The sequence below is a fragment of the Epinephelus lanceolatus genome, chromosome 16 (assembly GCF_041903045.1).
Source record: "Epinephelus lanceolatus isolate andai-2023 chromosome 16, ASM4190304v1, whole genome shotgun sequence".
Classification (NCBI taxonomy): Eukaryota; Metazoa; Chordata; class Actinopteri; order Perciformes; family Serranidae; genus Epinephelus; species Epinephelus lanceolatus.
The window spans coordinates 37,016,811-37,160,989 of NC_135749.1; the positions used below are offsets into that span (position 1 = coordinate 37,016,811).

The following is a 144,179-nucleotide window of genomic DNA, read 5'->3' on the forward strand; positions in this document are numbered from 1 at the left end:
TGTTTTAAGATATGGTCCCTGTTTTTTTTTTCTTTTCTGTGTGTGTAGTCCTTGCTCCACCTAGTGTCATGTCATTACTTGATTGCCTGAGTTAATGATATCAGCCTTGTGTCTTTCTGACTCTGATTTTTTTCTGTGCTGGAAAGATGTAGGCCTAATGTTGGGCCTCCACAACAACGTAAGCAAAAAACAGAAAGAATTATATATAATAAATTTGTTGATCATCTTAGGGAAATATCTATGGAGCTATATTGGGGCCAAATGTTTTGTACTTGAAAAAATAAAATTTGAAACTGAGAATTCAAGTTTTGATCTTGAATTCTGAAAAATACATCAATGTATTCAAAATAAAAATGAGTGTACACATTTTTTTCAGGTTAAATATAATTATGATTCTTCTTTATTTTCATTTTTCACTTTCATATATTTAGATATTTGAGATCCTATTTCTTTAAGTTGAACGATTTATCTTTTCAGATTCAGATCTTTTTTTTTCTTTTTTTTTTTAAACATCTTTTACATCTTATTTTTTTTACCAATATAGCTCCATATACTTACCACTCTAACACTGCTGTAAAAACTTTTATGTTTTGTCTTAATCACTTTATCATATTATTTGGCAATGGACATATTGGAAAGTGTAAATTATGGGGTTCCAGAATTTTTTAAGCTTGTATGATAAAATCTCCTGGATAAATCAATCAATCAATCAATCAATTCTATTTTTAAAGCCCAATATCACAAATCACAATTTGCCTCAGAGGGCTTTACAGCATACGACATCCCTCTGTCCTTAGGACCCTCACAGCAGATAAGGAAAAACTCCCCAAAAAAAACCCTTTAACAGGGAAAAAAACGGTAGAAACCTCAGGAAGAGCAACTGAGGAAGGATCCCTCTTCCAGGACAGACAGACGTGCAATAGATTTCGTACAGAACAGATCAACATAATAAATTAACAGTAATCCATATGACACAATGAGACAGAGAGAGAGAGCCAGAGAGAGAGACAGAGACAGAGACAGAGAGAGATGCAGGACAGATGGTAACAGTAATAGCTTACAAAAACTTTAATGAAAGTAATAATATTATAATTATAATTCTGGCTACTGTGGTACAATACGTTGAAAGTATATATTAATATCTGATAGTATACATATGTGACAATAATCATATGTGTATAATAACAGTAGAAGTATGACTAATGAAAACAGCAGCAGCAGGAGGCATCTGGCAGGACCACGGCAGCAGCACAACCACACACGTCACACTATCCAAGCACCGCTGCGAGACAATCGAGCATAAAGGCTCCGGAGAAGAAGCCGAGCTAGTGACATGCAGTACAGCTGAGTTAGTAAGATGCAGCAACAGGACATGAGAGAGAGAATGAATAAATGAATCCAAATACATGAAATATTTATCTAAATCCTGACGAACTACGCTGGCACAGGTTTCATTGAGGAGGCACTTTCACTTTCAGGAAATTGTGCCAAAAAATTGTGGGTATATTATACCCGTTGAGGATACACACATGCATCCTTTCAAATTCTCTGAGGGAAGGACCCTGTCCTCGATAGAATTTGAAGGATCCTCGACATTGGAATAGCCCTTAGGCAGGTTTTGATGACGTAGCATCCTTGAAATCCAGCCAGTAGGATCTTTCCTTGGCTTTGAGGGTGCGTTCTGAATTGCATAGCCTACTTTTTCTTTTTACTTCTAGTGGGTAGCCTACTGCAGCTGCCCTTAAAAAGTATGAACTGTTGCATGCTGTATGCACACAATCGGGACATACTAGGCTACTTCTCATAACATTATGGCCTGAACTTTAACCCTCTTGCTTTTATATCCGTTACCTTGGAGATACCACAGACGAAGATAAACTTAGAAAGCTCTGCTGTTGTTACTTTGAGATGTGTATATTTTAACTTTAGTTATAACTGCACAGATTGTAGATTCTAACACATTATTTATGTGACAGTGAAATTACATCAGCAGTTGTGATGTGTCAGTGTCATTTTCATAGTTATGTTCTACTGTTATTTGTAATATTTATATATATATGTTTATTTATTTTGTTTACTTAAACAATTAGGCCTAATATTCCTATTATTACTATTCGACTGATCATACATTACTTGAATGCACTGTCATCCATCATTGCGACTTTTGACAGCTGTCAGTCAGCTGTCAAACAGCCGTCATTTATTTGCGGCTCAGTCGATGTGACGTAACGGCCGCTGTGCAGACGATTGTGGGTGAGAATAGCCAGAAAAGCATGCTGGCTTGTACACTGCAAAATCGGACCAGATGTAGGAGAACATCCTGGTATTTTTGGCATACTGCATTTGACATACTATGTAATGGGACATACTAAATCTTTTTTCTGGCATACTATAGTATTGTAGTATGGGTATTGGAATGCACAGTGAAAAACACCCACAGTAAGTTACTGTGCTTGCAGATGACCACCAGGTGTCGCAGTTCTCCTATTTTTCAGCAGGAAAACAAACTTTTTTTAGTGGACAGCTGAGGAAGAGGAGGGATCACTGAAGTGTGTGTGAGTAAAGAAATGTACCTCCCTGACTTGTTGTCACACACTTGGATCTCATGTGTTTCACACTGAAACCAGCTTTAAGCTCAGTGTGTAGCCTACCCTCCTGTCGCTACCAGCCGCTGTAATGCGGCAGTAACTTTAGTTATGAGTGTGTACAGTCGTGTCGGAATGGATGCAGACAGTCACAGTAACAGTTAGGTAAGCAGAGTGTCGACAGGTGACCAACTAAAGAAAACGGTACAACACATACGGAATTTCTACCGCTTCCTCCGGTTTGACCTCACCCGTCTAGCCGCTTCTCCTCTGGGGTTTACCTGCTTCTCCTGCTCCTCACTGGACTCTTCTTCGGTGTTCACCTCGGCTGAAAAATGGAGGAAAAAACGGATATTCCCAATGAGCTGCTCGGTAAGATTAGACAGTGAACTGCGATGAGGCAGCTCAACTTGCTCAGTTTAAACAAATAACACTAAGTTAGCAAGTTAGTGAAACGTTTGTATTGCTGCATATTTCTTCAGCCCTCCTTGAAGCTAATAATATTTGTCCTCGAGCCTCTTTGAGTGACTTGGGCAAAATGCTTGACCCTATCTCCACCATAGAGTTTTAAAACTTAAAAGTTAGGAGCTGAGTGAAGTAAATGTGAAAGCTGACAGAATTAGGCTATAAAAAGTGCAGATACTCCCAAAAGTTCACTGCAAACAGTTGAGAAGTCACTTGATATTAATTGTAAAGGACTGTTATTAACATGTTTGTTTTTGACCCTCCCTGGAGCTACAGATGCTTTTTCTTGAGCCTCCCTGAGTGACTGGTGGGAAATGCCTGACCATCACTCCACCATAAATTAGTTGTTAAATTTTAAAAACGAATCTTTTGATGTAGGTAAGTTTTAAGTTAAAAGTTGAAGACAAAATCCTAGAAAAAGCTGAAAAGAGCATAAATCAAATGTGTAGAATTAAGTTATTTTGATGAAATATCAATATTTTGAGCTCAGATTTGGTTTTAATTTTTTTCTCACGGAAACATTTGTCTCACATGATGTGTCCATGGGCCACTGGAAATTTAAAAATTCAATGATAATTTCTATTTTTACAGTTTCTAGCAATCATAAATAGTGTAAATTGGGCAATTTTGAAATGGATTTTAAAAATATATGTTTTATTTCAAATTTTGCAGTGAAATAAGTACAAAGTACAACCATTTAGATTTTTATGCCCCTCTTCTAAGCCAAAATAAAAAACACAAGTCCCTCCCCAGTGCTTAAGAAATTATTTGACATGCTTCCTTCTTTTTGCACCCCTCCCTCTACCCTCAAAAGTAACAAACAGTCCCTTAGAAGAAAGCATTACATACTGATGTATGAATTTTAAAGAAATGTTTTGGTAATACAGACACCTTGGAGGTTTAGCTGCCTTAAAACCATTCTGTGTTACCAATAAACAAGATCATATCTCATGGGAATAATGTATGAATCCTTAGAAAAGGTAAAAACTGCTATAAAGTTCAACAAAACCAGCCATGTGCATACATTGCTGGATACCACAGACACACTGTCCTGACTATTAGCGGAGCATACCACGGATATTTCCTGTTTTTTACCTGTGAAAATCTAATCGTAAGTCATTTTGTTGCTGTTTTTCAGTAAAAAGTTATTTTCATGCCCTGAGGGCTTGGCTGGCTACCTGAGAGCTTCTCCTCTGCCACTTCCTTATCTGAAGTGGGGGAGAGAGCTTTGGGAGAGAGAGAAGGGGTGTGTCCTGTGAAATTCCTTTGAATTGTGAGATATTATCAACACATACTGCCTGGATGACTGAGTGTGAAAGAAAGAAAGAAAGAAAGAAAGAAAGCTATAAATTACTGCAGTCTTTGCTGGAGAAAGCCTAGAAATAGTTGACTTTTAGTTGAATCTGGCACTGATGCAGCTGGAAATCTGTGCTCTCTCAGTAAATTGAGTTTAGTTGGAGTTTGACCTGTCTTGACTTTTTCAGGGTGATATTTTTGGACTGAAGTGGTTGGCGTCTGGTATTTTGTCCAGTGTCTTTGATGTATCTCAATGAACCAAAATGCACTAATTACAACATTAGGTAATGGCAGTATAAGGTACCAAACCTGTGTAGTGCCCTAAAACTTTCTTAAAGCTAAACGAAAAATGCCAGGACTGCTTTGTCTGTACTCTTTATAGGACTGTCGGTCATTATAAATCAAGAAGCAAGCCCAGTACTGGGTGGTGAGGCTGACTCACAACCCCGTGCTCTCTGTTACGCTGTCTGCAGCTCGATCTCACACTGTATGTCACTGGACTGGCTGATGAATGGGGCTTTTTGTTGGCAGCTCCTGCTGTTGGCTGTAAACGGGCAGACTGACCTGACGCTGCTGAAAAAACTAAAAGAAGAGGTTATCAGATCTGCCATTACACACAGGCTCATATGGTGATTAAAAGTGAGGTTGGTCATAGAGGGAGAGGGTTGAATCTGACATTTGGCAGAGATAAAGGAGAACACCGCCTTCATTAAGAATTCCAGTGTGTTATATTTCCATGGCCTGGCAAAGTTTAATCAGTGTTTGTGAACATAAACTGCTCTCTCTCAAAGCCAGAAACCAGACAAGTCTCAAACTTGTAATGTCATAGATTATAAAGTCTGGAGCTGCTCCACAGACAATGAATGGGTGTCTGATTTTGTGAACCCACAAAATGTTTGTTTTCATTTTTATACCCAAATGAGTTTTATTTAGGTTACCCATAAAGAGTGCTGCAGAAATGATGCTTATTTTTAGGCCAGCCAAAATCTCAAGGCACACCTGTATTTTTATCTGTGCACAATAGCCTGTGTGTTATCACTCTTATCACAACATAAATGTTTGTTGACAGCAAAACAACACTGTACATGCAATAAGTATAGAGCAGGAATGTCAGATAGGTCAGACCATGTTTAACTGTATGTGTTTAAATGTTACAGTTACGGCTGAAAATAACAACAGAAACAATTAAGTGTACCAGTTTCACATATCTCTGTGGTTGGCCAGCTTCGGGGTACTTTACTGTGGTTCTGCCTTCTCCCTGAACCTGCTGGCTCCTCAAAGCTCCATTGTCTCCGCTGCCAACCGCCCCCAAGCGCCCCTAAGCGCCCCCAAGCTGGGAAGCTGGCCACAGAATTCAGCTAGCTACTTCCCGACCTTGGGGGCGATTCCCAGTGCTCTTGTCTCCTGTCTAAACCTGGCGTTCTCACCCAGGGGCGCTCTTAGGTACTGAAATTTGGCACCGATTGATTTGATGTGAATTGTTACTCTCGGTACAATGTCATGGTGATTGGATCTATACGCACAACGTTCCCCTGGCTCCTCTCAGTGTCATCTATAACATCTTTCACCATTCATCATCTATAGAGCAGCTCTCAACTTTTGATGTCATCAAAAATTTGTTGAGTTTTAGCTCTCTAGGTTTTGTACTTGAGAGAGAGCTGTTCATGTTTACTGATATTTTTGGACAGCCTTGGACCATAGGAATAACATCAAATTTAAAAATGGGCATAGTTCCCCTTTAAAAACAAGTTGCAAATGTCAGTCACAAGTTCCAAGAGACCAAGGTGAAATTTTTAAATACAGTTACAGCTAACGAGTTTTTTCATTATTGATATTTTAAAAATATAAAACAGAAGCAAAATTTTAGAGTTTGAGGTGAAATCTGCAGATATTATGTCTGGCCATTCAAAAACCTTAAGAGTTCATGTTTAGTATGAAACAAGACAAAGAAAATCAGCAAATCCTGACACTAGAGAAACAAGAATCAGAAAATATTTGACATATTTGCTTTAAATGCTTGAATATTTGCTGTTTTTTAACCAAAACATCACTGAATTCCCAGCGGCTTTATAGCCACAAAAACTGAGGTGTTATTTAGTGATGAGTTGCTTTGTTTCCACCGGGATGGTGCCACGAAAAGCTATTGTATTTTACTAAGACATCACTGCATTTCCAGCCAAAATAGTGCCACAGAAAGCGGCTGTTTGTTTTTTTTTTCTTAACAAAACATCACTGCATTTCCAGTGGCATATTAGCCACAAAAATGGATGGGGTTATTTAGTGACTAGTTGCTTTGTTTCCACCAAGGACAGTGCCATGAAAGTGGGTGGTTTTTACAGAGACATCGCTGTGTTTCCAGTGGATTCTTAGCCACAAAAACTGAGTTGCTTTTTAGTGTACCAATGCTTTGTTTCGGATAGTGCCATGAAAGTGATCTATTTTACTGAGACATCACTGCATTTCCAGCCAGAATAGTGCCACAAAAAGTGGGTCTTTTTCACCAAAACATCACTTCTTTTCATGCATATTTTTATCCACAAATCCTGAGGTGTTCTGTTGCTTTGTTTCCACCAGGGATACTGCCATAACAAGCAATCGAATTATATAGAGACATCACTGCATTTCCTGCAGGGATGGTGCCACAAGTGCGGTTGTTTTTTTACTGAGACATTGCTGTGTTTCCAGTGGCTTTTTAGCCACTAAAATGGAGTTGTTATTTAGTGATCAGTTGCTTTGTTTTTTAAAGAAAAACATTTGATTTCTACCAACACATGGCTGCGTTTCCAGTGGGAATTGTGCCAACAAAACCGGACAGTTCAAGCCAAAACATGATCTTTTTTTAACCATAACCAAGTGTTTTTGTGCCCAAACCTAACCACAACTTAACCACAGCACTGTTGAAACATAAAATGTCTATGAAGCAACATGATAACACAAATGTTCCATATCCGTATATCCGTGGTTTACAGAAACTTAAAGTGCCAACATTTATTCTCAAATCTCAAGCATTGTGACTTAAATCAGACTCAAGTCTAGCTCTCAAGTTCTCACCTTTGTTGACTATTAGTCCAAAACTCAAAGATTTGCAGCTTACAATAATATGAAACACAGAAAAGCAACAAATCCTTACAGTTCAGAATAGAAAATTAGCAAATGTCTTTGCTTGATCTTAAACATCATCAGTTTTTTAAGTGATTGTTTCAGCACTACTTTAAGTCATCATTACAAATGTTAATTTAGAGAGACAGCTGTCGTTCCCTCCATGTTTTGTATTTTTAATATTTCCCTCAGTTAATGGAAAAGATGGCTGCAAGATTGTAATAATGCTGAAATATTGGAGCAGTCAGCCAGACGTTTAGAGTAAAGATGTCACAGGTTATTACTGTAAAGTAATTAGTTGGCTTGGAACTCCTTGTTTTTATATGAGTTGAAGTTGGACGAAGGGAGAAGTCCATATGTTTCTGATCAGCCTGCACGCTGCTTCCTGCTCTAATGTTTTCATCCTCCTCATGACCTTGTGTGTGGGCACAGAGAGGAGGAGGACAGCATGATGTCATTAAAGGCGGGCCCAAACTCTTATATCCATTAATGCTTTCTCTCTCTTTGCCCTGCACACACACTCACACTCAATGGTTTTATATTTTCCCCCAGTGTTACATCCTTTTTTTTTCTTTTTTTTATCTAATGCCTTCTTGTTTTCTGTCTCCTCCTTCATCCTCACTCCTTCTCATGCTTTCTTTCTCTCTGTCTGTTGCAATGAAAAATACAGCGTCACCATACAATCACCAGACCTTTTGATCATATAAAGACACAGCCAAAAAATGAATGCAGGGAGATTCAAATCTGTCTGGGCATGAGGCACACAATATTTCTGCTTGAAATTGAAGGATACAATCCCCAAGGTTGTAAAATGCAAGATACACTATATATGGTAGGCGATACCTTTCTCACTGCATTAAGACTATAATATTTAATGATTTGTATTGGACTACTGAGAAACCACAGTCTGAGGGAGAACATGGACATCTGAAAATAATAATCTTCACTGATTGATTGCACTTAATTAAAGTGAATGCACAGGAGGAGGATGTAGTGCAGCTCACAGCTGACCTGTACTTGCCTGGCAAACAGCTCATAAAAAGCGGTGTCTCCTTTTAAAATGACATACTTCTAAAATGTTATGGTTTGTAAAACATAGTGTAAACGTAGAACCAAGGCTTTATGGGCTCCAAGTTGTTTTTCATCGTGGAAAAGAGCTTGCATGTAGTTTTCTCCACAGAAGTAACAACAGCCAAGGTGTAAAAGAAGTAAATCAAGGATGTGAGCCCCTTCATAATGCAAATTCTAATTTGACATTGCATTTTTGCATTTACTGCAATCTTTTAATAAACAGCTAGATGTAAATGTAAATATTGTTAAATGCATCTTTTAGTGTGGCCTTTCATTAAATGAATTACTGGGCTGCACACATAATCAAAATATTATCAAAATCACAACATGGCAAGGTAAAATGTGTCACAACATACTGTTATAAATGAAGCACTGTGGTGCTACAGAGTAGCCTGGTGAAAGCATTGTAGGGGAAATACCTTTCTGAGAATGTTTGCACTCATAATAAAGTTTGGGGCACCACCCTCCTAATGAGGGAAGTGACTACTCAAATTAATAGCTCCCTAAACCAATTATTAATTTGTGAGTACACTTATCAATAATGAATCAATCTCAGTATCTGGGTTATGAATTCTCCATACAGTGATCTTAGTTCCTACTCCAAAGAAATATACACAATGACTTGGTGATGAATGAAAATTTATTTAGGCTAAATGTGTAACAACTGAATAAATGAATGAGGATAATATGAAATAACACAAAATCAACAGTATGTATAAATGGATTAAACAAGAAGTAACACTCGTGTGAGTTATTTAATTTGGCGATAGTGAGAGAGTAGGCCTATGTGAAGAGAAATTGGGAACGCAGGGATCCTCATAATATTTATCTAAGGAATCCTAAATTAAGATTAAGATAATTAAATCTCCTATTCGACATCAGCTCTTACCACTGCCCAGCGGGTCACCTGTAAGGGGAATTCTTTGCCTCCCTTCTTAGCAGCAAATCATGCAGACGTTTCTCCTGGGGCCCCAAACTGTTGCAGCTCCCAGACTTTCCAGCAGAATGAAACCGGCTGGCGCACCGTGGTGGGGGGAGCGGTTGAGCCTTCGACGTCCTGTGGGTGCCCCCAGTGTTGGTTTCCTTACACTGCAAAAAGCTTTTGGGTTTGGCACAAGGGCCATTGTGACAAGTGGCTGGCAGCTGCTGGGTTTGAAGAATCTTTGGTTGAAGAGGCAGGCCGAAAAGGGCACTTGTCTACTTTGTTGTAATTACTTGCTTATAATAATGGTAAAAACCATATCATTGGGTATTCGATATTGTTATTAAAGTTATTATTAACGCGCATAAAAATGTTGAAAACACTGGAGATAGAAGAAAAGGCAAAACTTAAAAGTTTAAAATAACTTTGATTGTGAGAGTATAAAAGTGTAACTAAAACGTAAATACAAGAGAGGCTAAGATACGAAAAAGAAAGAAGAGAATTAAAAAAAACAAGAAGAGAGAACAATCAAAAAAAGAGAGCAAGAATACAAAAGAACAAGCGAGAGACGCTCTGTGCTCACTTGTTTTTATCTGGCCAAAGGGGGGCGGGTTTGTTAAGGCGGTCTTTAAGTGGTAAATAGGCCTATTACTTTATTTTAAAGGAAACGTAATGCTTCTATTATACGAGATCATATACTTTTACATGTTATGCGCGATAGACACATACTCTTCCTATTATGGTCAAAATCGGTTCTTAACATCCAATTGAAATGAATACAATTATTATACCACGTGTATCAGCAAAGTACATGTATAGCCTAAACTGCTTCAAATACACACACTCTAGACTAACCTATAGTTGCAACATATAATGAAAAACAAAATGAGGAAGCACATATTCATGAAAACAAGTTGATTAATAAACCCAACTATATTTTAACTCCAAATATATAATATGGGGGCTCCTTATAGGAACCCACTTTAACTCCGCCACAAGATGGCAGTATGGCTCCATGTTAAATGAGGGATTAAGATCTTATTTTCTTAATTGGGGGTTGAGTCCTAAACATTTGACCCCCGGTGGTCTCGTGGGTCTTGTTCATTGATAATACTGGTTCAAAGGAAGTCCAGAAAGGCTGTTCCTCTACACCATCCTAATTTCGCGAGCTCATATTCTATTTTGCTCCGCAGATCAGTCTGGTCATGCAATCATAAAGGAGCATTCTGGCATCGGTTAAAGCTTCCCGGGCCAATCACAGCCGTTTATTATTTTGGGGCGGGCACGTTATCAGAATAGGAGGGGCAAGGAGTGGAGTGAATGCATTTCGTAAACAACAAACTACTGATTTTGAAACTGCGATGGTAAATGTGTTGAACGAACTGGAATGTACATTTTCTTTAAAAGCAGAGCAAACGGCTGCACTGAAAGCTTTTATTGAAAAAAGGATGTGTTTGCCGTCCTTCCTACGGGTTTGGTAAAAGTTTAATTTACCAACTGGCTCCGTTGATCGGGAAAAAGATGGGACTCAGTGAAAACCCAGTGGCTATTGTTGTTTCTCCGCTAGTTGCTCTCATGGAGGAGCAGGTCAGGAAGGCGACCAAGCTGGGAATCACAGCCATGCAACTCAGAGTCCACAGTGAGGAGGAAATCCGCAAAGACGGCAACACTCTTTCCCAGACATCATCACAGCTCATCTCCGCTGCATGCTGCACTTGCTTGCTGGTCTGTTTACAGTGCTGTTGTGCTAGCCTACGTCACACATTTTATTTACTCTGATTGGTTTTCTGTCTTTCCAATTGCGCGAAGGGGCACTTTGACTGACAGCCATTGATACCGCCCCTCGGGAATAGAGGAAATGTACACTCTGTGTCCAGACCCATTGTTTGCGAATTGGGTCTGGCAACGCCAGGCTAGCTACAGAGAGGCCCTGGCCTAAAATCATATTTTAGACCAGTGGTTCTAGACTGGTGGGTCATGGTCCAAAAGTGGGTCGTGGGTCCATTCTGAATGGACTGAAAGTGACTCACAAACGCATCAAGTTTGTTTAAAAAAAACAAAAAAAAACAAAACATTTTTTGAAGTACACTGAATTTCCTACACAGAGCTTTTATTTTGAAGTGCCACTTCCTGCTGTCGAGAGAATAGCTAACAGACGGCTACTTGAGGGAGAGACAGTAAATTAGCTTGACAACATTGCCAAACGCAAGAACTAATGACCGAGGAGAACTCTGGATGCGGTGGCTGGACCAGTTGAGAACCACTGTTCTAGACTTAAGGGAAGGTGCTCATTTGGTACAGACCCCAGCAACAATCACATCATTATAATTTTGTAAATATTTTTCAGTAAAATTTAAATGCAAAAATTACCATTCCCACTAAAATTGCAACTCATATTGCAGTTGCAATGTCTCTATAATTTTTTTAATTTATCTTTTGCATATTGTGCAGCCCTAAAAATCAGTGTCACCAATTAAAAGTAAACACCAGTATTTCTCTGTTTTAATAATTATGTTTGTTATGGTCAGTATTCACAACCTTTGTTAAAGGAATACTCCACCCCTAAAGTGACTATTTGTATATTAATTACTCACCCCATTTTATGTTGAATTTGTGAAGATAACAAAGCACTTGATTTGCTTGTATGCCAGCACAGTAAATGAAGAATTCATTTTTTTTTGTGTGTTTTAAAACAACTCTGAGGAACAAGAAAGGGGTAGAAATAGGATGTTACAAGTTGTGAACTAATAATTTCCACTGATGAAACTGTGAATACTGCATAAGTTGGTTGTTTTTGTAGCCTCACATTGATGGACATAGTAAACATGACCCCATATTAAGGCACCAAAAAACATCACATCATTTCCACTTTAATGACCTCCATGGTTAGCATCAGAGGAGTGGCAACCAGTTCTATTTCTGTTACAGTAAACTGAGCGCCAAGGCTCTGTTTAACAGGACTGAAACGAGGCGATCAAATTTCCCATCTGAAGTTCCTGTGTAGTAATTGTGTAATATGTTGTAATGTGACTCATCAAGCTGTTGTGGTGTTAATTGTCAGGTGTAACCTTGTTCCCAACTCCCTGTGTGTTGCAGAGAGTGTGCGGGAGGCGGTGGGTCGGAGGGTGAAGCTGACCCTGAGGCACAGAGTCCAGCTGGAGGTCAGAGGTGACAAGGTGGAGAACAGAGTGTTGGTAAGTGACAGCTGTTCAGTTTGTCTCTACAGTGTGAATCTGAATACACGTCAAGTTAGATCTGTACTGTTTGGTTTTCACTCATTAAAGTGTAAATAATGGGGGTTGGCAGTGATGTGTGATTGGCACAGAGTGAATTTTAACTCCTATTGAAGGATTGTTGGTCAGTACCAAGGTACCATATAACTAACTAAATCTAGGTGTGAAAAACATGTTAGTTAACTGAAATAAAAATAAAAACTATACTTCCGAAAACAAACTGAAAACTAACTGAAACAATATTGTGTAGTTGCACAACTAAATAAAATTAAATAAAATATGCCAGGAAACGCTTCAACTCATTATAGTTCAGTAACATTGCATGATTTACAATGAGGGCATAATAAGATAAATGTGTTACTTACAGGTTGAGATTGATCCATGTCTCTTCCACCGTTTCAGTCTAGCGCATCTTGTTTGAACACTGCAAACAGTAGCTCAGTAGCTCTGCGATTGGTTTAAAAGTGTGGAGAAAATGTAAGGAGCCATTGGATTGACAGATTTATCAGCCAGTGGTGACGTTCGTTGACCTGCGACGTCAGGGGAGTCTCAAAATTCACCACACAGATTTCTCTCACAAATGTAGAGAGATTCACAAATGAGAAGCAGTTTGTAAATGCACATTCAGTGATTCGCATGATGTGTGAATTTATATTCCAAATGTGCCTCAAAATAATATTTGTGAAGCAGAGCGTGTGCATTTCCGAATTTATATTACAAGTTTGCATAGAAATTATATTTGTGAACCAGAGCGTGTGCATTTGCGAAACAGATTGTGTGCATTTCCGAATTTATATTACAAGTTTGCATAAACATTATATTTGTGAACCAGAGTGTGCATTTGCGAAACAGATTGTGTGCATTAGTGAGTCCGAAATACAACTGCGAACCAGAGCATGTGCATTCTTGAAAAACCCTGCGTGAGTTCATTCATTATGAGACTGATCTGACCCCATCAGACAACCGCAGGGTGATAATTGTAGTTAATGATTATAACAGTGAATAAAGACCTGCCCTGCTGTACAGGAACTAGTGAAGGGAAGCAGGTGAACTATTCCAGTATTCAAAGAGCTGTTTGTCAGTGCAGTGTGTACAGATAGTAGGTATGTGAATCTCCAGTTTCATCATGATACGATACGCTGCTGGGCCTTTTCTTCCATGTATCGATATGTGTTGTTTATTTTCCATCCTGTGTATTTTTTAGATTCTTAGGTCCTTTGTAATGTCTGTAATGTCTGTAATGTCTTGCATGTGTAGATGTTATGTTGAGCCCCATTAAAGAGGAATTTCTGGTACCATTTGGTTCAGACAATAAAGTAGCTCAGTCCATAGGGACTTGGGTTGGGAACTGGAGGGTCGCCGGTTCAAGTCCCCGTACGGACCAAATGCGGAGCATGGACTGGTGGCTGGATAGGTGCCAGTTCACCTCCTGGGCACTGCCGGGGTGCCCTTGAGCAAGGCACTGAACCCCCCCAACCGCTCGGGGCGCCTGACCAAGGGCAGCCCCCTCACTCTGACATCTCTTTACTTTGTGCATGTATAGGTTCTGTTTGTGCATGTGTGTGTGTCTTTCGGACCTGTTTGTTAATGACAACGGAGTGAAAAAATTGAATTTCCCCTCAGGGGGATTAATAAAGTATATAAAATTAAAAAAATAAATTAAACTATTCTATTCTATTCTATTCTATAACCATTCTTTGGACAACAATACAATATTTGCAGATATTACAAAGATTTTGATATGATGCAATTTAGGGGCCTGCGATAGATATGAGATGATATCATCTGCCCACTTAACACAGTCTGTTACAGAAGAAGCTGCCACAGCTTTCTTTTTTGCTTTTGCTTTTTGTTCCTTTCAGGCAGAAATCTTAATTTTAACCCAAACCATCATCTTTCCTGAAAGCAAACTTCTCCCAACAGCCATAACACATGGATTAACAACAACATCATTTAACATTAAGTTTCAAATTCAGCTCGGTATTAACTGTCTAGATTCATAGACAGAAAAATTGTTTTTTGCTAGTGATCCATTATTAGCTTTAGCATGTTTACATTGCATAAATTGCCCTAGCAGCTAGTGGACTTTTTTTCCTCTACTCATAGCTTAACAAATGACATTTAACTTTATTATTTCTCTTACTTACTGTTGGTTTAAGTCTCTGTATCTCCCGACAGAACAGCTCGGTTGAACTTCAGCCTGCACGCACATTTTTTCAGTTGGATATTGTTGAAACAGAGCAGCTAATGTTGCTGTAGTGAGAAGTTAGCAGAGTGAGATGGCTCTCCAGGCAGGTAATGTTACGTCATGTTTTATTATCTTGTGACAGCATTGTTTACATACAGCATATGCTCTGTCTGCTGATCTGTATTTTCTCCAAAATCCAAAATATTTTTAGACCGCTGATTTATTCCTGTTTAAATAACATTGTCCTCTTTCTCTCAGCTATTTGTCATCTGCCTGTCACTGTTTGACAGTGACCCAGACATTTTCACTTTGCATCGATGACATTGGCTCGTTGATTGTTAAATTGATAAATTGATCCAGATCGATGGATTGTTACACCCCTAGCAGAGGGACAATGTTTGGCTTCCCCCAGAGCTCCCCACCCGTCTGGCAGCGGCACGGGGGAAGCTAAACACAGTTCATCTGCACACACTGTGATGACACACAGCTGGTTGAACATCAGCGAAGTTTCCTTTTAAATTCACTGTCTACTGTCTTGATCACCAGGTAGTGTGGTGCTTCACGTTTGTGTTGATCTGTTAGGCTTTAGCCTCTATATTTACATTTTTAACCTATTTTTGCTGCTCAGTCAGTTTGACATCCTGGATATATCCTTCAAACATATATTGAAGAGCACTCTGTCTGCCTCTCTCTGGAATCACTATTTAATTTTTTTCAAAAATATGATAATATTTCTTCAGGGAGGGCAGTTAGTTACAGTGTGGGCTCCATGCTCGCCCCGACAGCTTGACATCACAAAGGGGCGGGGCTTAGCAAAGGTTAAATTTTCCTGGAAATAGGAGTGTAGTTTGGTGGCGTTAGAGGTAGGTGAAACTTTTTTTCCATGACATTTAACTTCAGACTTTGTTATTTGATAACCGCCAAAATATAAAACAATTTGTATATGGGCAAGTAAAAATTGACTTTAGGCAAGTAGATTTCTGATGAGCGAGTGGGTTAAAAAAACATTTACAGTGGTGGAAAAAAGTTTTCGGACACCCTTAAAATTTTACACAATCTCAAATATTATCATGAAATATTTGTGGAAAAATCTTTTTTGTGTTTCAAAAGGTGTGGCTGCATTAGACAGATACAAACAAATACAAATTATATTTTTTTGTTTATTGTTTACAAGAAAAACTAACAAAACTAAATTCTTGACAGGTTCAATATGTCATTTCTCAACATTGTCGGTATCAAAGTCAACAAATAACAGAGAATGTGTTCAAAACTGAACAAAAAATAAATAAACCATCACATCATCAAATTAATATTTAGTAGTCCTGCCATTGGCACGTAGTAGAGCTCTAATCCTGGCTGGCATGTTCCCCACAAGCCTTTCACACTGTTGAGGGGTAATCTTGTCCCATTCTTCTTGAATTACTGCTTTATATTCTTCTAAAGTCTTTGGTTTATACTTTGAAACAGACCTTTTGATAATCCACCACAGATTTTCAATGGGGCTCATGTCCAGGGATTGAGCTGGCCACTCTAAGACCTGGATACTGTGCTCCTGCAGCCAAGTTCTACTGGCCTTGGATGTGTGGCAAGGGGCATTATCTTGTTGAAACATCCAGTTCTTACCTCGACGGAACAGTGCACGCGCAGAAGGGAGCATGTGGGTTTCGAGAATGGTACAATACTTGGTAGAGTTCAATGTGCCATCACAGACAGTGAGATGACCAACACCAGCAGCACTCATGCATCCCCAAACCATGATACTGCCTCCACCATGCTTGACAGTAGGTACTGTACATGCTGGAGATAATGCTTCGCCTGGCCTTCTGCGTACCCTCACATTAGTAGGAGGAAGATAAAGCTGGAAACTGGACTCATTTGACCACAAAATCTTCTTCCAATTCCTGGCTGTCCAGTTCTTGTGTGCCTGGGCCCAACGACGCTGGGCTAACCTCTGTCTCTCATTGATCAGGGGCTTCTTGATAGCCTTGTAGGACCTTAAGCCATGATCTAAAAGTCGGCCACGTACAGTGCGGGTGGAACACTGGACACCAGTTTGGTTTGACCACTGCTCCTAAAGCTCCTGTGATGTCATTCGGCGGTTTTGCCTGCACATGCGGATCAGGATGCGGTCATTTCTTGCTGAAGAAACCCTTGGACGCCCAGATCTTGGTTTGTCTTCCAAGCTGTTGGTTCGTCTGTATTTCTGCAGAGTGTATCCAACTGCTGAAGGACTGCATCTGCACTTCCTGGCTATCTGGCGGCAGCTGTACCCTTCCTGGCTGAGAATCTTTATCTTCAGGCGTGTTTCCTGTGTTAGGTTCCTTGTTTTAGCCATTTTTGTGTCTGAAGAACTTTCAAATGTGCTGGCTTTATGTAGACACGAAGCTTGGCAACAAAAATTGTGTCTTTTAATAAAAAGAACAACCTTCATCACTGGTACCAAAATGACCCAATACTCAAAATTTCTTATGTATTTTTATGGAACCAATCAATTTTAAGATTTTAATGGCTTTTTTAGGATTTATTTAGTATTTTGGCTGTGACTGTACTAAAAGAAATTGCACTTGAAGACCTAAGAGTGATTCTTAATGCAATATTTCACAAATGCATGGGGTGTCCGAAAACTTTTTTCCACCACTGTAAGTTGAACCCTCTATACAGAAAATTTCTTTAGTTTTGGTCGTTGTCAAATCAAGCGGCGTGTCAAGGGACTATATTCAACTTATCTTGCATTGTAACATGCATTATGACAACTTAATAAGGTTTACGTATGTTTTTAAATGAAGTGGAGGAGGCTACAAGTGTTTTGTTTAGTTTGTCTCAGAGGCTCCACAGCTCCGCTCAGCTGTCTGCTGCTGCTGCTGCCACTGTTGCCAACTCCTCAGTAAGAAAAGTAGCTATTGGCTGTCCTAAAGTCCCTAGAAGTCACTAAATGACGCCATCGCCTAATATGCATAATTGTCCATATGCATGTAATTGTAATGGCTGCTGTGGGAGAGAGGAATAATGTCGTGGGAGAGACAACGCAGCATCCGCTGCCTGTTGAGAAGAATAAGAATGATACGTGCTCTCACAACAGAGTCTCCAGAAGTCTTCAATAACATCAGAAAAAGTCGCTAGATTTGTCACTAGTCGCTTTTTTGAAAAAGAGTCGCTAGAAGGGTCTGAAAAGTCGCTAAATATAGCAACAAATTCGCTAAGTTGGCAACACTGGCTGCTGCAAGAGAAGTGTCCTTCTGCTTCTTCTTGTGGAACCTTTTGTGTATTGGCGGTTAATACAGCATAATCGCCACCTAGTGGATTGTAAGCGCATTACACCTATAATGGGCTTTTATTGGGGAAAAATAGCTCAAATGCGACCCCCAGTGGTAAAATTAGGTATATAATTCGATATATCGGTTCGGTTAGATATTTGGCTTTAAATCAAACCGGTTGGAAAATTTTCAAACCAGCACAAGCCTATTCTGAACTTCTTGAATCTTGCCCCCGATAAGTAACCCATATTATATAATTTTAAAAAATTAAAAAAATAAAACTAATACTAAAAGTATTAACAACTGAACTACAACTAAACATTTTTAAATATTAAAAATTAAAATGAAATGAGCAAACCCACTTTGGAAACTAACTGAAACAAAACTAAATTGAAACTAAATTTTTAAAAAGGAAAACTAATCAAAAATGAAAACATACAAAGCCATAATAACTCTGTCCTGTTTAGAGAACTCCCTGAAACGGCAAAGGAAACTGAGGAAGGTAGGTATGCTGGTTAATTTATGACATGAGTGAATCATTTTATTGCTCCTTAAGGGTGGAAAAAATCCAAGAGCCTGCAATGGTGTGTGTGTGTTGCTACAGGTACAGGTGAGAAGATAAAATATGAACCAGGAAGTGAAGGTGAATCAGATGCCAAGGCACTGCAGAACAGAATCTACTTCTTTGAGGCACATTTTAATACCCTAGAAAGTTATTGCTAGAGCTGAGATTTGTTTGTCAGTCTCAATGTTAGGAATGGGGAAGAACATAATTTGCACATTCTGTACACACATAAAGGTAATCTACCTTGTATGTGTGCTTGTATGTATGTGACCTGGAGCAACAACAAACCCCTGTGACAACGCCTTTACTCTAACTGAAATAAATCAGGATCTTGCATTTTGACAAGCAGCTGTTGCTGGTCTGAAAATGGCTTTAAAGGAGACCTCTTATTATGTTTTCCTTATTTTCTGTCAAATATATGGTGTTAGAGTGTTGAATTTTCATGCTAAATGTTGCAAAAGTTTTAAATTATGCAGTAAACGTATGCAAAAGTAATCCCTGTGAGCAAAAACCTCAGGCTTCAGGCCTTCCTTAACTTCCTGAGACCTGAACATTTTACCTCCGCCAAGAAGGTTATGTTTTCGCCAGCGTTGGTCTGTTTGTCTGTCTGCAAAATAACTCAAAAAGTTATGAATGGATTTTGATGAAATTTTCAGGAAAGGTGGATAATGGGACAAGGAACAGATGATAAAATGTTGGTGGTGATCGGTTGAAGCAGAGTGGATAAAATAGTCTATCGTCTGACAGCAGCAGTTCCAATTTCTAATGAGACGGTGAAAATAGCGCCATCTGGTGGCCGGAAAGCGCATCTTGTTCTACTTGCTAAATATTGTTGTAATTCTAAAGTTGAAATTAATGTTCTGTGTTGGAAAAAAAGAAAGTGAAAAATACAAAAAAACATATTATATTCTGTATTGGTACAAAATAAAAACTAAATAAATACACCAGTGTAGTGTTGCACGGTATACCGGTACTAAAATAGTACTGCGGTACTAGAGTATTCTAAACGGTACTATACTGCATTTGGAAAATACCGGTACTTTGAAATTGATTCAGTTCATTAATTTAGTTAATTTATTTTACTCAATTATGCACACAAATGCCTTTCTTGATCCTATTGGAGCACAGATTGCACAAGCGGTGTGTATGACAACACCTGTATCAACATTCGCAGCTGGCGCAAGAGAAAGTCTGCCTCGCAAAGGGAGACCACACGAGACAACACCAACTTAGTGAAACATTTGAGCAACCAAACCATGATGTCCATACCGAGGTACTTACCGAGCCATGATTTTTTGGTACCGTTACACCCCTACTATTTATTGTTCTAAAGGTTTGTAGCCAAAAGGACTTTTCCTTAGGAAAAGTACCGAAGAGTATCGAAAAGTATCGAAATTCATATTGGTATTGGTACCGAAACAAAGATTTTGGTATCATGACAACCCTACACCAGTGTCTCCATGGTGAAGGCATATATAACCTAATAATGATAGTGATGCAAATAACCTAATTGTGATGCAGGCTGCAAAATCTGATGTAGAGGGGGAGGGAATATCACCTACTTGGCAGAGGTCTGCACTCTCTGAGTGCTTTTCTAGTGTTTTGTATGCATTTTTAATTTCCCTTAGCTATTTGGGATCAGTAGGACCTGATAATTATAAAAAACTAAATACTGTCAACGATGACAAAGTCCCAGTGTCCTCAAATGAGAACTTCCTAATTAAACAGCGTCTTATGTTGTTATTGTTGCTAAATTTGTCAAATTTGTCATCATATCAAACTGCAAACATTATTAATTATAAATAAAGTTTCAACCATAAAATGTGGGCAGGTTTATGACCTTGTCTATGTTTGTGTTGCTGCAGACTGACTTGGCAGAGATGGCTGCCATCTTGTTTTTACATTTGGATTATTAATTTTAAAATTAAATTCTAAAATTTGTTTTTCATTAGGGTTTCTTAAAAATTCATGGAAAAGTTTTGAGATTTTGTCCATTAAAATGTGTGAGAACCCTGATTACATTAAGGTTTCAGTGGTATACCAGTTTTAAGGTATACTGTGATGTTAAAATTGATAGCTATCATACTGTGTACGTTTGCTTATGTACGGTATGGGGAAAAAATTTCTTCAGGGAGATGTTTTGAAAGTAATTTACTATAAAGAACTTATTATGTTCTATCAGGCCAGCTGAATTCTTATATTTCAAAGAATCATTTTAGAGTGTTTGCGACTCTAAGGAAAACTGATTGATCGATTTACAGCCATTCCTTTTGTAATGATTGTGTATGGGAAAAAGGTTTTGGGGCAGCGTGGGCGTCATGTGACTTGTAATTCTGCAGAGGGAGACCAATATTGAGTGGACTCTTTCTGTTGTTCTGATGTGTTGCTGCCGGTGACTGCTGGAAAGCTAAGCACTGAGTTTTTGGTTGACCCATAGGAAAGCTGCACGTGGTTGTTAAATATTTTTAATGACTGCAGCTACAGTAGCTCAGTCTCAGAGGAGCTGTTGCTGGTGCTGTGAGTCATGATCTGATGGTCACTGTCTGTCTGTGAATGTATCACCGGTGCTTCCTTGTTTTCCTCTGCAGCTGTACAGATGTTTGCTGCCTTTCAGACACAAGAGCGTCGGTGAGGTCCATTACTGAATTTTGGTGATCAGGCCTGGCTCACAGTTGGTGTTCCTGTTTATCCCAAAGGTGCCGGAGGGGGTTGAGGTCAGAGCTCTGTGCAGTGGGGCTATTTTTCATTTTTCATTAATCTGTTATTTTTTTTCTCAATGAATCGACAGTTGTTTGGTCTCTAAAGTGTCTCAAATAATGAAAAATGACATTCTCAGATGTCATGTTTGGTCCACAACCCAAAGTATTCAGGAGGGATGCACTGTATGGATTTTTTTCAACCAATACGATAACCGAGTTCTGACTCTTCAAATGTTCAATAATTCTTTTTTTTACTAAAATACATAAAAAAATGTCACAAACATACTTTGGCTCTTACGGAGCATTTTGCCTGAGATTTTAAATTAAATGATGTTAGCATCACAATGCAAATTCACCTAACGATTATTAATGGGTTTAACAACATCACACATCAAACATTATCTGACTTTTATTAAAGGGAAATTTCGGTATATTTCAACCCGTCTCCTATCGTCCTAAATTTGTTTCAAGTGACTAATGACATAGAAATAATAGTTAGCATGTTAGCCGTTAGCCTAGATACAGCCGGGGTGCATTAGTAGCGTCAGACCTGTTAAAACGTAAGTGAACGGGCATACCTTAAAGTGCAAAGTTAGTCCACTAAACAAGCTTTTATTCCACAAAGACCACCTCATATCGTTAGGATAAATGTCAGAGAACATATAGAAAACGACATGTAAACGTGTTGTCTTATCTTACTGGTGTGGTGCCGTGTTTGTTTATCATCTAGCTCTGCTTTCCAAAGCGCGGCCTAACGATATGAGGCGGTCTTTGTGGAAAAAAAGCTTGTTTAATACTAACTTTGCACTTGAAGGTATGCCCGTTCACTTACGTTTTAACAGGTCTGATGCTACTAATGCACCCCGGCTGTATCTAGGCTAATGGCTAACATGCTAACTATTATTTCTATGTCACTAGTCACTTGAAATAAATTTAGGACGATAGGAGACGGGTTGAAATTTCCCTTTTAGGGGTTTAACAACATCAAACGGCTAACATTACCAAAAAGTTTATTTATGGGTTTAACGACATCACATGGCTAACATTACCCAATGGTTATTAACGGGTTTAACTGCATCACAAGGCTAACGTTACCCAACGGTTACTAATGGATTTAACAACATCACACGGCTAACGTTACCCAACGGTTATTAACGGGTTTAAAGACATCACATGGCTAACATTACCCAACGGTTATTAACGGGTTTAACGACATCACACGGCTAACATTACCCAACGGTTATTAACGGGTTTAGCGACATCATATTGCTAAAGTTACCCAGTGGTCCTTGCTGGGTTTAATGACATCACACGGCTTATGTTACCCAATGGTTATTAATGGGTTTAAAGACATCACACGGCTAACGTTACCCAACGGTTATTAATGGGTTTAAAGACATCACACGGCTAACATTAGCCAACTGTTATTAACGGGTTTAGCGACATCACATTGCTAACATTACCCAGTGGTCCTTACAGGTTTTAACATCAAACGGCGAACGTTACTAAAAGTTTATTAATGGGCTTAACGACATCACATGGCTGATGTTACCCAATGGTTGTTAACTAGTTTAATGACATCACACAGCTAACATTACCCAATGATTATTAACAGGTTTAACAACATCTCACAGCTAACGTTACCTAACACTTATTTACAGGTTTAACAACATCACACAGCGAACATTACCTAACAATTTTTAACAGGTTTAACAATATCACATGGCTAACGTTACCTTACGCTTATACACAGGTTAAAAAACATCACACAGTAAACGTTGCGTAACGATTATAAATGGGTTTATCAACATCACAGGTCAAACGTTACCTAATAGTTATTAACGGATTTAATGACAGAGGTGAGCCATTACACTGTTGTTGTGATTTGTTTGGAACATTTAACAGCTCGGTGTTTGATGTTGGCAGCTGCTACTGTGTTAGCTCAAGCTAACCGGGCAGACAATGGACTGACTGTGGGGACAGTCCTTCAGCGCTGCATCTGACCGGTGTAATACAGAAAGGGATCAGACCTGTGGCACAGTTGAGTTGTTGTCCTCTAAAACTGTGAAAAACGCCCACACTGGTAACAACATGTTTGGCTCTCTAGTTAGCATGCTGCATTTGCTCTTCTCCTTCTCTGTCTTTATTGGTGGTGTTGATGCTGCTACAGTCAAGTTAGTGAAAGCAGTTTGCCTTTGTATTATCACCTCTATTTCTTGGCTATAATTTTATTATATGAATGTTAAATAATAATATACATTTCTCATTACCGGCTGATAATCTGTCTGCCCAATATGCATCATGCATCCCTAATAATATTCAGTTTACTGTCATAGAGAAGTAAAGAAAGAGAAAATGATTACATTTTAGAAGCTGGAAACAGAGATATTATTTTAATGATTGACATCTAATCGTTAAATTGTTGCAGCTGTACTTTGTAGACCAGTCAACCAAACTGGGAAAACCATTTTTTTGTGGAGCTTTGTGCATGAGGACTCTGTCGTGTTAAAACAGGAAGAGGTCTTCCCCAAACTGTTGCCACTAAGTTGAGCACAAGATTTCTGTTGGTTTGAATGATACAGCACCAGCCCCAGATCTGAAATACAACATAGTTTGTGGACAGTGGCTCTGGCAATAAATCTGGAAGGCTTAGTTCTCTTGTCCAAAACTTCAGCTAATGCTGCAGCTTCATTTGTCCTCACTGATCTTTTGTATGTGAATCATGGACGACACAAAAAAAAAACACTTAGTATGTTACTAAAATGAAGGCTGTTCAAGTGATTATTCTGGATTGTTCCTGCAAAGAGTCATGTAAGAGTAAACAGTTGAACGTATACTTGTATGAGTATCTCTTCTATGAGTTGTTGAAAGACACTGGAGTTAATCCTGAGGCACAAAGGTAAGAAAGAGGTGGGTCTTTCTGTGGCAGGGTATCTGGTTTCATGTAGCTGCAGGTATGTGGACTCACCTCAGCTCTCTCTGTATGAGCGTGTGTGAAAAATAGAAAAGAAGTTAAAAAATAAAAAAAAAAGGCGGACAGATGTTCTGACTTGATCCTGAGACCTTCTGTTTACATCTTGTCAACTTTAACCCAGGAAGTGCAATGAAACACTTTTTTCTATTTCTTTTATTTTCCGTACACATTTCTTTTCCTTTGACCACATACCAAGACTCTGCAGAATGTGCCTTCAACTCCTGTTGGGACTTGACTGTAGCAACCCACTCGCAGCCACAGGGTGTTGGGACACACACACACACACACACACACACACACACACACACACACACACACACACACACACAGGGGCATGCACAAACACACCACATTCCACAGCTGTAGACCAGCACATTAGAAACCGATGCCATGATTTCTGAAAATGAGGCAAAACACACTAAATGTTTCATGGTGATGTGTCGGGCAGATTTGTTTTCATTTGTTTTAGGAAAATTAAGTGCAGATTGTTTCTTGAACCACAACACACTGAAAACACACAAGAAAAATACACTAGGGATTGTGTCAGAGCCAAAAATGAGCAATCTCAGCTGACACCTCTTTAATTTTAAGAACCTTGACAATATGAGGAATAAGGATTTTCCATAGCCAGGCTCGTTTTGCTTTCATTAAGTGGGTACCACTACCACACCTGAATGTTGAAGCTAGTGTGAAGCTAGTGATGAAGCTGCAAGTTTCCCTTTTTCAGGATATGACCTCAAAATTGTGTTTGCATTAGAAACTTGTTGGGTACTGCCTTAAACCTGACTGTCTTTGACCCTCATTATTTTAAGTCAAGGAGAGGCTTGGGTTTGATGCATTTAAATATAAGAAGATTATCACAAAAACATAAAATGGATCACATTGGTCTTTTAATATCTAAGTCTGTGCCTGATATCCTTATTTTTACTGAATCGTGGTTAAAGAAAAGTATTAGTGATGCAGAAGTAGCAATTAATAATTATAACTTATTTTGAATTGATAGGGTAGGTAGAGGAGGTGGTGTAGCTGTCTATGTTAAATTCAGATTCCCAGTTGCAGTTTTAAAGAGTGTTTCACTCCCTAAGTTATTTGATTTTATTGCCCTGAAAGTTGATCTTGGTTTCAATAATACCCTCATAATTGTAGGTGTCTATAGACAGCCATCAGCCCCAGCTGAGGCCTTGGCTAAGCCGGCTGAACTGCTGTCACCTTTTTCATCCTCTGAGATAGTCATCTTGGGTGATCTCAAGCTTGACTGGTTATCGCCTGTATCGAACAAGTTTAGAGATATTTGTAATATTATGAATCTGACACATTTCATTTCTGATCCCACACAATCAAATCCACATGATACCTCAAAATCCAGCCTAATTGATATTATTCTCTATAATAAGCCCAGTAAATACATTTTCAGTGGTGTAGTTGACCCTGGCATAAGTGATCATCTTATTGCCTGCATCAGAGATGTGAGCATTAGGAAATTATCCTCCCATATATTAACTAGAAGGAATCTGAAAATACTCCATAATCAGGTTTTTGTATGACTTGTTTCATAGCACCATGTCTAATGTTACCAAAATCCCTGATGTAGAACTTGTCTTGAATCATTTTACGAATGTTTTTAATTCGGTTGTTGATAAACATGCTCCTTTTAAGAAATATAGGGTAAAAGCTAGGTCAAGTCCATGGTTTACTGTAGACTTAGCTGTTCTTTTTAATTCCAGAAATAAAACTTGATCTAGAGCGAGGCAGTCTAAAAACCCCTCCCATTAGCTTGTGTTAAAAAAACGTTTCTTAATACAGCTGCACTGCTGTATTAAGAAAGGCTAAGTCAGACTACCATACTCGCTTTCACCAGCTCCTCTCATGATCAGAGCAAATTTTGGAAGATTGTTAAATCAGTTTGGAAAAATACCTCTTTTCCTACCAATATTGTTAATGGGCACACTCTTTTAACACACTGTAAGGACATCTGCTCTGCCTCTAACAGTCATTTCACTGCCTCTGGACTGGTTCTAAATGACAGTACACTTGCCTTGGATAGCTAAATGTCTATCTCTTCAATAGACTGCAATGTGTAAAGATGGGTGATGGTCACTCCAATTTTTTAAAGGAGACCTTTTATGCTTTTTGGAGTTTTTCCTATTCTTTAGTGTTATAGCATTTGTCTGCTAATTTAAAAAGAAAAAAAAGTCCAGTCTAAAGGGAGTTCTGTCTCCCCACAGGCACACAGATCCTGACCTGCCTGAAACCGTTCATTTGAATTTCCAGCTTTTACTTCTGCAATTAATTTCATAATAATGTACATGGCACACAGTGCCCGCCTACCGGCCACTGAGCCACACCCCAGAGCTTTATATTTCGGACTCTGATAAATGACATAATCAATGATAATAATCAGTAAACCTGAACTCACTTAGAAACCAACAAACACATCCCTGTGGTTCTACAATCCACAGTCTACCGGGTTATCATGACATCGCCTGAATGGAAAAAAATCTGCTGTTTTGACCATTTTACATCAAAGACTGCTGGCACTTCATTATGATCCAGATTTCTCACTGTTACTCATCTGTTTTCTGTTATGTAGTCTGCCTTCATGGACTCTTTCACCTGCTCATTCACACAAATCAACCTGCACTCACATCTTTGAAACACCTGAACCAGGATGTTTCCAGACTTTATAAATTGGACACAGGGTGTTCACATCGTCAGGCTCTCCCGTCACTTAGAGACAACCTCACATCTGACTATGATCAGTGTGACCTGGAGTAACCTCTGTCTTCTTTGGAGGGTTTGCGTAAATACCTCAGCTGGCTTAGCCTCCCGTTGCCTCTGTCCCTCTCTCTCCCTCTCTTCATTAAAATCTCATCACAGTAAAAGTGTGCTGACATGGATTATTTAACATGCACCCTTTCAAACCATAACACACCAATTCACATACTTGTGGTGAGAAGAAGTTACTTATTTGGTCAGTTATAAACATGCTGGAAGCTGCTCAGCGAGCAGCTGTAATGTGCACTCACTGCCTGCCAGGAGTGCACACACGGTGAAAGATAATATATAGTAGTATCTCAGTTAGTGAAGCTGCCAACATCTCTGCCAGTGAAGCTATTTTATGTCATTTTACTTTCAGACCTTCTGACCTTTCAGTCTCATGTAAAAAAAAATACATAGATTTTTATTTACATGTGGAAGGCACCCGGTTAACATGTTAAAGACAGAACACAAAAAGTTGTATGTAAGACATGTACTCTATGCAGTTGCAGCTGAAAGTGTGAATCCTGGTCACATTACAGATTATTCATGAGGGTGTTTATATATATATATATATATATATATATATATTTTATTTTTTATATACATACATATATATATAAACGGCCTCGTGAATAATCTGAATAATGAATAAAGTACATATATATATATATATATATATATATATATATATATATATACTTATATATAATGTAAGGCAATAGCAGATTTGACCCCATATTGCATTTTGCCAATGCCTTTCAGCTCTTTTGATCTCCACATGTCTCTGTGGATCTCCACGATTGGTCAATACTACTCAAACTACAAACAGAAACCAGAACGCTTCGGATACGAAATTCTTGTCCCATTGCCACCAGATTCTGAATATTTGCAGATATCTGTGTACGAAGATTTGGTTGAATCTCGGAGCAGATATGAACAAGTCTCGAGTTTACAGTTCTATTATTTAGTGAGAAGTTCCATCTGCCTATCTTTCTGTCTAATATGTCTCCGTCTTTGTCCTCAGGCCCTGGCATCACATCGAGCCTATCTGTTGACAGCACGGGTCCCTTCCAAGGTTAGTAAATCTAATCCTCATCTTCATTCTCTCCATCCACAAAGAAAAATTGTCTCTGATCTTTGTCTTTCTCTTGTCATTCCTTACTATTCTCTTACTTTCTTCCTCTCCTCCTCCCTATCTTCCTCTTGCTCTTTCTCCTCTTTGGGAATGTTTGTTATTTGGTCATGACAGACATGCTGCTGCTTGTTCCTCCACAGTCACGTTGCCTCATTTTCACTTTTTGTCCTGTTTTTACATGAACAGGGGCCACAACAAGTCAGAGCACTTTCCTGACACTTTAACACACACACACACACACACACACACACACACACACACACACAGGTAGAATCAGGTGACAGCTATTGGATGGATTGCCATGATGCAGACATTAATGATTCCCAGAGGAGGAACTCTACCAGGGCTGCCCCCAAATAGTCGACCAAACGCTAGTGTACTAGAAACCTAATTGTTTCTAGATAATAAAAAGATTTCATTGGTCACTTAGTTGCAGAAAAAAAAAAAACAAAAACGTGAAACTCTATTAGGAGATGCACCTTGTCAAATAAATCAAAACCTATATGTCTGGACCATGTGGGAATTTAATTTAAAAGGACAGACACAGGAAGAGGCCATGCCCAGCAGTCAGGAGGGAGTCATATTACAAACCAATCACAGCCGACAGATATCTTTCCCTTCTTCTGTAAATATTCAGTCTGATAAATACAGAAAAGTTGATCATGTTAGTGCAGGGCTACCCAGAGCTTTACATCTGTCCCACAGTCGACAGGCCTGCACACTTATAAACAGCACCTGGAAGAAGATCAGCTCTGCACTCAGAATTTCAGGTAAATAGGCTATAAGATGCTTGTTAAGGTTGCTTAGCAACCTTAAACGCAACCTGCTGTGGCACTCTTGAAAGCTGGTACAAAAAAGGCACAGGAGTAGCACCCAGCACCAAGGACGAACCCAAGGTGATATGTAAACTCATCTTCATTCATCGACTACAAACATGACTTGTCATGTGAAACATGGAAGTAGCTACATGCCCATTAGCCACTTAGCACAATCATTACTGCTTTGCTGACAGCATCATTAACAGGCGGCTCGCTCAGTGTGTGACGTGCACTTGTAGATAAAATATAGGCCTATATTAATGAAGGTTCATTAGTACGTTTTTGTATTTCTCTGTAATGTAGCACAGTGTTGACAATGTTACTGATAGTATTCTTTCTCACACCTTCAACTCAAACCATTGTGTTGCCCCGCCCAAAATATATCATTTAATAATTAAATTAATATCATGAACATGCAGGTGACTGGTCGACTAATGGCCCTAAATGACAACTACTGGTCGATTAGGAAAGTTCTTAGTCGGGGGCAGCCCTCAACTCTAATGACTCTGGTGATACCTTTTTCTGTAGTGGCACCATGAGCTTCATGTTTGTGGGTTTGAGTGAAATGTCTTGGTAACTACGTGTTGGATTGACCATGAAGTTCGATACACACATTCATATTCCCTTCAGGATGAATTGTAATCACTCTGAGTTAACATCTAGCACCACCAGCAGGTTAGTTTGTCTGGTACTTTGATTTAAGACCAAATAGCTGCAAAACTGATGACATTTGCGTCGCCTAATTTTAATAAAGTCTTTATTTGAACGTATTTAACCCTTTAACTTTCTTTCTGTTTTAACTTCTCACAATGCTTTTAAATAATCTGTGTCTTTATTCCTCATATCACACTTCATAAACCCACATTAGTGCTGTGTCTGTATTTATTCCTCGACTTCTTCCTGGTCATCTGTGTGTCTGACTTGATATTTATTGTCTTTCCTCTTTCCTCTCTCTCTCTCTATGTCTCTCTACCCACATGCGAACATGTCCCACCATATGGAGACATCTGATAGTTTTACCCACAATGCAGCTGTGAGAATTCAGCCTGTGGGAAAGGAAAACAGTGAGAGGAAGAAAAGTTCAACCTGCAGGGCAAGCAACAGACAGACGGGGAGAAAAACATGCTTGAAATAGTAAAAAAGTAAAGACAAAATGTTTTCTGTGATGTACGTCCTAATGAAATACTGTCATAGATCTTATCCAACAGTTAAAATGAATACACATTCAATGGATAGTAGAGATGAAAACTGATTTCTTGACTGGTTTCTCCCGATTTTCAAGTTATAGAAGAGCAGACATTAGGTAATGACAAACACCTCAGGTTACAAGTCACAAAACCCGTTCAGACTGAAGCTTGAACTTGCGCACTTCCCAGTTTTAAGCTTCATAAATTGCTTTAGAAATTATGGGTCATCAGAGTGCTGTGTTATTAAAAGAGAAGTGAACCTGTGGTTGCATACAGCTCTAAAATAACTGACTCTGTTTCCTTTTTCTCAGGCTCAATTTTAATGGTGCTCTGGTAACCCTGCAAGTTTTTCGCCTCTGACTAATGAATGTGTGAATCAGGCCAGATAACATGTAAATAATACTCTGGAGTTTGCTCATACTGAAACTAACTCTGGATGTTGGATGGTGGATTTGGGACTGAGAGGTCTCCGATTTAAAACCCACATCCTGCTGTGTCTCCCAGCACAGTCACCACAGATTGTGACCTCTTACCACTTGGCATAGAAGATGTCTATCTCTGCAGGTTCTGTGCACACCGTCTGCGCACAGCCCAGAATTTGTAACAGTGCAGATTATTGCTGCATCTCCACTGCATGGTACAGCACAGATCAACTCCACTTACTCTTTGTGGTTTTCCACTAGTTTAAGATGTGGTAAGTACCTGCTAGTGCCTGGTACTTTTTTTTAGTAACACGTTGGTCGAGGCTCAAAACGAGCTGAGCCAATACCAGAGGGTGAAGTGTGAAGCACTGATTGGTCAGAGAGAATCAGGACATCCAGCAAAAACCTGACATTTTTAAAAAGCAAAGCTACCACCAAGTGCGACTAGGGCTGCACAATTATGGCCAAAATGATAATCATGATTATTCTGATCAACATTGAGATCATGATTGTTTATCTCAGTTATTAGGGACAAAACATTTTTACTTCACTTTTACATTTAAATCAACAGAGCACTGCTTTCACTTCCATGTTGTGCTACATTCCTGCTAACTGACAAATATTTGCAGCAAAATAAGACTTAAAATAGGGCTCTTCTTCACCTGAATTCACTGGATGGATACAGTGATGCCCTGTACAGCATTGCTGGCATGGAGGACATATGTCCTCTTGGCCTTAATGCCTCAATCGTTGTCCAGTTTGTGTTGTGTTTTTTATCAGTTGGTTTAACAAATTAGTTGTGTTGCTTGGTTGCACAGACACAAGTCTCTTGCACTCTAGATCCAAAATATTTCCAAACAGCAGATAATAATCCATACAGAGGGACTAGCTTTTCACTTTCTGCTCTAGACATCAATTATCGTCTGCTCTCTGTTGTATATACATCATTTTTTTCTGGACTGCAGCTGCAACATTCAGGAAAGTTTTTCACAGGTTGCTGCTGGGCTCATGACAGCTGCCATGGCTGTTAGATTAGGACGCTCTTTGGTTGATATGCAGTGGAGTTTCTATTCTACTTCACATTTTAAATGTCAACATCACAATCAGTTACGTTCATTTAATTGTGGGAAGCCAAAATCTAGATTTTATATTTAAGTAGTCAAAGGTCAAGGTCATCCATCCGTAATGCATCCATCTCATTTTTTTGAATGCGATGTCGAGAACACCTGAATTAAGCTCTCATCTCTTCTTAAACTGATCAGATGTTGGTGGTCAAAGGTCAATGGCATAGTAACCTTGTCTGTCTCATTATTGTGAATGCGATATCTCAAGAATGCCATAAGGGAATTTCTTTAAATTTGACACAACTGTCCAGTTGGACTGAAGAATAAACTGAATTGAGATTGAAATTGAGAATTGTGTGGTCAAAGGTCAAGGTCACAGTGACCTCACAAAATATGTTTTTAGCCACTACTCACAAATACATATGCTTATTATAACAAAAATTCATGCAAATGTCTAACAGGATAAAATGATAAAGTGCTGACAATTTATATCCAAAAGGTCAACTTCACTGTGACATCATAATGTTCTGCATAAAACACCTCTCTATGCATTATTCAACATCAAATCTCAAGAACAGAAGGGGACACATTTGGTCAGATACTGCATTGGTGACACTAATCTGCTTCTCTTCTGTGTGTGAAGCGTTCATGTTTTCACAGACATGGATGTAAATTGTAAGAGAAACTTGACTGGTGTGCGGAGGCATACAGCGGCAGGGATGGCAATTCTAGTTTTTTACGTGTTAGCTTGGTCTTTAAAAATGTTGGACAATATATGCACATATTGAATACAGTTTAAAAACCGCAGCATTATTCGTGCATGAAATAAATTAAATAACCTCTAGATAAAATCCAGTGACTTCCCTCTGGCAGCTAACCCCTGATCTGTTGTTCCAGAGTGGGCCGGTGGTTTTTCTAACTCTGTGTGTGTGTGTGTGTGTGTGTGTGTGTGTGAGAAACAGAGGGTGGTTTGTTCCTCAGTGTGGACTGTCCCGGCAGCAGAGGGAGAAAAAAAGACAATGGTGGAATTTAACAGCTGGCAAGGAAGGGAGGGGAGGGGGCACTGTGTCTCTCTGCCCGTCATCCTCTCTCTGTTTCTGTTTCTGTAGATAAAGTCCGAACTCATGCTTACCTCCCTCCTATCTCTCCTCTTTATCCCACTTTTGTGGTCTCTTTCTTATTCTGTCTCTTCTATCTGTTCATCATCATGCTCCTACATTGTTTCTCTTTTCTTTCTTTTATTCACTCCTTGTTTTTTTTCCATCTTTCAATTTCTTTTTAATAACTCCTCTCTGTTCCTCCGTCTCCGCATCTTCCTGTCTTTATTTGTCTCCCTTTCTCCTCCCTTTCACTTGTACTTTTGTTGGCAGTGAGTTAATAAGTTGGTTATTTTTACTTTCTCTCCCTGGATTCAAAGGAAACTCTGTGTGAGGTTGTGACTCTGTGCTCTAGACGTTTGTTCAGCAGAGTATTTGTTAGCTGTTGTTTTCACATTCCTATTGTTTGTGTTTTGTTTCCTGTCCCCGGGGTTTGTCCAAGTTCTTGGTGTAATAACGTCCAGCTTCATATCAATGTCTCTGCTACTGGTTCATTTAATGAACATGTAAATCACACATCTGCTCACAACCTTTGATGTGGAAGAGCCATGGACAGATTTCTTTTTGAAGCATTATTGATAATTGTATAATGAAATTATTAGAATGAATTTTTATTTTATTTATTTTTTTAACCTTTATTTAACCAGGAAGTACCATTGAGACTGAAAATCTCTTTTACAAGAGAGACTTTTTGTTTCTTTTGTGATCGTTTTTATACTTGCCTGTTGGTCTTGCTATTTATATTGTATGATTGTTATTACTATTTTTAATTTTATACTTTTAAGCTGTGTTTTTGCTTTTAATGTAAATCACTATGTGATTTTGTATCTGTGAAAGGTGCTATATAAATAAACTTTACATACTTACTTACTTACCTAGCCGAGGCAGCAGCCAATCAAAACACATTTAAAATGCAACAAATATAACATATAATACAAAATCCACCACAAAACAACAACTATGTGTGTGTTGTCACAGAACCCGTGTTTCTAATTTTAGATCTTTTTGAAGATTGTTCCATGTCCATGGTGCAGAATAGGAGAAAGCAATTTTGCCCAGATCTGTTAAAACCCAGGGGACATTAAAAAGCAACCATTTGGAGAAGCATAGCTGGTAACTGACACACAGAAGGGTACAGAAGTGCAGTGATGAGTAAGGGACTCTGCATTTTTAATAAAATCAGAGATGCATGGTAAACTGAAACAAGGCTATGTAAAATGGAGGAGGTTGCATGCATATACAGTATGTCACCGTAGTCAATCACAGACAGAAAAGTAGCTTCCACAATTTGTTTTCTCAGCACTGAAAGTCAAACAAGACTTATTAATAAAATAAAAGTCGATCTTCACTTTAAGCTTCCTAACTAGAGCAGCAATATGTACATTAATTGAAAGCTTGTCATCTATCCATATACCCAAGTACTTGTATGAGGACACTCTTTCAATGGATTTACCATCAGAAGTGAAAATGCTAAAATCGTCATGCAGCTGGGAGCGAGCTTTTGAGAACACCATGAACTTTGTTTTCTGAGCATTTAAAAACAGTTTTAATCCCAGCAGAGCGGTTTGTAATGACTGATGTACAGTCTGAAGCTCTGCACTATGAAGGGAGCATGCATGTAAATGACAGTGTCATCTACATATAAATGATTTGTATTCCAGCATTTTGCTGGAATGTCTTTAACCAAACCATTTATAGAAATAGAAAACAAATTTATGGCCATCTACATAAACACACTGAGTAAAATCCATTCATTAAAGCTTTTGACCACGTTCACTCCATGAGGATTCTGGTGTCTTCGGCTAATAATATGGTCTTTCAGAGGCTGTAGTGGATAGAGCTAGAGTGAATTCCTTGAGGCCCTGACACACCAAGCCAACAGTGGGTTATCAGTTAACGTTGGGCTGTTGGTGAGCACCTGTCTCCCTAGTCTTTGCGGTGTGTCCAGCACCGTTGGCCCTCATCATCTGTTGTTGGCTTTTTTAAGCCGATTCAGCATGTTGAATCAATGACAGTAGAGCCTGTTAATGTATGAAATCACTCTGATGGTCAGTTCAGCTCAGAGCATGAAAAGAGAATGGGAAGTAAGGAAAGTAAACAAACAGCTAAAGCCAAAAGGGAGTAAGACCAAAACAAATTCTTACATAAGATAAGATTATTTTTCTTTAGTCATTGAGCTCTTTAACAGAAATGTTTCCTGATGGTTTGTGTTGTTGTTCACTGGTGCAAATATGCTCTCTTCTTTCAACATTGGATTGTGTTGTTAATGTGCTGACTGGCTAGCATCATATCGGTCTTCCGGTTTTCCTTTTTGAATGACAAATACAAACGACTGCTGTCTGCTGGTGTGGAGAGTTATTTCCTCTCACGCAGGTGCAGAACATATGTACTGATTGGCTGTGGTCTTTTTGGTGTGTTCATGTGCTACTTTTTGGCCAAGGCACAGGCAACATGAGGTGACGCAACAGTCAGCTTTCATCACCACTAGTAATTTCATGTCGGTTTGGTGTGTCTGGGCATTTAGATGTAAGAATCCACTGGCACCAACCACATCATACTAGCATGTTGTTAAGGGGTTAAATAACTCTACAAAGTTAGGCTACATTTGGGTGAGGGAAAAACTGGTATGGCCATTTTCACAAGGGTCCCTTGACCGCTCAACTCAAGATATCTGAATAAAAATGGGATCTACATGTACCAGTGAGTCTCCCCTTTATAGGCATGCCCACTTTATGCTAGCCCCATACTGTTGTTTCTCATGCAGTACAAATGTGTTATTTTCAGCTATTGTATTTGAATATTTCTGTATACTGGACTCCCTACACAGTCAAGGAATTGCATCAGTTGTGCCTGACTGTAAAGCCTAGACTCTTGCGGATTAAATAAGTCCAGTTTTATTCATATGTGATGATGTTAGCTCCCATAGTAGCTATTTCATTATAGTGAAACCTTTTTTTTGAAACTTGGCCTTACTGTATAAAATGACCTATAGTGACCTCTAAGATAACCACAGCCTCATGAAGCTTAACAGCCACAAACAAGAGACCTCAAGCATTCAGAGGATGTTTGCCTTCCATAAGTACACTGCTCAAAAAAATAAAGGGAACACACAATCATCACAGTGTAACTCAAAGTCAGTCAAACTCCTGGGATATCAACCTGTCCAGTTAGGAAGCAATACTGATTGTGAAGCAATTTCACTTGTTGTGCAAATTGGACAGACAATAGGAGGAAAGGAGAGGCAATTACCAAGACAACCCCTATCTAGGAATGGTTTTGCAGGTGATGGCCACAGACCATTTCCCTCTCTGCATCCTTTCTGGTTGATTCTTGGCTAGTTTTGCATTTTTCCAGTGGCCTCACCACTAGTGGTATCATGAGGTGGTATCTGCAGCCGTCAGAAGATGCTCAGGTAGTGCAGCTACTCCAGGATGGCACATCCATACGCACAGTGGCCCGAGGGTTTGCTGTGTCTCCCAGCACAGTGTCAAGAGCATGGAGGAGATACCAGGAGACAGGCCAGTACACCAGGAGAGGTGGAGGGGGCCGTAGGAGGGCATCAACCCAGCAGCAGGACCACTGTCTGCTTTGTGCAAGGAGGAACAGTAAGGAGTCACTGCAAGGAGCACTGCCAGAGCCCTCCAAAATGACCTCCAGCAGGCCACTGGTGTGCATGTTTCTGCCCAAACTGTGAGAAACAGACTCCATGAGGGTGGCATGAGGGCCTGGCGTCCACAAGTGGGGCCTGTGCTCACACCCTGGCACCGTGCAGCCCGATTGACATTTGCAAGAGAAGACCAGAATTGGCAGATTCGTCACTGGTGCCCTGTTGTCTTCACAGATGAGAGCAGGTTCACACTGAGCACATGTGACAGACGTGACACAGTCTGGAGACGCCATGGAGAACGTTATGCTGCCTGTAACATCCTCCAGCATGACCGCTTTGGCGGTGGGTCAGTGATGGTCTGGGGAGGCATATCCTTGAATATGGATCTGTGTGTGCTGTGCTGTGTAATAAATGGTATCAACCCAAACATTGCTGCAACAACCTATGAGACATAAATGAGCATGGAATTGCCATCATATTCTTCCATCATAATGTTCTAAGCTCCTTTACACTCTAAAAGTTTGAATAGGTGCCCAACCAAAACCGTGTTTATTACATATTTCTGACTAGAAAAACTGGACACACAATGCTGAGCTTAATCTCTAATTAATCTTCAGGTTCCAACTTCCAGATGATGTGTATCACTTATGTGGCATCTAATCCTGACCTGCTGTCTCCCCATAAAGATCCCCTGTCCCCCCCTGAAAAAGACAGAAATGGTATGGAGGGGTGGAGTGTAACAGGGGTGATTGCTCTGTTAAGGAAGACGTTTCCATACTGTGGTCATTGCGACACAGTGAACTGTCTCCTCTTAAGCTCTCATCTCGACCGCAAAACTCCAACACAAGTTGTAACTTGACAAGAGTAAGCTCAGTCTAGCTGTCAGCAGGCTTCTTTATCAAAGACATTGATGTTAAACTAAGATAATGTAACTTCTTAAAGAAGACATGATGCATGTCCTCTTACAGTACAAAAAGTTTAATTCATAAGCAATTAAATGTTTGTTAATTCGTTTCTACACATAATAATAACTATTTGTATAAAGTTACAAAGTGCTTTACAATACAAACAAAAACAATAAAAACAATTAAACAAATAAAAACAAATAAAAGATCCCAAACATCAAAACACATATTAAAGTAGATTAAAATAACAGTACCAAGGAATTAAGAAAAAGCCATACGATAAAAGTGAGTCTTAAGAAGTGATTTAAAAGAGGACAGTGACTTTGTCTGCCTGAGATCTCCAGGCAGGGAGTTCCACAGCTTAGGGGCCTGAGTGGCAAGAGCTCGGTCACCTTTAGTGACAAGTCTTGACTTTGGAACCATGAGTAGGGCCCTGCCGGAGGATCTCAAACAGCGATCAGGCTCGTAAGGAGTAAGTAGGTCACATATATAGGCAGGAGCCTGCCTGACCATTCAAGGCTTTAAAAACAAGCATTAAAATCTTAAAATCAGTTCTAAAACTCACAGGTAACCAGTGAAGGGCAGCAAGGACTGGTGTGATGAAGTGATCTCTTCTCTTGCTACGAGTTAAGAGCCTGGCAGCAGCGTTTTGTATCAGTTGTAGTATTTGAATGTTGCGCTTGCTGATCCTGGAATAAAGTGCATTGCAATAATCGAGTCTGGACGTGATGAAAACATGGATGATCTTTTCTAAGTCAGTGGGAGAAAGGAATGACCTGATTTTTGTAAGATGTCTTAGTTGTGCGAAGCAGGACTGCATCACTTTAGTCACCTGAGCATCAAAAGATAGTTCAGCATCAAAAATAACTCCTAGGTTGCGGGCCTCATTGCAGACATTATTAGATAGGGCACCCAGACTAGAGGAGAGCTTATTTACACTAGCAGTGTTGGGGTCAGAAGGAGTAATTATGATCACTTCTGATTTGGAGTCATTCAGCTGTAGAAAATTTTTGGACATCCAATTTTTAATTTCAGTCAGGCAGGATAAAATACGTGAAACATCTGTGGTACCAGGTATCAGAGGGACATACATTTAGGTGTCATCTGCGTAGTAGTGAAAATCGGTGTCAAATCTACGAAGGATTTGCCCCAGGGGTAGTATCTATAAAGTAAACAAGAGGGGACCCAAGACAGACCCTTGGGGCACACCACAAAAGAGAGGAGCACAGGAGGAGGAAGCATCTCCTAGCATTACGGAAAATGACCTATTAGACAGATATGAAATAAACCAGTCCAGCGCCACATCACTGATGCCCACACTGTTTCTTAAACGGCTGATCAAAACATTGTGATCCATAGTATCAAAGGCTGAGCTAAGGTCAAGAAGAATTAAAATGGAGTATAGTCCAAAGTCTGCTGCAAGCAGCAAATCATTTGAAATCCTGACCAGAGCCGTCTCAGTTTTTCAAAATTGTGATTGTCATTCATAAAAGAAATCAGCTGAGTGGACACAATTTTGTCTAAAATCTGAGCTAAAAATGGCAGTTTGGGAAAAGGCCTAAAGAGAAGGCTTCTTTAAAAGACGGTAAACAATGGTATGTTTAAAATAGGAGGGAAAAGTCCCAGAAGACAGAGCAGTTGATGATTGCTAAAATATCTGGACCAACCATCTGAAACACAGCTTTTAAAAACCGGGTGGGGATGCAATCTGAAAGGCAGGTGGATGATTTAGAAAGTGCAACTGTGCATTCCAGGGTAGATGGAGAGACTTTCTATACATGATCTGGTCTGGTGTAACCTGTAGCTGATGATGGTTAGAGTTAGCTAATGTTAGCGTGTAACTGGTTAGATTTTCCTCTGATTTAAACACGTACTAAAAAAAAGGCGATAGACTCCTTCCTCATAGAGTGGTGCAGGAATGGGTCCTAAATGCTGGAAACGCTCTACAACATAAAATATGTCAGTAAATACCCCACTGTAATTTTTGCAGCTTTTATGTGTCTCAAAAAAGGTCATTGCAACAAGTTGTCATTCACAGTCTTGATGTGGTGGCAACACTAAAGTCATGCGATCTTAGTAGAGTTCGTTTATTCCTTAATGCTAGCTCTTTACCTCTGGTGATTGCTTTTAGGCTTCAAAAATCATCAAGGGGTGTTCATTTGTGAAGATTATCTTGCTGAACAAAATGTGTAAGTATCATAAACTTTTGTTTGCCACAGAGCTTATTTTCTACAATAATTCAAAATCTAGTGGAAAAACCCTGCAGGTTTTTTGACGAGGAAACCAAGGTGATGCTAACTTCATCATCTATAGAAAAGCAACATCCCTGCCCCACTCTAATGCCAGAGATTCGGCTATGTACATAGCTCCGCATTAGATGAGTAGGCCTTTCTGTTGTTTTTTTTTTTTTTTAATTTATTGGTATGTCATGTTGGGCATCATGGACGCCCCAGAAAACTGGTAAGTAAACAGTAGAAAGCAGCATGGAGGCCAGTGAAAATGGTACAATGGTTTCTTCTTTTTCATATCTCTCATTCATTCAGTCTCTCTTTTTAACTCAGTGCCAAGAAATTTGGAAAGATGTTTGAGCACTGCTTAGACGGAGACAGACGGTATCTTTAGACCATACATCTAAATGTAAAAATTACTTTGTCGTATTTCCATTACTGCTGAACACAGCTGGAGCAGATACATACCTGCGACTTCTGCAGAGCACTTTGTCCCGGGAATTAGTGATAATTGTAACTTTTTCCACTAAAGACAAATGGCAGATTTTAGTGGGTGCTTTTTCTGTTTTTGTTTTTGTGGGGGGTTTTTTTGTTTTGTTTTGTTTTGTCTGGTGGGAGAGAGGCTTTACTGTTATTTGCTTGATAATATAAAACCAGACCAAAAGTATGTGGATACCTCAGCAATCCAGCCATATGTGAAAAAAACCATGGTCATTTACAGCCTCCACTCAGTCTTTCCACCACATGTTGAACCTGATGCAGAGATTAGTTCCCATAGTCACAAGAGCATCACTGAGGTCCACTCTGATGTTGTGTGATCATTTCTGTCTCACAGTCCAGCTCGTCCCAAAGGCGGTACATGGGGTTGAGATCAGGGCTTTTAGCAAACCAGTCAAGTTCTTCCACACCAAACTGAGAAAACTATTTCTTCATGGAGCTGGTTTTGTGCACAGGCGTGATGTTATGTTGAAACACGAAAAGGCAAAACACTGTTTCTACAATGTTGGAAGCAAACTATTGTCTTAAACATCCTATATGCTGTAGCATTAAAGGATACGTACAGTAGATGTCAGTCAGCACGTCCCCAGTTTGGAGAAACCGACAGGGGTACCACCACGCAAGCTTAGCAGTGTACTTCTGTGGACGGAGGAGCAGCAAAATGTATTTGAGGCACCTAAAAAGATGAATATGAGTTTATGTGTATGCAATATCTAGAATATTTTCACCACTTTACCTTACCATCAGACAGTGATTTCCAATGAGTATCAAAAGATGTTATATCGCTCTCTTGAAAGTAATGGTATATGGATGGACCTACACTTGTATAGCGCCTTTCTAGTCTTCTGAGTCTTCTAGTCTTCTCAAAGCGCTTTTTACACTACAAGTCACATTCACCCATTCACACACACATTCATACACTGGTGGCCGAGGCTACCATACAAGGTGCCACTTACTACTCACACACAGATGAAACAGCCATCAGGAGCAATTTGGGGTTCAGTATCTTGCTCAAGAATAATTCGACATGCAGACTGAAGGAGCCGGGGATTGAACTGCTGATCCTCCAATTAGTGGACAACCCACTCTACCTCTGAGCCACAGCTGCCCCAGGAAGCCAGACTCCTTTGAGGAAAACAGCAATTTATTATCGCTGAACACAGGAGCTGCAGGTCTGCCGCTATGATCAGTTAGTTTGTGTAATGGTGTGACTTTGGTGTTTGAAAGGGTTTGTACAGATTCACTGATTTCACATAATAGCACTAACTAACTAACTGATCAAGGCAGCATTAGATCAGCAACTCCTGTGTTCTGGGAAGTAAAATTACTGTTTTTGTCAATAGAGACTGGTGGTTTTAAAAAGGTCAATATAACGACTTTCATTCCCCCATCAGAAAGGGCTGCCTGACATAAAGGTAAAGCAGTGAAAACAAGGTAACTGTATCATACACTTAAATTGATATGGGTTTTTTTTTTTTTAGGTGGCTAAATTTTATTTTATAGCTGACCCCGTAGGCGTTTCTAGCCCATTTTTGGGCTAAATTGAATCCCAGCACCCCTAAAATTTGAGGGTTTTTTTAAATAATTTTTTTACTGTATATCCCTTTTTAACAAGCTAGAAAAATGTCAAAACCATCTTTTTTGAAGTGAATTTTTATTTACGTATTTGTATTATATAATACAGACAAGAAGGAAAAAGGCAGAGAAACACTGAAAAAGTCAATTACTGTTAATGTGTTAATGTTACATGTTGTGCATTGCATTTCAAATAAAAGTCCAAAAAATTAGTCCAAGGTCCATTTTTGGTATTTTTGGTACTCACTATAGGGGGCTGGTTTACTCCAGAAACATACATACTGTTTATGTGTATGTTGAGGAGCTGCTGTATCAAAATGAGTTGTCTTCCCCAGAAATTAGGGTTACGATATGTTTCTTTTATGATTCCAATCCATTCCTCTTTTGCTGTGGCTCAGCATTTAAATAACCTTTATCAGATTTGATGGTGTAGTCACAGACTTTCCCAAAAAGTGTTGTGCTTTTCTTTCACAAATGTGGGAATGAAATTGCATTAAAATGTACAAAACAGTGAAATTTATCTTGGCTGGCCGGGCAGCTCTCTGGGTGCTCAGCACCCCTAAACCTCTGATCCTAGAATCGCCCCTGGCTGACCCCATTCACAGCACAGCAGCACATTGCTTTATCTTCCTAGGTGGTACTTCAGTCTGCTTCTCCAAACTGGGGGCATGCTGACTGACACCCACTGTAGGAAATACACTGACTGTGGATAAGTACCTCATACAACCCTGCCTCAAAAAAATTTAAATATTCCTTAAAGCTTTCCCTTCACTGGAGCTGAGGGGCCCAGGCAATGAAAAATGAAAAATACACAAATGTATGTGTCCACGTACACTTGGATATATAGAATGTTAGATATCGTGGACGACCAGATGTGCTAACAAAACAGTAACAGCTGGCTGTGACCTCAAGCAGTTCTCTGTTGAATTCAGTTGTTCCAAAATACAGCTGTGCAGTCAAATACTTTGAAACTCATGTCATCCTTCCCTCTTCTCCCTTTTATTTGATTTTCTGTCCTCCATCTACACTTTCATCTGTAAAATGAAGGCGTGAACCCCCAAATACAAATATTGTGGCTTAGAAGCTCAACATGTAGGTGAGGTGACAGGTGGATTTGTCTCCATGTGGGGGAAAAAGTGTTCCCACATTGTTAAAATTTGAGTATTTTTATATGAAACCAAACTTCAGACATTAAAAGCCATTAACCCAAAGAGTGTGTGTGCATGACCTGAAATCTCTCTGCGTCCAGTAAATGAAAGATTTGACTCACACACACTGTCTGTGGCCAGTAAACATTTCCTGGGAAAATTCTCCAGTTCTCAGGAAGTGAACCAGTTTAGGTTTTTCCTGAGAAGTGTTCACAATGTGGAGAACACATTTTCCTTTGGGACAAAAAAGTTTCCATTTATAAGTTGACTTGTTAAATGAAAAAATAAGGCAACATTCTGTTTTTGTGTTTTTCATAAAAACTCAACATGTTGCCTTATTTGATGTCTCTACGGATGTGATGTCGAAATAAAAGAGGTTGATAATACTGTTTAATTTCACAATCTGTCTCCTCCTTTTTTATTTCAGGTTGAACACTCCTTCAGCTTCCTGGATATCCAGGGAATCAGCAGCAACAAGCCCACTCAGGTACACACTGACAATAGTGCAACACTTACTGTGCAGTACAGTGATGACACACCTGACCACACCTGGACCACAGCTTAAAAGCTACACACACACATACACACACAAGAATCACTGATGTCTTTTACCACCACGTTTCGGGAATTATCCCAGCATTAAAGATTTATTGATTAATTCTTTAAACACATGTTGTTCCAATGAGGATAACTGGTCTTAGCTGTACTCACCTGCTTAGCCTGTTTCGGGGAATCATGATGACAGCATGGATTCATTTTATCACCTCGGCAGGATTTTGACTCATTTGTTTCATGTTGCCTTGTTTGTGTCGCCCCCCTGCAGCTGCTGTTGGAGTACGAGCGCGGTCCATGGAATCTCCGGCTGGGCTCGGCAGAGGAAGTGGACGAGGTGATCGCTCACATTGGTAGCTGTGTTCACCGGATTTGTCCCACTGGCTCACCTGTGTAAGTTTTTTTGTTTTATTTTTTTATTGACAAATGTACGAAACAGTTTGGCACAGTACAGTGTCTTATACAATTATAGAAGCTACAGACAAGCCAAGTTTACACAAATAATGAAAATAAAGAAAATAAATACATAAGTGAATTTAAAAAAAAAAAAAAAAGGAAATAAAGTGAGAGAACTAGGGGAACTCTGTGAGATTAAGCTCCTCTACTTAATTATAAAGCTTCACAGCAGCCAACCTGTATTTTTCTTCATGCATTTTAGAGATGAAAAATAATGGCATAACTCCTTATGAAAAACATATATTTGGGGTTTTGTTTTCATGATTTTTTTTCTTATGTATAAAGAATTTTGCAAGGATGATGTATTAATTCCAAGGTCATGTGTTGGATCTTTAACAGGCATACCATATAAAATATTCTCTTTTGTTAAATTAGAGAAATTGACACATTTAGGGAATAACCAGTCATGTAAATCTTCCCAAAAGACATTAATACATTTACAATCATAAAATAAATGTTCCGTAGTTTCTATTTCATCATTACAGAATGAGCAGTTGTTATGCTCTAAACCAAAACGACATCATAAAAATTCAGCAGAAGGGTGTATTCCATTAAGAATTTCAAAGTGAACTTCCTTTATTTCGGTGCAATTGGATACTTAAAGAATTTGGACCTTAAATTCTCAGCTTCCTTTTTAGAGAATAATTGTAGAATTGAGTTTCTGTTTGTTGAGAATGGATATAACTCATTAATAAAGGTTTGCCGGATAGTGACATGGCAACTTTAAGCTATTGAGATTATGACTATTCACCTAAAGTGAAGGAAGATTTGGGTTAATATTACTTTGATGCAAGTTATTGGACATTATAATTATAGATTGAGGAATTGCTTTGATTACATTATCGTATTGCCTTCTGTCATTAAGATTAAATTTGGAACAGAATTCTGCAAAGGGTATAATATTTCCAGTGTTCTCTAACAAATGCATTACAGACCATATTCTGTTCTCTAACCAATCTTGGTAAAATATAGATTTATTTCTAAGTAAGACATACCTGCATTGCATTCCATAGTGGGGTGTTATGAGGACTAAAATTATGCTTGAAAATCATTTTCCAGTATAGTAAAACCTGTTGATGGAAGGCAGATAATTTGATGGGGAGCCTTTTAAGATCAAAGGCACATCTAAGGAGAAAGTTAATGCCTCCTAAACTCATAAAAATATGGTTTGGGATGTGAAACCATTGGCTATTTTCATCTCTTAACAAGGATCTAAGCCAATTAATTTTAATGGTGCCATTAATACAATCAATATCGATGGCTTTCAGACCTCCGTCCTCATATCCTTTAACCATAATTCCTTTTCTGATGTAGTGTGTTTTCCTGTTCCATATATAATTGAAGTTTGCTTGGTTTATAGTCTTTATTGCACTTTTAGAGAGTGATAGCGAATAGGCTGGGTAAATGAATCTTGAGAGGCATTCCATTTTTGTGAGGAAAATTCGACCAATAATAGAGATGTCTCTTTGGGACCACATATGTTCTACATTTATCTAAAGTATTCCAAATGTTGAGGTTATCTAGAGTGTTAATGTCCTTAGTAATGTGTATGCCTAAGTATTTAACGGTTGATTTAACAGGGATATTATGAATTGTTGTTAGAGGGGAATTATGGATTGGTAATAATTCATATTTTTTAAGGTTTAATTTTAAGCCAGATGCCTTGGAAAAGAAATTAATTGTATTGAGGACTTTGGGGATTTATTCAGTATTTTTCATGAATGTGGTTGTGTTGTCAGCCAGTTGGCTAATTGCCAGTTGTTTGCCTAACACAGTCAAATTTTCAAAATCTGTGTTTTTTATAAGAATTGAAAGCATTTCTGCTGCTGCGATAAATAATAAGGGAGAGATGGAACGTCCTTGCTTAATTCCTTTATTAACTGAGAATCTAGGACATGTTCCTTGTGGTAGTATTATATTATATTATATTATATTATATTATATTATTACTTTCATTAATGTTGTTGTAAGCTATTATCATTGCCGTCTGTCCTGCATCTCTCTCTGTCTCTGTCTCTGTTTCTGTCTCATTGTGTCATACAGATTACTGTTAATGTATCATGTTGATCTGTTCTGTACGACATCTATTGCACGTCTGTCCGTCCTGGAAGAGGGATCCCTCCTCAGTTGCTCTTCCTGACGTTTCTACCGTTTTTTTCCCCGTTAAAGGGTTTTTTTGGGGGAGTTTTTCCTTATCCGCTGTGAGGGTCCTAAGGACAGAGGATTGTCGTATGCTGTAAAGCCCTGTGAGGCAAACTGTGATTTGTGATATTGGGCTTTATACATAAAATTGATTGATTGATGTTTGATAGTATGACTGTACTATAAAGAAGTTTAATCATGTTCATAAAGTTTTCTCCAAATCAAATAGTTCTAAGGTGCTAAAAATAAACTTATGTTTGACTGTACTGAACGCTTTAAAAAAAAATCTAAAAATAAAATAAAACCTTCTTCTTCAATTAGATGGTTGTATTCCAGCAGGTCAAGCACAAGCCGTATATTATTATGAATTGATCGCCCTTTAATAAAACCAGATTGTGTATCTGAGGTAATTTGTGTGATACCAGATTTCAGTCTGTTTGCATAAATGTGTGTTAAAATTTTATAATCAGTATTGAGCAAGGTTATGGGTCTAAGATTGTCAATTAATTTGGAATTTTTACCAGGCTTAGGGATGAGTGTGATCAACCCCTGCTTCATAGTAGTTGGAAGAATGTGAGAGGGAGATTCAGATATTTCTTTTAACATACAAAAAATTAGGTTTTTAAGATGTACCCAGAAATGTCTATAGAAGTTGCTTGTTAGACCATCTGAACCTGGGGATTTGTCTAATGTTAAACATTTCATGGCTTTTTCCAGTTCGTCCATACTTATCTCAGCCTCGTATATGCTTTTGAAACACTCATCAATTCTGGGGATCCACTTTTTAATATGCTCAAAGAAAGCATCAGCATCTGAGGATGAATAGGAGGAGGAGTACAGTTCACTGTACAATTTAAAGATTTCCTTAGAAATTAAATCTGGGTCAGTACATTCTTGATTATCTATCAGTAGTGTTCTTATTGCATTTCGTTCTTGTCTCCTTTTTTCCAATCTACAAAAGTACGCAGAACTCCTCTCTCCCTCTTCTATCCATTTCGCTCTTGATCTAATATATGCTCCTTTGGCTTTAGATAGATAAATGTTGATGTTGACAATGAAGATTGTAAGAGTATAAGTTTTTGTTGGCTGTTCTCACTTAGAGAGGATTTATTACAGATACCAGTTATTTCTGTGATGATTTCCATCTTTTTGTCCTTACTTTCCCTGCTCAATATTTTGCTATTTGAAATAGAAATCTGGCGTACTTTGTATTTTAGATACTCCCATTTGTTTCTATAAGTTTTCGAGGTTTGAATCTGTGGTTATATTATTGACCGTTGTAATAATTTCTTGGCAGAAACGCTCACTTTTCAGGAGGTTTGAATTAAATTTCCCAAAACCTTTTTTAAAGTGTTTGTTTGTGGACATAAAATTAAGTTTAATCATACAGTGATCTGTTAAAGGTGCAGCAGAAATTGTGGAAGTTGGATCCAGCCCAGGCCTATTATCTGACACTAACCAAAAATCAATTCTGGATTTGACTGAGCCATCAGGTTTGAACCATGTGTAGATTTGGGTATCAGGATCATCAGATCGCCATACATCTTTTAGGTTAAACACACTACAAAAATCAAGTAACACAGGATTGTAAAAGTGTCTCTGGTATTTGAATGGAGATCTATCAAGCCATTCGTCCAACATCATGTTGTAATCACCACTAAAAATAAGGTTTTCAGGAGGATACCTTTGACATAGGGCCTTAATTGTTTTTGTAATTTCAGAAAACATACTTTTGTTTCGGTTAGGGTTATTATACCCATAAATGTTTCCTAGAGTCAGAAAGTCATCATTAGCTTCAAGGACACATAGTATCCAGTGACCTAAAGGGTCTCTATTTGTAATCAAAACTTTCCCGGGGAAGTTGTTTAATAGTATGGCGACACCTGCGGATCTATTTGTGCCATAACTAAAGAGAATTTTTTTACACCCCATTGATTTGACCAAAATTTTTCATCTATGTCATTTGAATGTGTCTTGCAGGAGATAACATTGCACTTTTTCATTTTTGCAAAAAAGGAAGGTTGATTTTCTTTTAATAGAATCTCTTAGACCCCTAGCATTAAGTGAAACAAAGGAGAACTTAGAATTGAAAAAAGACATAAAAGAAGGAAGGTATGGACGTGAAGTTTTGCTGCTTTCAGTGTCCTGTACTATGAAGCAGGATTTTGAGCTAGTGAAGTAACTTCAGAATTAACTTTGGGATTTTAGTACTACGAAGCTGGTTCTCTTTGTACGGAGATAAATCACCGTGTCAGCTTTAACAGCTTAACTTATGGTCAGAGTATTGGATCACAGCCCGTCAACACCCCGACCTCTGACCAATCAGATTATTGAAGAAAAATGTGTCCTGACATGGACAAAAGTCCGGAGTTTAAGGTAAAAAAGAGTTGCCTATATATTATTATAGGTCTGTAGAATCATTTAATTGTTCCAGAGCTCTATTTCCACTGGTTTTAAAATAGAGCTTCTGACAGAAGGATTGTTTACAACACTAAACATGTGATTTTAGCAGGATTTTAACTTATGCAAACTTTATTTTAGTCTGCAGTGATAGTGTTGCTATCTTTATGCCTCTGCGCTGGTGGTAGCTGTGGCTGGAGGCATTATGTTTACGGTTTGTCCATCAGTACATCAGTACATCTGTACATATGACATACGTCCATATGTACGTATTTTGTTTTGATTTTGTTGTTTAAGGGTCAAAGGTCAAGGTAACTGACCTTGAGTCCATCTAATTCTCGTGAATGCAATATTTCAAGAGCAGCTTGAGAACATTTTTTCTTCTTCTTAGGCACAAATGTCCGCTTTTAACTAATTAGTTTTTGGTGATCATAAGTCAAAGGTCAAGGTCATTGTGACCTTGTCTGTCTTACTCTTGCCTCAATGGAATTTCTTTAAACTTGTCACAAATGTCCTCTTTGACTGGAGAGTAAACTGATTCGAAATTTGTGGTTGAAGGTAAAAGGACAAGGTTACTGTGAGCTCACAAAACATGATTTTGGCCATAACTTAAGAATTTGTATGCAAAAAAAAAAATCACAAAACTTCACACAAATGTCTAATAGGATAAAAAGATGAAGGTCAACTTCACTGTGACGTCATAAAAAAAGCCAATACTCAACGTCATATCTCACGAACAGAGGGGGACACATTTGGTTAGGTACTGAATTGGCGACACTAATGGTTAAACTGTGCTGATTGTATAGATCTTCTGTGCTGTTGGGGGGGAAGATGTGTGTGAAGTAGGGGTGTAACGGTACACAAAAATCATGGTTCGGTACGTACCTCGGTACACAAGTAACGGTTCGGGGTTTTTTTTCAGTACAGTAATGAAAAAAATAGACAACTATTAAATATCTTTTACTTATTAGTAACCTTATTAAAACATACCACCACAGCAGTTAACTCTTTTTACACAATTTTTGAATGAAACAAATATATATAAAATCCTGCTTTTTCACATTGTTTGAATGAAAATAGAAATATAAAAGTGAAAAATAAAATCCTGCTGTTTTTTTAACACATTTTTTGAATGAAAAACATAAATATAAATTTCTGCTTAAACAGTTTTACTCAATTAAAATAAAAAGTATAGTGCAGCTGGTCAGCTTTAAAGCCTGCTCAGATTCAGTTTTACTAGGAACTTACTTAGCTTTCCCACTTTGTTAAAGTGCAGTAAACAAAACATGCTTATATCTAAAGTGCAGCTTAAACAATTTTACTCAACTCCAATGGCGTTGGTTATTTCTTTAGCGCGATGGTCAGAGAAAGGCTCTTTCTTTTTAAACAACGACGATATCGTAGTTTGCACCATATTGCTTTTTCTAGTCGTGCCGGTTAACGTTCAAACTTGGGTGGTGTTGCTTTAGATGCGTTAGCATGTTAGACGTGTTTCCAAGTACATACCCGACCGCTGTTCTGCAGTGTCGGCACACTGCTTTTGTCTTGTCAACATGTTTATTTCCATCTTCGTATTTTACCCTGAAACCAAAGTGTTCCCAAACGGAGGACTTAAGGTTTGCGGGTGGGTCTTCAGGTTCGTCAGACTCACTTGCCATGTTGTCAAAATGTGAGAATGCGCTGCACAAAGTGAAAGCGGAGATTTATGGTCGGACTCGGTCCGTCACTCAATTATGTCCGTCGGGGAACTAGATATTTTAAATGGTTCGGCTCGCAAAAACGGAATTAAAATAAAACAAAATAAAATAAAATAATATCCTGCGCCCAATAATTCGGTACAGGGTCGTGCCGAACCGAAAGTCGCGTACCGAACGGTTGGACACAAATGCATGTACCGTTACGGCCCTAGTGTGAAGCATCCATGTTTTCACAGACATGGATGTAAACTGTGAGTGAAACTTGACTGGTATGCAGAGGCAAACAACTGTGGGGCAGTTATTCTAGTTATACTCTGATTCCATTACTGCAGCTCAAAATAACATGATGAGAACTAGGGGAAAAAAGATTAAATAATCCACACACCTTAATTGGCTCCTGTTATTATAAATACTAGGCGACTTTTCTGCCCTTTACTTATGTAGCAGAAACAGTCTGGCATCATTTCCAAGTGTTTTATGTGACACATTCAGAGTAGTTTCGTCATCATCGAACGAAATAGCCAAAAATACTCACTCTATACTAATTTCATATATAATAATAATGCCTACACATATTTTGAATCTTGGACGATTTTAAATAGTTTGAAAATTTATTTTCAGTGTTTCTACATCTTCTGTTATAAGATTACAGGCTATCATTTACATTTCACACCAATAACTATAAAGGTCCATAGATAAAATGTCCCTGCAGGTAAGTACTTCAGCGTTTCATGTCATATGATATGAAGTACTTCATTCATGGTTCTGATGATGTAGCTCGCAATTAACACCCCCACCTCTTTCATATGAACGGGCTTGTGGCTGGATAGGAAAACACAGAGTTGACTGAACTAGTTGATGATCAGCATCGTAGTACGGTTATCCAGACAGCCAGTGTGATGGGTTAGTGAAGCCAGATAATAAAAAAATATCCTGTGTAAGTTTTACTGATTTTCTCTGGACACTGCTTCCATGCTTCTCCTATCTATTTGTCTGTGAAACCTGTGTGAGAGGAGAAGATACACAAAGATTCCCTCTCTGAGATTTAAGAGGTTCTTAAAAGTTAACAATTTTTTTTTTATTATTATTATTATTTCTTCTCCCTCCCTCTTTCTGTAAGGAAGAAAGTTGATGAGGAAGTTGAGTCTGAAGCCTCCAGAGAGAACAGCGGCCCTCCAGGCCTTGTGGGATGAACAGGGCTCAGCAGATCTGGGACCCTGCGGTAAATCCCCAAAATGTTAAAAATGTGTTCAGTGAAATGTTTAAACTGTATTTAAGTTTTAAAAGTTGTTGTCTTGACTCTTTTCAGGTGGTTTTTCTCATCAGTACTGGTGTGTGTGTGATCACCTAGGTCTACCGTACAGAGAGGAGGTCCAATGGGTCTGTGCTCTACACTGAAATCATTATTCTGTTTTATTCATGTATTTTGTTCTGTCTCCTGTTTTTTCAGCAGTAAGAGATTTTTGCTGTTTTTTTTACACTTTTTTTTTATACACTGCCAGGTTTTTTCCTTGCTACAACAACTTCTTTTTCCGCAAAATTTTTACCTATGTTTCTAATATTCGTGTCCCTGTGTGGGTTTCTGTTGCTTCCTCATGTGATGTATTTTCTTCAGTTTGTCCTCCTGTGTTCCTCTGCTTCTTTTTTTATTCATCTGCTTGTGTTTCTTTTTTTGTTTCTCACCTTTCCTTTCGCTGCTACTTTTTCTGTGACAGTTGCTGCACCAGTTTAACTCCATCTGTGCTTTAATTGTCTTTTTTTTTATTCTTTTTTGCTGCTGTTGATTTGAGATGTGTAAAATTCTGAGCTGTTTCCTCTCATCTTACCTGTTGTCACCTTCCCCTCCTGCAGGATGTGGACACCATCTATCTCACTCAGGATACCAGAGAGCTCAACCTGCAGGATTTCATCCATCTGGAGAACAGGTATGTAATCATGCGAATTTAACTATGATTCTGACCAAGGTGATGACTAACAATTTTACCCTCTGGTATGCATCATTTGGTTTTACCAACACATCATACAAAACATTTTATTAAAGATTTTAATCTGTGTTGTTTTGTGTTTGATTGTTATTGTGTGTAATGACTTGATTTCTACAAAACAAAAAACCTAAGCCACTGAGGGGCTGCTACCAGGACTTGTAGCCTAATTGACGCGTCGTCTGTGCCGGCTCCATTGAATGAATCAGCGTCCATGCAGTTGCTCCAACGTAGATCGTTTATTGTGTATTTATTTTATCGGTCCATTTAACAATATAGCCTTTGTCGATCTGCACACACTTACAACATTATAACTTGTATGTAAAACAAACAAAAGGCTCAAAGTTAGGCCACTAAACGGCGGTCAAAAAACTGTGTGCTTCTCCCGGTAAGCAGCACACCTGTAGAGTAATTAACTCTTCCTCTACTTGTACCTTCACAGACACCATTGTTTACACGCCACCTACTGTGGAAACCAGTGACCCACACATCATTGGACACAGATACAAAAAATGGCTCTAACATTGTGTTTTAAACATCACTAAACGACACTTTATGAAAAAATCAGCATAAAAAAAGTTTATTCGTATTGCTACTCCAGGATATAATGTCTGACAGCTGTAACTGTTTTGTTTTTCTTTCTGCAGGGACCTGGTGGCGATCATCGCAGCTCTAGAGTACAACCAGTGGTTTACTAAACTCTCCGCCAAAGACTACAAACTGGTAACACTGATACAAACAACTCTGCTCTCTGTCTGTTTTTTATTTGAAAAAAAGGTGAAATTAAAAAGCTAAGGTTGTCTAAAGTATTGATACTTAGTTAATTTTTGATAGGCGTTTAAAACGATGCAATCTCCTTTAATTATACATTCAATAGTAACTGAAAGTACCCAAGGCTAATATATTACAAATGTGTTGGTATGTGTTCAGCGACTTTTTCTGTACCAGCACTGTGTGCAGGTTCTTGATTCAAAAAAAAGAAGAAAAACAGATTTTACTGTTGTGTGTGCTTAGGATTTTTTATGCCCTTGCCAGTGTTAGCCATCCATCCGCCTGTCCCATTCTTGTGAACATAATATCTCAAGAACATCTTAATGAAATTTCTTTGGTACAAACATCCACTTGGGCTAAAGAATAAGCTGATTACAATTTGGTGGCCAAAGATAAAAGCTCAAGGTCAGTGTGACCTCACGAAATATGTTTTTGGCTATAATTCAAGAATTCAAATTCTAATTATGACAGAACTTCACACAAATGTCTAATTGGATAAAATGTGCTGATTGTATAGATCTGTGTGTGAAGCATCCACTTTTTCGCAGACATGGATGTAAACTGTGAGAGATGTAAACTGGTGCAGCCGCAGAGGCGGTAATTCTTGTTTCTTTTCACTGTGGTTTCGAAAGAGGTATTCGGTATCGTTTTTTTATACAGGTATTGTTTTAAAGTTTAAAATTCTGGTATCATGACAACATTAGTAGAAACCATTAAATATGATCAGATGGGACGCGAAAAATTCTCAACTGCTGAGTGAACTATGACCTCCAATCAATTAAACAAAAAATCCCTGGCAATACAGTGTATATTAAGCTAATTGTGTTTTTGCCTCTTGAAAATCTCACTGAGATCAAATAAAATCAAAGGCCTGTGTGTGTGATGTGTGTTTCTGCCTTTCAGTCAACCGATGTGTGCGAGCAGATCTTCAGAGTGGTGGCTCGATCCAGCCGGCTGGAGGAGCTGGTGCTGGACAACGCTGGACTGAGAAGGTTCAAACAAAAGAGCTGATGTCCATGTGCATTAATCTCACTGGATGCGTTTTCTAAGAAACCTGATCAATGCATTCTCAGAATCAAAGTCAAATAACATTAAATTAAGTGTTTGTCAGCAGGACACAAAGTCCATTCAAGATATCAGATGTTTGTTAGCTTGATGAAAGGTGAGAGGTCGTCGAGTTTGACAACCTTAAACACTCTATAAACATTGTCACTGATTGTGTCGTTTTGTTTCTTCTCTTCAGTGATTTTGCTCAGAAAATGGCCAGCGCTCTGTCACACAACCCCGCCTCCACACTGCACACACTCAACCTGAGCAACAACTCATTGGAGGACAAAGGTTAAAACACACTCACACTGCATGCTGTTCTTATTGTGTAACCTTATCGCTTTTAAAACATGCAGATCTCTGATTCTGTTAAAGGGATTGTTCTGATCTTTTGAAGAGGGTTTGTAGGAAGCACTTGTCCACAGTCGGTGTATTACCCAGAGAAGATGTCAGTCAGCATTAGGGCTGCCTTTCTCTTTCTTTAGAACATGTAAACTTTTGTTTTGCTTCAGAAAAGCAGCTCTGAAGAGAGCTCCTTGCTCGCTCCACTCGCCTCTCTGAACACTCAGCAACTGCTCCCCCTCTCATGCACACGCTGCAGTCACAATCTGAAAATGAGCGACATGCAAGAGGGAGAAACGGTAAAGGAGGATTTATGCCTGGTACACACTACACGACTTTTCTGCCCGTTCTGAAAGTCACTATGTCACATTACACAATTGTGGAATCACAATCAAACTTGGCCGACAGACATGACACACTACACGATGGTACTCACCAATTATCCCTGGTCCTCTCTCACAACGTGTGTGATGTCATCGGGTTATTCTTGACCTGTTTTTATTACTTTTACTATTATTTCAGTCACTGTGTCTGTTCATGTGCCAGCCAAAATGTTGTTGTAGTCACCTAAAAGCGCCAGCAGATGGCAGGAGCTACATTTGAAGTACCGTACATAAACATACAAGTCACTGAATCCTCCACAAGTTCCTACAAATGTTTCACAATAAAAGCCTATTTAGAAAATGGAAGGATTCTCTCAGCCGAGGTTATAAGGGGCCTTTAATTTGAAACAAATTCAGGTGAAGTAAAGTGTTGAGTTTAAAATGACGGCACGATGCATTAACTTTATCAAGGCAACGGAAGTGGATAAAAGTAAAAATATAAAGATACAGAGGGATTAATAAATAACGGCCCTTTTATAGTGTAGTCTGTTTCAAATGAAGCTGGCAGCCTCTGCAGTTGTGGTGAGTAAAAGCCCCGCCACTATTTTTTAATTTTCTTAGTTTAAGTCATCTGGTGAAAATTCCTGTATTTTTAAATACCGCAATATATATTGCAAAAAAATAAATAAAAAAAATCGCAATGGCAGTTTTTTCCAATATCGTGCAGCCCTAGTCGGCATGTTACCACTTTGGAGAAGCAGGCTGGAGTCTCACATGGAAGCTAAGCATTGTACTGCTGTGGTCAAGGACAGCAGTAAAACATATTTAAGCCACCTAAAAAAATTATTTCAGTTTAAGTGTACTAGGGCTGCCCCCTAACAGTTGACCAAACGTTAGTCGAACAGAAAGTTCTTCAGTTGGCAAGATTTCATTAGTCAATTAGTTGCAGAAAAAAAACACATGTGAAACTCTGTTAGGAGCTGTGCCTAAACCTATATGATTGGACCATGTGGGAATTCATTTTGAAAGGACAGACACTGGAAGTGGCCACATTCAGCAGTCAGACAGGAGTCATGTTAATTTCCAGGGCTGGTACCTGCTGTTATTCCACAGGCTAGTTAATAACATGTCAGGCAGGAAATTCAAAGTGTGGGATCATTTTGAGAAGGTGAAGGATGAACCCAAGGTGATATGTAAACTCATCTTCATTGGTCGACTACAAACATGACGTGTCATCCGAAACATGGAAGTAGCTACATGCCCATTAGCCACTTAGCACAATCATTACTGCTTTGCAGACAGCGTCATTAACAGGCGGCTCGCTCAGTGTGTGACGTGCACTTGTAGATAAAATATAGGCCTATATTAATGAAGATTCATTAGTACGGTTTTGTATTTCCCTGTGATGTAGCAGAGTGTTAACAGTGTTACTGATACTATTCTTTCACACACTTTCAGCTCAAACTATTGTGTTGCCCCGCCCAAATATATAATTTAATAATTACATTAAGGTGGTCTACTGCTGACCAGATCAATTAATTTGTTTTATTGTGTGTCTTTGGTGATTCTGAACTAACCCTTTAAAACACCAAAGTCACACAAGAACACAACATAATTAACTAATCGAGGCAGCTGTCGACCAGAATGTGGGCGAGATTGTTGTCACTCACTGCTCCATCCAGCACTCGCTGTATTTCCTCATTATCGGTGACACAGATGGAAGTCTGCACCCTGTTATCGTCCACAGAACGAGGCTGCATGCCGACATTTTCAGAACAAAATAAAACAGGCTGCAGTGAAAGTCTCTCTCCATCGGATATTTAAAAATAGTGGGTTTGTGCATTTAGTCCCTCTCCGGCAAGCTCAGGGGTTCAGTGTTGCCGTTGCCCGACGCTATGCGACCCTTTTTGTCTCAGAGTGAGGAACAGAATATATGCAGTTCAGATAACCCGGCCGAAATTCATATATCAATCAATCAATCAATCAATTTTATTTATAAAGCCCAATATCACAAATCACAATTTGCCTTACAGGGCTTTACAGCATACAACATCCCTCTGTCCTTAAGACCCTCGCAGCGGATAAGGAAAAACTCCCCAAAAAAAACCCTTTAACGGGGGAAAAAAAACGGTAGAAACCTCAGGAAGAGCAACTGAGGAGGGATCCCTCTTCCAGGACGGACAGACGTGCAATAGATGTCGTACCGAACAGATCAGCATAATAAATTAACAGTAATCCGCATGACACAATGAGAGAGAGAGAGAGACAGAGAGAGAGATGCAGGTAATGACAGTAGGTTACAACAACATTATTGAAAGTAATAATATTATAGTTATAGTTCTGGCTACTGTGGTACAATATGTTGAAAGTATGTATTAATATCTGGCAGTATACATGTGTGACAATAGTCATATGTGTATAATAACAGTAGAAGTATGACTAATGACTAATGATGGCAGTAGCAGCAGGAGGCATCTGGCAGGACCACAGCAGCAGCACAACCACACACGTCACGCTGTCCAGGCACCGCTGCGATATGAGTTAATCTGAGAGACAGTGGAGCACAAAGGCTCCGGAGAAGAAGCCGAGTTAGTGACATCCAGAAAGAATATATATAAACGCTTGAACACTCACTCATTGCTAGAAGTGCATGTCATATAAAAACTAAAGTGATGGTCAAAGTTGTCATATGGAATATTTAAGGTGTGTTGATTGATTCATGTCGTCAACTCATGCATTGAGTAACATTACAAGTAAATGTTCCATCTTAAAAGTCGCCAGCAGTTGGCCCAGTGAATGAAGTTATTTTTTTTCTCTGACTCCAGCTGCTGCAAGAGGCAGCAAAACAATCCTTTCATTTTATAGTTACAGTTTACTGATAAAACTTTCCACAGTATGAACAGTAGTTACATGAGCCTCAAAACCAGCCACAACTCAGCCCTGAGCAGAGTGAATGTCTGCTATTGACCAATCAACGGACTGCAGTGTTCACAGCTCCACCTTTTAGTACTAGATCTGTGTGCTAGGTACCCCAACAGAAGGGGTACCAGAAATGGTCATGGAACGGTTTCATTGGTGCCATCCTAAACTTTTAGCAGTGGAAACGGAAAAAAGCATACCAAACTGAACCGTACCGTAAAGCTCGGTGGAAAAGGGGCTTAAAGGTCCATAAAAAGTGTCAAATGAATTAAATTAAGTTTTCTTAATATTTTAATTAATATTAATATTTTCGGTCACATTACTGTGAAAATTTCTCCAGCCTGACAGACCTAATGACTGGTTACAATCATTGGACAGACCGAAGAAAAATATTTTTTTTCCAGCAGTATTTTGTCATCAGAGAGGATTGAAGTAGCAGAATACAGGTCGAACAACAGCTACCTGTTCAGATTCTTGAAGTGGGTAGATGCAAGTTTAATGAAAAAAGGCTTGAGAATGATGAGTTCTCATGGTGGTTAAAGCGGGTGCCAGGAAATGTCTATGAGGCAAGCTGTGCAGTTTCTCTGAGATGTTTTAAACTCGATACAATGGGCATCAAAGCTGTGGAATCACACATATGGAGTGGGAAGCACAGGGAGTGCACGAGAGCCCACCAGCATGCTGAAATCTAACGTTTCTACTCTAGTCTTTCCACTACTACTAGCAAAGATGTCACCACAGATGTTGGGAATCAACAGCCCACAACAGCATCATCTGACCTCTGGACAACTTTTGGCTGAATGCCAACACTAGATATGTATTTATATATATATATATATAATATGTGAGATACATGTGTTTTCATTGCAGGTTTGGTCTTAAATTTCATACAAAGTGGTATTAAAAAGGTCTTTAAAAAGTCTGAAATTTAATTTGGTTTTATCTGTAGACACCCTGAGGGGGCTCTTAGTTGAAGTCATGCACCCTCTGGTGGCCACGTTGGAGCCCCTCAACTTTATGAAGTCTGATAACTTCAATGACTGGATGTGTGTTACAGGTGTTTCTGCTCTGAGTGCTCAACTCGCCAAACTGCCAATGGGCCTCAAGTCCCTGAACCTCTCCAGGACCTCCATGTCTCCTAAAGGTGAACACACAAACAAAACAAAAATGTTCTTCAGTATTATCCTGAGTATTTTTTTTTCAGGAGACAGTTTGTGGTTTCCTGCAGGAGTGAACAGCCTCTGTCAGGCACTCTGTAACAACCCAGTCATCACCTCCACCCTCGCACACCTCGACCTGTCAGGAAACTCGCTCAGAGGCGACGACCTGCCGGTACGCAGCCTCCTCCCCTCCTTCTGTCACACCCCACTGCAACCCTAGAGTTTATTTCAGCATTTCAGAAAACACAGGACAAAATTATAGATAGACAGCACTCAAGATACAGTCAAGTTTGTGTTTTTGAACAGTTTGGAGATCTAAGGTTTTCATCTTACAGCAGTGATGTGTTTGCGTAGATGTCTAATTTGTTTTTTCCTTCACAGAACCTGCACAGCTTCCTGAGTCACCCAAACTGCCTGGAGACTCTGGATCTGTCCAACAGTGACTGCTCTCTGGAGCAGGTAACAGCAGCTCATACACATACAGACAAAGTCTAACACACATTTTAAGTTTATAGATGATGATTAATTGAATTTTATTTTCAATTACAATTTAGGCTTCCAACCATTATGAATACAAGGTAACCCAGATAAAACGATTATTGTGCCATGTTCCGTTTTGCAATGATGCTCGTTTTGCCTTGTGTTATAAATCCAGCGTACCCCTTTCCTTTACAGCAGTGTCCTCAGTGTTGCCAACTATGTTCACATATAAATGCAATTCATTACCATGCATGCTGCTCAGAGTAATCACAGTCTCCACGGCTCTCCCATCAATAGCACAGTGTCTCTCCTCTTCATGTTATGTTTATATTATTTCATTTGTCTTTCTTTTTTTTTTTACATTTGTTTTTTTTAATTTGTGTTTCAGTTTACATTAAAGTTTAAGCACATCCACTGTTTGTTTGGTTTTTTTTAAGTTCTTTGAATACATGATGTTTGCGAAGTCAGTAATGGTGTTAAATAATCGTGACAATGATCTTTGTCATAATGGAGCAGACCTACTTTGAGGGGTTGATGTAAAAACAAGTTTAACATTTCAAAAATGTACATCTGTCTGCACTGCTTAGTTTGGTTGGAATAATAGGGCAAAGTAAATAACACCATGTCTACACATTCTATAAGAGGTTGAAGGGACAGATCACCCCCAATTACCTGTAGTGCTGTTTATCAATCTCTATAGTTTTGGTGTAAGTTGCTGAATGTTGGAGATATTGGCTGTAGAAATGTCTGCCTTCTCTTCAATATAATGGAACTAGATGGCACTTGCTTGAAGAAATACATTTAAAGAACTCAACAACTCAGAACTCATGGATGATAGGGTCGTGCTTGTGACAGCGCAAGATGTAAACGTTAACACTGTCGTCCTCCACCCTTCTTCTGTGTGGTGATACAGTTGGTGGGTGTAGTTTGGTAGAAAGAAAATAGTTCCTACATGACACTGCTCACAACAAGGTCTGTGGATTATCTTAAGAGACATTGCTGTTGAGTTTTTCAAAAGTATTGGTGTTTTGAGTACCACAAGCTGAGTGCCCTCTAGCTGCATTATATTGGAGAGAAGGCAGACATCTCTGCGGCCAATATCTCCAACACTTAGCAACTCACACCAAAACTATCTAGACTGATTAACAGCACTACAGGTAAGAGGAATAATATATATGTTTATTTTTGTATGAACTGTCACATTAAGTTGAGTTGTGTTTTTGTGTGTTTTTAGGTGTGTTCGTCTCTGCTCAGAGGATCTTTGAAGTATCTTTCTGTCCTTAACATGTCAAAGTCCGTCTTCTCTCACAGGTCAAATATTAAACTCACACCCACTCATGAACATTTCTAGTAATGTTACAGATACATAATCTAAAGTTTAAATGTTTGATTAAGTGAACCAACAGTTTGAGTTGTACAGTGTACTATATAGTGTGGATTTTAACCCGTCTCTCCTCACACCCACTCAGGAAGTGTAAAGAAATCCCATCGTCCTTTAAGCAGTTCTTCAGCAGCGCTCAGGCCCTGAGCTCAGTCAGTCTGTCGGGGACCAGGCTGCCTCTGGAGGCTCTCAAGTGAGGACATTTCCTCTGAAACCTGAAGACACTCTGCAGCTCACTTACTGTAGTCCAAAACAGAATCAGTGAAAGACTCAGTGACATGAACTAAGTACAAGTTTCATTTTCTCTAATTTTGGTTTACACTGTCACACACTGAATTTTCCCTTTAATAACTGGCTGTATTTATGGCATAGCAATATTACAACAGTTAGCTGAAAGCTCAAAGTGTTTCATTGAGAGGGGGGCTTCTTTATGGAGTCGCCACTTTGCATCAGGGAGAAATCCATGTAAGAGAAGGAAACATTAATTTCTCAACCAAAATTGTAGCGCAGAGAAATGAAAACAATGCAGCCACAGTCTGAGAAACAGGAATGACTTGTTTTTTAACCTTTTAGTTAAATATCAAGCTTCAGCAATGATGCTGTTTCTGTACGCTGCTGTTAAACTGAGCATCTGAATAGTCTCTGGCTTTTCTGTCTGCAGAGCGTTGCTGTTGGGGCTCGGCTGCAACCCAAACCTCAGTGACGTGTCTCTGGATCTCAGCTGCTGTGAGGTAAAACTGGCATGAAGCTCAGCGTACTGTTTAAACACACCAACGCTGTTCAAATTCAGCATTTAGCAAATGTGCTGAAACATGCAAAAATAGTGTTACAGCAATTCTTTGCCTCATCCCACATGGGATTACAAAACACTATTTATTTATTTATTTATTTACTTTATTTACAACCATTATCCAGTCTTGCATCTATAAAACAAACATGCAGAGAAGTAAAAGAAAAATGCACATTAAAATATATATATATATATATCCCAAATCAACTGTCAACATGAGGAACTACTAAATACATTTTCTGGCCGGTCTTTTAATGAGACTGTTGTACTGGGGGATTTCAATATTAACTGGTTACAACCTGTGTCTGATGAGTTAAAATCATATTGCAATTCTGTAAATATTTTCCAGATTGTTGAAGCACCAGTAAGACCTCACTTAAAACAACCTGACAAATCTTCTTTAATTGATCTAATTTTAACAAACAGTCCTCATAAATATTCACTGATATGGTTTGCAAATATGGAAGCAGATGATCACTGTGTTATTGCCATTGTGCGCTACACAAAATCCTCGACAACTAAACCTCATTTTATTAGGAAGCAAGATTTAAAACACTTTAATGTGCACAGGTTTTTTCATGATCCTCATTGAGTGGAGGAGAAGTAGCTCATATCAGATGTAGAAATTGCTTACGAATTAATTTCTGATGGTGTTACTGCAATTATTGATAAGCGTGCTCCTTACCAAAAATTCAGAGTTAAAGGCAGAAATAATCCCAGCTATGTGTTTTGCAGGAGCGCAACCTGGCCTGGGCTAAGGATTTGCTGGCTTTTAGGCAGTTACATTATCAATGTACAGTCACAATAAAAAAGCAAAGGCTGCTTATTTTGAAAATGGAACCGCAAAACATTTAAATAACCCAAAGAAGTTATGGAAGACCATAAATTTGGTTGTAGGTGATAGCACCAGGTCTGAGCTGTGTTTCCTTGCTCTGGACTCTGTGTATCATGGTGCATTGAGATTTATTACCAGTTGTAAGCCACTTACTCATCACTGTATATTGTACGCTCAGGTTGGCTGGCTCTCTCTACATTTTCATAGACTTCTTCATCGCCATTCTCTTGTTTACAAAGCTATTCTTGGCCTACTTCCAGCATATTTATGTGCGTACATTAAGCAAAAAAAATGAAAATGGCTCTGCTCTCCATTCAGAGAACATGGTTTTACCGTTCATAATGAGGGTACGTTCAGAGTCAGTTCCTCTCGGCCATTTCAAAGCACTTTGTAGTAATCTTATTGTGTGTTTTTTATTTCTTGTTTTAGAGCTGTACATTTTATTCTGTATTTTTGTTCTGTTATCTTTCTGTAACTTATGTTGTTGCCTGTCTCGGCTAGGACACTCTTGAAAAAGAGATTTTTAACCTTTAGATGTTTTTCTGGTTAAATAAAGGTTAAATAAAAACATTAAATTTACAGATTATCTCAGTTAAGTGCTTTTTTCCTCTTCTCCCAGAATTTCTCCAGATAACTTTTGCTTGTATGGACCCCAGGAAGAGTAGAGTCTTACTAAAGAAAGCATCACACACTTGTCAATAAAAAGGACAGTAGAGAAGAATAGAAATGATTTTCTGTATCATTTAGAAAGCACATTGGACAGATCCACTTTTCTTCTTCCATATTAACACACCGTCCGGTTTCAACAGTTAAAGGTAAAATATCAGATCTCAGCTAAGTACAGAGAAATCTTTGCCCTTTGTGCAAGTTATATACAGTGTAATTCTCTGTACCATATTCAGTTTTTATCATCACAACAGTATACAGTTTTGCTTTAGTCCATATATCATCATCCCGTTGTCCTTTGTCCTCAGCAAACATAGATTGTATAAACAAACCAATATTGAGCATTTCATTATTAAAAACAGCCTCAATAAAATAAAAGCTGCAAAATGATGTGCATTTTTATTTTATATACGTTTCTTCTTTTAACTCATATATTATTTCAACAAATATAAGTATAATGACATCTTACGTTCTTTTGCTCTCAGCTGCGTTCAGGAGGCTCTCAGATCCTGGAGGGTTGTGTGGCTGAGATTCCCAACATCACCAGTCTGGATATTTCTGACAATGGTGAGGACATTTGGATTTCAGACACATTTATGACGTTGCTGTATTGACTTTGATAGTGGCCTGTTTATGTTTCTGTGCTGCTCCTTTTTCTCAGGTCTGGACATGGATCTGACCACGCTGTTGGTCTGGCTGGCCAAGAACCGCTCCATCAGACACCTCTCACTGGGCAAAAACTTCAACAACATCAAGTCCAAGTGGGTTCAAACTGACTGCACACACTGTCAAAAAACATACTCCAGCTCTCTCTGGCTGGATTGTTTGTTTTATTTTCTATTAAAAATGTAGTAATGAATTGGTCTGACACTTAATCACTCTGGGTGTGACATTATATTATTCATGATAATATCTGTAAAATTGTTATTATGATATGAAAAATTCATATCATGATACTCACAGTATTTCGACTCGTTGACATTGACGTCATACTGTGACCCATGGCAACAACAAGCATGGCTGAAAGAGAAGTCATTATCGACTCTGCAGCAGTTCCAAATAGAGGAGCAGCTTTAGTGGTGTGGAATAAACTGTGGCGTACTGAGTGTTTTATGAACAGCCCCAGACTTCTCAGATTCACTAGCGACTTACAGCTCACAGGAAACTCATTCAGCGGCTCCTCTGGCAACAGCACAGTGTCTCTCCCTCTTCCCTCTCGCCATGCACACACGGGAGTATGTGTCGTCAATTGATTTTGTCATAAACCTTGAGTTATGTAAATCTATGTGACGCTTGTGCCTCAACAAAAAACTGCATATATGTGTGCAATAGTTATGGTAGCATAACAGCCTGTCACAGGTTACAGCATGATGATTAGAGGAGAAATGGCAGAGCATAAAGGTCCAGGTGGAAAAACATTCATTCAGGATTTTGCTAAAAGAGGAGGCACCTGTTGATTTATATATGTAGATCCCAGGGTACATTTTTTGTATTTGGGAGCTGTCTAAATGTGTAATTTGTGGTAGATTTTACTTTGTTGTACTATCAATATAGTATACAAAATCTGCATCTAACTCTGAGTTACTGCTGTTGTTCAAAAACTAAAGAAATGAGAGATCATTTTTCTTCAGGTTTTACCAAATATTTGAAGGCAAACTGTAAAACTATATCACTTATTTTGTTGAAATTCCTTTTTTTTTTACTAATTTGTCATATTGTCAAGAATATTTTTATCGTAAAAATAACCTGAAATATTGTGATATCATTTTAGGGCCATATCGCCCACGCCTATTAATCACATTTTAATTGTCTTCAAATTTTCTCTCAGAAATGTGTCTCAGGTCCTGGACAACCTGGTTCACATGATTCAAGAGGAGGAATCAGTGAGTGAATCATGTCAAAATCTCTTTTCTTTCCTGTCCTGTCATTCATACTGGTCTCTGTCTTTGTCCTGCTCCTTCCGTTACCTCTGCTATTAAACATCTTTTGTGAAGCATTTATAAGACACTGATAAAATTCAAATTAAAATAACAATGGATAAAATTATCCATTAAAAGACATCCCTGTAAAACCATCTCCCCTGCAGCCACTGACCTCGCTGTCCCTGGCTGATTCCAAGCTAAAGGCCGACCTCTCCATCATCCTCAATGCTCTGGGCAGCAACACGTCTCTGACCAAACTGGACATCAGTGGGAATGCCATGGGAGACATGGGGGCCAAGATGCTGGCTAAAGCCCTGCAGATCAACACCAAACTCAGGTTAGCAAGGCGGCAGGATAATCTTGCACCCAACTTCACTAACGAAAGTGAAGATCTGAAGCTGTTAGAGCTGAGTCAAGTGACTCTAAGAGTGCTTTCACACCTGCCCTGTTTGGTTTGGTTTACTCGAACTCAAGTTCGTTTGCTGTGGTGTGGTTTGTTTGTGGTGAGAACGTGTTCCGACCGCGATCCAAACCAAATGCAGTCATATTAGACATTGTTTGGGTTAAACATGAACATGTTACAGTCCTGGAGGATTATTAATGTGTGCCTCCTCCTGTACTGCCTTAATATGCACATTCAGCACATCCAATGCATCAAAACATTGTTTTCTAGTTGGAGCCGCGCCTCGTTTTCAAACTGTATGGTTTGCCTAAAATGAACAATGACAGCAATATATTACACAATGACCAGCACTAACCCGTGTAGTTGTCCCTCCATTGTGACATTATAAAGTGTCACATTTATCTTGCAAGTGTACTCTTCTTCAAGGTTTTGTTTACTCCCTGGATTTTTCCTGCATGGAAATTTTGACAATCAAGAGCAGCTTTCTCACGCAAGGCATCTCATCTAGTCTGCTTGTAAATGCTGCGGTGACAACACAAACAAACTCTAGCCAACAATGCAACTGTGTAACAAACACTAAGCAAGGAGACGTTAAAACAGTGTGCACCGTATATATTTTGATCTATTTTATACTTCAGATTTATATTGTTTAGCATTAATTGGTGACAGAAAAGAATGAATCTCATTCTGCAGGGAAACGCATGTCCTTACTGTGCATATGACAATAAACACTTTGAATCTTGAATCTATATGTTTTATGAAGACCCTATGTGCGCTCAAAGCTGTGGCACAAGTTATGCACCAAAATCTGGCAGAAGAAAAGTAAGTATGAGGAATAACAAGTGTGTTCCTGTAGGCTATGTGCTGTGCACATCAGGCACACAAATAAAATGAATCATCATGACTATCATTTATCATAATTTGTCCACACATATCCCACATCTGCATGCACATGAGATAGTTTACCGCATCCAAAAAATGTGTCAGGGGCCAGGGCACACATCCATCCTCCAAAGCTGCGACATTTCACAGATATCAGGCAACTGACAGGTGTAATTGAGCTCAGCTGGAACCTCATCAAGGGACGCTCCACCCGCTACTCTACATAAAGGCATTGCCACAGCACACATGTGTGAGATACCATGGCTGCTTTACAGCATATTCTCGCTGCTAACCAACAGTGTCACCGTGTGCGAAGCCAAACCGTATTTGTAAATGTATTTGTGTGTGCACCAGCTCTTTTACAACTGTCAGCGTGCTGCCTGTGTGTTTTCATAGTTTATACCTGGCTTTGTCTGATTCTCAGTGTAGATTAATATAGACCATAAATCTGTCAGTTTTGTCCTTCTGTGAACTGGTCACGTTAAGATGATCATTAGCAGAGACACAACGTTGATGAATGCAAGTAAGATACAATGTGGTCAGGATACAATGCAGGTCCTTAAGTTCATTTGTCCTTTCATCCATCTTTCATATTTTTGTTTAAATATAATACATTTCCTCATGATTCTCTTACCAAGACTACTTCTTATTTAGATGTAGTCTTGTTTTCGTCATGAAAATAGGTCATTAACAAATATCTATCGTCTTAGTTTTTCATTAGAATTATTAGAACACACATACACACGAGCAGCAGGGAATTAGTGCGTTAGGTAGCAGCGCTATGTGTGACTTATGCTGACATCGATTTGCCTGACATCGATTGATTTAGTTTCAGCACCAAGGTAGCGGCCAGCTCCTCTTAAGAGCTTCTTAAAGAGCGATCCTAAGAAAGGCATTAACAACGCATCTGGGAAACACTCGTATCTTAGCGACCCTTCTTAGCTAGGACGTTCTTAACTGTGCTCTTAAGTCTTAAGATCACTCTTAACTGGGAAACGCGGCCATTGTGTCATAGGAAAATATTAGCACATAATAACCACGTAGACACTAAATCCAATCTTTCTCTCTGGTTGGAATAAATATATTCTTTCTAGGCATGTTCATCCCATGTAGGAGGAACAATAGGAGATGTGGAATGTAGCTGGTGTGTGTGCTGCACACGACATGCTGCAGCAGATGTGTCTACAAACCCCTCTCTTTGGTTTGTGTCTGTGCGTTTACAGGACAGTTGTGTGGGACAGAAACAACATCAGTCCTCAAGGTCTACAAGACGTCGCTGCTGCTTTGGAGAAGTAAGTATGGCACAGTCGGTTAAGGTAACGTGTCAAACAAACTTGTTGCAAGCTATATGCTGTGCCCTGACTTCACACTGGTATTCAGGAATAAGTCAATCTCATCATTTACTATTTGGCTCCCCATCAGGAACTACACCATCCGTTTCATGCCTGTTCCCATCATGGATGCTGCTCAGGCCCTGAAGGCAAGCCCAGAGAAGACAGAGGATGCCTTACTAAAGGTCGCCCTCCTGGTTTTTGTAAAGAGTACTCTATAGCCTTCACTGTATGGTGTCAAGAGTAATACCTTCTTATCTGATGTCACGTGTCTGACAGTAATTATGAGTAGAATTTTTAGTTTGTTGGTGTGTTTCCTGATGTAGATGGAGCAGTACCTACTGAGGAACCATGAGACACGTAAATACCTGCAGGAGCAGGCGTACAGGCTGCAGCAGGGAATAGTCACCACCACCACACAGCAGGTTGACACACACAGACACACACACACAGCAGACCTTTGAATAAATGACCTGTTCACTGACTGACCTCTCACCTCTCTGCGACACAGATGATGGACATGATGTGTGTGAAGGTGCAGGACCACCTGAACTCTCTGAAGTTCACAGAGACCAACTCAGTGCAGGAGGACATGAAGGTGGCAGAGAACTTCATGAAAGACGCCAGGAACTCTAAGACAGTAAGACAACATGACTCACAGCAATATAGACTGTTTAAAACACCTACAGTCTACAAACATCCACAGCTGGCAAACTGAACATGTCTGAGACACTAAAAACACACACACCTGCACAGCATGCATCAAGCATTTATTGGTGTAGGGGGTTACAGTTGGGGCTAAATATGTCACCCAGCCTCTACTGATAAAAAGTTTAAAAGGAAATACATGGGATAGGGGCATCGGTGGCTTAGTGGATAGAGCAGGCACTCCATGTACAAGCCTGTTGCAGCAGCGGCCCAGGTTCGAGCCTGCTGCATATCATTCCCTCTCTCTCCCCCTTCACACTTAGCTGTCCTATCAATTAAAGGCAAAAACGCCCCAAAAAATATCTTAATAAAAAAAAAAAAGAAAGAAAGAAAGAAAATACATGGGATAAAGAACACTGGCTACGGTTACATGATGGCTTCTCATTCGGAATGAAATAAATCTGAATGAAATCATTCGGAATTAAAGTCTTTCCAGGTAGTTTACATGGGAAATATTCATTCCGAATGAGGGTTTACATGGGAGATCAGTTCAATCGCCTTTATTCAGGTCTGTGCAAGGTTTGGGGCAGGGAAGGTTTCTGATTGGATAGGGGGCGGGGCGGATGTTACGTGTTTATGTTTACCGGAAGAAAACACTGTAGTCCTCGCTCCGGATAACAAGATGCTTGACGACGCCGTTCTTAGTGCCTTTTTTGGGCTTGTTTTGCTTATATTCTTGAAGCAGCAGTACGACAACAACCTTGTTCTGCTAATGCTTCATCTGTTGAGGAGGAGAAGGGAGGTAGAAGACCGTGCTGTGGCGAATGGAAACCGGTAAGTGCAACAAGTCCGACTGCTCTATCTCAGCCCGTTGCTATGCAGCCTGTTGCTATGCGCGCTATATACGTCATCGCGCCAGAACGGCAAGGAAACGAGCATGCGCAGAAAGACCGGAATGAACTTAAAGAGGAATGAGTGTATACATGCACACAAAATTCTTTCATTCGGAATGACGAACGGAATAAACCACCCCCTTTAATCGGATTTAATTTTCAATCGGAATGACCGTTTTTCAATCGGAATGACCGTTTATATGACCACTTTTAATCGGAATGGCCTTTCATTCCGATTAAAAGTGGAATTAAACTGTGCATGTAAACGTACTGACTGTTGCTGTCTGTGCATTTCACTCCTCCCTTCAGCTGCTCCCCAACCTGTACCACCTGAAGAGCAGCGGGTCCAGTGGAGCATGTGTTGGAGCCATTCAGGACAAACTGGAGTCGATGGCTGGAGAGGTGGCCCGTGTGATGGACGAACAGCTGCAGGTACTGAGCTGAACACACTGAGCTGTTACAGTACCAAAAAGTCCTCTGAATGCTTTTTTTTACAACATTCAAACTAGGGTTGGGTTGGTTCTCGGTAATACCAATTCGGTCCGGTACTCCGTCTTGGACCGGGTTTTATTTTTTGAGACCGACCGGACCGCATACTCGGGCAGAACGTACGCGGAGCGGACGCCGCGGAGGTCCGCCCAGTAAAAGTGGACGTCCGCAAGCCCTGTGCGCGCAAAGCACAACCGCGCGGACTCCGCTCCGCACACCAGTGTCACACAAAAGACTGTTCAGCATGTATTTTTCAAATCGCGGGGATTTTTCACGGACATTTTTACACGTAGTCCGCTCTGCTTATAGTAAGCCCGACTCTGTGAGCACCCGTGTCTGCCTCTTCGCCAAGCGCACAGGGGGGGGGGGGGGGGGGGGGGGGGTGTGACTGATCAAGGTGGTGCGAGTGCGCATGCGCCTCTACTGTAGCCTGGAGTTTGTTTAATAGTGACGGAGAGTCGATAATCGCGGACAGTTTAGTCTCGACGAAATCAAGGAATGCGCCACTATGGCAACACTTTGGCTTTGAGCCAGACAAAGGAGGCAACCCTTGTTTGCACTGATTGAGTAAGCTGCAAAATTTATTTGTAAGGAATAAAAGAAACAACTTGTTACTGTCACTCCGTTGTCCTAAGGTCGTTTTTTATTTTAAATGAGTCAATTGCGCCCCCAAGTGGCGAAAATCCGGTATTACTGACTTGATGCGGTTTTTTTGGTTGTTTTTTTTTTACAAAAACCGGACCGTTTTTTTTTTTTTTCTCATACCGACCCAACCCTAATTCAAACTGGAGTTTAAACTGTACTAACTCCTCCTCCGCAGACAATGCTGGTGTCCATGGTAGACGCCGCTGAGGGTCTGTGTCCTCATGTGATGAAGAAGAGCGGCCTTCGTCAGGAGCTGCTGAAGGCCGGAGCAGGGAGGATGACCATCCCTCGCTGCTTCATCACCACCACACTGCTGGAGCAGTCGGGGGTTGACATCATCAACAAGATCAGGTCTGATCTGCTGCGTGTGTCTGTGTGTTTGCATGGTTAGCTTAGCATAAGCTTTACCAGATCTTGCCTCATCTTACAGTCATTGGAAAAGAATTTTCCAGGAGAACAAGTCCAGTATTTAGCCAAATTCTTGCAGCTGATGTGTGATTTCAAGGCGATAAATATTTTTTTTCCAGATATCAGTCATGTGCTTCCATAACAAACTGGTTTTCTGTGGCCTCCCTGATTCTAATTACCAGAGTCCAAGCAGACACTGCTTTTGAATTTCCAGATACAAAGTCTGTCTTTTTCTTTTTTCATGGTCCCACTGAGTCCCATCAAAACATGTTTTTGTGTTTACACAGGCCTGATCAGGGCCCAGTTTCACTAAATTTGCAACAGGAAGTCTGTGATCTGTCACTAATTTTGACACGTTTTGCAATTTTTTTAACTGATCTGTTAGCTTAGTTTTTTTCTTGATGTTATGTCTGTTTTGTAAATCCTTTTTTTTTTTACCTCGTTTGATATATAATGCTTATCATTTTTAGTTCGGTCAGGACTACTTAAGTCAAAGACAACTTTATTGCCATTTGCAGTAACATATTTGGCGGTATGGCTCTGTTCTGGGGCCTAACTGCCTTTCCTAGGCCTATGCAAAAAGCCTAAAGCAGGATTTATACTTGTGCGTCAGCTCTATGCAGAGCCTACACCATAGCCTATGCACGTGGCCTACGCCGTTGTGAGCATTTATACTTGTGCGGTGGTCACTCTGCTGTTACACCTCCAAAATACTAGTTGGCGGTGGGGTTTCTGTGAAATGCTGTTAAGTTTAGTTGATTCAAAACACACCTAAAACACACATTAAACATGGTTTAATAGAGACAGTTTCAAACACAAATACACAAAGCGGCTTCATTATGACTCACAGGATTCACAATCAAAACATTTGTCTTTTGCAGGACACATTTTCCCCACAAATTCAACATGCTAATGTTTTTAGCACAAGTCTATGGCATTTTACATTGTATAAATTAGCCTAACAGCTAGCGGAGATATACCCCACTCATATGAAGCCAGGAGCAACAGCAACATTTCAGAAAGGTAACGTTACAAAATTGGGTTCCATTACAACTCACAAGGTTTACAGACAAACTACTGTCTTAATAAACACATTTTCCAAACAAATACAACATGCTAATGTTATTAGCACAAGCCTGTGACATTTTGCACTGTATAAATTAGCCTAGCAACGAGCAGAGATTTCCTCTGCTTAAATGAAGCCAGGATCAGTCCCGAAGTATAAATCACCAAAGGATAAACACAAGACTTAAAATGCTTTGGGGGCGTTATCGTCTTCACAATTTATTGTTTCTAATCTGTGCAATTAAAGTAAATAATAGCTTTGTTTCCACAGAGGGAAATGGATTTTAGCTCACAAAAATAGACAGGTCTGCATTGCCATGATATGAAGGTACACATCAGGCTACAGCGTAGGGTTTGGCATAGGCTCTACGTTGACGCAGAGCCCACGCCATAGGTACAGCATTGATTAGACACAGGAGTGTAAATCTTGCATACAGCGGAGAAAGCACACCTCTCTGCCCTTCCATGTGCCTTCATGGAAATCCTAAGGCAGAGAGAGCAAACCTCTCCGCCCTTCCACGCATCTATATGGAAAGCCTTAAGGCAGAGAGAGCAAACCACTCTGCCACTCAGCTGATTGAAGAAAGGGAGTCAGCTGATAGATCACATGATTCCTTTCTATGCAACAAATTGGCAAATCTCATTCAGGGTGCCCTATTTAAAATACTCTGGCCTGCCTACTGTTGCTGCTTCCTCTGCAAGCCGCTTTGCAACCCGCCTCCACCCCAGCTTCTCCTATTATATATAATACTATGCCAAATATAATACTGCAATGGAAATATTTTCTGTTCTGTGTTTTATTTTTGTGTTGTTTTTTCTATGTGAAACAGTGAAGTGAAGCTGAGCATGGCCTCATTTCTGTCTGATCGCATCGTGGATGAGATCCTGGAGTCTCTGTCCAGATCACAGCACACTCTGGTTAGTGTCCTCTCTGCCTGCCTGTCTGTCTTTTTATCTGTTATTCTGTCCATTCATCCCTTCCTCTTTCCTCCTTTTTGTCTTCAGGGTGACCATCTGATCAGGAAGAGTCAGCCTCTGCTGCATCATGAACCCCAGATGGAGACGGAGGTTTTGGATGAGTTGGTTCTGCAGCCAGAGAAAAAGGAACACAAACAAAGCCATGACCAGGAGCAGAAACATGGGCTGGAGCACATGGACACCTGCATTGTTAGAAAACACAGAACAACACAAACTCTTTTACACCAGTCACTGCATAATAGCCTGTATAAAATGGGTTATGAATAGTCTGAATAGAACAAGAGTTCACTGTGGTAAATATTCACTGTCTCAACAGCTTTGCAGAGTTGAGCGCACTTAATGTACAAACTCCCAGAAGCATCAAAAGAATGTTGTTATAGTCTTCTGTAAAACCAACACATCTCCTCCTGCCACGCAGAATTTGTGCTTTTTCAAAAAAATAAAATGAAAACCTGTTTTTGCTCTTTAGATGACTCCTAAATCCAAGAGGAAGAGTATTCTGGTCAGGATGCTGCGCCCTGTCTCTGTGGCATTTGGTAAGTGAGAAAATCTCAACATGTTATAAATAGGTCTGTCACAATAACTTTTTTTATTGAGTGATGTATTGTCCCAGAAATAACTTTGGTCAAACAATATTATTGTCAGTTTAAGACCATTTTATGCCACTGATATAAGGATGATATAGTGGCATAATGATGCAAGTGCACCCTTTCAAAGAACAATGAACTTGTTCTCTAGAATATTCAGATACTGGAACTGGGATATTTTTATGCCTCCTTTGCCGGCAATAGCTGTGGTGGTCAAAAGTCAAGGTCGCCATGACCTTGAATCCTTCTTATTCTTTTTATATCTCAAGAACAGCTTGAGATGATTTCTTCAAATTTGGCACAAATGTCAATTTGGACTGAAGAATAATCTGATTAGAATTTTGTGGTTGTATGTAAAAGGTCAAGGTCAGTGTGACCTCATAAAATGTGTTTTTTGCCATAACTCAAGAATTCATATGCTAATAAGGACAAAACTTCACATAAATGTCTAATAGAATAAAATAATGGAATGATGTCATTTTATATCCAAAAGGTCAAAGGTCATCTTCACTGTGACATCATAATGTTCTGCATAAAACACTTTTTTGTCCATTATTCAGCATCATATTTAGGGAACAGAAGGGGAGACGTTTGATCAAGGTCTTTTCTGTTTTCAAATATAAAGATAAGCAGACAACTTGAACGCAGATTAATTACATTAAATGTATGTACATAATGGGAAGCAGGCAGAGTTAGGAGCCATGAAACCTCTATTTTGTAAATACTTGTAGAAATTAGTCCAATGAAGTTTGAATTCCTGTGATAGCTGTATAAAAGAGAAGGGGAGACATTTGGTCAGATACTGAATTGGTGACTGTAATCTTGGGTGTCCACCTTGAAACTTTGCTGATTGTATAGATCTTCTTTGTGTGAAGCATCCATGTTTTCACAGACATGGTTGGAAACTGTAAGAGAAACTTGACTGGTGTGTGGAGGCATACAAATGCGGGGCAGTAATTCTAGTCTTAAGTAAGTAAGTAATAAGTAAGTAACATCTGTTTATTGACAAGAAAGTATTCATAAAATGATAGTACCTTTATAGGAATAGCTCAAAATTACACAGTTTGAGACTAAATACAAAATTTGGCAAGCAAAAACAAACAAGTGATGCCTCTTGCAACCAACAGACGAGCTTAGCAAAGCTCCAGGAACACCACAGTTAGCTCCATAATCCAGCCGGTGTGCGGCAGTTGGCTCTTAGGGATGGAGTGGAGGATGTCAAGTTGTTGGAGGTTAAAACTACAAACGATGGACTTTTTGGCCTGTTCCCAGGGGCTGAAGGCTAATGATTATTAGGACTATGCCTCTTGCACTCAAAAAGTGCAGCTGCAGGCTACCAGTAAGCTATACTGTGTCATCTTCGAAGGGTGCCTTTATTTTTCTTCGGACTCGCACAAGTAGGCGAAGTGGCGAGGAAAAAAGGGAGGATCACAGTAAAAGTCGGGAAAACCCTGCTGTTTATTCTGGCATCATGCTGGCTAAAATGTTGGTGACCTTCTTATGTAAACAGCAATCATGTAAACACAATGGGCAATATCAAGGTCAACAAAATTATTAATGTTCATATAACCTAAGATAAGTTGATAATGTAATTGTTGTGACAGGCTAGGTTATAAAGCCACTTAAGGTAGCAATTACTTTAACAACTACAGACACAATTGATTTTCTTTACCCGTCTCTAACCATGCTATTCTTGCCTGGCATCATTTCCTGCACAAATTTTAAAATTTGTTGTCTTTTATATGTAAGTGGCTTCACTCTCTGCTATTTACACTGACTGTACAGCTAAAGGCTGTGGATGTTTTCATGGAAAATTGTATGCTGCATTTTGTTTCACCTCTGTAAAACAAGTGTCTAATGAGATGATGGACCAGGACAAAGAAATTTACAGTTGGTAGGTTTTACAGTTTTTCATGGCTTTGCCTTTTTTTGCCCAACAGAGATGGAGTTTGACCTAGACAAGGCTCTGGAGGAGGTTCCTATCCATGTTGAGGACCCTCCTCTTCCTCCTCCTCCTCCTCCTCCTCCACAGTCAGCGGACAGAATGTCAACCTACTGCGGAGACCTCCCTCCTCCTCCTACCCCACTGAATACAAAGTCCATCTGTTTGAGCGAGCTGCCATCTGTGGAGCACAAGGTGCTGGAGCATCACACCAAACTCCGCCCGAAACCAAAGAAGAGGACAAAACCCAGCCGACCTGTAGGTTGCCATCAGAGAGCAAAATCCAAATCACCAGTGATACCAGTCCTTTTGTTTGTGTGTATTTGTAGGGTTTTTTTGTTTGTTTGTTTGTTTGTTTGTTTGTTTTGTTTTGTTTTGTTTTATTGCTTTAGTTTAGTGCTACACCCTTAGAAAAATAAGGGTTCGTCCTGAAGGGCTGAGGTTCCACCTAGAACTGTTTGCCTCTTAGAAACCCTTTTTTCAAGAAAGCATTCTTTAATTGTTTTTTGTAAAACTAAGGTTCCATTACAAACTCTTTTACATCCAAAGAGCCCTTTTGGAAAAAGAGTTTTTCAAGGATTGTTGAAATCATGGGTGTTAAAAGATCCTCACCCCCAGATATTCAAATGTTTACCCATGTTTCAAGTTGTATTTTTAAATGTAGATGTATCTGAAATACCCTTAATCAAGTCATTATACTTGTGCTCTGCAATGCCATAAGACCACATGGTTTGCAGGAATTCTTTTTGTTTTCTCGTGTATCCACTACTTGGTATTTTCTTAGAAAAAGAGATAGACAACTGGTTGCTCTTAACATTCAAATGTAGATTAAAACCAGAGATACTGGATGAAGGGAGATACCCAACTGTAGGCTTATCCAATGTTAAGAAAACGGTTACTCTTCCTGTCTCCTAAGTGGGCGTGGTTAGCTCTCCCTCCAATCAGAGCCTGTTCTCCCTCACCCCACCTCCCCACCACCGTGTTGAACAGAGGCTCTGTGGATGTCTGTGTATGCGGATCGTGAAGCAGGTGGAATGAAAATACATTCTTCCTATTATTGCAGCCTATTGCTGCACAAAGCTTGGGCATTTTTTATTTATTACTAGCGGTAAATAACTGTTTGTAAGCTAACTGTGATTTTACCTAACTGTGATTGGTAAGATGTGTGGCTTGTGGAAAATGAACCCAATATTTACTTTAGTGACTACAGGGCGAAAGAATTGACCATAAATTGTGATCACGTTCATTTTCCTCATTGACGACAATACATTCAGAGCTGCCGCAAGTCTCCTACGGGGGCGTGGCGCTGACGTCACTGAATCAGGAAGTGAGCTGAGTTGGGTATCTCGCTTCATCCAATATCTCTGTTAAAACCCTGTGTCGAGTACTCTTGGAAAACGGGAAACAACAGGATACACAGCAAGGCCGTCCAGGCACTGCAAAAATATGGAAAACGAGGAAGGAAGTACTAAAAAGCCTTTATTGTAGTGGCTAAATCATTAAAAGAGCCAACATGTTTTGACCACTGTAGGTCCTTGTCAGGGCTTTCTCCCTCCTTTTCTATATTTTTTGAGTGCCTGGATTGCCTTCAGCCCCGTTTCCACCAAACACTTTTGGTATGGTACCTTTGGAACCAAAAGTAAACCTTCAGACATGGTACCTAGACCCTAGCATTTCCACTGCAAACCGTACCCTTAAATGTGGGCAGGGTTGTTGTCACACACTGCTCCGTCCAGCATTCACTGTATTTCCTCATCACTGGTGACACAGATGGAAGTCTGCACCTCGTTTATTGTCCAAAGAACGAGGCTGCACCCCGACATTTTCAGAACAAAATAGAACAGGCAGTGAGAGTCTCTCTCCATGGATATTTAAAAATAGTGTGTTTGTGCATTTAATCCTTCTCAGGCAAGCTCAGGGGTTTCATGTTGCTGTAGCACGACACTCCACAACGCTTTTTTTTTTTTTTTTTTTTTTTTTTTTTTCCCCCCCCCAGAGTGAAGATTAGAATATATGGAGTTCACATAATCCGGCAGAAATTGATTACTAAAAGTGCATGTCATATAAAAACTGAAGTGATGGTCAAAGTTGTCATGGAATATTTAAGGTTTGTTGATTGATCCACGTTGTCACCTCATGCATTGAGTAACATTACAAGTAAATGTTCCACCTTAAAAGTCACCGGCCATTGGCCTAGTGAATAGTTATTTTTTCTCCGACTACAGCTGCTGCAAGAGGCAATAAAACATCCTTTCATTTCATAGTTACAGTTTACTGATAAAACTCTCCACGGTATGAGCAGTGGTTACATAAGCCTCAAAACCAGCCACAGCTCAGCCCTGAGCAGAGTGCCTGTTCACTGTTAATCAGTCAACAGACTGCAGTGTTCACAATTCCAACTTTTAGTACCACATCTGTGTGCTAGCCCAACAAAGGGGTGACCAAAAATGGGAAAGGTATGGAACGGTTCCATTGGTACCGTCCACAACTTTTCACTGTGGAAACAGGAAAAAAAGCAGCGTACTGAACTGAACTGTACTGCTCAGTGGAAATGGCTTTCTGTGCACTAGGTATTTTTTTGTTCTGTTCTAATTTGCTGCACCAAAATTTGTTTGGGATGTCCTTATAATGACAACTTGACATTAACCAGAATGACATTACCAGAAGATGTCTTTGTCATGACAACTTGACATTAAATTTGTTTGGGATGTCCTTATAATGACAACTTGACATTAACCAGGATGACATTACCAGAAGATGTCTTTGTCATAACAATAATAATCATTATGTCAACTTGTCATGCTTCTGGTAATGTCATCCTGGTTAATGTCAAGTTGTCATGATAAGGACATCCCAAAAAAAATTATGTCAAATTGTCATGACAAAGACATCTTTTGGTAATGTCATCCTGGTTAATGTCAAGTTGTCATTATAAGGACATCCCAAACAAATTTAATGTCAACTTGTCATGACAAAGACAACTTCTGGTAATGTCACTTTGATTAATGTCAAGTTGTCATAATCAAGACAACCCAAACGATGTCAACTTGTCATTACAAAAACCGAATGACACTTAATGACAGCAGTCATAAATGTTTATGACATGTACATAATGTTCATGACAGGTTCATGAGTCCTGTGTCATGTCATAGTTATGACAGTGTCATGTCACTCTTATGTAGAGACCTTCAAGTAAAGTGTTACCAAATATAATTGAGTCTCATCTCTGCCTCTCTATACTGTTTCATTCCTGCCATTGTTCTTTTAGCGGAAGACCACCAGCAGCTCAGCACCACAAGAGGTAGAGCAGAACAGCATCATGGGAAAGCTGGACGAGGGCCTGGATGACTTCTTCTCCAAGAAAGTCATTAAACTCAGCTTCAAGTGAGAGTCAGAATCTAACAATCCTTTAAATGATGATTTTGTGTTGAAAACAACTTTGTAAAATAATCCCACAAAATCAGTTTGATTAAAAGCAAAGTAAACTTGTGTGTCATCGGCATAAAAATATAACCAGGTGTTTTCTCACAATGTCAAAACTTGCAAGATTTTGTGGGCTTGTAAGAAGGGCTGCATCTATTGATTCTTTTAGTAATCAAGAATTCTATCGATTATTCTGGCATTTAATCGAGTAATCAGATAAGAAATATTGCATGTTTTTATTAGAGCACTTTAGCTTTATTTAAGGACAATATATAAAAGATAAAATAAGAAAAGTCTCTGAAATGAGAGAAATAAGCAACACATTTGTTTCCTTTTTTGAAAGTCAGAGCTGTCAACCAGTCATGCAAATGACCGATTTCATACACACTCATGCTACACTGCTATTTCTCATGCTGTCAGGAATAATCAGTGTTGTGAAGTAGCTCACTACAAGGTGCGACCTTACGAATTTAACAGCATTCTCAGTAGCGTGGTGATGACGTCACTACTTCCTGAGTCAAATAGCTTTTCAGTAGTGAAGTTAATTGATTGACCAAGTAGCACAGTAGCGTCCATAAAAGTTACAATCTCTTTTTCCCAGGAAAAACTCTGAAATGCAGCAAACTCTTTTCCTGTGGAAGTCTAGATAAAAGTAAGAATAGTAAAACTGAGGATCAATCAAGAGGAGAATGTCACATAATGGCAGGTCTGTCACTCAGTGTCATCGTGTCATCCCCACTCTCTCTCTGTCCACCCATTTCACCTTCTGTCCTGTCAATAAAGGCAAAAAGCCAATAAAAATAATCTTTAATAATTCATCACATGTAGCCCTACCTGCAAACCATCGTGGCAGTGATATTTCAATCTTCACTGTAACACGTCAGACAGATTATTGACGATTAATTTATAACTCTACAGCGGAAGTAACGTAAGCGGGTTGTCTAACAGAAATAAACATTTACAAGGAGTTCAGTGCGCTGTATAGTTGTACTGAATTTAACGAAGCCTAACTAAAGGCTTTTTTGTAATCGAATTATTCGAGTTACTCGAGGAATCATTTCAGCCCTACTTGTAAGGCAGAATTAAAGTATAATGTTTTCAAATTCTATATTTTTTTTAATCTTCTCTAGACTTCCCTCAGTGAGAAGTCCATCCTCCAGTCCGCAGGAAGGAGCAGATAAGAAACGTGAATCCAGGAAGAGCGGTTTCTTCAACCTCATCAAATCCCGGACGTCCCGCTCAGAGAAGAGCCACGGACCTGCCTCCATCACTCCACCCCAACCTGCTCCCTCCACCACTGCATCACCTTCTCCCTCTATTACACCAGTGACTGAGGAAACAACGCCGACATCAGCCACTCCGCCCCCAAAAAGCCCTGGCACTGCGGCGGAGCCTCATCAGGAGCTCCTCGGGGCTCAATCATTCGACCACACAGATTCTGAGGTGGAAGCTTCTCCGACCGTAGCTGAGCCCGCCGAGGAGGAGAAGGAGGATGACAATGTGGAGAAGGAGAATGTGCAGAATAAGGCGAACCAGGAGAAGAAGGAGAACCCCCACATTTTCCGCCATATTGGGGTCCCTGTGATGGGCATGGACCTGATGGCTGAGATGAAGGCCAGACAGGAGATGATGGCTGTAAGGAAGGTGGGTAGAGCCCATTGGCCAATATTTATAATAGTATTTTATACTTCATCAAGCCAATATGTTAGTACCAGTAGTGTGGCTGCCTCAATCATATTTCACACCAGTTTTAGAGGAAACTTCTGCATGATAAAAGCAAGCTGCCAAACATCAAGGCCTGATGATTGGCTGCCATTTTACTTCTGCAAGTAGCACTCACTGCAGCATGCTGGGCAATCTGTGAAACTGCACAGCTTGAGTTTATCGGTGGTACCACCATTGCCAACAAACACTGAGGAACTTTCCCCTCCCTCGTCCCTCTCCTAGAGACAGGACTTTGGGTTTTAAGCCCCCTTAACACCTTTATTTATGTGTCTTGTACACAGGTATGCCTCCCTGGTGTAGAGCTCATTTACTGGCAGAGGTCCACCAGACTTTTGCCTGCACTTGCTGCCAACTCTGTGATGCAGAGCTGGTTGAAAATTGGCAATGTTTCCCATAACTAGCCAAATCACTATTTTCCAAGCTAGAGTAGCTGTCCTATTTCACAGAGATGGACCCTCAGTGGTTGGACTGTCCCCCAACTCCCTGCCAGAACAGTAAAACTTTCTTGCATTAGCGGCGGGGTACATTCATGGGTGGGTTGCTAGCAGCAGTCTTGTCCCCTGCTGGGTCAGCAAACTTGGCTAGCAGTAGGCTAGAAGACAATCAGCGGGCCTTGACTCCAGGCAGGTCACTGTCAACCTGCGGAAGTGGTCTAAGAATTTCATTTCCAGTGACTGCATTTCAGTAATTGTGGTGCACATGACAATAAATAACAAACTTGAAAAAAAGCTCTCTGTCTCTCTGTTTTCAGTCTGAGTCATTACTGGACAAAGAGGAAGAAGATAAAGGTGAGTTTTGGTAATATCATGTCACCTCTGGACCTGTGTTGTGTTGATTTTTAAGCCATACTTAAAGGTTAAATGTTGCAGTTCAGTTATATCTTGACAATGTAAGTTTTGTATTAAGTTCACAGATCAAAACCCACAGTGATTACTCTGCATTTGTGTGATTAATAAGTTAGTAGTAGCTCCAGAATAAGACCAGAATGCAGCCTGTCATCACGACTCTTTGTGACTCCTAAACTGTCAATTTCCCATAGCCAAGTCAGACGTCCATCCTACTGTGCCCTGCTGTGAAGAGTCCAGACCAGAGCCGACTCCTAGGTCAAAACCTCCCAGCGTCACCCCGAAACCTCCTCCACCCCAGGCCACCAAACCTCCACTGGGGCCCCGCACCTCTGGGACCCTCAGTCCTGCCAGTCCAACCAGTCCGACCAGTCCCAGGCCGAACAGCACCTACATCTTTGGTAGGCAAAGACTGGGAGAAACAGGCATACAAAAGACTTGGTATCAAGAAACAAAAAACACTAGTAGCACAATTTTTGGTATCAGCTGTAGGGATCTGTTACTCCCCTGTCTAGCATAACAGGCTGTACTCTCCCTGGTCCCCAAACCAGATGGTTCACAGCAGGATTGCGCTTTGAAGTAAAGTTCTTTCACTGTGTCAAAAGTAACTCAGATAATCAATAAAGTGAAGCAAATATAACTCAGGGTGAACTACAGCCAAAGCCACAAACAAAACAACTATCTAACCCTGAACGTTCTGGCTAATTTTATTTGAAATAAAATACAAACAAAAAGACTTTTACTGAATTTGGCTCCCGACGATACATCAGAAAAACAGGAGAAAATATGCAAAATAAAATGGCCCACCCCTACAGCTTCAAAGTTAATTTAAAGTAACAAAGGTCAATTACTGGAATCAAATACTAAATAAACACAAAGTTACAAAAGCACTTTAACAGTCAGTAAGAAAATACTTCAGGTTTAACACAGAGAATAATAATAGCTTGGAAGCCGAACACACAGAACACCACTACTGTTAAACCAGAGTTACAGCTGTAACTACGGTTCTATGAATTCTTCCTGACCGCCAGATGGCTGTTTTAGCACTGGATATCTCCATCTCGTGTATGTGCAGGTCAGGTCATTATACCAACAAAGTCACCTGTGACCATGCAGTGGCGTAGGGCGTTCACCCCAGTATAAAACCCCCAGGTCATCACGCAGTCTGTTCCCACAGAATCTTCTTGCCCGGGTTCTGAGTGACAGACAGTTCTGGTTCAACCTTAGTTACAGCTGTAACTCTTGTTCTATTTCATTCTTCCTGACCGCCAGATGGCAGGGCCTTAGCACTGGATGACTTATACCAGCAAGGTCATGAGGAATGCTTACCACGCTAAGGGACAGAGACCGTTGACAGGACGACTGCTGCCACAGCTGTAGGGGCAGCAACATTGACACTAGCGAGAATAGAGAGTGAAGGTACATGAAGACCCCCGGGTTGCAGCAGCACATACGTCTTGCAGAAAGACCCCTTTCAATGCTGCCCAGGATGTGGACACCCTCCGAGTAGAGTGACACTTACTAGGGGCTGGCAGGCCTTGCAACCTGTAAGCATATAGAATCACATCCACAATCCAGTAGTAAACTCTCTGTCTTGATAGGGGTGTACCTTTCTTACAAAATAGCCATAGCAAACAAAAAGTTGGTCAGTCTTACATAAATTGGCAGGGGCCTCCACGTATGTATGTGGCATACACTTTCAAGGTTGATGCAGATCTGCCAACATCCAACAATGACTGCAGAAAAGTCAGAATGATGGCCACCGAATAGGTCTCTCCATCCTCACCATGTGTTTTCTACCACTGAGAAAAAAGCTTCCACCAATTTGCATAGAATGACCTAGTAGAGGGAGCCCTCCAACTTAACACAGAGTGCTCACAGAATGCCAGGAGTGGATAATGGCTTCCAATGGCCAGACACACAGCTGAAGGCGATCTGGATTTGGATGCCATATGCATCCCTCCAGCTGAGACAGAAGGTCCGGTCTCCTTGGGAGGTGCCAGGGCTCACCACTGAGTAGTTTCAGAAGCACTGGAAACCATGGTCTCTCCAGCCACTTGGGGGCCACTAGAAGCAATTTGTGGCCTCCGTGTTGGACTACATTGCCCAAATTAGGGAAATTGGAGGAAAGGCATACAACAGGCAGGTCAGCCAAGCATGAGCTAAGGCATCCTGCCCCAACGGACTGGTGGTCTCCCTTAGGGAGTACCAGAGGGGACAATGCATTGATGTTTCGCAAAAAACATCCAATTCTCCTCTACTATATCGGCTCCAAATCATTCTCACCACATCTGGGTGAAGTCTCCACTCTCCCTGGTTTGGCCCTTGGCATGACAGCACATCTGCTGCACTGTTCTGCAAACCTGGTAAATGTACAGCCCTGAGACTCAGGAAGTAGGGAAATGCCCGTAAGGTGCTGCTGTGCCACTCGCAGACCCTGCCTGGACTGAGTGCCCCCCTGGTGATTGACATGATATACTGCTGAGGTGCTGTTTGTCTGGATGAGAACAAGGCGGCCCCTTAGAATTGGGAGAAAATGTTGCAGTGCCAGATGTCAATCAGGAATCACTATGGATGCTGCTGTCACTATACCCAACAGCCTGAGAAGGACGCCATACTTACCAAGCTTGCCCCTCTGGAAGCAGCATATAAGTTGCAGAATAGCCTCCACCCTCTTTTTCTAAGAGGGCTGCTAATTCCTGGCTGAGGGCCAGGGATTTTGTGGGGGCTTCAACCACAGACATTCTGACCCCACAGAAAGCGGGTGGCTGGCATCGGAACTGTAGTGTGTATCCCTTGGACAGTGTGGGCTCCACCCAAACGTCTGTGGTCTCCCTCTCCCAGCAGCTGAGTTGCTGTTTGGAAAAGCATCCATCACTGGCCCCTCCGACTTCAGGTTTGACCCCCCTGGCTCCTAGAGCCTTTGGGGGGGCCACCACTGGGGGCTGGTCCTCTTGGCAGCTGGAAAGTTGGCCAGGAAGAAGCACGCCAGCGCAGATCATAGTGCCCAGTATTGCGAGAGGTTCTAGGCTCTCCACCTGGGTGAGCAGGTGGATGGAAGTGGCTGTGTCCAGAAGGCAAGGGACCCCTGTGTGCTGACACAAGACCCAGGCCCCGCTGCAGACCAGCAAGCCCCTACCTTGCCTGAGCTGCCTGTGCCTGCTGAGCGGCAGGCTCAAAGATCTGACCTTGAACCACTGGAAAGTGCAGAGGGTGCGACCTGGCAGCCAGCCAGTGTCACTGTTGACATAAACCTTCCAAGCTCCCTAGACATGAAGGCAAAGGTCTGAAGGGATGCATCCCTAAGAGTCTGGGCAGAAGAGTCTACACCAGATTCCTGCATGGTCTGAGACAAAGCCAGGATGAGGTGAGAAAGGGAGTTACCAAGAAGCCCCATGTATGCTGCCATATTATAACTCTTAGCAAGGAGATCTGTCATTCGACACTGTGGACAAGGACAAAGAGCATCAGGTCTAAGAGGCTCATCTGGGGAAACTTATCAAAGAGGCAATGGTAGGCCCAATTGGGTCCATGCAGTTTAACCCATAGCTACCTGCCTCCTGCATGGCAGCCAAGTTCCTGCAATCACTGGTGTGATGAGAAAACAGTTTAGGGGCTGCCCAACACTTATGGAACTCCTCAATATAAGGTTTAGAAGGAGGAACCGAGAAGTAGGTTTGGGTACCGAAACTCGGTACTTTTTGTACTTGGTAACCGATTCACGTCGGTACTACCGAGTACCGATTCACTTAAAATGAAACGGTGCCAAATTTCGTACCTGAGGCGGAGGCGGAGCGAGAGCAAGAGCGCATGACTCGCACCTCAGACTCAGCAACAATGGTGACAAAAACAATGTGCAGACAAAAGTTAATGTGCAGCACTGTTCCTAAATGTTCCTAAATGCCCAAACGACGCATAGTGCGTCCAAACTCACACCTGTTCTTCTCTGTGGATTTTCTCCGTGATCGTGCGTCCTAGCAAGAAGCCACGCATATCAGCGGAAACAGCGTAGCTGTAGCTTTCCGACAAGGCCAAGCACTTGTCGGTAATCCAATGTTTTCACAGCGAAAAAAAATTATAAAATTACAATAAAATTATGTTTAACAGAGCTTTCATACAGCTTTGCACACACATTACTCTTGGATGGATTATTCGCGAATGCAGGCTCGCACAGAAATGCCACGCATATCACATGAAAGCGCAGGACCACACAAATCATTGTGCTGTCATCCCATCACGCTATAAATACAGATTAATTGTCTACAAAATAAAAACCTGACAAATTTCTTTACAACCCATTATACTGATCTTGTTATCAGGCACTTCATATAGTGAGGAATATCGTATCTTACCACGTCTTAGGCTTGTGTGTGTTTCTCCCTGTCTGTCCACATTTGTAGTCCGGCTTTCAAGATGCAAATATCTCCATATTGTCCAGTTGACACTCCATCAAACTTTGTATGACAAGACCAGCCACTTCACCTTTGCGCACCCAGATAAGTGCAGCCTAATGCATGCTGACAGGGCCGTAGTCACCATATACATTGAGGGGGACATGTGCCCCCCCACCAATGCCCAAAATGTCTCCCCAATATATAACTGAAACTGAAAAACAAATATTATATTGGAGGACATCATTGCACTTGGTTGACTATTTTTCTATGATCTTAGATGTAAATATTGCATGTTTCTTTCAGATAAAACACATTTTTGACTTGTAAATGAGTCAATGGAATTTCTTGCAATAATGAAAAAATACTGGCAATCATGTCCGCCTGGCACAAACCACATGTTTTGGACAACTGTGAAGTGATAGAATGTCCCAGCATCATGGTTCTTATATTGCCAGATTCCAGAGAGTCTCCCCTCTTCATATATGGTAGAATATGTCAACTTCCAACTTGCTATGGTGAGATACATGTAAAAATGTAAGAATTTAGGCACACAGATTTGTTTTTTTCATTGATATAAAAATTAATATAAAATACAGGCACATAGAAGAACATGAAATGATCTGGTTAGCCCAGATTGTCCTGAAAAAAAACAAGATATAGCATGTGTATGTAGCCTTTATAATGACTGTGATATGAGCTTAAAAGTAAAGGCAGTGAAAATACCCCAAAAAGGCCTAGGGTCCATAGGGTTAAAAAGTACCGAAATAAGGTACCGTTTGGTACCGGTACCGAATTCCAGATACCAGTACCGGTACCGTATCGGTTCAATTATGAACGGTACCCAACCCTACCGAGAAGGCAGAGGGCTGTGGCGTCTGCCTGAAAAAAGCACTCAAAGAAGCCGCTGCCACCAGAGCTTCATCCAGCCCCAGGCGTGCTAAAACCATCCTGATAGCTGGCTGCATTGTGGCTAGAGGTCAACACACCGATAGGATGTTTTCCAAACTATCTTTATTGGTGAAAAAAGGCTCTGATAGTTGCCGATGGTTGCAAAGTTTTTTTCCCCTGCAGCGCAACAAGCTGTTTCCTCTCCTCCCCCACTCTCTCTCTCTCTCTCTGAGAGAGGGGAGGGGCTGCGAGAGAGCAAGAGTGAGACGGCAGGCGCAGCGTGTGCAGATGCTGCAGGGGAAAGGAGGCTTGAGGAGTCCACCAGGAGTCTGTACGACATCTTTTGTGATTTGTGATATTGGGCTTTATAAATAAAATTGATTGAAAATTGATTGATTGAGATAAGCGGTAAGCGTCATTGCAAGTGCAATAAAACGTTCACGAGTTAAAAGGCCAAAAAACATAATCTCCTTGTCGGAGGTCATAAGTACCACTTGTTCAACGAGCATAAATGTGCATCATGTTTCAGCATAAACAGCAACATTTCCCTGTGCATGTTTTTTATGACCAGTGACCACAGCGTGCTTGTTAAGTAAACTAACAGCTTGTTAAGAATACGCTAAAATGAAAGCTGTCTGTGTGTAGTCTGTTTATCTTAGTTTGCCACAAATCTTAAAATTTGGCAAATTCTTGTAAACTTTAGCTACTGGCTGTGCTCTTTAGAAACTACGGTTATATTATTTGGCGCTACGGGCGCTTCATATCCAGGTCAATACACACACTTGTGAGTAAAGCATGTAAGAGGAGAGGAGAGGGCTCCGTCTTATCTCTTCATAAACTAAAGTTATATTATTTTGCCCGACAGACGCTTCATATAATAACATACCAATATACTATTTATCGTGTTATGTCATCGTGTCATTTCTGTCTCTACAATTCTCCTCTGCTCTCTGTATCATAGTTGCGAGAAGATAGAAGGACCACATTGTGTGATGATGTGGGGGTTTTATACTGGAGTGAATGCCCTACGTCATTGCATGGTCACAGGTGACTTTGTTGGTATAATGACTCAACTCGCACATACACGAGATGGAGATATCCAGTGCAAAAGCACCGCCATCTGGCACTCAGGAAGAATGAAATAGAACTGCTGTCAACCAGCCCGTTGGAAACCCTAGGATTTTAAATTGCAATTCATGATTGAGAAGCCAATCAGCAGCTTACACCCCCAGACGGAACCCACAACTCCAGCCAATCAGGGTGATACACCTGTAGTTAATATCATTAGATTGTTTTTATACTGCAGATAAAGTATTCGTGTTAAAATTACGGTTCCACTTGAGTCCGTCGTGTGATCGGAAAAAAGGCCTCTCCAAACCAAGCTCCCAGGCTGAATTTCAACCCCAGCCCGCCCCTGCCTACAAGGCGGAAAATTGGGCGCCTCGGATCAACTCGCCATTCCGCCTCTGTGTGTATAAATGCTTGCAGCTGGCCAGCAAAACAGCCCAACATTCGCGGAAAATCTGGCAGTATAAAAGGGGCTATAGAAAGGACTCAGAAAAATACGGTCAGAGCCACTACAGGATCAGACAGACATGAGAAGTTATTTAGTGAAAATATCTTTATTACTTATATCTTTATTATTATTGGTACATGGTAGTTAAATTCCTTTATACGTGTATTTATACTACGAATCAGTTAATTTTTTCTTTGTTTTTATTGCTCTCTCTCTCAGATGACTCTGCTGAGGCACCAGCAGGAAGCTCATCTGCCAAAGCACCACTTCCTGCTCCTCGCCTGAAGAGGGTGCCATCAGAGCAGGAGCAAGAGAGCACCAGCAGCAACCCTGCAGGACCCCTGTCTCCACTAGACGGTTGGTGTCTCCTTGTAAACTAGGCAACAGAAACAAGGGATTGATATTTGGTATAAGTAATAATTTGATTAAGAACAAATAACACTGACAATTTTGATAGATGGACTAGTAACCACAGTAGTCTGATATTAGTCATATTTTATTAAAACGTATTATATTTTGTTACGTCCTGGTGGCCTAGTGTTTAAGATGCACACCAAACAGTATGAACTCAGTGTGTCATTTTGTCAGGTGTCCTTAGTTGCATCTCTACTGTCACTGTCAAATAAAGGCAGAATGCTTATTAATTATCTAAACTTTTAGTTTAAAAATATGTATAATGAAGAATTAACTTCAATTCAAGGCTTAATACCTCAGCTGGCGGCTTAAAGGCGAGACATCTCTGTCTCCCCATTCTGCAGTTGTACCTTTTATACAGAACAGCCAGGCGGAATAACGCTGTGACATTCCCACAGTCAGGATGTGCCTGCTGTAAAGGGTAAATATAATCATAGAAGGCTGAAAATCACAGGACATGTCTGTTCTGATTATACAAGTCAGCAGTGTAAAGCTCAAGCATGTGGGAGCCTCCTTTCATATTTAATAGAGGTGAGAACCGTATCTAAGTACAGCTGTCAAGATGCCCTCCGCCACAGGCCTTTGCCACCTTGGTCTCGAAAAAACCCAGGGAAACCCTGACAGCTGGAACAGGTGTGGAAGGTGAAAGTTGACATAGTCCCCGTGGTAGAAGGATCACTCAGGGCAGTGACCCCCAAACTGGGAGAGTGGCTACGGCAGATTCCAGGAACAACATCTGAAACCTCAGTCCAGAAGTGAGCAGTCTTAAGAACAGCTAAGATACTGCGCTGAACCCTCAAACTCCCAGGCCTCTGGTAGAGGACCCGAGCTTGAGGATGATACAGATACCACTCTAAGAGGGTGAGAGGGTGAATATTATTTTATTTTGTTTTATTTTTTAATCCCTCGCTCGGAATTGCAACATCTATCACCACTGCCTTCTTCAGTTGTTTGTCCATCAACACAATGTCTGGTTGGTTCGCCATCACCAGTTTGTCAGTCTGGATCTGGAAGTCCCACAGGATCTTAGCTCAGTCATTCTCCTACCCCTTAGAAGGTGTCTTCCACTGTGACCTTGAGACTTCCAGCTCATAGTCTGTGCAGATGTTCCTGTACACTATGCCAGCCACTTGATTATGGCGTTCCATGTACACTCTTCCTGCCTGCATCTTACACCCTGCTTTTTGTGCTGAACTGTCTCCGGAGCATCTTTCTACAGCCTACACCTGGGGTCCTGTCTGGTATGGAGGATCCCTGCTTCTATTGATCTGGTACTAAGAAGCCTGTTCCTGTGCTGCCATGATTAGTGCTTCTGTGCTGTCTTTTAGTCCAGCCTTTTCCAGCCACTGGTAGGATTTCTTGATGTCGGCCGCTTCTTCAACCTGTTGGTGGTACATGCCATGCAGGGGATGGTCCTTCTATGATGGTTCATCCCCTCTCCTGCATTCTCGGGTTTCTGCTTCCTGAGGTATTAACTTAGCAGCTCATCTTTTGGGGCCACTTCTTGATGTACAGAGATTTACCAATACCACTTTTTCCTTCCCGATAGCGATTCCAATCCCGAACCTTAGGTATCTGCCAATAGGCTACAGCAGAATGTAGGGCTTGTATTAAAAAACACAAGAATTTTCACCAGATGACTTAAAGTAAGAAAATTAAAAAATAGTGGCGGGGCTTTTACTCACCACAACTGCAGAGGCTCTTCATTTGAAACAGACTACATTATAGACGATCCGTTATTTATTAATCTCTCTGTGTTTTTATATTTTTACTTTATATCCCTCCATTTTCTAAATAGGCTTTTATTGTGAAACATTTGTAGGAACTTGGTTGTGGAGGATACAGTAGCTTGTATGTTTACATACAGCACTTCAAATGGAGCTCCTGCCGTCTGCTGGCGCTTTTTACGTTACTACAACAACGTTTCGGCTGGCACATGAACAGGCACAAGAATAACCTGATGACATCGTGAAAGACAACCAGGGATAATTGGTGTGAACCATTGTGTAGTGTGTCATGTCTGTCGGCCAAGTCACTGCACGGTTTTATGACTCCACAATCGTGTAATGTGACATAGTGACTTTCAGAATGGGCAGAAAAGTCGTGTAGTGTGAACCAGGCATAAATCCTCCTCATTTTCAGTGTGTGACTGCAGCATGTGCATGAGAGGGGGAGGGGCTGCTGCATGCTCAGAGAGGCAAGCGACAGAGAGAGAGAGAGAGAGAGAGGCAAGCGGAAAGGAGCAACAAGCGGAGCTTCAGAGCTGCTTTTCTGAAGCAGCTCTGAATCGGTATCGGTAACAAAAGTTGATGAGGGACATAACAGATTAACAGAGAAGAATCTTTCTAATAAATGAAGGAAGTTTTTTAATTCCTTTTTTCGCTCAGATTTTTAACTCAATGGTGAATTAGAAAACAAATAAGATATAAAACTTGGGAGTGATACACTTGAGTTCACTCTCTTAGCTGTCTTCCCTCTGGGATGAAACTCCAGTGATGTTCTGATCTATCAGATCAGTCTGATCAGCTGCAGCGCTCCCCTGTCCAATCAACTCCTCTGAGCTCATTATTGAATTGGGACGTCCTTCAAGATGGTGGGTGTCAGTCATTTTCTGGGTGAAGTGATTGAGGATAGAGGAGTCCAGGAGGGATATTGCGATGAATCCAGTGTAAAAGGGGCTACTGAAGACCTGAAAATGCTGACCAATCAGAGCAGACTCTTTTTCAGGAGTGGCGCTAAAATTGAATGTCTCAGACTGAGGGTGAATACAGATGTTTCAGCACAGACCATATGAGGAAAATAAAGTGCGTTTTGAACATTAATGCATGTTCATACATGTTCTAGTAGAAAACCAAAATACAAGTATGAACCTGAAAATGAGCTGAATAGGTCCCTTTAATTATTGGGCCTGCCGTTATTATAGGCCACTGATCTGCCTTCTTTTATATGCGACTGTTTGTTGTATGTGAATTCTGAAAATGGTGGTCATGCTCTAACTCTGTAGTATGTTTCTACTCTGTTTTTTGATATGCATTATTTCGCCCATTTTAGGTACAAAGTATATACTTATCAAGCACCCACAACATTTAAGGGTGGAAAGAGAAATGAAAAAAGCAACGGCAGAGAATTACTGAAGTAATAAACTGTGGAGAAGATAGATGACAAACAGACTTGGTTCCTGGGATACATCCCTTTTTTTCATGTTCTCTTAATCACGATGAAGGTTGCATGACTCAGCGCTCCATGCGAGCCGGAGCATAGCTGAAAATAAAACATTCAATTTAACTTTATTTTTAATTTAATGAATGCTCTCAAGGCCATATTTGACGCCTCCACACAGCACACACAGGACATCTGAAGCAAAGGTCCTAGTCTGTACTTGACATGTCCAAGTGTCAGTGTGTGATTTTGTAGTTGAACTCTTGAACTGTGTAATTAACTTTCACAGGAACTCAGTGGTTTTCCCTAAAACAGCTTTTCTTCTGTGTTATCGAAAAGGCGAGATGTCTTTTGTGATTGTTGTGTAAACAGAGGAAAAAGGTCTGTAGGCTATCTCAAATTATTTGTTCTGGATTTACCCATTTGAAATTGTAATGCTAAATGTTTAATTGGCTTTATTTTTTCATTGTTCACAAATTCAGATCCAAAAATTTAAGTCAAACAATTTCAAAAATAAATTCAGGTATAAAAATTCAAATTTCAGAGTCAAATTTGATTAGTCAAAACATTCAGTCTCGTTTGCCTATCCTGTCCTGGGTAGCCTGGATGTTGCTATTTGAACTTTTTCAACTAGAATTTTTAGATCTTTAAAAAAAAATAGAATTTTAAGTTGAACAAATTATTGTTTTGTTTTTTTTTTAATCTGAATTTTTTAACATTGGACAAAAAGGTTCAGCTTTTAATAACACAAATCAGGATTTTCTACATTTTAATTTCAAAGAGGTGAATTCAGAACAAACAAGTTCAAACACAGTTTTAAGCAACATATTTCAATTCTATAAATTGAGTGGTGTTTGAATTGTAATGGGACATATTAAGTGGCTGTTAAAATTCAAATACTGATGCTCATTTGCTTCCGTACGTACTTAATATTTTTGTATGTATTTAAGTAAAAAGATCATAGAGAAATAGGGATAAACATTAAAACCACACAAAAATGAACATCAAGAGTGTATTTCCAAACCATTCTGAATCCATTTTGGCTAAAATAAGTAGATGATGTTATGATATTATTTCACCAGTTTTTATAACTGTAATCATTTTCTGTGGAGGACAAAAGCTGCCAAAATCAAAAATATTTGACTCAATAAATAAATTAATATGCCATTTAATGTACCAGAAATAATAATACATAGATGAAGGTATTTAGTATATATTAATATGTGACATAAAGTGATATTTTTGTATTAATTTGCTAATTTATTTATTTCCCTTTATTTATTCATTAATTTTTTGCATTATTTATTTTAAATCTATTTATTCATTTTTAAACTTATTCGCTTTTTTTAACTAATGTTTGCATTTGTATTTTCTGTTTATTTTAATTATTGAGTAATTAATTAATCATTTTAATTATTATTACAATCAATATTAATTATGATTAATTCATAATAATTAAATTTCCTCATACCATTATTTTATCTGAAAACTGCTGACAATTTTTGGGGAGGAAGCAAGCTGCCAAAATCAAACATATGTGACTCAATAAATAACTTGATATGCCATTAAATATACCAAAAATAATATTTAAAATGAATGTAGGCATTAAGACCAGCAGCCGCCACTGATCCTCTTTATACATATCTGACGTTGGTGTTAGTTGTATTACCTACTCTTATTCTCAGGTTCACATTAAGGAACAAGCCAGTGACTCAGAGGAGACAAACTGAAATAAGTTTACAGTATCTCACATAAGTGAGTACACCCCTCCCATTTTTGGAAATATTTTATTATATCTTGTTATGGGACAACAGTATAGAAATGACACTTTGATATAACTTAAAGTAGTCAGTGTACAGCTTGTATAGTAGTATAGATTTACCTTCCTCTGAAAATTACTCAAAACACAGCCATCAACATGTAAACAGCTGGCAACATAAGTGAGTACACCCCACAGTGAACATGTCCAAATTGTGCCTAAAGTGTCAATATTTTGTGTGCCAACCATTATTATCTAGCACTGCCTTAACCCTTTTGGGCATGGAATTCACCAGAGCTCACAGGTTGCTTCAGGAATCCTCTCCCACTCCTCCATGATGACATCATGGAGCAGATGGATGTGAAGACACCTTGCACTACCCTACCTACAGCTTGAGGATGCCCCACAGGTGCACAGGTGAGTTTAGGGCTGGATACATACTTGGCCAGTCCATCACCTTTACCTTCAGCTTCCTCAGCAAGGCAGTTGTCATCTACTAGGTGTGTTTTGGGTCATTATCATGTTGGAAAACTGCATTGCAGCTCAGTTTCCGAAGAGGGGCGATCATGCTCTGCTTGGAATTCATGTTTCACTAAATGAACCGAGCTCCCCAGAGCCGACAGCACTCATGCAGCCCCAAACCATGATGCTGCCACCACTATACTTGACTGTAGACAAGGGACAGTTGTCTTGGTGCTCTTTCAGCATGTGTGGCACCTTGGTGAAGAGTGCTGCCGGCTCTGGGGAGCTCGGTTCATTTAGTGAAACATGAATTCCAAGCAGAGCATGATCGCTCCTCTTCGGAAACTGAGCCGCAATGCAGTTTTCCAACATGATAATGACCCAAAACACACCTAGTAGATGACAACTGCCTTGCTGAGGAAGCTGAAGGTAAAGGTGATGGACTGGCCATGTATGTATCCAGCCCTAAACTCACCTGTGCACCTGTGGGGCATCCTCAAGCTGTAGGTGGGGTAGTGCAAGGTGTCTTCACATCCATCTGCTCCATGATGTCATCATGGAGGAGTGGGAGAGGATTCCTGAAGCAACCTGTGAGCTCTGGTGAATTCCATGCCCAAAAGGGTTAAGGCAGTGCTAGATAATAATGGTTGGCACACAAAATATTGACACTTTAGGCACAATTTGGACATGTTCACTGTGGGGTGTACTCACTTATGTTGCCAGCTGTTTAGATGTTGATGGCTGTGTTCTGAGTAATTTTCAGAGGAAGGTAAATCCATACTACTATACAAGCTGTACACTGACTACTTTAAGTTAAAGTGTCATTTCTATACTGTTGTCCCATGAAAAGATATAATAAAATATTTCCAAAAATGGGAGGGGTGTATTCACTTATGTGAGATACTGTATGTGTTGAATTAAATATTTCTTAAGAATGTAGACAAATTATTTTTTTGTTTCTTCTTTGCCTGCAGTTGAGCTTCTGGGGGATGGTGATGCATTCGAGCCACCCAGTCCGATGGTTGAAGCGGGCCTCGGTGGCAGACAGTGGTCGTCTCTAAAGAGTTCAGCCAGTCCTCCTACTGCAACGGAGGACAGCCGAGAGCGAGCCAAGTCCCTCCCTGCAAACGGTTCGAGTAATCACAGTCTTGTCCATTTAATAACTCCTGTTTCAGTTTCTGCATGGTTTCCTAAATGTAGGAAGAATTACATCATAGATTGTTTGCTGTGTTTGTTTGTTTGTTGTGTTTGCTGCATTTACACCTGCCCAAACAAACCACACCAAGGAGGAAAACACTTCAAGGTTTGAATCAGATGCAGGTGTGAAAAGCCCCAAGGCTCTGTTTTTAATTTTCTTTTGATGGTCCTACTTTAATTTCCAGGTCAGATAAGAAAACATCTTTGATTGTTTTAGTCCACTTTTTTCCTTTTTTCTCTTTCTTCATCTGTATCTTGTCTCTCTCTCTGTTCAGTGAATCCTCCATCTGTGGCATGCACAGATCTCAGTCCAGCTGAGGAGGACCTTCCATCTCCAGCCACTCTCAAGTCTGATAACAAATCAGAGGATGAGTCCGACGACGCCCTTCCAGCCTGATGATGTTAACAGTCTCGAAATCCTGCTCCACTGTCGACCAGGAGCTCAATCACATACAGACAAAGTCAGAGACAGTGGACGATGATTTAATCATATATTTACAATTCCAGGGGAGGCACATATAAAGGGGGCATTTCAGTATTTTGCACGTCCTGCTGTTATCAGAGAAGTTTCCTGACTTCGGAACAGTCCAGGCTGTCGGGCCAAATGGACAAAACAACAGCTCCATTAGTGTCTCTGTCAACATCTCTAATAGGACTATAAAGAGCTGAGCAGATGGGTTTTATCTGCTGCAGAGACAATCTGCAGTTGTTTAGATAACCAGGTCCAGCTATAAAAAGCTCAGTTAGTCCAAAGCACTGAGGAGAAGGAGTCTGACTGTCTGAACAGGTCCAGACTGAAGCAGTTTGGTTTTACTGTATTTCTGTTCTGCAGGTAAACTGTTGGTGGTAAGACAGCAGATGAGACTCGAAATATGAACAAGTCCCAAAGATTCTTTTGTACCCTGCAGACATTCACTCCTTTTCTTAAAACAGTAAACTGTTAGAAATGTTAGAAAATGCCCAAATTAGGAGCAGCTGGAAGAGAAACAACAAGAAAGTGTCAAAAGCCAAAGAATATTTACTCTCTGCTGCTAGAGCCAAAGATTAAATCTTTTTTTTTTTTTTAATATCTCAAAAGCTCAAAGTGACGTTGAGTCTTATTCAACTTAAACAAATGAGTCAGTTTTTTGTTTTACCAAAACCGTATTTTAATTTTAGTAGAACGTCCATCTTGTTCATGACTGCTAATGATGCTTATGATGCCAACTTGACTGGTGAAAAATTGCTGAAGGTTTTATTTAATACCAAGGACTGTGGCAAATTGGCTGTATGTAGAAAAAAAATCCTGATATCCTAAAAAGCCATATCTTGGATGTTATTATATATAATTGCAGGATTTATTTGTAACATTCTTTGTGTCATCTTTGTCGAGTTGCCTCTTAAGTAGCTTTTAAATCCCACCTCAAGGTCATCATCAGCGAATGAAGTTTGCTCAGTTGTCCAAATAATGACCTGATATACAGTATACATACGTATCTATATAAAACCACCTGTTATGTAGCAAAGACCAGTCTGTATCTGCTGAAGATGACGATTGCAGAGGTGGCTGAAAGCTCAGGAAAAAGCAGGGAATGCTCAGTTCAGACCAAAGATTCGCAACAAGACGAACTGAAACAGTGATTTGCAATGCATCATTTTGCAATGTTCGAAAAACTTGCCAGTTCACACCAATGCAACTAGATGAGATGGTGTATTATCTCTATGCAGCAACTCTCTGTACTTTAGTTCTGATTTGCAGCTTTTCAGGCTTATTTTGTGGCTAAATATAATTTGTAGCTTCTTAAAATATGAATGAGGACAGTGCTAGTGAGATACTGGCTGCAGCTGCATTTGTAGCAGTGATGAAACGGCGAAAAACAGAATCAAAACCAGCATCAGATGGACTGTATTTATAATAAATACACCACAATAATATGAATAAACAGCGCCAATTAATCAGTCACTGAGAATGTGTGTATGTGAGGGGGCATAAGCACATACAGCAAACAGCAGCAGCGACCCACCATCTGACACCGGCACACCATGAGGACCGAAACAGTGGGCTCGGCAGGGACGGAGCACCTGTCGCAGCAAGCAAACACCTTGTCTGCTATCATTGTGACTTGACCAGCGGACTTCACTACAAGCTGACTGGCTGTTGAAACAGATGACTTTCTCTAAAACCAGCTGCCAGGGATTTGACCAGCCAGCTTGATTCAAGCTCAGACTGGCCAGCTCACACTGCTGAAACTTTTCTCTGCAATGTTGTAAAGCAGTTTTGTCTCATCGCAAATCTTTGGTCTGAACTTGGCTTAACTTGGCCATGAGTTAAGATTATATTGTCAAACTACTATTTCCAAAACAAAGAAGCTTAATAACAAAGTATAGTATCAGTTCTGCAGACATTTCACACTGTAAAGAATATTTAACTGAGATTTTTACAGTGAAAATTCAGAGCTGCAGAAAAACAACTCTTCTGGTTGAGTTAATGCTGCGTTCATATCATGTCAGAGTTACCGTGATTTGTAAATACAGTTCCTGACGTGTAAATACTGTTCATGGCAACATCCAAGTTCACAAAAAAGTCAGGAGAATTTTCTGAGAGATCCCATATAAGGCTGGGTGATATGGAGAAAATCAAGTATGACATTTTTGACTAAATACCTTGATGTAGAGACTGCAGGGTTGACTATTGGTTCTTTAACAAAATATTTACATAATGAGATTTTTGATAAACAATCAGTAATGTGGATATAATTAGGGATGTCCCGATCCAGCATTTTCACTTCTGATCCGATATCGATATTACAGCCTTGAGTTTTGGCCGATACCGATCCGATCCAAGCACGTATTATACATATTCACTTATTTTGTTGTCAGTCATGTTAGAAAAGGTTTGATCAAGCAATATTACTCTATCAAGAACAACTACTTAATCAGGTTAGTTAGAATGATCCACAACAGTTGGTATGAGAAACTGACCTGTTTATTGTTAACAGGGTTAAATAAACAAACTTTAAACTTGAACATTAACATTAAATGAAAAATATAGCTGGTTTGCTTTGGCTGCTTTGGCCCCTTAATAAATAGAAAATAGATCAACACAAGAAATCTTTAAAATGTCTAACAATGGAATTAAAATAGCAGCAAGACTCCACACACTTGTGCTTTGCTCCCCTAATAAATAAAAAAAAGATTAACACCACAAGACATTGTTGACATTGTTAACAAACAATGCAGCCTTTCCTTTTCAGTTATTTTAGTAGTATTTTAGTAGTGTTTTTGTAGTCCATCCATGGCTCCAATTTCACTAATTGTGCCCAAAACAGTGCCATCAGTGCTCTTTACTTAAACAGTAAGAGTGTAAACCAAATAAAAATATCACTCTCAAAAAACCAGAGCAGAAAACAAATAGTCAGTTAACTAAATTGACTGCTACTCTTCCTATCCTCCCTGTGTGTCTGCCGTCTGCATGCTGGCCTGGTGGATTGATAGTAAGAGCTGGAGCAGATCACTGGAATGGACTGCTTGAATCGCGGAGCGCTGGGCTGGCCGGAAAACCTGGATCGGAGTTCTTGGATTGGCATTTTTCCATGCAGTCCGATCCGATGCCGATGCCCGTTTTTTGCTAGTATTGGCGGCCGATTCGGATCGGGACATCCCTAGATATAATATCTCAGTTAGTAAATGTAGCTAGAACATTCCAACACAATCACACAAAAATATGTTGCCATTGTACGTTTCTGCAAACTGCAGATACATTACATTCATACATTACTGTTTAGCAGATACTTTCAAATTCAATGTTTCTTCATGTTTCAGCAGCGATGTGGTTAACATGTGGTTAGTTTTAGGCACAAAAAACAGTTATGGTTAGGACAGAATAATGATTTGGCTTGAATTACCCGCTTTCCCTACAAACACCTACAGGTCACTAAGACACCACGTTTGGTGGACACTGGGAATGCCTGTTGGTCTTGAACAGTGGTCTGCAGCTTGGCAGGCTTTTCGCCTTGGTGTCACACTATCCACCATCCCCTCCACCTCCCGATGACTAAGTCAGCTCATATACTCTGTCATTTTAGAAACTTTGATATGATAGTCTGAAATGTACAAATGTAACATATCTGTGCTTTGCCAACACATTCTCACTCCGCCTTTGTCACACATTGACATTTGGTTATGGACTTTCCACGTCCAGATATGACGTGCAAGGTACCCTAGGTGCATTGGTTGTTGATATTCTGGGGCGCTGTGTCGCCTTCAGCCTGTTACATGCATTGTCTGTCTTCTAAATACACATCTGTTTTCACAGGAAATTTACCATTTACATACAGTCCCTTTCAAAATTCATACTACGCTGGTATAATACTGCAAATTGATTTTTTTCCTTCAACAACAAACGCACCATGGTTACGTTTGCCAACACACGCATGTGGATGGGTTTTGGGCAACAAAGGCACATGGTTGGGTTTAGGACAAAAGAACAGGGTTTGGCTTGAAAGTCAGTGGTTGTTGTACCCATTTACTACCCCCTCTGCCCACCCTACTCTGACTTGCGCCGCCTTAACTTTCGTTATTGTTCCACCGTGTCTCCCCTTGACACCGCTGAACATGAGTCATTTAGCCCAAATCTAATGGATATGGTGCTATAGTTTCAATGCACTGTGTCTTTAAATACTCTGTTTAAAAAGAAATTAAAGTACAACTCAGCATCATTCAGCTATCTTGAGTTGCCCAGTGATATGAACATGTACGAGCTGTGAACATGGGAACATTCTCCATAGCTGCCATCCATCCTCCATGATGTGAACACAGTAGAGAGCTCAGTGGGCAGAGACCATAGACTGCACATAAAGGTGGACAATACGCCTCACTTACATCCATCGGACATGAAGCCAAATATTCCTGGATTCGACTGTTGCCATCTTTCGCTCCAACATTTGGAGCCAGAGTCTGTGCTGTGCTAACATGGAGGGGGTGGGGTTTGTGGCTCCTCTGACTGAGTTTTAATTTAACAGTGAAGTTGTTTCCAACAAACTCTAAATCCTGCAATAGAATGCTGTAGTTTTCTCTCCACAGAAGGCATTTTACCTTGTCATCACCTTTATTTTCTTGTTATCACGCCTCAAAATGTTTATATAAACATAACTGTGTGTTGCCTCTGATTCATATTTAAAGGGGTAGTTCGGATTTTTTGAGTGTAGGAGGTATTTATCTGCAGTCATTGAATTGCCTCCAGTAGATGGTGGTCAGTGTATTCCAGTTTTGGAGAAGCAGGTTTAAGTCTGACATGGAAGCTAAGCAATTTACTGCTGTGGTCGGCAACAAAACATATTTTGGCCACTTTAAAAAATCCCACCTAAAAAGATGATTATCAGTTTAAGTTTACGCTTTATTGAGATTGTTTTCACTGCCTTAAGTTACTGTCAGACAGTGATTTCCAGCAGGAAAATGAAGCTGTTATATCTCTCTCCAGACTCCGTTGAGAACACAGTGATTTAACACTGCTGAGCACAGGAGCTGCTGGGCTACTGCTGCCTCACATAATATGTTTTTGGCTATAACTAAAGAATTCCTATGCTGATAATGTAATGTGAATTTCACACAAATGTTAAATAGGATAAAATAATGAAATGATGACATTTCATATCCAAAAAGTCAAAGGTCAGCTTCACAGTGACATTCATAATGTTCTGCATAAAACACTTTTCCGGCCATTACGCAACGTTATATCTCAGGAACAGGAGGGGAGACATTTAGTCAGATACTGAATTGGTGACACTAATCTTCGTATAGATCTGCGTGTGAAGCATCTATGTTTTCACAGACATGGATGTAGACTTAAAGAGGAACTTGACTGCTGTGCGGAGGCATACAACCACAGGGTAGTAATTCTATTTTTTGTGTGTGTGTTATTGTGTGACTTTGGCGTTTAAAGTAGTTAGTTCAGATTCTCCAAAGTCACACAATAGCACAAACTAACTGATAGAGGCAGCTGTAGACCAGCAGCTGTTCAGTGGTCAGTGAGCCCCAAATTATTGTTTTGTCAGTGGAGTCTGGTGGCTTTGAACAGCCATTAGAACAGGCTGCCTGACAGAAAATTAAAGCAGTAAAAATACCCTCAATATAGCACACACAGTTACATCGGTTGCAGATTTTTTTTCAGGTGGCTAAAGTACTTTTTGCTGCTGACCTCTCCACAGCAGTGTATTGCTTAGTTTCTATGTCAAACTCAAGCCTGCTTCTCCAAACTTGGGGTCTGCTGACTGCCAGCTACTGTAGGTAATGCTTTACATTGACTACGGGTAAGTACCTCATACAACCTTACTTCAAAAAATCAAAACTATCGCTTTAACATCAACACTGCTGCTGTAGGCTCACTATAACGCACAGTTTATTACTGCTGCACTTACTGATATGTATCAGTGTAAATATGGAATAATATACCTGTGTGTTTATGGTTCTGTTTATAAAAGAAATGGGGTTTATATCAGAGTTAAATGCACAAACTCTGAGGTTTATATGTACTATGAGAGAAAATATGATTTATCATCAGAGAGACGTGCTGTTGAATCTGCACTGATCTCCATTTAGGATACATGGTGATGGTTTTCATTTTACTGGGAAATAATTTTGTCTTTATTTTTTAAAAATCTGCTCTTTTTAAATATTCAGCTAAATAAGGTGTTTTATTGTTTATATGCCAGTGGACCAATGTGCCTGAAAATTTGACATCAAGCTGTCACATATTTCTGTATTTGTATGTTTATACCAATAAATACTGTTTCACTGTTCACTCTCCTCCCTCCCTCCCTCCCTTTCTCTCTCCTCCTTGGTATATAAGCTGTTGAATCCTTCTTCAGTCTCATTTTGCTGAAGACGCTTGGAGGTGAAATCAGACACATTGTACTCCAGTGGATAACAGATTATCTCTCTCCCTGACACCTCTCTGTGCATCGCTGGAGGTAGTGTTTTCCTTTGTTGTTTTTGTTTTGTCCCCAGCTCGACCCGTGGACTGGTCCTCAGCACCATGGACAGCGCCTTGGACAGCCTGGACGCTGCAGGTTTCCTACAGATCTGGCAACATTTCGATGTAGATGGTAAGAAGAGTTTAGTCACTCTGCTCCAGCATGTAAACTGAGTAGATCTAAATGTGTCACACAATTTAAAAATTGAATGTGGGAGGCTGAGAAAGGGGCAGAGTCTGTGCCAAATATGTGCATATTACCTCTTTTAATCACATGCAAATAGCACAGGAGCACAGTTAAGGGTGCATTGAGAATATCACCTTTTATTTCTCTCATTTGTACAGGTTTAGTGGCCACAAAATGTTGAGTGTTTTTGTACTTCAACAACAGAGTGGTGACTCTTCTTTCGAGTAATAATTCTCCAGCTCTGAGTTCATTTAACTCATGGTGTTAAAAAGTAAAAAAAAAAAAAAAAAATGTTGACATTCACATTACCCCACATTATTAGCATATCCATCCAACTATTTTTATCCACTTATGCGGGACAGCAGGCTAAGCAAAGCGCCCCAGACGTCCCTCTTCTCAGCAACACTTTCCAGCTCCTCCAGGAGGATCCTGATCAACTGCCCAAACCACCTCAATTGACCCCTTTCTATGTGAAGGAGCAGCAGCTCTACTAGCACAGGAGCACCAGCAGATCTCATTCTTTTGGTCAATACCTGAAACTCATGACCATAGGTGATGGTTGGGACGTAGATGGACCAGTAAATCAAAAGTTTTGCCTTCCAGCTCAGTGTGGCTTCTGCAGTAATTGATGTGGGTGCTGCGCTGTGGTGAAGAGGGAGATTAAAATAGCTTCTGTTTTTCAGAAAACTGTTTCCCTGATAAAGGGGAACCAGAACGTTGCAATAAATGTATTTCTTTTGCGAATTTGACAGTGTTGCGGGAGTTTGTCTGCAAGTTTTGTTTCCGCACAGCTCCGCATAAACTAATCAAGAGCAGTAAAGTCCAGAACAATGAATAAACAATGAATGCCAAAAGATTTCTACCTGACTGAATCTGAAATAATCAGTTAAAAACTCAACCATCAGGCTACAGCAGGTCAATACTGTTACAGCCTGTCTGGTTGATGCTTTGCCTTTTTTGTTAGTCAGAGACCAAATAGTTGCTGTAGAATAATGAAAGTTTACATTATTAGTTTATTTTCTATTTTAAAAATATACATATAAATACCATTGACACTAGTAAAAGTGCAACAACTTGTATTTCTTTACATTGTTGTGTGCTGTTGTATCCATTTGGTTTGAAGAGATATCTGCCTGTGTTTAGATAACGGTTACATCGAAGGAAAGGAGCTGGACGCCTTCTTCCAACACATGCTACAAACATTTGGAATGAAGGTAAAGACTGAAAATATGAGTCTGCATTTTCAGTTTGTAATCTTCCTCTGCGTGTTTATCAGATGTTTAAATAAGGCTTCCTTAAGTGGCAAGAAAAGGTGAAAGGAAGTTTTCACACACCTCAACTTTTCCATTTCATCCATTCAGCCTGTAAACCAGTGGTTCCCAACTGGTGGGTTGCGGTCCAAATGTGGGTAGCGGGTCCATTCTGAATGGACTGCAAGTGACTTGTAAATGTGTCAAGTTTGTTAAAAAAATAAATAAATAAATAAATAATATACTTTATTTTGAAGTGCAGTTTCCTGATGTAGAGTGAGTGACTAATAGACAGCTACTAGCCGGAGACAGCAAACTAACTCAACGACATGGCCAAACACAAGTATGATGCTGAATGTATTAAACTGTGTGGACCTGGAACTAATGACTAAGGAGGAATCTGGAACCGGTGGCTGGACCAGGCGGGAACCACTGCTTTAAACCACTCTGTGTTATGTTTCTGTGTGTTTCATCTGTTCAGCTATTGTCTGTCTGTAGAACAATAAGACAGTCATGTAACTTTAATTTTCACATCTATACTGCAACCCAATCACCAGAATAAATGTTGGCATTGTATGTTTCTGCAGACCATGTTTATGTAACATTTGTACACTATTATGAAGCAGGTACATTAATGTTTCTTTACATGTCAATGCTGTGCTTAATGTGCATTTAAATTGTTCATAATTGCTTCATAAATACAAATGTATGTGTCACATGGTCTTTGTTCTTTAGGTTGAAGCTGTACATGTGTTTGTATGACTAAGTCTATAACTTGTATGCTGTTGTAGTTGTTATTGTAAAACCAGAACCACCTTTACAGTTAAATATTACAGTGACCATTTAAAAACTGGTGATGGTGGTGAAAAGACGTTCAGAACTGATCCACAAGTGACAGTATTTTTCACCAACTATTTGAAGACGTTGCTGTTGTAACCTTGTCACATTTAGACCATATTTCACTGGGATTTGCAATATTAACTTTCAACTTGGAAACTGCCAGCAGTGATGTGGGCACTGCACCAGACCATTGTAGTGAAGAGGGAGCTAAGCCAGAAGGCGAAGCTTTCGATTTACTGGTCCATCTATGTCTTAACCCTCACCTATGGTCATGAGCTCTGGGTAGTGACTGAAAGTATGAGATCGAGGATACAAGCAGCCAAAATGAGCTTCCTCCAGGGGGTGGCTAGGCGCAGCCATAGAGATAGGGTTAGGAGCTCAACATCTGGAGGGAGCTCAGAGTAGAGCTGCTGCTCCTTCACGTCAAAAGGGGTCAATTGAAGCAGTTTAAAGCGTTGCTGAGGAGAGGGACGTCTGGGGTGCCTTGCTCAGCCTGCTGCACCCACAACCCGGCCCCGGGTAAGCGGATGAAAATGGATCGAAATTTGAATATGATTATTTAGTAAAGCTCCAACTGACGATTTGGTATTATTTGGACACTGTAGAGGACGACCAATCTCACTATTGGGTTAAGCCCACGTCTCCAAATAGTTGGTGAAAAAACTTTAACTTTTGAACCAGTTCTGAACTTCTTTTCATTGGTGAACATAGACATCTTTTAAACATGTTTTCAATGGAAAAATGTTCGCTGGGTGTGCTTATGTTTAGGCACAAAAAAACACTTAGTTATGGCTAGGATAAGACTATGTTCTTAGCCTGAGTGAGCCTTCAGTCTGACATCGCCTCCATTGAAGGCGATTTACAAAGGGGGGGGAATATGATTTTTCCCTAACCAGTCAGTAGAGATCAACGACTCACCCAGAATCTGACGTCATTAGTATCCATGCCTCGGGGGTGCCGAAAACAAGCGAGCATTGCCCTTTTAAAATGTCTCCGTCGTCGTGCACGCCCAGCTGCATCGCCGTTAAATCCAGTTTAGCAGCTTCCTTAATTTGGTCCTCTATTAACACGAGTAGTGGCGAAATACCTTGATAGCATCGTTAATGTGGTCTGTAGGATCTGTAGCGGTCGCTATTGTTGCTATCCTCACCAGTTACCCACCGGCGCACAGCTTGACATCAGCGTGGTGCTGATTGGCTAATCGCTAGACCCGCCCCTACACCCGGCGTTCATTGGTCCGTCCATCGTTTGGACGAGATAAATCGCAAATTCATTGCAGTATGCCAGACCAGAGATGGAAGCCTACTCAGTTGAGTGGGCGGGGTCTATGGTCTGGAACCAGTCTACAATGTTCTGGTTTAAAATATCTGTTTTTCCATTGCACTATCCCAGCAGGAAATGCAGTGATGACTGACTAAACAATTCTCTAAACACTGACCAACAATACTTAAATACACAAACACCAGAAAAATGTTGGCACTGTACATTTTTGCAAACCACAGATAAATTAAAACTTAATATTTGAACAACACTCTGGTTAATGTGTGGTTAGGTTTTAGCACAAAAACCACTTGGTTATGGTTAGGAAAAGACTGGTCTGGCTTAAAATACCCATTTTTTGTGGCAAAATCCCTGCAGGAAACAGATCAATGTCTCAGCAAAAAACAACCACTCTTTGTGGCTCTATCCCCATCGTTAAAACAAGGATGGCTTACTAAAAACTCCCATGTTTGATGGCAGAAAAGCTGCTGGAAACTCAGTGATAACTTGCTATTAAAAACAACCAGTTTTGTTGTTTGTTGTTCTTGCAGTGGCCTGCAGTTGCAGCTTGGCAGGTGTCACACCATCCACCATCCCCTCCACCTCTAGTTGACAAAGTCAGCTGATGCGTGACTCTATGTCACTTTAGAAATGTTGATATGATTCGTATAAAAAGTACAAATGTAATATATTTATGGTTTGCAGAAATATGCAATGCTAACATTTTCTTCTGGTGACTGAGATGCTAAATTAATGGTTACATTTACATGCATACCAATATTCCAGTATTATTCCAAATATGACAATATTCCGTATTTGATGCAGATCATGTAAACAGCATAATCTGATCAAATATACTGAATTAGGCCTTTTCCCGAATTTAGCATTTTCCTATTAAGACATATGAGATATTCCTGTATTATTTGGGTTCTTAGTTGGAAAAGGTGGTCAAGTTGTGCTTTAAGATCACTGGTGTGACTGTGATTAAGCAACAGCATCTGTCTGAAGAGAGGGTCACCTCTAAAGCTCAGTCTGTTGTCTCAGACTCTCAACATCCCCTCCATGTTGAGTTTCAGATGCTTCCAACAGGGCAGAGGTTTTGTCTCCCTAAATGAAGCACTAAGCGTGACAGATCTTCCTTTGTCCCATCTGCTATCGCTTATCTTAAGCAGCAGTGACTACTAATTGTCCATGATTTACCCCTGACAGTGTGTGATTCTGGATTCTGTGTGTTTGTATTGTATTGTCTGTTTTGTTTTGCTCATGACTACTGTCTGTATCTCACATTGCCCCATGGGGACATTAAAGTTTAACCTTACCTTATACACAGCCCATTTGGAATATACATCTTAATAAGGGTTTGTTGAAAAAAAAAAGTTATTTTCATGCAAAGAAGCAAAATGCACAGCTCCAGCTGTTCCACTTTTCCCTCTTTTGACGTAATTTACAACATGTTAGGGCATGTTAATCAGAGTATGCAGGGCTGCATGTTAACGGGTTCATTCTTATTAGCCATGTAAACAGCTTTGTAGGAATATTGTCTTTCCCACAATAATGGCAAAAACCGGAATAGTTTTTGCATGTAAATGTACTCATTGTGCATTGGTCTCTGGACAATGTTTTATTTCATAAGATTTCAAAGGCACTAAAGTCAGAAAATGTCAAAATGTACACAAGGTGGCTTTAAAAAGAGTTTTTGGTGTGCACCATAGTAGCTAGCATTTCATTTCTAGCGTTTCTACAAACCATCAATGTGTTACCTTTGTACATTTCATACATATTATATCATTCATACATGTGTTTATTTCCCGTAACAGCTTATCCTGTTGGGGGTCGCAGGGGTGCTGGAGCCTATCCCCTCTGATGAGAGGACAGGTCACCAGACTATCGCAGGGTGACACACAGAGACAGACAACTTTGTGTTGTGGTGGATGGACAGTTAACCTAACATGCATGTCTTCGGACTGTGGGATTAAGCTGGAGTACCTGTAGAAAACCCATGCTGCATCCAGGGTTTGAACCCGGAACCCTGTTATTGTGAGGCGACAGTGCTAACCTGTACATAGTGCTAACCTGTACATATTATATCAATGTTTCTAAACTGATGCAGTATTTGAGCTGACTTTGTCCTCTGAAGGTGGAGGGGATGGTGGATGCGTCATCTAGGGGAGACGCCTGCCAAGCTGGATCATTGTTCAAAACCAACAAACAACAAAACCAGCTATTACTGTGTTTCCACCGGTGTTATAGGTTCAGGTGTTTAAGTGTTTTGTAGCAACCTATCTCTGTTTTTCAGCTGAAATGGTGCCATCAGATGGGGTTTTTTAAAGCCCAAACATGATCATTTCCTGACCATAACCAAGTGGGTTTTGTTCTTAAACATAACCACACGTAAAGTGAAACATAAAGTGTCACTGTATCTACTACACACTATACAAATGTATGTATCTATGGTTTGCAGAAATGTAAATACCAATATTAATTCAGGCATTGAGGTTGCAGTGTCAAACTCGGGTTTTAAAGTAGAAAACACTGTCCAAGCGCCGAGGAAATCATCAACGTGTCCATGTTGTTTTCAGAGGGAGGAGATAAATGAGGAGAAAATCAGAAGACTGAGAGAAAGATTCATGTCTGCTTATGACACTGCAGGTGACGGACATCTGCAGATGCAAGAGGTACAATCTCCTTCTGCTCTAAGCTGTCTCTGGATTTTAGAAAAGGCTACATATATTTTCAGCCTGTGATCCTCAGAGATGTCATATCAGGTCATGTCAACAGTCCACAGGATAGACCTTTTACATAAGGCAATACGGTCCTTTAAGCAGCTTCAAAAGATGATGAATGTGATCTTCAGTTACAATGGATATAATCTTTTTTTTCACCAGCTGGCCACTATAATGCTGCCAGAGGAGGAGAACTTCCTGCTTCTCTTCCGCAGAGAGACACCGCTGGACAACAGCGTGGAGTTCATGAGGGTGAGGGTCAAAGGTCAACCAATGAGGGAGGGCAGTGGACGTTCAGTGTTTGAATTAAAGCTGCAGGAGGCAAGATGCTTACTAACATCCAGTGTTGGGCAAGTTACCTGGAAAATGTAGTGAGCTAGGCTGCCAGTTACTCTATATCAAAATATAGTTTCACTACATTGAAGCTATCCCCAGAGAAATGTAGCAAGCTAAGCTATGAGAAAATGGCAAAAGTATCTTGCTACTTGCAAAGCTACTTTTATTTTTTGACTTTATGTCAAATCAGCGTTTTCTCAGTGATCAAAAAAACTGTCAGTAGAACAAATAGGCAGCAAAAATGTTCAGATGAACTGTTTATTATGAGGGGCCAATAAAAACAAGTCAAGAAGCCAATAGCGAAGCAGCGAACAGAATAAACTGAAGGATTAGTATGTGATGTCATGAAGAAGTGCTTCCATTGTCTACATGCCTCGGTGTGTCGCTGGTGTCAGTCACATTACTTATCCTCAGTTTTATTATCCTTGCTTTTATCCAGACCTCCGCAGAAAAAAAGTTTGCTGCACTTCAGAGTTTTTCCTGGGAAAAATAGCTTGTAACCTTTTTGGACGTTACTGCGCCACTCCGTCAGTTTGACTCAGAAAGTAGTGATGTTACTACCATGCTACTGAGAATGTGGTCAAATTAGTAACGTCGCTCCTTGTAGTATTGCTAGTATTTCTACCACTTGTACAGATAAAATATCACGATCTAAGGCAGGCTGTGACAAACTTTGTAACTTTAGTACTGTGCATGAACTTTTTCCAGTTTGGACATTTTAGCACCACCATCAGGACAAACATTATTCTGTTATTAAAGTATAAAAATCATCATTTATTTTCAATGGGTGTTTTTTTTTTCTGAGTCTCGTTTGTGTAGATCTGGAGAAGCTATGACACAGACAGCAGCGGCTTCATCTCAGCCATTGAGCTCAAGGTAACTGCTGAGTTCACATGTGACCTGTGACAGAAAACTAGTTTAATTCATTCTGTGGTCACAAGGATGTTTCCTCCTGGTTCTCAGGCCAGAGAATGATTGATTAGATCACAGTGGAGATCTGGATCTTTGATTTGTGAGGTTTGTATGCCTCTGCGCATGCAATAGCTGCGGCCAGAGGCATTAGAGACCCCGCCCCTCCCCCCCAACGGCACCCCCACCCCCCCTTGAAGGTCAAGTTAATTTTATTTAATTTCATTTTCTACATAGCCCCAGATCACAACAGACACACGCAGGCATCGTCACGTAAATAACATATTCCAGCACTTAAATAGGCCATAGCACAATACAGCAGCATGTCAAGTGGGCCAAACCCGCTCTTGCCGCCCCCCTGCACACCATGACAAAGTGCCGCCCTGAGCAAATGCTCATTCAGCCCATATCAGGATCCGCTACTGTTTTCAGGTTATCCGTCCATATGTACGTGCGTACATTCATCCCATGCTTGTGAGCGCAATATGTTAAGAACGGCTCAAGAAACTTCAAATTCACCACGCATGTCAAGGGTCAAGGTTACTGTTACCTTTCCTGTCTCACTTTTGTGAGCATGATATTTCAAGAACACCCGAAGGAATTTCCTCAAAATTGCACAAACGTTCACTTGGACTGAAGAATGACCTGTTTAGATTTTGATGGTCAAGGGTCAAAGGTCGAGGTCAGCGTGACCTCGCATCCATTTCATTCTTGTGAACACAATATCTCAAGAATACCTGTTGAGGGAATTTCTTCAAATTTGGCACAAAAAATAAACTAAAAAATCAACTGATTAGAATTTGGGGGTTAAAGGTCAAGGTCAGTGTGAACTCTCAACACATGGTTTTGGCCATAACTCAAGAATTCATATGGTAATTATGACAGTACTTTGCACAATGTCTCATAGTATAAAATGATGAAGTGATGATTTTATATCCAAAAGGTCAAAGGTCAGCTTCACCGTGACATCATAATATTTGCCATAAAACACTTTTATGACCATCACACAATGTCATATCTCAGGAACAGAATTCGGAGATCTTCTGTGTGTCAAGCATCCACAGACATGGATGTAAGAGAAACTTGTCCAGTGCACAAGGCATACAACTGCAGGACAGTAATTCTAACAGTTGTAATCAGTTTTCTATTTATAGTCAAGAAGTCAATGTTACATAAAATTTGAATGAATGATGTAGGAAAAAGAGATGACTGGTTGCTCTGTATAATCAAAAGCAGATCAAAATGTCAGGTGCTCTAGGTCTACAGTGCCAACAGTTTCTTCTAGGGAATGGCCTGGAGCCACCCCCTGCTCTGCCCCTGGATGGAGCATTGGCCTGGAACATTTTTCTTGCATATGAGTTGTGTGTTTTTTGTCCCTTCAGGGCTTCCTCCGGGACCTTTTCTGCCAGCACAGGAGGTCCATCACCCCTGAAAAACTGGAGGAGTACACTGACACCATGGTAACAGTTACACTGTTCAGATATCAGTAGTGCTGAGACATCCTGTCATTGATAGCCTAACTTCATTCTGTTCATTTTTTTCTCCTTCAGATGAAGATGTTTGACAAAAACAGAGACGGCAGACTGGACTTAAATGACCTGGCCAGGTACTGTTGATTTGTGTCATATGACTAAAAGGAGGATCAGGAAATTTTCAAAAGAAATTGAATGATAACTGTTCTTCTCTATAACTGTTCTGTTTTAACCAGAAAAAACACAACATATTATATCATTTTAAGCAGTTTAAAATCTCTTACAATGACACTGTTTCTTGTCTCAAGAATCTTGGCCCTGAAAGAAAACTTCTTACTGAAGTTTAAGATGGACGTAAGTTTACAGAGTTTATTGAGAAGTCTTTCGATTTTATATGTGAAATTTTAGCTGAATTTCTGCTCACAATCCCCTTCCTTTCACATCAGTCTTCCTCTTTAAAATGATTCTGTTTCAGCAGTTGCTTGTTAACAGTCCAAATGTTTTGTGTGAATATTTAATGCTATTCTTTTACTCACTGTTTCATTATGCTACTTGTTGTATTTGGTGTCAGGCTTGCAGTCAGGAAGACAGGAAGAGAGACTTTGAGAAGATTTTTGCTCACTATGATGTTGTAAGTTTGAATTTAGATTTTTGTTTGTTGTTTTCTGTCTGTGCAGATAGAGCAGGCAGGTTGTTACACAAGGGTAAATGGACTGCACTTGTAAAACACCTTTCTGGTCTTCCAACCCCTCTTTACAATATGAGTCACATTCACACACTGGTGGCTGAGGCTACCATACAAGGTGCCACCTACTACTCAGTTTTTGTAACACACTCACACACTGATAGAATAGTCATCTGGAGCAATTTGGGGTTCAGTATTTATCTCAAGGATACTACGACATGCTGACTGGAGAAGCCAGGGATTGAACTGCCAATCTTCCTGTTAGTGGACAAACCGCTCTACCTTCTGAGCCACAGCCGTACCACATACATGTCCTGTCAAATAACACTTGAAAATGAGCTTTATAATTATGTGTTAGTACTAAATACTGATTAAATGGCAACATATTTAGATTTTTAGTTAAAGCTGGTGTAGGCAGAAGTCAGGGAAAAAAACAGCACAATTTGAAAATACACCCTCCTCCTGCCACTCTCCCCTCTCTGTCCTAAGCCCCTTCCACCAGACGACCACAGGCATATGCTTCATACAGTAACCCAGTGTTTTCCATACATTGATTTATTTAATCTTATTTCATTGCAGAGCTCTATCTGTTTATCAGACCAGAAACAAGACAAGAATTAGCTAGGGCTGGGCCTGGGGTTTGCAGTGGCTGGATTTGGGTTGCTGCAGCCATTGACTGGGGGTTCGTCTCCAGAGCTGCTTCCTGCTCTGCTCCCAGGGAGGTGGTCTATACTGGCGGGGAGAGAGGCAGTGGACAGACTGTGATTTGAGGCTCTAGATAACAGCAGCTACATCAATATAAACATGATTCGGCACTCGTGAGCCTTTGGCTGCAGTTAGCAGAAGGCTAATCTATTACCCAACATTTTCTCTCCATGTCTGAAAGGCTTCGTTGATAATGACGCATGTTTTATTTTGTTTATTATCAGACTCTGTTTTAGAGTCTTTTTGATCAGTCCATTTTCCTTTTTTGGGTTGCTTTGCAGTGTGGACAGTCGTTGACACTGCAATAGAAAAATAATTTTTCTGGGGCGTCGGTGGCTTAGTGGTAGAGCAGGCGCCCCATGTACAAGGCTGTTGCCGCAGCGGCCCGGGCTCAAGTCCAGCTTGTGGCCCTTTGCTGCATGTCATCCCCTCTCTCTCTCTCCCCCTTTCACACTTAAAGTGATAGTTCAGGTTTTTGGAAATGAAGTTGTGTGAAACGCTGACCATCTGTAGCTCTGATGTGACGGTGTCACTACTCTCAACGAGCCTCCTGCTCTGAGAAATCGCCCGTAGCTTACCGGAGAAAAAGTAGTTCTGAAGATGTACGGGGGACACGTAACCAAAAGGTTTTAAGCTACAAAAAAGTATGCATGTGTTTTGTTAGACTATTTCAATAATTTTAAAACATCCTCGCATTACGTCAGACCTTGCTATCAATTGGGACTATTTTCTGGCCAGTATCACTCCGCCGTGCTGGCCCGCAAGACAGCACGGCAACAGAAATCAATACGACAGTTCATCACCACGCCGTGCAGGTGCGCAGGATAGCAACAGCTAACGCAAACTTCATCGGCTGTTTCCAACAGAGAACCAGTAGACTATTATTAGTGAGGAAAAAGATGTACTAGCCCTATATATACCTACTACAGCGCAAACACCGGCTCAGGCTCACGACACACCCTCGTCAGCCACTGTAGGTAAACAGAGGAATACCAAAATGGTGCGAACAGCTGTGGGAATAAAAACATCGCCAGCTCCCAATTCCATCGGTTTCCTGTTACAGATGTAACCCGTAGGCAACTACGGGCATACTGGCCAGAAAATAGTCCCAATTGATAGCAAGGTCTGACGTAATGCGGGGATGTTTTAAAATTATTGAAATAGTCTAACAAAACACATGCATACTTTTTTGTAGCTTAAAACCTTTTGGTTACGTGTCCCCCGTACATCTTCAGAACTACTTTTTCTCCGGTAAGCTACGGGCGATTTCTCAGAGCAGGAGGCTCGTTGAGAGTAGTGACACCGTCACATCAGTGCTACAGATGGTCAGCGTTTCACACAACTTCATGTCCAAAAACCTGAACTATCACTTTAACTGTCCTGTCCATTGAAGGCAAAAAAAAAAGAAAAATAATGTTTCTGCAGTATTCTTCACCATTGAATCAGATTTTCGCCATCTGAGGGGATGTGAACGCACTTCTGCATTTGTAGAACAGCCAAAAGGAATGCTGTCTCTCTGAAATTACCTGTAATTGGACAAAGTCTCCCGTCACAGTTTAGATTTTCTAAAGCCTGAAAACAGAGCCAAGAGGAGGTGCTGAAGTCTAGTTTTCTCTCTCAGTCCTATTGAATTACAATATGCTAAATGGTTATGATGGAATTTTTGGACAATGGCATCAAAATAAAATTGCCTATCCCAGCTTTAGTTAATGAGCTGTGTTTCAGATGCGTTTCCAGCTGTCACTTGTTAACTGAATTAGGTAAAGACACAAAGAAGAGTCTGAATAGTTTTCATACAGGTTATTCATTGTGTGTGTGTGTGTGTGTGTAGAGTAAGACAGGTGCATTGGAGGGCCCTGAAGTGGATGGATTTGTGAAGGACATGATGGAGCTGGTGAAGGTAGAAAAAAGTTTTACCCACCCATCATATAACTGCTGTTTACCTGCTATAAAGAGCTGACACAGGCTGTTGACGATCACATTTCAGTCAGTGTCATTTGATATTTTTACCCATGAGGACTCTTTGTCCTTTGACCTCTCTCTTCCACACCCCGACCCTCTCCTGCAGCCCAGCATCAGCGGCACAGACCTGGACAAGTTCAGGAAAGCCCTGATGGGTCACTGCGACATCAATGGAGATGGCAAGATCCAGAAGAATGAGCTGGCTCTCTGCCTCGGCCTCAAACTCATCTAATGGGCCATCACAGCATTTACACTCTTTCCTCCATCAGTAATCATTTTCAGCCTCCTCTCTTCCATCATTTAAACGTCTCCTTTCTTCATTCTTTCAGTTTTAATGTGAATCTTTTACTTTTTCCTCTCACCTGACTCAGTTTTTCTCCCGTCCTGGTTTATGAAAGTGTATCTCCTCCCTTACTGGCTCTCAGTTTGGCTTTAAAAGGCCAATGTAGCTACATATACTAGGCTCATTGATATAGCACAGTTTATTTATATTATTTCATAGTTTTTTCTGTAATAATATTCCTAGCATAAGTAGAAATTGTGTGCATTAAATGTGTATTTATGCCACCATGATTTCAAAAAGTTCTGCTGTTTTCATGACTTCATGGCATGCTGCTTCTTTGTAATGTGTTAACAATTAGACAGTGCTTGCATGATATTATTGTGAAACCAGTAACATGAATGATGATTAATAAAATCTATTCTATATCTATAAACCTTTGTCAGCTGTGTCTTTCTTCTCTGAATCAATAAACCCTCAATGAAAATAAATTGATTCACACTAGGATATTTTTTGGAACTTTAATGCAAATAAATTGCCAGAGTGAATACAAAAGCATCAAAATTGGGGATGCACCGATTTATTGGCCACACATCAGTATCAGACGATATTCTCCTTCTTGACTGCCATCGGTCTATCAGCAAATAAGATGACATTCACCGATGGCAGTGGCTGATGTTTTTCTGTTGTGTCACATCAGTTGTGTGCAGGCTAAAAAGCAGGGCTCAGGACAAACGGCATCCCATTGTCCCTGGGACAATAGAAAACTTGTTTGTCATCTTTGGGGCAAGAAGACAGTAAACTCATTCCACACTCTGTGGTGTCCTTGATAATGCTATATTGTGAACAACAAGTCTGTGTTGACACCAGCAGAAGGAGAGCCAGTTAACGTTAGCTGTTAGCAGCCGGTGGCTGGCTCTAACTGCTGACAGAGGTTATACTGAGATATGATTATGCATTCATGATTCCATTCAGTAAACATGAGTATTGGGCGAAGGTAAATTACAACATTCTCATGATTGTTCAAATGTAATCTTATAAAATTTGATATATAAACAGCCAAATTGTAATTTGAAACATTGGTATCGGCCCAGAATTTCACATTTAGTGCATCCCCAATCAAAATAGAGCTTGTTTATCAAAAAAGGTGCCAGGAGAAGATCCTCTGGACCCCCTGACAGAGATAGGGGCTGAGCCCTGAATGCCCTCAAATCCTAAAAACGCCCCTGCTGCATCCACCCGTCCTGTGCAGAACTGCAGCAATTCGCCCCTGGCCTCCTGTCATTTTCTCAAAAGCGGCCTCCAGGCAAAGCAAGTTGAGTATCCCTGATCAAAAGACTGATTATATGCTTTAAAAAACATCAGCAGTAAAGTAAGCATGTAATGGTTCCTAGACTTGACTGACTAACAAGTCCCACAACAGCTCTCAACATCAGTGAAAAAGCACAATATGTTTAGCAGCTCAACTGTGTCTAAATTACTCACTAATGTAAAAATATAACATACAGCAACATTTTTAAATACACTGTAAAATCTGATATGTTGCTATTACTTTTAAAAAAAAATCTAGGAAACCTAATAGTTATGTTTACTTATAATATTGTTTATAATATTTTTATAGTATTTTTTTTTATAGCATTTTAACTGGGACAAATCGTAGGTCAGATATCACTGCGATTCTCACCTTCCTCCATCGGTTGCCAGTTAACTTCGGAAGTGATTATATGATTTTTTTTAATAAGTTTTAATGCTGGTTTCGCTCTAGTTATATAGCTGAGCTTCTGACTACCCATGCTCCCAGCCGTGACCTGAGATCCTCTAGCCTGACCTCACTAGTTGTCCCTAGATCAAGGCTGGCAACTAAAGGCGACTGGGCTTTTGCCATTGACGCCCTGAGGCTCTGGAATTCTCTGCCTGAGGGGATTAGGCTGGTTTGTGCATTATCAGTTTTTAAATCATTGCTCGAAACATATTTTTATAGGAGGGCTTTCCCTTTTAGTGTCTGATTAGTACTTTTGTGATTTGTAACTAGGTTTTTTTTTGCCTCTGTACTCACAGTTTTCCTCAGCTCTTCACAATTTTTTGACAAATTGTATTGTTTCGTTGCCTCATTTTTATGTACTTTGTTAGGCACTTCATAACCTTGTTGAGATAAGTGCTATATAAATAAATATGCAGCCACTGCAGCAAGCACACAGTGCCTGTACATGTGACTCCCCCTCCACCTGCTGAGCTGTTGAACACCTCTACTTTGCACTTTTTTAGTTCACATCTGTGAGAATTTATTTTATTTTTTTTAATATGGTGGACAACATTACATGAAGAGCAGGAACTGATATCTGCAACTTTGTAATGTTTAAAGTTTAATATATTTCATTTCAAAGTGTTCTTTAAAGAGCTAAACTGGGGAGCAACAGTTTTCTTTTTCTACTTTCTAGTTCTGTTGTAATCTCAGTTGTATTTGGGTTGAGGCTGAAATCTCAAAATCTGATAAATAAAACCAAAACTACTTCAGTTTTAACTCTTGTTGCTGCCAGGTAAGTTTTTATTTGGTTGATTTGACCTCTGAAGCAGATCCACAACCTGAATGGTTCTCTGCTGCCAGAAGTGAAATGTGTGAAGTTAGCTGAAGTGCAAACACCTGCCCAGGTCTTAGACTCACCTGACATCCCAACCTGATTCCAATTACTTCATCTGATGTGATTGGTCGACTCAGACACCACCACTTGAAAAGGGCCTCTGTCTGTGCAGCAGTCATGAAGCTGAAACAGTGGTTCCTGATTTTGTTGGTTGTTACAACACGGCTTGCATGCTGTTTGGCTTCAGAACAAAAATGTCTGGATTTTGTTGGAGGTAAGATCACACATTTAATTTCAGCAGATATACTATTGTGCTAACCTGGTTTGGTTTTGTTCATGTTATTCTTTTTTTCAGAGTAATTGTGCTCTCACTGTTGACTTTTGGGCTGCATGCAAAGGGTAAGAATTCCTGCTTCATGAACTGCAGTTCAATTTGGAAACTTCAAGAGTCACCTTTTTTAAAGCATTTTCTCTTTCCAGCACTAACCTACAGAAATGGAGACTACAGCGGCATTAGACCTTACTTTAATTTTCCAAGAAGCCACAAACCGGCTTTTGCCTCTTCTGGTGATGAGAGCTCTGGACGTAGTTACACTTCATCTGAGACCCTGAAGCCAGCTGCTGCACCTAGTGTGGGACGTTCTAGTGGGCAAGTAGATGGTTACAGTCCAGAGGGAAGTGTTTCCAGTTACAGGCCTGGACCACCGATAATTCAGAAACCCAGACATAACCCACAGCAGCCACCTCAAACAAATCCTAATGCAAATGGGGTTCTCCAGACCAAAGCTGGCATGTGGAATTTTCCATTTTTCCAGAATGGAAACAGTTTTGAGTCGGGTATCGTTTCAAGTTCTGGAATTGAGATGCTTTCTCATCCCCAACTTAAGCTCAACTCCCCTTGGCTAGCCAAGCGCCAGCCGCCCGCCTACCCGGCCCAGCCCCAGCAGCCCCAGCAGCCCCAGCAGCCCCAGCAGCCCCAGCCGCCCGCCTACCCGGCCAAGCCCCAGCAGCCCACTCATTCATCCACGCTCCAGTTGCCGACCTACATGGCCAAGCAGCAGCAGCCGCCTGCCTACTCAGGCAAACCCCAGCCACCCACCTACCCGGCCAAGCCGCAGCGGCCCCAGCCGCCCGCCTACCCGGCCGAGCCCCAGCAGCCCACTCATTCATCCATGCCCCAGCCGCCCGCCTACCCGGCCAAGCCGCAGCGGCCCCAGCCGCCCGCCTACCCAGCCAAGCCCCAGCAGCCCACTCATTCATCCACGCTCCAGTTGCCGGCCTACGTGGCCCAGCAGCCGCCTGCCTACTTGGGCAAACCCCAGCCGCCCACCTACCCGGCCAAGCCGAAGCAGCCGCCCGCCTACGTGGCCAAGCCGCAGCAGCCCCAGCTGCCCACCTACCCAGCCAAGCCCCAGCAGCCCACCTACCCAGCCAAGCCGCAGCAGGCCAAGCCGCAGCCTGCCTACCCGGCCAAGCCGCAGCGGCCCCAGCCGCCTGCCTACCCGGCCAAGCCTCAGCAGCCCACTCATTCATCCACGCTCCAGTTGCCAGCCTACATGGCCCAGCAGCCGCCTGCCTACTCAGGCAAACCCAAGCCGAAGCAGCCGCCCGCCTACGTGGCCAAGCCGCAGCAGCCCAGTTATTCATCCACGCTCCAGCAGCCCGCCTACCTGGCCAAGCCGCAGCGGCCCCAGCCGCCCGCCTACCCGGCCAAGCCCCAGCCGCCCGCCTACCCGGCCAAGCCCCAGCCGCCCGCCTACCCGGCCAAGCCCCAGAAATGGGTTCTCCAAAGCAAAGCTGGCATGTGGGACTTTCCTTTCCTTGGCGGTGCTGCTTCTGGCTCTCATGTGCAGCCCACTGACTCAAACCCACAAATGAATGTTGATCCAAGAAGTTCAAGACCAATTCCAATTTCATCGCCGTACCATCCCAGGTGGCAGCAGCCACTGGTGCCTGTGCATGACAAACGCTATTGAACTTGGATCGTAATGGTAAGTTAATTCAACTTAATGTTCTAACAGTCTGAAATCTTTAATGTAGACTTGTTGGTTTTGGTATGGTAATGTGAGGGTGAAGGACTTGTTTGTTTTCAAATGGATGTGCAGGAAGATTCCTTTGCAAAAGTTGAGGTAACTGCATAATGAAGATAATTGTTTGTTTTTTTTTTTTTCCCCAGGTTCCTTACCTCCTTGTGGAAGCAATTTTTTTTTTTTTTTTCCCGGCATCAACTGTACTTGTGAAATACAATAAAGTATTTGGAACTGCACTCCTGCTTGTCATTTGCAACAAGTTCAGCATACTGCTTAGCAATGGTGCTTCCAGTATCCTGACAGATTATTGTAATGTCTTTCAGTATGCCAAATATCTCGTCATGTTGAGCTCTGGGGTTCTTCTGCTTATTGGAGTCATACTGTGGGTACACGGTACATGTGTACAAAATAAGGGTAGACCAGTGAGTTTAATGAGAAACTTCAAGTGTGATTCTTCTGTATTAAACCTGTTAGGTATATGAACTGTTAAGTCATCAAGACTGGGTCTAAAATTCAATACGTATTGTCAAATTTGTGAGGTAAGTTACTAACACAAAGCTCAAATAACCTGTGAACAAAAATAAAATGGGCAAAAATACATTAAATGTATTGATACAAAATACCCCTCAACCATATCAAAATAAATGGTGCCAGAAAATGTATCAATGTATTTTCAAATACAGAATATTTTTTTTTTTTTTTTTTTTTTTAGCAGAAACCCATAGCGCTATAGGTCAGTCGGTCCACAAAGCTTTTCGTGAATAACTCAAAAGTCCTTGATCAAAAACATCAAGCCAGTTGACATCTGTCACAAATGTTTACCTTGACAACCTGAACTTGGAAGACGAGCAGTAAGGTAGTCTACTGGTAGTGTGGGTCCATCCATGTGAGCAGCATGCCTGGCAAGTCAAGTCTAGCTGTACTGTGAACTGTCCACCGGTCTAGCTAAACAGCAGCAAGATACTGTAGCTAGTTAACTTGTTTGCAGTCTAATTTGGAGCCTTTGGAGCCCTGTGTTCATCTTTTTTCAAATGGAAAAAAAGCTAGGGACATGTAGGCTACCCTAAAATATTATTTATGGATTCAGATTTAGATTCAGACAACTATATTCCGACACAAGGCAATTCATTTGTAGCATACTCATCCCAAGCATCAACCACAACAACATAGCAATCAATTTTATTTATAAAGCCCAATATCACAAATCACAATTTTGCCTACAGGGCTTTACAGCTTACAACACTTCTCTGTCCTTAGGACCCTCGCAGTGGATAAGGCAAACCCCCCCCCCCCCCCCCCCCCCCGGTAGAAACCTCAGGAAGAGCAACTGAGGAGGGATCCCTCTTCCAGGACAGACAGACGTGCATATACAATTTCCTATGTTATGCACAGTCCAGTAAAACGGATCACTAGGTCAGTGAAGGGCACATCGAATGGCCCAAGTTTAAAAAAACATATAGATAAAAATATTTTTAAAGTAAAAAAATATTGTTACATCCAATATTATTATAAGAATGTGTAACCTATAATTTTTGTTTTTTGATTTGTGGATAAAGTATTTTTACTATTTTAAATACAAAATTACTCCACTCAAAAGTATTTTGTCACAAATTACATTTGCTTTTTATCAGCAAAATACTCAAATGTAATTGAAATACGTATTTTAAATACAAGTAATAGAAATACTGCCCATCCCTGTAAATGTGTAAACCCATCACTTAAATTTTTTTCACTTCCAGGAGCAGAAAGACATGGCAGCTTCATGCTTTTTACCCAGCTGCACAAATAACAGACAAATTGGGACTAAATCCAACTTGAGATGGGATGAGTTTGCCAAGCAGGTGGTCGCTCTGAGGGAAATTACAGAGGGCAGGCATGAAGAGTCAAGACTCACACTGTTGAATCTCTACCATGGGCTGCTCACAGTTCAGCAAGCAGCTGCTTATTATCACTGCCAGTGGGGATGCTTTCTGTTTAAAGATGATGTTTTTCTTTGGAGGGGCTTTTTACACTGCTGCTTTAGTTAGTGTAAGATTGAGAGTTGGAGCTACAGTAGGTACCAACATCAAGGGCTGGTTGGAGTTTTGATTCCCGCTGTTGCTCATTGTGTATATAGCAAGGCATTGCTAAACAGGAAGAGGAGCCAGCTGATGAGAACACTTGGGCAGTAAGGTACTTGAAGTTTGACAAAAGTGAACCCAAAGAATCCAGTCTCATCACACATCAGCTGCTGTTTGGAATTGAATTGTACAGACTCCAAAGCAAGGGCGGCACAGTGGTGTGGTGGTTAGCATTCTCACCTCACAGCAAGAGAGTTGCCGGTTCGATCCCGGGCGTGGGAGCCCTTCTGTGCGGAGTTTGCATGTTCTCCCCGTGTCAGCGTGGGTTCTCTCCGGGCACTCCGGCTTCCTCCCACAGTCCAAAGACATGCAGATTGGGGACTAGGTTAATTGATAACTCTAAATTGTCCGTAGGTGTGAATGTGAGCGCGAATGGTTGTCTGTCTCTATGTGTCAACCCTGTGATAGATGTGCTGCTATAAACACCCAGGTTCAGTGGCACAATTGCAGCTAGGAAAAGCCATGATGAACAGCTAAAAGCACTCAGTTTTGATGACACAAACACTGCTGGGAAAGCCACAATGTGCCGCCAAAACCATCCAGGTTTGGTGGCCCAAGCACTGCTGGAAAACACAGCAATGTGTCTGTGCAAAAGATCCAGGTTTAGAGCACAAACACCGGCGGAAACGCTGTGAAGGGTCTCCAAAAAACAGCTGGTGTTGTTGTCTGTTGGTCTTGAACAGTTGTCTGCAGGCATCTGCAGCTTGGCAGCTGCCCTGGTGACTTGCCGTCCACTATGGACTCTATCTCCTGATGGCAAAATCAGTTCATACATTATGTCACTTTAGAAATGTTGTATCTCTTACTTCATTTTCTTCATGCCGTTTGGAAAGTGCATGTTGGTTTCTTTGTCTGGGCATTGATGTGAATGTAACTGATTAAATAAAAAGCATGGTTCAGGTAATGTCAGAATGCACACTATGAGGCTAATAAAATATCCTCTGAACACGCTGTGGAGTCTTCTGCTCCTCGTCTTTATACTTTTCTCCCACTTCTTCTCTCCCCCTCTCCCTGTCTCCCACTCTCTCTGATAGCTGTTATTAAGTTTAGTCTTATCCTGTTTGGGGGAGATAATGACACAGAGCCAAGCTTTTTGTGCACTGACTATCAGTTTGTGTGTGTGTTGTTGCTCCCTGTCATTAAGAAGCGAGTCTGTAGTTAAAATGACACTGCAGCTTTAACTGTTTGAAGCTCAGCCAGCTTCACCATCTGATCCCAGATCTTCCTCCAATAAACCAGTCCACTCCACTGGCCTCAGCCCACCCTCCAGCACTTCAGTTTGGGGCCAAAAGTCTGCAGGTTTTCCCTCTCAGCTGCTGTAGTGGAAACTCTGGCACATGGTAGTTGAGTAGTGCTGCAGAGGGAAACCAAAGTCCCAGTGAAACAACTTTTTGATAGGTTTCTTTGAAAGATCTTAACAAATATTTAAATATTGTACTAACTGACTAACAGGACCAAACACTTAAACTCCTCCACATAAAAAATATCACAGCACTTATTTTGTTTTCTTTAGTTGGATGGATGTCCTGTTGAGACAAAATGTGCAGGACACATCATTTAAACTTAATTAAAACAGCAGAAAGCTGCAAGATTTTGGGGGGGGGGTTGATGTTATTAGTGAGTGTTTCATGTAGTTCCAGTAAGATTATTAATCTCTGTTTGTGGCACCTGGTGGATAAAGTGCAGGAACAGGTATCAGCAAAGCCATCAGTCTAAAACACGAAGAGTAGCATGCTTACCTCCTGTTTGCTCTGATGTTGATAATAATAATGATAAGTATAATAATAATATAATAATTATCATTATTATTACACTTTATTTATGTAGCACCTTTCATACTAGAAATGCAGCACAAAGTGCTTTACAAAAGGGCATTATAAGCACTAAGTTCTTCACATGAAATTAGACATAATGAACATAAAACAGAACTAAGTCATAAAAACATAGAATTGTAAATCATAAAATCAAGATTTTAAAAGGGCTGCAGCAGTGTGAAGCGTAAAAAGAAAGAGTTTCAGATCTGTATGAGAAAAGTAAGTGCTAGTTAAAGGCTAAAGTGAACAGATACATTTTTTGCTTTCTTTCGAAAATACTAAGTGAGCTGGCTTCCCTGATATCTATAGGTAGTGTGTTCCATGGTGTGTTCCAAGTGGGGCGTAATCAACAAAGGCTCCAAACCCCGATCTTCTTCAGACTGTTTCTGGGGACCTCCAATAAACCAGCGGCAGATGATCACAGTGCTCTTTGACGCAAATAGTTAACAAGGGATTTAGCAGCTAGTTCCCAGTCCATTTAGGGCTTTGTATACAAGGAGGAGGAGGAGCTTAAAATCAGTTCTAATGTAACAGGAAGTCAGTGCAGAGCAGCTCAGACTGGCCTGATGTGCTCTCTCCTCTGTCCTGTAGCTGAGCTGCAGAGTTTTGAATGAGCTGAAGTCCAGTAAAAAGTGCATTGCAGTAGTTGAGGTGGCTTGAAATAAAGGCATGAATCAATTTCTCTACAAATTTTTCATTTAGAAATGGCCGTCCTTTAGCAATGTTTCTGAGGTGGAAAAATTACGTTGTCATCACCTTGTTAATGTAGGACTTGAAGCTTTGATCTGAATCTGGGATCACACCAAGAGTTGTAACCTCAGATTTAATCTGAGATTTTGAAGTCCCCAGATTATTGAGCAGCATTTCTCTTTTTGTTTTAGGGCCTACAAGTAGGATTTCAGTTTTGTCTTCATTTAACTTTGAGAAACGAAGACAATGTTCTTTTACTTAAACCTATACAGTAAAGACAAAATAAAATTTAATATCAAAGAAGGAATGTGCGACCATTACTTTGCTGGGGTAAAGATTACTTTGTGGTTGCATGTTCTCACATATTATTAATGATCACAAGCAAAAGTGTAAAAGAGTGTGTACATGTGGGTGAAACATAGGTACACTTTAAAGGTCTTTGGTATGACAAGGTTTAGTAAAAGCAGTCCACTGAGTGTAGAGAAAGCTTTCCTCAGGATGCAACCAGAGTGTCACTGACGATGTTTTACCACTAGGTGTCCTCCATGTAATGATGGAACATCCCAACTCATCACATACTTAAGCTTTGTCAGTGGTTCTTGGTGTCCGTGACCAACATACCCAGGATGGAATTTAACTAAATACATTTACTCAGGTACTGTACCTGTGAACAGATTTAAGGTACTAATACTTCTGAATATTTCCATTCTATGCAACTTCATGCCTCTACTCTGCAACATCTCAGCGGTAAATAGTGTACCTTTATTTGTCTGACAGCCTATGTTACTTCCTGTCTAGTAAAAAACATGTATTTCCAGATGTGCTGATGTTGAATGTTTGAGATAAACTGAAGGATTAAGTGTTCCTTTGTATGCTGAGGAAATTCTCCTCCTTCTTAAGCTAAATAAACTCTTTAAAAACTCTCTTAGTGGGATGCCCAGTAGCTCAGTGGTTAGGGTGGGTGTCTCATGTGCAAAGGCATTGTCCTTGCCACAGCGACTGTGGATTGGACTCCAGCCTGCAGCCATTTGCTGCATGTCATCCCCTCTTTCTTTCCCCTCTTCATGCTTAATCTGTCCTGACAAATAAAGTAAATCTAATGATTCTCTTAGCTCAGCTGTAAAGTGCATCATCACAGAGCTGAAAACAGACTTTTTTTCTGACTTTTTTTAGAGATGTGTGGTTCTTACAGGACAGCCACACTACAAACATGATAATCTTAGTGAATATGATGCATTGCTGTAGATTAAACTACCCAGTGGCGTAAAATAGTTCCGATGGGCCCCAGTGCATGCTATTGTGACAGGCCCTGGTGCATGCTAGTTACTAGTTTTAAGGCATGCACACACACACACACACACACACCACACCACTGGCAACTGTTCATAAAAATGCCAGAGGAATCTAATTTAGGGAGCTTTCCTACTTTTTCTTCCTGTTTGTTTCTCTGTTGTCCTTTCTTACTGCCACTTTTATGTTTGAAAGGCATGACTGCTCACTGGGCTTGTAGATGTGCTCAGTCTTGACATATTTTGCACCCAAACTAGCTGCAGTACTGTATCGTCTTGTCACATGCATACCTGTATATGATAAAAATATCAAAGAAAGGTCGGTGTAGCCTCTACAGACAGATCACTGCCGCAGACATGTTGTGTGATTGATTTAATGAAATAATCTCGTGATGTTTTGTAGTTTCTTAACACTTGATATGATGACAAATGAGCGATTTGGTTTAAAAACCTTTGTACTTTCTTGAAAAGGAAAGAACAAAATAAATGGTTCTGATGTCTTTTTTTGTAGGTTTTTAGGCTCTTGTTGAATGTGAACACTCATTTCCATGCGTTGCACTGGAACAAAACCCACATGATGGAGAGATGAGGTAGGTTTGACCTTTGCCACATGTTGTTTTGTTAAGTAACAGCAGCCTGTCTAAAGGTCGACAGAGTATCTTTCATCTCCTCTGGTTGGCCCTCCAGTCCTCCTCATGTCTCATCCTCGCCTGTTTCATCTTTTACAGTTACTGTTACAGTTCAGTGAAATACTCACTGGGTGGCGGTGTAGTTTTATATATCTCAGCTGACAGCCAAGACTCCAACTTTTAGGAATCATCCAGCCAATCACTACAGGCAGAAATAATAAAAATAAAAAAAATCTTTCATTTCATTCTGTAAAAAATGTAAAAACATAAAATGTCCTGAAAAACATCCTTACTGTACTCTCTTAGATAACCTGACTATATTAGCCGTTTAAGAGTTCAGGTTTGGACAACACTAGCAGTTTACTCTTTCTGTAACACTTATATAAGCCTATGTATTTTTTATGTTTTTTATGTTTGTATGTTTCTTACTTTTCCATATAACATTTTTTACTTTTTGATGACATTGTGTTTATTCAAAGACTTTTGTGATTTTCTTAATTAGCATAAATTACTCTTTTTGTTTAAATATTTGCTCTAATGTTATATTTCTATCTTTGATTTTTTTTTTTTTTTTTTTTTGGTTAGTGGAGATGAATCTTTTTCCTGCTCTTAGTTTTAGGACTTGTAAATTATTTCTATTTCTATGTCTATGACTTTATTTGAATCTCATTTCATTGCACTTTGTTTAATTAAATGTATTTATTTTACATTATAAAAAACTAAAACTCTTTCCCACATAACAATTTTTATTATTCTATGACATTATGTTATTCTAAGACGTTTGTGATTTTTTTTTTTTTTTTATTTCCTCTTTTAATTTTTATGCCTTTATTTGGAATTGTTCTAGTTTTTCTGTTTATTTTTTCTATCTTAGGCCTACATTATTTTTATTTTTTTATCATAAGTGGTTTTTAATATATATAGTAGTGTAAATGAATTGTTTATTTAATTTTGGTCTATTTCACCTTCTCTTTCCATTAACAAAAAGAGCCTCCTCAGCTGAGGGCGGAGCAAATCGGACGCGCGTCCCCGTCCCTGCTGGCGCGCCCCCGTGCCGAGTCTCGTTAAGCAGAGCCAGTGGAGCTGTTCTCTGTGTAAAGTTCAGACTCCCCGGCAGCGTCGTGCGGTTTCCTGCTGTCACTTTTCTGTCCGCTCCAACATGCGTTTCCTCCCGCAGACATCATGGGATTTATCCGCTCTGAGAGGAAACTAACCTCCGGCTCTGCTGCTGCCTGTGTCCGGGTTTTGCTCTCCTTCAGCCGGGGAAATCCTGCAGCGCCTCTCTGAGCGTCTTTACCGACACCGAGCCGCTTTTTCCTTCCCGTTAATTTATTTGTTTCCTGTCGCTTCATCTATTGACTTCAGCAGCTCCGAGTGACAGTATTTGTAATTTCCGTTCACACAGCTGAAGATGGAGACGGTGATGGAGAGGGAGTGCAGCGCGCTGGGGGGGCTTTTCCAGACTGTCATAGGAGACATGAAGGTAACATGAAGGAACATTATCATTACATCTGATTTCAAATGTTAAACATAGGAAAATTAATTAATGCGCTTGGACAACACCCCTCTGTAGGCTACATCTTGTTGCATCAAAGCAAAGCAGACATTTTATTTCATCTGAGGTTTCCAGGCCTCATCATTAATTTTAATTATCCAGGAGGGGGGAGGAAGTGGGTGTGTTCAGGCCCTTTATTTTCAGGATGGGACCGCCTGCAGCTTTCTCCAAAATAAAAAAAAACAAACAAAACCAAAACAAAACCAAAGGGTAAACCAGCTTCATCCTGTAACCACACACAGCTACAGGCTGCTGAGTTGAATGACAGTGACAGACACTGCTGCAGTCATATCACACTGTAATGTCTTCCCCATAAACCATGAGTCAGTTCAGGAATATTTAACTAGGTTTTTATTATGAGAAGGATGTTACTGACTGAGGATGGACTGATACGGACAGAAATCTGTGGTTTGTGAGATTTGCTAATCTCAAAAAAGAAAAACAAAGTGTTAAACAATTTGCCTTCTATCAAAACACTTTACTGCTTCATGAATGGGAATTTGGGGAATTTAAATGGCATTAGAGCGGAAAGGATTAGTCGATAAATCAGTGAATAGAAAACATGACCTTGTTCCAGCTTCTAAAAATGTGAATATTTGTCTTGCATGATAGGAAACAGGATATTTTCAACTTTTGGTCAGACAAAAACAAGAACTGCTTCATGAAATGGTGATTTTTTTTCCACCGTTCTCTGACTTTACAATGAACTTAATTAAAAAATGATTTAATGATGAGAAAAATCATTAGTTGCAATCCTAAAGATTGATTAGCAGAAGTTGGGTATCAGTCTACAGACTTGATATGTTTTTTGTTGTTTTTTTTTTCTGTAAAGTGGTTTTACTGTTGTCAATACATATATGATTTGGGTTAGCTTTAGGCCTGGGATGATATGAAAATTTCATATCATGATTATCCTGGCCAAAATAACTCTGATTTACAGTATTACCCTGATATTTATTAAAATGTGCTTTAAACTCTTAAAAGGACATTGTGTAGCGTTTTCAGTTGTTTATTGGCAAAAATCAATGTCTGCATTCATAAATATGTCATCATTGGTGTATTATTACCTCCACCAATAATCTGACTTATTCTCGTAAAAGGAGAATTTAGGATTTGTTTGTACATTCTAAGTGGTTTGGGGGGCTCCATAATGTTTCGCCATCTTGAAAATACACCCGCCAGCAAGGGACATATAGCACTACCAGGGAATTGCCTCGGCTTCAGCGTTTTCGTTGATAGCCAGGCCAACGCTGTGTGACTGAGAAGCTGAAGGAGAGGAGCAAGACGCGCTTCCCCACTACCCCGGCACTACTGCACCATAACAAAGTCCCACTCTTTGAGCATAATGCAGGATCATGCATATGCAGCATCACGGGAGACGGAATCCTCGTCGCCAAGAAAGCGCATAAGGGAATCAAAAAAGCAACATGAACGGCGAATTCAAAAAATGAGTGTCAACATTGGGGTAGCCTTTCCCAGGTGGAAAGAGCTGCTGAAGGAGAAAGGTCTTAAAAGGGAAGCTGTGATTGGCCTGCTGGCCTGCCTGTCATATTTTTCCCGACAGGCAGGCCAGGCCAATGCAATCACAGGCCAGTGCCGCTGTCAGCGGCACAGTGATGCAAGGAGAGGGATGAGGTGTGTGAGGCTGAGCCAATTGTCAGTTGTCAAAAGACAAGACGTGATTGGTTCGTTTCGATTTACACCCGCCTTCGCGTCGCGTGTGTGTGTAGGAGCCTGAATGAATACTCCATGAAGTATCGGATGACATGGTTTCATCAATGTTATCATAGCTTTTTGGTACACAGTGTTGCAATACGCGTTTGAAACAGTGAGGCGCTAGAGTGCGCTATCTGTTTAAATGCAATATACGATTTCAAGGTTAGGGGGAGAAATTCCTACACACTGTGGCTTTAAAGGTCCAGTATGTAAGATTTAGGGGGATTCAGTGACATCTAGTGGTGAGAATTGCAGGTTGCAGCTAGGATCACAACAGTATATGAGGTTTATATGGTACAATAACCATATCCGATAATGCCCAACGACGAGGCTGAGTGTTGGGTAAGCGTGAGCGATATGGCCCTAAAATGATATCACGATATTTCAAGGTATTTTTGTGATAACAATATTCTTGGCGATATAACAAATTAGTCAAAAATATATTATTAATTTAAGAACATAGAATTGCAAGAAAATAAGTGATATGGTTTTACAGTTTGCCCCCAAATATTCAGTAAAAACCAATCTCTCATTTCTTAAGTTTGTGAACAACAACAGTAACTCAGAGTGAGATACAGATTCTGTATACAATATTAATAGTTCAACAAAATAAAATCTACCACAAATCACACATTTAAACAGTTCCTAAATACAAAAATGTACCCTGGGGGATATATATATATATATATATATATATATATATATATATATATATATATATATGTAAATCAACAGGTGATTTCCTTCTCTTTTAGCAAAATCCTAAATGATTGAGTTGATTTTTTTCCACCTGGACCTTTATGCTCGGCCATTTCTCCTCTAATCATCATGCTGTAACCTGTGATGACCTGTTATGCTACCATAACTATCGCACATTCAGTTATATTTCATTTTTATCAAGCTGTGAGCGTCACATAGGTTTACATTACCAAAGGTTTATGATAAAATCTTGACGACACTGAGAGAGGAGAGGGAGAGACACTGTGCTGCTGCCAGAGGAGCCGCTGAAAGAGTTCCCTCTGAGCGGTAAGTCGTTAAAAGAGTCTGAGAAGTCCGGGGCTGTTCATAAAACATTCAGGATGCCACAGTTTATTCCACACTACTGAAGCTGCTCCTCTTTGTATAACCACCGTGGATTCAGTAATAATTTCTCTTTCAGCCATGCTTGTAGTTGCCGTGGGTAACAGTATGATGTCAGTGTCATCAAGTCGAAAATATTATGTCCATCACCACATGAATTTTTCACATGATAATAGAAATTATACCAGTATTATGGTGAACAAGATGATATGACACACCTCTCGTGTCGGGCAAATCATGCCTCCACGTCAGCCATTAAAAAGTGATAATGGACACCTCTTTGGGCATTATCCCGCATATACCATGGTCACTTACCAAAAAAATTAAAAGTTAGAATATTCATTCATATTTTTTATCTTTTTGCAGTCAAAATCTGAAGTTTTTCACAAGCCATAACTTGGTTTTCTTGGCAAGGGTTCTTATGCAATGGAGATGTTATTCAGTACTCAAGTCAACAGGACGAACCTCAGATACAACCCAGCTGTTAGCCAGAAAGCTAATGTAATGCTAGCAAGATTCAAAGCCCATATTATTGCATACAGTTGACAAACAGTAAATATAAGTTGATAGTTAAACAACAAGAAAGGCTAACTATCCAGCCATGTCACTGTCCCCAAATCAACATCAAGATTTTCACAAATAAACAATAGGCCTACGCCACGTGTAATGTAACTGTCAGCTGCAGCCTGTAGTAGCGAGTTGAATAGCAGACAGCATGTGAAATGTTTTCCTAAGGTCAGAGGGGCAGGGTAGTGCCTGCAGGGTGTGTTACAGTCTTCTTTATGTGGTGTTCAGAGGATGAGGCACTGAAAGACGACTCTCAGTGGTATAAATTAATTGTTAACAGAGGATCTGACTGCACCTCTTCTCATAGTAGATATAGGCTGGTACTATTATCTAGCTGGCACATTAATTTAGAACAGTAAACGGCAGGGACGATTCTAGGATCAGAGGTTTAGGGGTGCTGAGCACCCAGAGAGCTGCCCAGCCAGGCAAGATAAATTTTACTGTTTTGTACATTTTAACTCAATTTCATTCCCACATTTGTGAAAGAAAAGCACAACACTTTTTGGGAAAGTCTGTGACTAAACCATCAAATCTGATAAAGGTTATTTAAATGCTGAGCCACAGCAAAAGAGGAATGGATTGGAATCATAAAAGAAACATATCGTAATCCTAATTTCTGGGGGAAGACAACTCATTTTGATACAGCAGCCCCTCAACATACACATAAACAGTATGTATGTTTCTGGAGTAAACCAGCCCCCTATAGTGAGTACCAAAAATACAAAAATGGACCTTGGAATTATTTTTTGGACTTTTATTTGAAATGCAATGCACAACATGTAACATTAACACATTAACAGTAATTGACTTTTTCAATGTTTGTCTCTGCCTTTTTTCTTCTTGTCTGTATTATATAATACAAATACATAAATAAAAATACACTTCAAAAAAGAAAAGTGCTTGAAATCTACAAAATAATAATAATTAATACACACAATAGGAGTTATAATGTTAATGGGCATCCAGTCAGTTAGCTAGTCAGTAGCACATTGGCAGCGCATTGCTCTGTGCAGATAGTGCGCTCAGAGCCCGAGTCGGGGAAAGGTGGGAGGGATGGGGTGGATCAAACCATTTTTTGGGGGGGGGGCTGCTGTATTTTTGTTGTTAAAATATTACGTTGCAACCAAGTACTGTATGGTTTTGACAGTTTTCTAGCTTGTTAAAAAGGGACATACAGTAAAAAAAATAAATAAAAAAAAAAAAAAAAAAAAATGGGCTAGAAACGCCTATGGTAAACAGTGTCACCGAAACTACTTAGTAGGTGTCCATTATCAGTTTTAACGGACACCCTGCAGCCAATCAGAATCAAGTATTTACCCAGACCATGATATAAGATGGTATTAAACAATTACTTTTATCATTTCCGATGACCCTTAAAGGAATGAAAAAAGAGATGTTTTACTAATTGAACAAAGGCTTAATTATTATTTGACAATTATAACCATTTTGTTAATGGTAAGTTTGTGTAAAAAGTCTGACTAAGCAAATGTACATGGTTTGATAACTCTTAGTTTTCATATCTTGGTATGCCTTGAAACCGAATACCGTTGCAACCCTAGTTACCTTGTTTTTGTTTTGTTTTTTAAAGATATGTTTTTGGGCATTTTGCTTTTAATGGATAGGACAGCCAAGTGTGAAAGGGGGAGAGAGAGAGAGGGGATGACATGCAGCAAAGGGCCACAGGCTGGACTTGAGCCGGGGCCGCTGCGGCAACAGCCTTGTACGTGGGGGGGGGGGGGCACCTGCTCTGTCCACTAAGCCACTGATGCCCCGTTACCTTGTTTTTTAAACTTTTTTTAAACTGTCGATTCAACACAGAAGTATAAATCCCGTTTTACTAAAAGCCTGAGGGGTCATGAGCATAGGCTGGTGCAATATGTCATCCTGAGGATGCTTGAGGTGGTCTAACAGGATATGATACTTTTAAATTTCTGTTTCCCATGAATGTAAGAGGTTTGTTAGGGACACCATAAGCATTGTATATTTGTGGAGGTCTTCCTTAGAGAAATCTGAAAACATGGGCCCTTTAGTGTTATAAAGGGCTCACTCTGAGGTAACACACGCACTGTGATTCTAACATACCAATTACGTAATATTCCATTTCTGCCAACCCATCCCCCTAAATCCTACACACCTTAGCTTTAATATGGCGCTAAACAAACTGGAATCACTCCACATTCTGTAAAGAAGCAAATATTTTGACTGCATTACAAACAGGATGCACATCTTTATTTCAAATCAAACAAATCTCAAAGTGTTTGAAATGGCATCATATCTTTGATATGAAATATGGCAATGCTTGATTAAGAACGTATGTGTTTTTTGAGGTTGGTTTGCAGAGTCTCTTTTGTTGTTGGTTACCCAAGGTATCTTTGGTGCGGCTGGATATGATAGTCACAATTATCCTGGTAATAGAAATTCACCGTGATCGACTTATTGTGAGTAGTTTTTTTTTATTGCACTAGAATTGTATATCGTCTCATCCTCAGTCAGTTTGTTTTTACAGTGGCTGGCTGGTTGTAGCCTACAGTTTGTGCTTGTATGTGTGATGCCAATGAGGTTGTGGGGACAAAAGGCTACAAGGTTTCAGAGTGTCGAACTAAACTGTGGGGAAAAATTAGTGTTTAGGCTACGAGTCTGTGCACGTGTGTGCAGGTTATCATCCGCAGTGTGCGTTGGGGGTGGGGCAGTATGTTGCTGCACACACATGCACCTGTTTCCGTGGTGACGTGATAACAGACAGGTGGTCTCTAACAGGTGTGATGGTTACTTCACAATGGGATGTCTGGGGAATCTGCCACACCCTCTTCATTTCCTGCTCTTCTTCTTTCTTTTGCTGCCCTCCTCTTTTTCTTCCTGCATGTCTTCCTCCTTTTTTTTTCTTTGTACTCCTCCTTCTCTTCCTCTGACATTTTTCTTCCTACCTCTCTTCCCTTTCCCTTACATCTTCCTCTGTTTCCCTTTTTTACTCCAGAATGCCCCACCTTTCTTACCTCATCTTCTTTTCTTCCTGGTGTCATCTTCCAGTTCTCCTGCGCCTTTTTCATCTCTTTTCTTCTCAGCTTGCTTCTCCCCCTTCTCCTCCTCCTTCTACTCCCTCTCCCTCAATTTCTTTCTTCTTTTCAGCATTTTCGTTACTGCTCTGTCCATTTTCTCTCTTCTTCAGCCCACACGCCTTCCTTTTTCTTCCTCTTCTTTCTCTCCTCCTGTCTTCCCCCCTTTCTCTGCTTCTCCTTTTCCACCTTTAAAGTGAGCTCATTTATCTATGTCAGTGGTGATTTGTTTTTCGTTTCATCTTCTTGAGATAAAACACTGAAACATGGAACAGGTTTGTGCTCTTAATGATGCACATTGATATCAAAGTGAATCGGATGCTGTCACACCTTTCCTGAATATGCTTGTAAGGTTTCACACCTGTCGTCTCACATGTTGTGATCACAAACTTGGCTGCTGCAGGTCTGAGCTGTACCAGATTCTGCATCATGAATGTGAACAGAGTGAACCTGCATTTCTTTTACAACTGTTGCATAACATAATCTACAGCAATGCATATTTCATGAGCACACCACTAAAGTAGATCATAATCTACAAACTAACAAGTAGGGGTGGAGGAAAAAAACGATACAGTATTGCGATATTTTGCATGGTGGTATTGGATATACAGATGCCAAGTATAGATCTTTTGTTATATACATCATTCATTTTTGCAAATATACATTTTAATACAACTTTAGGCACTAAAATAGTAAGATCACTTGCTTTCCGGTCCACTAGATGGTGCTGATGTTTTCTTTCCTGGTGAGGTCAGCAGAGGTCTCAGTTAGCGGCATTTGGCAGCAGTGTTGCCAACTTAGCGACTTTGTCGCTATATTTAGCGACTTTTCAGACTCCTCTAGCGACTCTTTTTCAAAAAAGCGACTAGCAGCAAGTCCAGCGACTTTTTCTGATGTTATTGAAGACTTCTGGAGACTCTGTTGTGAGAGCACGTATCATTCTTGTTCTTCTCAACGAGCAGTGGGTGCTGCCGTGGGCTGCTCTCTCGCCCCAAAGCACTGACAGACGGCCCAGTCCTCCCTCCCAGCAGCAGTCAGAGCAGGAGACATTAACCCCTCCATGTCCAGACTGCAAGTGAATCGCGCATGCGCGGAACCGCCGCTGGCTGAGGGCGAGATGTAAATGTAAAATTGTCTTTGTCTAATATAGATCACTGAAAGAAGGTTCATTTGTAGTTCTAAACATATCCAGGGTATTTTTTTACACAGTTTTTGTCTCTCCCACGACTTTTTTCCTCTCTCCTACAGCGTCCATTACAATTACATGCATATGGACAATTATGCAAATTAGGAGATGATGTCATTTAGCGACTTCTAGCGACTTTTAGGACAGCCAATAGCTACTTTTCTTACTAAGGAGTTGGCAACACTGTTTGGCAGGAAGTTCATCAAAACAAAGATGGAGGTACCTGAGAAAGAAATCAGTCATGCGCTGTTGCATTTAAATCAAATGTCTGGACTTATTTCAGATTTTTTTTACACAGAAGGAAAGGAGGACTTGGATATGACACATGCAATTTGTAGCAGTGTCAATGAGAATAAAATACTCTGGAAATACTACGAACATGAGGGCTCACCTCACATGCCACCATCCAGAGATAGCGTTAGCCACTGACAGCCAAGCTAACGCTAAACCTGCTCTGCCAAAAAATCAACCAACACTGGACACACTTAGCTTGACAAAACTACCATCCAGCTGCCCACAGTTCAGTCTGTCAGGTGTATGCAGCATTTCTGACAGGTTTTTTGAAGGTGTTGGTCAGACTGTCTGCTTTGCATCACATTTTGCTGCAGTAAAAATGATTAAAGTCAGATGAACAAACTGATAACTTTAAAGTTTTCCTTTGGGGAAATATTGCAGTTGGAAAAGAAGGTAATCAAATATATCACAAAATATTGTATCACAATACTCAGCATCACAGTATCGCAATAATATCATATCCTGACCTAAGTATTGCGATAATATCGTATTGTGAGTCCTCGGGCAATTCCCACCCCTACTAACAAGCAATTGTCGCTGTCAAATAAATGTAGTGGAGTTAAAAGTATAAAGTAGCATGAAGAATGCTTGTACTCTAAGAATAAGCTTTGTGTTATTCTCTATGATTCTTATTGTCACCAAATCCCAGGAAAAACCAACAATGTGTTAGTCTGTTTCAAAATACAGTCTGAGTTCCTTTCTGTGGCTCTCAAACCCACTGGCTCTGACTGAAGATGTAAATTTATCACAAATAATGAAGTTGGAAGCAGTAAATGGGTCATACAACTGCTGAAGGAAATAGTGACTTTGTTGGGGACTATTTTTGGTGGCGGATTAATCCACATTAGGCGCTCTAGTGAGTATTTGTGGCAGTGGGACAGTGTGTGTGGGACTGAGTCAAAATAAACCACAGTGTGTGTGTTCATGGTAATAAAGGAACATGTCACCCAATGACACAGTGTGGCTCACTTATTTGTTTTTAACAACAATGGAGCTCTATGGCACACAGGAAGAAGATATATCAGACTTCTTATCCTTCTTTTCATCTGTAGTTACTAACTGAAGAATCTAAATGAAATCAAATGTAGCTCAGTGTGAACCTGCCTGATGTTTATTCAGGCAGACACATGCAGGTTGTTAGCTTCAACATGTGTGGGTGGAGAGACTTTACTGAGTCAGTGTGGAGGAGACTCCAGTCTGTTGCTGCTAATTGTCTTCAGATTCTGTCTGTGTCTCAGCTGACAGCTCCCATTCTCATATTTACATACATGTCAACATAAACGATATTTACAGCCACTTGATTTGTGAACAGTTAAGACCACTGTTTGTCTGTCACCATCTAAACATTTGGTCTTTAGACATGAAATGTGAAACAGTCACAGATTAAATGCTCTTTTTCACTGAAGGAACATGTAGCATGAAAGAACCTGAAAGGCTTTGGTTCTTCTTGGTTGCACTTTATTTTACAGACAGGAATGTTGAGGATACTCTATATGCCAAGTTGGACCATCTACAAAATTTTTTGGACAACCTCCGGTCACTCACATTTAGCTGGGTCCTCCGTTCTTGAATTACAAATCCAGCGGAGGAGATGTCTCTCTCACTGGCTGGGCTCGATCACGGGATGGTGAAAACACTCAATCATTTCATTTGTTTTATTCTGAAAAATAAGAATAATATTTTTGTTCTCACCCACTGCCCACCTGCTTGTTTTACCCATGCCCATACCTGTGAATTTACATTTATACATATTTTTACCCCTTACACAGCTTTATGTGGGTGACCCGTCTGAGAGCAGATCTTCCACTAATCTGTAGATTGACAGTTTGATCCCCAGCTCCTCCAGTCCACATGTTGAAGTATCCTTGGGCAAGATACTGAAGCTGAGTAATAAGTGGCATGTTGTATGAATGTGTGTGAACGTGTGAATGTGACATGGACTGTAAAAACGCTTTGAGTGGTCGGAAGACTAGAAAGGCGCGAAAAGTGCAGGTCCATTTACCATTTACATTTTTACATTTCACATGTATAGCATATTTCAGATTACATGCATATCAGGGGAAGGAATCACCAGAGGGCCCCGATATGATATTGTCATGATAGAATATTATTGTGATTTTATATATTTTCTGACATGCTGAGTGTTATGGTAACATATATTGCAATGCATTTTCTCTCTTCAGCTACAAATCAAGGAAAAATTTGTCAACATCTGTTTTTGTCTAATGATATAAAGTTTTCATTCTGTTCATGCAGGTTATTGCAACAACATGAATCTAACAAACTGAAAAAGCAATTGATAGATTGATAGATGATTTTAGAGGGCTACCAAAAGTTTAATTTGTATTTGCAATAGTAAACTATATAATTTAAAAAATCGAGTTAGCATTGGTGTATCGATCCAGTATTGCCCTTTAAAATATTGCAACACTATACTGCATTGATTTTATTCCCCATTCCTAATGTATATGAGCTGAGTTTCTCATCAGGAGGCGGAAGGAATGGTTGATGGTGTGACACAAGCAGCAGACAGTACCGCTATTCCACACCAACATAAACTGGCATTTTTTAACAACAGGTTGTGAATTTTCCAGCTGTTTTTGTTGCAACCAAAGTGGGTATTTAAAGCCCAAACTTGATCTTTTTCTAGCATCAACCAAGTGGTTTTTGTGCCCAGACCAAACCACGTGTTTACCACAGCGTTTTCACACATAAACTGAAAATTGTAACAGAAAGAAACAAAGTTTAAACGTATCTGCTACATTTGAGATGTAACATATCGTAGTTAGCAGAAATGTACAAAGCCAACATTTTTTTCTAACTGGTTCCAAAAAAAGCTGGTGTCTCAAAGCAGCGTCCAGCAGTTCAAACCACTCTGTTGTTATAGTTTCCTCCACTGTGGACATGATTTTATTTCATCTTTTCAACATTATAATGTATTTTCTGCACTGTTTAGCTGTGTGTTTAAAAAGTATTGGTTGTCATCAAATAATGCACAAAACAATGATAGTTTAAAGACTAAAGTTATCATTGTACAACAGACCCTTTTACTGTTGGTAAACTGTATGAAGTTTTTTGGTTGGCGGGGTTTAGCTGGTGGCAAAACAATTCTCCACAGATGTTAGCTAATGCTAGCTAGCAAGTTCTGTTGGCTTGTTTTAGACAATAGAGGAAGATGATGCAAGTGGTGCGTTCCGAAAGACTCATTCTGAGCGCCAGAGCGCACTTTGGCACAAACTGGACCGTTCGTAAATTCGGAGCACTGTTGGAATGTACCATTCAGTTATTCAGAGGACCACACTTGGTGTGGCAGAGTGCACTCTGGGCACTCTGTCTGGGGAGATGGAGCAGCAGAGCGCCGAGTGGAGTTAATGTGTGATTAACTTAACCCTTTGTTAATTCATTTATAAATATAACGCTTCATTTCTTTGACCAACATGGCTTTCATTTTAGTGTAGAGTGTTAGACTGATTTTATGAATGTATACCATGTCACTCACTGTCCGGGACCGCGAGTGTTACTTGGACCAATGGGACCAGACTGGCCGACCCGTATAGATGCAGTCGGCAATGACGGGAACGCCCACAAACGTCACATCCGGTTAGAGCCGAGGGGCAAAACAAACCGGTCTCTGCCATTAGCCACAATGCCGAAGACTTACTGTGTGCCCTATTGCACCGCAAATAAACAAAAAAATCACCAATTAAAGTTTTACATTTTACCAAATAATAAAACGGAACCACAAAGGAGGACAAAATGGCTTCAAGCTATCAGAAGAGAGCTTTTAGCTTTGCACAGAAACAGCTAATAGAAATGTCCTTCAGAGGGCTATATTTTATTTTATGCTTGGAGTACATTTCAGAGCCAGCACTTATATTTTTTTTTACATATACCGTACTCAGTAAAGAACTTTAATCACTTCTACTAGTACTATTCTATTCTATTAGTACTTCTAATCTACACAAATTACAAATGTAGTACAAAGTTCACTAGCGTTTAAACAATATTCTAATATTCTTGATACCCCTGACATAGTCTACGATTGTTTGGAAATGGTTAACATTACATTAAACTTACCTGAAATGAAGTGCTGACTGCAGACATACACATGTTTTGTTGTTGGGTCCCATAATCTGCCAAACTCTTCTGATAGCTTGAAGCCATTTTGTCCTCCTTTGTGGTTCCGTTTTATCATTTGGTAAAATGTAAAACATTAATTGGTGATTTTTTTTGTTTATTTGCGGTGCAAAAGGGCACACAGCAACTCTTCGGCATGGTGGCTAATGGCAGAGACCGGTTTGTTTTCCCCCTCGGCTCTAACCGAATGTGACATTTGTGGGCGTTCCCGTCATTGCCGACTGTATCTATGCTCTCACTCGATGGGTGGATGATGTCACAGGAAGCTTTGTGGTTGCCAATCTTACAAAGGAGGACGACACTTGGAACAGTTTCCTCCAGTTTGTTTTGCTATCGAAGCTAACGTTAGCTAATGCGCTAAAAAGTTAGTTACGGAGAAATCCAGTATTCCTCTTAATACCTCCCCAATTTCTGATGAGGTGGACAAGATAATCCTTAATACACATAACGTTATTCATCCCTACAACAGGAAATACTTTTTCCCTAACTTGATATGAGGTGTGTGCTGCACATTTTTGATGATTGCCTCTGAGCAGTCTTTTCTTCTTACCACATTTAACCATAGTTGTCTCTGTTTTTGTTGACGGGCAGTGGCGGCTGGTTTTGAGCCATGACTCCTTCTATTCTGGCTCCCAATATCAAAACTAGATGACATTTTAAGACTCCTATGTAGTCTACAGCCCTGTGGTGGAGAGTCGTGTTTTGCCCTTAGCTAAGAGAGACAAACCATACCACCAAACGCAGAGATCAGAGGGAGAAAAGTGTCTCCGACAGGCCAGACAGAAATGCATCTTTTTATAGTTTCTCCAAGAACAAGTGCTGATTGTGTGAGACATATAGGGTGCTGTCAGCTGAGAAGCATATGACTTCTCAATATAGTATAATACAAAAGCATGTTATGTCTGCAGAGCATATGATTTCATCTGACTTGTTTCTCAGTCTTCAGTAATCATGGAACTTGATTTTGACCTTTCCAGTCAAAAGTTTCCAAGTTTCCTTTTTCAGTTTCCAGATGATCAAAATGAGCAGTAATCAATATTAAAAATTCTGAACTAATGTTGTCATAACAACACACATTGAAATAACAATTTTGTTGCTAAATCTTTAGTAACTTTAACAGATGTTCTGGTTGTCTTTGTTGTGATGTGACAACACAACTGTTCAACTCGTCACCAATTATAACTTAATAACACACTAATTCTGTTTCTGGGGTAAAACATCATTTTTTAAGTATTTATATGTATGAAATAAATATGATTTATTAAATGTGTTTAACTGCTTTAATTTTTTTTTTTTTTACTTCTAAACTCGCCCTGTGCCAGAAAACAGCCTTGTCCCAGACAAGAATTCACAACTTTTAACATTAAAAACTGTGTGAAAAGCCTTTAAAATCTAAAACTAACAGTACATCATGATAACATTGGTGTTAAATGTACTGCTATAATCATCTTTGTTTTAAAATACACTGTTTTGTGCAAATGTTTGCCCTTTAAAGATGTGTTCCAGATTTTTGTCAACTCCATCAGATTTCTACAAAAAACTCATTTAATTGGGTATAAAAGGGTTAACTGTATTACAAAGACTCTCATCTTACTTCCTGGTTTCCAAAAAGGCGGGAATGGTGCTCAGGTACTGGTACGCTTTTATTTTTTGATAAATTTATTAAATAATATTGCTATTAGGTGTATCTTCAACCATAGTATGTTAACTTCTTAGCACTTCTAAATCCAAACTAAATAAGAATTATGGTTCAACAATGAATATTTTGTTTAGCATCTTAGCAGCCTTAAAAAATGCTGTGAAATTAATAAATATATAATTTTATGTCGACTTGTCTGATCTTACCTCTGACATCCATCATTTATGTTATTCAAGAGAACATTCAATCACTGGGAGGTTGGCCCATTACAGGGTTTAATGGTCAAGACTTTGATCTTTTAAAATATATTTGCCAGCCTAATCAGAGAGTAAAAGTCAACCCCCCCAAAAAACTCTCAAAAATAAACTCTCAAAAAGAGTGTTATATAAACCGTTTTTAAAATACCCATTTGGTTTTATGTAAACTCAGTTTAACAGAGCTGAAATGATTAAAGTTCAGGCAGGAAATCAAATGGCAGTTATTGTTGTAATTGATTAACCGTTTCAGTTACTTTGTACGCAACAGTGCCTAAATTTCACTGGTTCCTTCTCAAACATGAAGATTTTATGGTTTTCTCATTCTGCTGTGATCATATACTTAATTTTTTGGGGTGGTTTGGACTCTGTTGGATGAAGCTATTAATTTAAAGGCGTCATGGACTCTGTGAAATAGTGACTGTGACATTAACTTTTATCAGATATTTTATAGAATGAATGATTAAGCGGTTAATCAAGAAAATACATTAATGAATAACAAAAATGATTTTTATTTAAAGCCCTACATTATACAATTATTTTATTTTGAAAATCCCACAAAACAAGCCTACTATAATCTGTCAGTAACATGACTTTAAATCCTTGAAGTCCACCAATCCTGTTCGTTTATTTTGTTGAACTTCTGATGTAACTGCACTCAGATGAGATTCATCAGGTTTTTGTGTAGACCTTCTTATCATTTTAATCTCCTCACCATCCGATATACATTTCCTCTCTGCAGGCCAGCGTGTTGTATATCTATATGTGTTGATGTGCTGCGGAGTGTGCTGTTCATCCTCCACACATCATTGAGCTGGTTAAACTGTAGACACATTACTGTTGATCCGTTTAAGTGGAACCGATCTGCATGTTGTTCCCTGGAGGAGACACCGGCTCATCCTCTTCAGCTGAGAGCTGCTTCACTATGAGCTTCACATCTGCCTTTAAACTGTCGTGAAGAGACTTTCCCCTCATTCAGTAGATGCTAAACTGAAGTTTTAATGTTGCTGCTGTAGATTTGGAACATGCCCACATTAGTGAGCAGAATCACCCTCAAACAGAAACTTAGAAAATCCAGTTGAGTTTCTTGAAGAAAATGTTGGTATTGTAAGTTTCTGTAAATCAGGAATATGTTTAATTTGTTACATTTGTCTTTTTTTTTTGTTTTTTTTTGGACTGATTGATAAATCCACAAAGTCCTTCAGCAGTTTGCAGATTCATTTATGGATCAAAAGTCCAAGTCCAAGTATACTTACCCTGTCTGCACAGCCATAAGGGTACATGTGTTGTTAGTTTTGTTATCTGCCAATATTTGTAGGTGTCTGCAAAAATATCTTTGCAAATGTCTGCATGCATCTGAAAATGTATGATGGCTCGGACTGTGCAGTGTGCTGGAGAGGGTTCAGCCCTCACAAGTCTGCAGAGAGTCAGCCGGTATAGACAATGCAGTTGAATGCATGGATGGATGGATAAACTGAAAGTAATCGCTCTGTAATTTAAGGTTGATGGATTGAATTGTCATTTTCTGAGAGACTGACCAACAATGCAGTGCATGTTAAAGGGGAACTAATGTTTTTTTCAACCTGGGCCCTATTTTCCGATCTACTTTTGTCTAAATGAGTGATAGGATGTTCAATATGTGACATCTCTCCAGTACGAAGCTAGGGCTGACCTGCCTGCAGCCCGTGAGCGTGTGCTATATTAAATAATAGGGCACTCAGACAGCGTCAAACAATGTCAAAATACGCCCACTAAAAGTGCATTTTTTCGCACAGATAGGCTCGGATTGTTAGTATAATTATCCACCAACATAACGGAAAGGAGAAACGAACGTCTGTGTTTATCTTAAGCTGGATTCGGACATGTTCCTCTGCCTGTTGCTGCTCCCTCTCTCTCCTCGTCCGTGTACGTCCGTGTACTCCGTGTTCAAATAAATACGGGCGGTCTTCAAATTCAAATGGCTCATCCAGATCCAGTTGGTAAAAATTCAGCCATGACTACTCCAAACAGAGTAACTCCTCACGTTTGTAAGGTCAGTCCAGCGGTAACTTCTTGCAACAACTCAAATCTCGCGAGACGTGAGATTTCAGAGCCAGACTTTTGCTCTCTAAATGAGTGTTTTGACTTGCCACAACAAACATGTCCGAATTTTTACCTGATTTTGACCAACTGGATCTGGATGAGCCATTTGAATATTATATATATAATATTATATATTATATATATATGTATTTTGACGCTGTTCCAGTGCCCTATTATTTAATATAGTGCACCCTCACGGGCTGCAGGCAGGTCAGCCCTAGCTTCGTACTGGAGAAATGTCAAATATTGAACATCCTATCACTCATTTAGACAAAAGTATATCGGAAAATTGGGCCTAGTTAAAAAAAACATTAGTTCCCCTTTAAATGTCACAACGATTACTAAGACATCTCAAACATGATTAAAAATGAACAGCTTCCAGAATTTGTAGGATAAAAGTCACGGACGTGAGGCAACATGGGACAATTCCCCTGAACAGATTTCCAGTCCTTCCTGTGAGAGGACAAAGGAGAGGACAGGAAGCAGAGTATGTTGTGATGTATTGTCTGGAACATTTGTGGAAACCTCTGTGATGCAAACTTGAAAGCAAACTGTTGAAGCTTGTAAACCTTATTACTTCCAAACAACCAGGAATCAAAGCTTTGCTGCTGTGTGTGTGTGTGTGTGTGTGTGTGTGTGTGTGTGGTTCAAAGTAATGCCGTTGAGCGTATTAGCTGAATGCTAATCACCATTTATCTTGGACTGAGTCAGTGTCTTAATGACCTCTGAGCTAAAATAATCCTGGTCTCTCTTTCGGTGGGCTGCTGTGTATCAGTATCGGGATCGTCATGGAAACATCACGGATGGAGCTGCTGCGGTGTTGGCTTTGGAGCCAAATGGGTCACTTTGTTTTGTTTCTATGGGCCTGTTTATTGGCTCGGACTCTCTCACTGACATCAGTCTCTCTGCTCTGATGTGTTTACTGTCTGATGTCAAGTGCTGTTTGTTGGCTTTTTGAAGGGGGAATCCACTGATTTTTTTTTTTCCCCTTTTTGTTTTGTTTTTTTTTTGCAAATGCACTTTGGCACTACTGTATATAACAATTATTAACTTAAACAATCATAGCTCTGTGAAATGATTTACATCTTCTTAACATGTTCATGTGAACTTTGGAAGGGAACTGACTATCATTTAACAACAAGCTAAAAATAGATCTTGATAATAAAAACTAGGACAAAATCTCTGTTTCAGTTT

At 40.2% G+C, this 144,179-nt stretch overlaps 4 protein-coding genes across 12 annotated transcripts in view; all 4 read left to right on the forward strand.

Annotated features, from left to right (window-relative positions):
* The first annotated feature begins 2,637 nt into the window (after nt 1-2,637).
* carmil1 (capping protein regulator and myosin 1 linker 1) lies at nt 2,638-95,854 on the forward strand. Of its 3 annotated transcripts, none has more exons than XM_078176054.1 (38): nt 2,638-2,957; nt 12,535-12,632; nt 28,136-28,186; nt 43,223-43,282; nt 43,619-43,740; nt 51,167-51,264; nt 51,352-51,422; nt 51,894-51,967; nt 52,672-52,747; nt 53,699-53,787; nt 54,039-54,133; nt 58,484-58,570; nt 58,655-58,758; nt 58,968-59,045; nt 60,301-60,377; nt 60,536-60,640; nt 61,109-61,178; nt 63,224-63,305; nt 63,400-63,499; nt 64,567-64,621; nt 64,825-64,997; nt 67,169-67,237; nt 67,368-67,461; nt 67,603-67,701; nt 67,788-67,916; nt 69,127-69,249; nt 70,127-70,302; nt 72,255-72,342; nt 72,430-72,591; nt 72,872-72,938; nt 74,930-75,189; nt 78,200-78,315; nt 79,485-79,998; nt 80,831-80,867; nt 81,119-81,325; nt 87,942-88,079; nt 94,491-94,652; nt 94,989-95,854. In XM_078176054.1, exons 1-38 carry the CDS (start codon nt 2,921-2,923, stop codon nt 95,108-95,110), a joined length of 4,365 nt encoding a protein of 1,454 aa, XP_078032180.1. In that variant the 5' UTR covers nt 2,638-2,920; the 3' UTR covers nt 95,111-95,854. The 3 variants fall into 3 exon arrangements, with proteins under 3 accessions (XP_078032180.1, XP_078032181.1, XP_078032182.1); XM_078176055.1 differs by having other exon boundaries at nt 94,491-94,646; XM_078176056.1 differs by lacking the exons at nt 2,638-2,957; nt 12,535-12,632; nt 28,136-28,186; nt 43,223-43,282 and having other exon boundaries at nt 43,628-43,740; nt 51,163-51,264.
* Nucleotides 95,855-101,585: 5,731 nt separating this feature from the next.
* On the forward strand, nt 101,586-114,701 carry LOC117264076 (secretagogin-like). 2 transcript variants are annotated; one of them, XM_033637888.2, is made up of 11 exons: nt 101,586-101,795; nt 102,993-103,063; nt 107,779-107,874; nt 108,085-108,174; nt 109,078-109,134; nt 110,550-110,627; nt 110,718-110,773; nt 110,948-110,993; nt 111,211-111,270; nt 113,861-113,929; nt 114,098-114,701. In XM_033637888.2, the coding sequence occupies exons 1-11, from the start codon at nt 101,726-101,728 to the stop codon at nt 114,221-114,223; spliced, it is 819 nt and encodes a 272-aa protein (XP_033493779.1). In that variant the 5' UTR covers nt 101,586-101,725; the 3' UTR covers nt 114,224-114,701. The 2 variants fall into 2 exon arrangements, with proteins under 2 accessions (XP_033493779.1, XP_033493780.1); XM_033637889.2 differs by lacking the exon at nt 109,078-109,134 and having other exon boundaries at nt 114,098-114,370.
* A 2,289-nt stretch (nt 114,702-116,990) lies between these two features.
* Nucleotides 116,991-119,122, forward strand: LOC117263453 (uncharacterized). Its single transcript, XM_033636783.2, has 4 exons — nt 116,991-117,124; nt 117,206-117,249; nt 117,331-118,841; nt 119,027-119,122. Exons 1-3 carry the CDS (start codon nt 117,081-117,083, stop codon nt 118,824-118,826), a joined length of 1,584 nt encoding a protein of 527 aa, XP_033492674.2. The 5' UTR covers nt 116,991-117,080; the 3' UTR covers nt 118,827-118,841; nt 119,027-119,122.
* Nucleotides 119,123-126,473: 7,351 nt separating this feature from the next.
* Nucleotides 126,474-144,179, forward strand: part of LOC117263843 (protein MTSS 1-like) — a 125,341-nt gene continuing 107,635 nt past the window's right edge. For all 6 annotated transcript variants that reach the window (XM_078176057.1, XM_033637510.2, XM_033637512.2 and 3 more), the window contains exon 1: nt 126,474-126,905. In XM_078176057.1, coding sequence (XP_078032183.1) covers nt 126,834-126,905 — 72 coding nt within the window. In that variant the 5' untranslated portion in view covers nt 126,474-126,833. The remainder of the gene's footprint in view (nt 126,906-144,179) is intronic.

Coding starts and splice junctions, on each gene's coding strand:
- carmil1 (XM_078176054.1), top strand. CDS start 2,921: ATGGAGGAAAAAACGGATATTCCCAATGAGCTGCTCG. Junction 81,326..87,941: donor GAACAGCACCTACATCTTTG/GTAGGCAAAGAC, acceptor TCTCTCTCTCAG/ATGACTCTGCTGAGGCACCA. Junction 88,080..94,490: donor ACCCCTGTCTCCACTAGACG/GTTGGTGTCTCC, acceptor CTTTGCCTGCAG/TTGAGCTTCTGGGGGATGGT.
- LOC117264076 (XM_033637888.2), top strand. CDS start 101,726: ATGGACAGCGCCTTGGACAGCCTGGACGCTGCAGGTTTCCTACAGATC. Junction 109,135..110,549: donor TCTCAGCCATTGAGCTCAAG/GTAACTGCTGAG, acceptor TTGTCCCTTCAG/GGCTTCCTCCGGGACCTTTT. Junction 110,774..110,947: donor GACTTAAATGACCTGGCCAG/GTACTGTTGATT, acceptor TCTTGTCTCAAG/AATCTTGGCCCTGAAAGAAA.
- LOC117263453 (XM_033636783.2), top strand. CDS start 117,081: ATGCTGTTTGGCTTCAGAACAAAAATGTCTGGATTTTGTTGGAG. Junction 117,125..117,205: donor ATGTCTGGATTTTGTTGGAG/GTAAGATCACAC, acceptor TCTTTTTTTCAG/AGTAATTGTGCTCTCACTGT. Junction 117,250..117,330: donor TTTTGGGCTGCATGCAAAGG/GTAAGAATTCCT, acceptor TTCTCTTTCCAG/CACTAACCTACAGAAATGGA.